The 144179-nt window shown below is 49.2% G+C and overlaps 1 protein-coding gene across 2 annotated transcripts; it reads right to left on the minus strand.

Moving 5' to 3' along the window:
- Nucleotides 1-10905: 10905 nt before the first annotated feature.
- LOC144766565 (uncharacterized) lies at nt 10906-112049 on the minus strand. 2 transcript variants are annotated; one of them, XM_078650367.1, is made up of 7 exons: nt 111933-112049; nt 60825-61376; nt 49744-49824; nt 37784-37948; nt 20615-20700; nt 12395-12436; nt 10906-11466 (listed from the first exon to the last, which is right to left on the minus strand). In XM_078650367.1, the coding sequence occupies exons 1-7, from the start codon at nt 112000-112002 to the stop codon at nt 11419-11421; spliced, it is 1044 nt and encodes a 347-aa protein (XP_078506493.1). In that variant the 5' UTR covers nt 112003-112049; the 3' UTR covers nt 10906-11418. The 2 variants fall into 2 exon arrangements, with proteins under 2 accessions (XP_078506493.1, XP_078506494.1); XM_078650368.1 differs by having other exon boundaries at nt 11289-11466; nt 37784-37945.
- Between the last annotated feature and the right edge of the window lie 32130 nt (nt 112050-144179).

Consider the following 144179-nt stretch of genomic DNA (forward strand, 5'->3'; position numbering starts at 1 on the left):
CGAAGAGCCAGGTCTTGAGTTGTTTCCTGAAGCTGAGGTGGTTCTGGTTCAGTCGTAGGTGGGTGGGGAGGGCTTTCCAGGTCTTTGCTGCTAAGTAGGAGAATGATCTTCCTCTGGTGGTGGCTCTGCGGATCCGAGGGATGATGGCGAGGGCGAGGTTGGTGGAGCGGAGCTGGAGGGTGGGGGTGTAGAACATGAGTCGGCTGTTGAGGTATTCCGGGCCTCTGTTGTGGAGTGCTTTGTGTGCGTGGGTAAGCATTCTAAAGGTGATCCTTTTGCTGACGGGGAGCAAGTGGAGATTTTTCAGGTGGGTTGAGATGTGGCTGTGGCGAGGAATGTTGAGGATGAGTCGTGCGGAGGCGTTTTGTATGCGCTGGAGACGGTTCTGGAGTTTGGTGGTAGTTCCAGCGTAGAGGGCGTTCCCGTAGTCCAGACGGCTGGTGACGAGGGCTTGTGTGACCGTTCTTCTGGTTTTGGTGGGGATGCAACGGAAGATCTTCCGGAGCATGCGCAGGGTGCAGAAGCATGAGGATGAGATGGCGTTGACTTGTTTGGTCATCGTGACCGAGGAGTCCAGGATGAAGCCCAGGTTGAGTGCGTGGTCCGTGGGTGTCGGTGCGGCGCCCAACGCAGGGGGCCACCAGGAGTTGTCCCATGCCGAGGGGTCTTGTCCGAGTTGAGTTTGAGGCGGCTGAGCTTCATCCAATCCGCTACCTCTTTCATTCCTTCCTGGAAGTTGGATTTGGCGGTGGCTGGGTCCTTGGTGAGGGAGAGTATCAGCTGGGTATCGTCGGCGTAGGAGATGATGTTGATGTAGTGCTTGCGTGCGATGGGGGCGAGGGGGCTCATGTAGATATTGAAGAGTGTTGGGCTGAGTGAGGATCCTTGGGGTACGCCACAGATGATTTTGGTCGCCGGGGAGCGGAAAGGGGGGAGTCGGACTCTCTGGGTTCTGCCAGTGAGAAATTAGTTGATCCATTCCAGGGCCTTCCCCTGGATTCCTGTGTTGTGGAGGGTGCGGTGGCATACGGTGTCAAAAGCTGCTGAGAGGTCTAGGAGGATGAGGGATGCTGTTTCTCCGTCGTCCATCATGGTTCTGATGTCGTCTGTGGCTGCGATGAGGGCGGTCTCGGTGCTGTGGTTTGCTCAAAATCCAGACTGGGAAGGGTCGAGCGAGTTGCTGTCTTCGAGGAACGCGGTCAGCTGTTTGTTGACGGTCTTCTCGATGACTTTAGCCGGGAAGGGGAGAAGAGATGGGCCGGAAGTTTTTGAGGTCTTCGGGGTCTGCGGAGGGTTTTTTCAAGAGGGCATTGATCTCTGCGTGCTTCCAGCTCTCCAGGAAGCGGGCTGACGTGAAGGAGCTGTTTATAACGTTCCGCAGGTGGGGTGCGATGATTGTGTCAGCCTTGTTGAAGATGTGGTGGGGGCACGGGTCGGAGGGGGAGCCGGAGTGAATGGTGTTCATGATGTGGATGGTGTCTTCACTGCTGATGGGGGTCCAGGCGTTGACGGTGTTGGTGGAGGTCGTAAGGCAGGTGTTCGGAGGTGGGGGTTGGGGTCCGAAGCTGTTGTGTATGTCCGCGATCTTGCGGTGAAAGAATGTGGCAAGGGAGTTGCAGAGGTCTTGCGAAGGGGTGATATCATTGTTGCTGGCGTTCGGGTTCGAGAACTCTTTGACGATGCTGAAGAGTTCTTTGCTATTGTGGGCATTGTTGTCTAGTCGTTCCTTGAGTGATGTCCTCTTGGTGTTCTGGATCTGCTGGTGGTATTCGCGGGTGGCGGATTTGAGGGCTGTCATGTTCACCGTTGTCTGTTCTTTGCGCAAGATCTTTTCGAGAGTTCGGCAGGCTTTCTTTGCGGTTTTGAGGCTGTCCATGAACCATGAGGGTTTTCTGGTGGTGGTCTTGCCGTGGGTGTTCTTGAGTGGGGCGAGGTCGTCGGCGCAGTTGGTGATCCAGTGTGCGAGGTTGAGTGCTGCGATGTCGGGAATGTTGGTGTCGGCAGGTGGGTTCTGGCTCAGTGAAGTGGTAAGCTGGTCCGTGGTGATTTTGCTCCAGCGTCTGCGGGGGATCCGATGCGTGTGGTGGTGAGCTGTGGTCCTCTTGAATGTGAAGTGGACGCAGCTGTGGTCGGTCCAGTGTAGTCCTGTGGCGTGGTTGAAGGTGATGTGGTCGCTGGCTGAGAAGATAGCGTCGAGGGTGTGGCCGGCGAGGTGAGTGGGGGCATCCACTAGTTGCTCGAGTCCGAAGCTGGCGAGGTTGTCGAGCAGTGTGGTGGTGGTGTTGTCGTTGTTGTTTTCTAGGTGAAAGTTCAGGTCTCCTAGGAGGATGTAGTCTGGTGGGGCTAGGGCGTGCGGGCTGATGAGGTCGGTGACTGCTTTGCTGAATTGTGCGTGTGGGCCCGGGGGTCTGTAGATGAGCGTTCCTTTGAGGGTGGTCTGGGGGTCGGTGTGGATCTGGAAGTGTAGGTGCTCGGCGGTGGGGATGGTGTCTTCGGAGTTGGTCGTGATGTTGATGGTGTTCCTGTAGATGGTGGCGATCCCTCCTCCTGCTTTGTGCTGCGGTCCCTCCGGGTGATTTTGTAGCCATCTGGGATGGCTATGGCGATGTCGGGGGCCGAGGAGGTGTTAATCCAGGTTTCCGTGAGGAAGGCGACGTTTGGTACTGTTGAGTCGAGGAAGTCTCAGAGGTTGATGGCGTGCTTGTGTATGGAGTGGGTGTTGAGGAGGATGCATTTGAGGTGCTTGTTGTTGCTAGGTTTGGCGAGCGTGGAGCGGTTTTGGAGGCAGGTGAATCTGCAGGCTTGGCAGATGAAGGGTCCGTGGGTGCGCTTGGGGGTGGCTTGATAGCAGGCGGGCGTTCGTCCGGTGTTGAGTGCGTTGAGGGTAGCGGGGTCGTATCTCAGTCAGTTGGTCTGGGTGCACCGAGGTCCAGCGGTTCTGGCGCTGGGCGCGGTCCAGGTGTAGACGGGCTTGCCTTTGGCGCGCAAACGGCGCGCCCGCTGCTCGTGACCGCTGCACATTCGTGTGGACTCCGCCATAAATGGCAGAGTGGGAGGGAGGAACATCTGGGAGGCGGGAGCGGGGCGGCGAATGGGAAGGGGAAGCGGGTACACAAAAGAAAAAGGGGCGGGCCGCAGGGGAGCAGCGCCGGGGAGCGTGGGAATACAGGCAGGAAAAAAGCAGAGGCGAGGGGGCAGAAACAGAGAAACAATCACAGTGCAATCACGAGCAGCAAGTCAAGATACAAAACAAAAGACAGTATACAATGCGCAAACCAGAATACTCAGCTGCAGGAGCAGCGGCGCACTCGTGGCAGCAGCGGGGGAGCCTGAGCACAAACAAGGGGAGCCGCGCAGTGCGTGGAGCGACCGGCCCTAAAGCAGGGTCAAGGGTCGAATTTTATACAACATCTAAACGTTATCCATCATTTAGCTGAGAAGAACTTAGAAAAGGCTAAGGAAGGTTTTAGGACACATGTGGACAGAAAAAGAAAAGAAGCCTTAGAGTTCAGGGTAAGAGATAGAGTTTAGTTATTCTCCTGTAATTTACCTTTAAAGGAAACAAAACATTTCAGCATTGATTGGTAGGCCCTTACCCAGTAGAGAAAATGATGGGCCCAGTAACTGTGCATTTGAAATTGCCTCCCAACTTTGGAATTCATCCAGTTTATTATGTTTCCCTTTTTAAATAATGTCCACCCAAAATCAGATTGACAAAACCATCAACCCCTCTATGTATTGGCGGTAATACTGAGTATGAAGTTGTAAGAATTTTCGACACTTAGAAAGTCAAAGGAGGAGTTTTTCAACCTGATGAATTGGAAGGGTTGTGGGCCAGAAGAAAGGTCCTGGGAACCTTCTGATAATGTTAATGCACCTGGAGTAAACATTTCTTTTCATCAGCTAGATCCATCAACACCGAGGCCGGTCGACCGGCAGTGGGAAAGCTGTACTGTCAGGAAAAAAGAGTTTGCATAACAGTCGTTCTCACTAAAAGAAGTATTTTGAGTCACCGTCTAAGTTACAAGTTAAGATTCGAATGTCCGGCTGCAAACCAATGGAAACATCTTCGGAGGAAAAGACTCCTGAAGACCTTCAAAGATGGTCCCTGAGGTCTATGTAGGGACCGCGAGCTTCAGGAGTAACGTCTCACGGTTCTTGAGCGGAATGTCTTGGATGTGCAGGCCTCCTCTGCTCACTTCAATTGACTGAGTTTCCTGAGTGAGCAGTGTCTCACGCTGTGCGGAATCTTCTCAGAATTCAAGAGGTTGTTCCTCATTTCTCCAGTACGTAGATCATCATTTAATGTTCCCTCCCCTTTTTTTCCTTGGTGTCTTGCTCAGAGTTCTTGTTTTCATTCATCCTCTGAGCGCAAGTGTGGAAGAAGCAGAGCTGGTGTTTGGCTTCATGATCCAGTCTCAGGGCTACCTTGTCTCACCCCCAGATGTGAGGTGAGCTCACTTCTCTTGAACTTTAGGCAAAGGTGACCCTCCTTGTGATGTCTCTAGGAGTAGCTTTTGGGACAATGTTGAAGGAACTATAACCATTGAACTTGTTAAGATTTTCTTTTTCAATTGGCAATTGACTACAACATTGAAGAGGGGATAATGGCTCCTAATTATAAAGCATGTGTTTTAATTGTGAAGTTTTTTCATTGAAACAGCATGTAATGAATGTATAGAGATTAGAATAAGTAATGATATATGTTAGGATTGTTTAAACCTAAAAAAGAATTTAAGCAAGTAACAGAGATAGACTGAAAATTGAAGAATACAATAGAGCCAAGATGAGCAAACGTTAAGTCAGATGAGAGAAGCCCGACTGAAGAACAAGATCAACTTCTTCTTGAGCCCCTCCCCCTTCGCTTCTCCCATGGAGGTTCTTGTTGATTGGTTCAGATTAGAAAAGCGGAGCGGTACCCGTGAGTAGGGGTGGCGCAAGGAGCTAGCCTCAATCTGCTCCTGGGAAAAGCATTGACACCTTCGACGGTCCTAAGCAGTGTATGGGGGTGCAAGGTATAGTTAGCTTGCGGAACCTTAACTGGCACATTTCATTGCTTTTTTGGGGTGTTATCATTTTAAGTTATGACTGAACACCTAACTATATAACGTCCCTTTAAACCTTTCATTTAAATACTTAATCATAATGCCCCTGTAGCCTTTGTCTTTGTCTTTTAGAGAGAATATCAGGGAATTTGTTAAACGTAAAGTGAGATATTATTAGCAAACCTGATTTAAAGTCACTTTAACCTCTAGCTTTTTCAGTGCATTTCTTGTTTTTTTGACATGTTAAGCTCTTTTTTTTATACATAACTGTGAAGAAATGAGGTGTATTATATGGTGTGGTTGAGCTACCTCAACATGTAATACATTTGACAACCCCTTTAGGATCTTCTGGTTTTGTGTGTGAAACCCTTTTTCAACCCTGTATAGACGTGGCTCTGAGCAGTGACGCTCACACAAAAGAACTGGTGTTAGGCATTTTCACAGCACTAAAACAATTGCAGAAGAAATACATGAGACACTCAAGAATTCTGACAGCAATTGATAAAAATAGATTGTATTTCTATATATTTTTAAATATCAGAAAACAAAGATCGACCAGAGTCATACAACAATTACAAAGTATAGTGAATATGCACGTTTTCACTTAACCACAAATAAGCACTGGCGAACTGAACAAATTCGGCACATAGAAAAGTTTACAAGCCAAATTTAGGTAATTATGAATGTGGTTACTTTTTATTACTTTAGGTGACCAACTCCAGCAGGGAACCAGTCAGGGGACCAGAAAGGTCTTCAGAAACGGGAAACAACCTTTACAACGCAGTCACTACACCGCAATACCTTTACAACACGGTAACTACAACAACCGCGTTGTTACAACGCAGTACCATTACAATGGAAGTCGTTACAACAACTTGCTCTATATGGCGCTCTAAACTAAGGAATAGTATAATTTACTATTCCAACACCTTCCCTACTGTTGCACACACTGGAGTTGGGATAGTAAATTATACTATTCCTAGGTCCAGCGCGCCATCTAGAGAAAGTCGTTGTAATGACTTGCGTTGTAAAGGTAATGCGTTGAAACAATGTGGTCATTGTAACAACCGTGTTGTAAAAGCACTCGATGTAATGACTCACGTTGTAGAGACATATTCCTCTGAAACAGTAACCTCAGAGTGAGATGCAGTCTACAGAGAGTTCCAGGCACTATTATCCTCTTGTTAAAGGGTTTCTATGGAAGTGGTCCTGATGCGAGGGATATAGGAAACTGAAGATGTTAAAGGATGCTGTGGATGTGCTGCGGTCCATGAGGGTCTCTGTGAGGCTTCTCCTTGGTCCACGAACTTGGTAAGACTGTCCTCTCCACAGGGGTAGACATCCCTCAAAGCCCTCTTGGTGCAGCAGAAGTCCTGTTGCCACTGAACTTCCAGTCACCCGGTATGAGGGTTACAGCAAGATCCATTTCTTAGTCACTTGCTGTAGGAAAGTGCCTCTTTTTTAAAGGTTAGCCCCCACTTCTTGCCTGATACCTGATGTAATTTAGAACTATAAGTGTGATAAGCTCCTGCTAATCAGGTTCGCAGTGCCCGATCGCTTTCCCCAAAACTGTGCCACGACTGGCACAACTTCAGATCCCCCTGGAAGTCCTTGGTAAACGGTACTGCTGGTCTCTGGGACACGGGTACTGAAGAGGGTTTATGGAGGCTGTAGCACTATTTGTGCCACCCTGGTCCCCCTCATCAAAGCTATGCTCTCTGCCACTGCTGGCTGCGTGTCTTGGTGCAGGAAAACCTAAGAGTCGACATGGCACACGCTCTGTGTGCCATGACACCCTTACTCTTCATAAGATATGGGAATCTGCAGACCTTTAGCCCTAAGGCAGGGCGCACTATATCCTATGTGAGGGCATATGAGCATGAGAAGATTTGCCTCTACAATGTCCACTCCATCCTGTGATGTTGTAAGTGAACAGGGCAGCCATAAAGAGTTCATGGGTTGGAAACTTGTCAACACGCATTTCCTACCTCCATGATGGCTTCACTGATTTTCAAGATTTTTGGAACCAAACATCTTCTCTTAATAAATCCTTGATGATGCCTTGATGATGGATTTATTAACAAAAGACCCTGCTAGAGGGTCCCCTGAAACCTACCAAACACTGGTGTGGTCCCTGTCTAGTTGTAGCCAGCCTGCCATCAACAGACGTGTTTCTGGACCCATGGGGTTGGAGCCAGAGCTCTCCGGATCCAGAGACAATGCCTGCTCTGGGCGGAGCTGGTCCACACCTTTTCCCTGCAGGATCTGCGTAGCAGAAGCAGGAAGCTTCAACGAGCGTGCCGCCTTGGAACCCAACCTGCTGCTGTTAGAAGCAGATGGCGACCACCTAAGTCCTGCTCCACCTCTGGCAGGAAGACTGGCCGGAAAATTAGGTAAAGTAGCAGGTGACTCTACCTACACCACCTCTAAGGTGGAGCAGGCGAGGTTGACCCCACTTTTCACTATCTGCCATCTTGAGGATGGGGATAGTAGACTTTTAGAAGTCAAGGTGTGCCCACCTCATGTGGGATGAGTGTGTAGGCACCCTACAGGTCAGGAGCCCATTGGCTACTGTCTGACCTTCCCTGTAGCACCCTGAATTTAGTATTTAGGGGGCCTCCCAAAAACCAGACTTCAGATTCGACCAACCTAAAAGAAGACGATGGAAGAATCCAGCACAATACCTGCCAACTGCAAACAGGACTCGACAACTGTGACTTGCTGTCCTTCTTGAAATCTGCAAGACCTCCAAGAATCTCTAGAGCCCTTGCAGCATTCACAAATTGCCAAGAACCCCCCCTTAGGCTAGAGGCTTTAGTTCTCGGCCTCTGTGGGTAAAGAAACTCATTTTGGTGAGGACCGGCATGGACAGTGTTGAAGCGACTCACCACCCATAGTGCTTACGTTATCTCAGAAGACTCCTCACAATCTGGACCAGAAACATGCATCCTCGGACTGGTTTCAGGGTATCACCCCTCATCAGCTAGGCTAGCTTGACTAGAGTGGCATGGTGAGCATGGGACCCACTTCTGGGCATACCAGTCCCACTCAGGGTGACAAATGCAAAAAAATCATTCCTCCTAGCCTGGCTGATTAGTGGTGATATCCCCAAACCGGCCCCAGGATGCTTGTGTCTGTTCCATGGAGGACCTGGCATAGCAGTTCGGGCTGGACTGTTCCCATGAGGCACAGGGTCAAGACTGATTTACATATAGCTGGGTCTAAAGTGGGGTGGCAACGTGAGCTAAAGAACAATGATTGATTTAACTCAGATCTGTGATTGGGGATAAATCTTTGATCTGTTCCGCATTCTGTTCATCGTATGTGTGTCTTTTACCATCTCTGTACTGGCTGCGATTCCTAATGGGTAGCAAATTGTGAGATACCCATTAATATTCCTGAGGTAGGTCCATTTGCGACCCACTCGGAATCACTAATGAAACTCACAAGAGGTTCACTCATTAGGAAATCGGTATTCCCAATGTTTGTACATTGTGCCCCAGGTGAGGTAAATCAATCTATGTATTACAATAACTATCTTTGCAAATTAAGATATTCGAAAGTAGCTGACATCAGAACCTGAGCGCAAAACACTGTTGTGGTTTCTCAAAACGATCAGGCCAGCGGACTTTGAAACGGTCTCGAAAGAATTGTTGAGATGAGTAACTCCGCAAAGGTAAACGGAATATCGGATTTAGATAGACTGATGAGTCCTGCATGCAATGAAAGAAACCCTGCACAGCCTGATGGAGGTGCAACACAACCCTGCTGTTTACTGTGCCATACCAGATCCTGTCCGTCTGTCTGGAAGTGTTCCGACGAACTATTCATGACAAAGTTTTCAAATGGGGCCTTTAATTACAACCACATTGCAGCAGTGGTCGGGGCAGGTAAGCACGGTGGGGTGGTGTGGCGGGCGCTGCGGGGGGGTCAGGGGATGTCAACTCACTGCCCCCACTCCACTCCACTGCACCTACTTGCACCGGCCGCGGCTGTCACATTGAGAGTACTCTCTGGGGCAGATGTACAAGCCCCTTGCGCCACTTTTGTTCACTTTTAACATGGGAAAAGTGACGCAGAAGTGGCACAAGGGGATTGCAAATCTGCCCCTATGTCATTTAAGAGAACCCGAACTTGTTAATAGTTGGTTCCTATACATGGTATATTCTAATCTAATATTTTAGGAGCACTGGAGTGCCACGTGACTGGGAGTTTTAATCCCTATGAGCCTAATGTCACCCCCTGTGTAAAGAGGCATCATATTCAATCAATCAATCAATCAATCAATCCATCAATCAATGGATCAGGATTTATAAAGCACAGCTAATCACCCAATAAGGTATCCAGGTGCTAGCAGGGCCCGGAGGCCTGGATTTGATCCATGTTAGATGCTCACAGTTGCTGTTTGTTCCTATGTGTGAGCCTGCTCGTCTGATGATGCCTGTGAAGGGAATGCGAGGATCACACAGTGCGCAGGGGGGTTATATCTTGCCACCAGCTCTCCGCTTCGAGCACCCCCTGTGCCCTCAAGAGGGTGACCAAGACACACTTCACGAGCACTCTGGAAGACAGACTATGGAGCCCAGCATGGACGTACCCCACACACCCCCTCTTACAAGCATCTACAGCGAGTTAGGTGAGGCAAATACAACCCATGAGAGGGGATCTGGTTACAAGCCAACTCGGATCATACGGTTTAAAAAACATACAAAACAGTCTCTGGAATGTGTGGAGAAAAGAGAACAGGAAACAAGAAAAGAAAAGAAACCATGAGGCTCAAGAACAACAGATTTACAACCCGGAGGCTCTGCTGTCGCAGGGACACAAGAAAGCAAACAACGTGTCGTCCAAACTTAGGGGCAGATTTACAATAATTGTTATTGTGCGCCACGGCTCTGCCACCATGGATGCGCTGTATTTAGAATGCTGCGCACCATGGGGCAAAAACGGCACAGATGCATGACGCATCTGTGCCGTAAATGCGGTGAATTACTGGAGTTGCATCGCAAGCGCGACGCAACTCCAGCAATGCTCTGGGGGGGGCCCTATCTTTACAATGCTGCGTCAATCCTTACGCCGGCTTCAAGCAGGCGCAGGGTTTTGACGCAGCTTGGGCCCAAAAGTGACTTAGTGAAATCTTGTAAATTTCACTCAGTCACTTTTGGAAGACGCTCCTGTCCCAGAATGCCCCCCCTGCGCTGGAACGCCTACTTCTGGCTCAGGGCTTTACAATGTGACGTGTCTCCCAGATGCGTCACATTGTAAATACCCAGCAGCATGGAGCATCTTTTGCGCCGCCACTGCGTCACAAAAGTGATGTAACGGCGGTGTAAAAGAGGCACAAGGGGCTTGTAAATCTGCCCCTTAGTCCTTGAAACAAACATGTCTTCTCACAACACATAAGGGGGAGAGAGAGAGAGAGAGAGAGAGAGAGGGAGGAGAAAGAGGGAGGAAGAGAAAGAAAGAGAGAGAGAGAGAAAGAGTGGGAGGAGAGAGAGAGTGTGTGTTTGTGTGCATGATTGTGTGGGTGTGTGCATGTTAGGTACTGTCACAGATCCCTGCATACCTTATTTTGTGTCTGTTGAGTGCATGTTACAAGTAAGTTATCTATCGTAGCCGTACTTGTAAAGCGCAGTCTTAGGGTCATTTGCACACCTCAGTAGAGCACAAGATGACTTTTGGTGGCAAGGAACAGACAAGCCTGGGGACCGCCATGTGAAAGACTGTGACACGTGTGTCCTGAATGGCAAAATGCAAACGGCGGTACCGTCATGTATGACCCAGCGGAAGTCTGCACATACCTCGGAGGAAGCTTTCATTGGACATTTCACATCCTTTGCTTTGATGGAGGGCACACCTGTTTTTCTGATATCTTAGATGGTTATTTATTGAAAAGGTTGCAGGTCAAAAGGTTCGAAAATGTGTGCACATGGACTGCTCTTAATTTCATACAAGAAGTGTTCATTCCGAGTATGTCAATGAGATCGTGCAAGCCATGGGACACAGCGTGTGTCAGCTAAGGCGACGAATGTCCTTGAGTTCATCCTTAAAGACTTCTCTGTACCATCCCAGAAGTAACAGGCTAGTTGAAAGAGTTAACTGAATGTTGAAAGATCAAATGCTTGGCCAATGGCATCGATTGGCGGTCTGTTATGAAGGACACGTGCGTGGTAGGAATCGCTCTCCCAGGTATTAAGACTGCGTCATCTTTCTCTCTTATGAGCCCATAGGACTATGAGAGCACACTAAAGGAATAATATGCCCTTTACACAACATAGCATTTGCTGATGCTGTAGTTGTAGCAGCCACTCTTGTTGATGATGTGCACTGGTCCTGCTTCCTCGGTGGCCAGCATCCCCTGGACAGTTTCCCCTCATACGTGCAGGTCATTGTAGACGTTTTCATCCATGTACTCCAACTCCTGGGAGGAAGAGAAGACACCTTTACTACACATCTGTCCACTGATATACCTTTACATCTGGTTGATAACATGTTGCATGCCATACATGTGCTGCTGGAGCTGATATCACATGTGCCTCATAACCAAGACATGTCTATAATGACATCATGTTACAGGGCAGCGGTCTCTGTGTGATCTCAGGCTCCATATGTGCCATGTGACTCTGATTCTTCCATTTCCCTCTTTTTCATTTCTGGACTCTGTTTCTGGCCCTTACCCCCTCTCTTCACTTGAATGGAGGGTCAGTGTATTGATAATCCCTTTTGTGAAATGCTTTTGTGTCTTACCTATGAGGCCCCCTATCCCTAGCGCTCCTACCCAGCCTTCTCAATGTACTCTTCCTATAGGTTCACCCTGCTGGGGTGTTGGTCATGTTTATGTTCCTACAGCCTTGTCTTCAAGAGTGTGCAGTTTACAGACAATGCAGATTCCACCATGAGCTTGGAATAAAACAGAATTTTCCCCTTTGGGGTTGTCACGTAGGGAATAGCACCTCAAGTTGGGAGTGAACCTCATTTACAGCTCGGGTCTCACGCTGGTCATGTGCTGTGCTCTGAGCCGCAGACTCACTCCTTTGTGGCCTCTTTGTGGTCCTTGCAGGGTTTGCACTTTATTAAGCATCTTGTAAAGTGCACTGCAACCCGCAAGGGCATCTTCTAGCGCTTGACACTGGGGCTTGCTATGGTGCGACCTTGACCTGGGATTACAGTTTAAAAACCCACGACGAGGGGTGGTAGGGTTGGAAGTCAGAAGGCTGCTTTGGGGGAAGCACCCATTGAAATCTCTGGGGCTGAGGTTAGGTCTCAACATGTGCCTACACCAAGTGATGTGGATTGGTGTCCTCTTCTTGAGAAGGTGTAAAAGAGATCTTTCTTATTGTCTCACTTACCGTGTACACGTGCTCCTCTTCTTGGGTCGGAGAGGCCTGGTCCTGTGAAGAAAGAAGAGTTGATACACCAGTCACTAAGCAAGTTAATGGTCCCCAAGAAAACAGAGCATTGTGTACCCAACCTCTAGCAAGCCACTGCAATCCTTCTTTTTCACATACGGTGAAGATTAGGGCAACACAATCATAGTAGGCAGGAACAGGTGAATACAGGTCCCTTATGATGGACACCAGCCAGATGATCATTCACTGAAGGAACAGCATGGTCATTTGGGAAGGCAGTATACAGGGGACCTGGGTCTTAAAAAGAAGGATCTCGATTATTAGGACTACGGAGTCGATCCACTGGTGTACATCTCAAGGACGGCTGGTGTGGCCAGTAGAGTATTCTTGCCTTGAATGAACATTGATCCCATACATGTTTGATGCACTCTCACAAGCATTGATTCAATACATGTTCGATGCACTCTCATCACCATGGATCCCTTACAGGTTTGATGCACTCTCATGACCATGGATCCCATACATGTTCGATGCACTCTCACAAGCACTGATCCCATACATGTTTGATGCACTCTCATGAGTATGGATCCCACACATGTTCGATGCACTCTCACAACCATGGATCCCATAGATGTTTGATGCACTCTCACAAGCATGGATCCCACACATGTTCGATGCACTCTCACAAGCAATGATCCCATACATATTCGATGCACTCTCACAAGCATTGATCCCATACATGTTCGATGCACTCTCACGACCATGGATCCCATAGATGTTCGATGCACTCTCACGACCATGGATCCCATACAGTTTTGATGCACTCTCACAAGCATGGATCCCATACAAGTTTGATGCACTCTCACAAGCATGGATCCCACACATGGTCGATGCACTCTCACAACCATGAATCCCATACATGTTCGATGCACTCCCAGGACCATAAATCATATTTGTATACAGCAAACTACTCACCCTTACGGGTCTCAAGAAGCTGGGGACCGTTGTGGAAATTAAGTGAGTTATTGTCCAGAGTCATATGGTGCTGAGCTGAGCTGCAGCCGGAGCCTGGGATCTAACCGTGAACCCTGTGCTCCGAAGTCGCTGTCCTGGCCACTGCACCACACCTCTCCCCTCCACACTCTCACGACCATGGATCCCATACAGTTTTGATGCACTCTCACAAGCATGGATCCCATACAAGTTTGATGCACTCTCACAAGCATGGATCCCACACATGTTCGATGCACTCTCATGAATCCCATACATGTTTGATGCACTCTCATGAGCATGGCTCACATACATGTTTGATGCGCTCTCACCAGCATGAATCCCATAGATGTTCGATGCACTCTCACCAGCATGAATCCCATAGATGTTCGATGCACTCTTACGAGCATGGATCCCATACATGTTTGATGCACTCTCACAAGCATGGATCCCATACATGTTGGATGCAATCTCCTGACCATGGATCCCATACAATTTTGATGCACTCTTACATGCATAGATCCCATACATGTTCGATGCACTCTCATGAGCATGGATCCCATAAATGTTTGATGCACTCTCACGAGCATGGATCCCATAAATGTTTGATGCACTCTCACAAGCATGGATTCCATACATGTTCAATGCACTCTCATGGGCATGGTTCCCACACATGTTCGATGCACTCTCATGAGCATGGATCCCACACATGTTCGATGTACTCTCATGAGCATGGATCCCACACATGTTCGATGCACTCTCACGAGCATGGATCCCACACATGTTTGATGCACTCTCATGAGCATGGATCCCACACATGTTTGATGCACTCTCATGAGCATGGATCCCACACATGTTCGATGCACTCTCATGAGCATCGATCCCACACATGTTCGATGCACTCTCATGAGCATGGATCCCACACATGTTCGATGCACTCTCATGAGCATGGATCTCACACATGTTCGATGCACTCTCACGAGCATGGATCCCACACATGTTTGATGCACTCTCATGAGCATGGATCCCACACATGTTTGATGCACTCTCATGAGCATGGATCCCACACATGTTCGATGCACTCTCATGAGCATGGATCCCATACATGTTTGGATCCCACACATGTTTGATGCACTCTCATGAGCATGGATCCCACACATGTTCGATGCACTCTCAGGAGCATGGATCCAACACATGTTCAATTCACTTTCACGAGCATGGATCCCACACATGTTTGATGTGCTCTCATACAGGAGAAGACTTGGAAGCATGTGCTGTCTGAGTAAACGTACTAAGATGCTGTGGTGAACTTCATGTGCGTGCGAAAGGTGAGGAGTTATGTAGTATTCCCACATCTAATACCTATATAATGTAAGGAACTATAAACCTAGTAAATAAAAATCAATGCAAAGAAAAAGCAGGACTTCCAAGCCTTCTCTTAAACCCTCTCTGTGGACAGATAGACAGATAAAAGCCAAATACGGAAGCTTGCAATGCCATTGAAAACATCTGGTGAGAGCCCAAACATCCTAGCTGTGCAAGGCGAGATGACAGGGGCCAGTATCCAGGGAAGGGAATGGTTTTCACAGCATTAAATGTAACATGATATGTAGACCTAGAAGCCAAACTCTGGCAATGTAGGGCACTTATAAATAAATATAAGTATTACTACTGTTAACACTAAACAGTCTTCAGTGACAGGGTCTGATGAAGGAAATACCACTAGAGGTGTCTCTTCTTGGAATACTACTGGAATTTATGCCCCTCCCTACTACTCTCACCTATGTATGTACACATGTGTGTGACACTGGTATAGTGTGAACATAGGGGCAGTGCTGCAGTTACCAATACTAACCAATAAATGTATAACATCCACTGGGTATAGATGTGATATGCAACGCATCACCCCACATAAAGAAGAAAACAGCAGATGCCACCTGCCATCCTCCACCACCGCCTTCTAACTCTCTCCTGTCCATCCCCAAATACAACCAAAAGATCCCAGGGGTTATTGCTCCTTCCTCCAGAGCTGCACCTCTAACCCTAAAGCACAAAGAGAAACACCAAGCGTTCCCTGGCAGTGTTTCCTATCTGGACCACTAACCCTCAAGCACAAACAGAAATATCACACATTTCCTAGCAGTGTTTCTCCTCCCCACCTTTACCCCTCAACCACAAACAGAAACAACAAGAATTTCCTGGCAGTGTTTCCCCTCCCGACCTCTAACCATCAAGCACAAAGAGAAACAACAAGTATTCCCTGGCAGTGTTTCTCCTCCCCACCTCTACCCCTCAACCACAAACAGAAACAACAAGAATTCCCTGGCAGTGTTTCCCCTCCCCACCTCTAACCACCAAGCACAAAGAGAAACAACACGTATTCCCTGGCAGTGTTTCTCCTCTCCACCTCTACCCCTCAACCACAAACAGAAACAACAAGAACTCCCTGGCAGTGTTTCTCCTCCCCACCTCTACCCCTCAACCACAAACAGAAACAACAAGAACTCCCTGGCAGTGTTTCCTCTCCCCACCTCTAACCATCAACCACAAACAGAAACAACAAGAACTCCCTCGCAGTGTTTCTCCTCCCCACCTTTAACCCTCAACCACAAACAGAAACAACAAGAATTTCCTGGCAGTGTTTCTTCGCTCCCACTTCTACCTCTCAAGCACAAACAGAAACACCAAGCATTTCCTGGCAGTGTTTCTCATCTCCACCTCTACCTCTCAAGCACAAAAAGAAACAACACGCATTCCCTGGCAGTGTTTCTCCTCCCCCACCTCTACCTCTCAACACAAACAGAAACACCAAGCATTCTCTGGCAGTGTTTCCCATCCCCACCTCTACCTCTCAAGCACAAACAGAAACACCAAGCATTCCCTGTCAGTGTTTCCCATCCCCACCTCTACCTCTCAATCACAAACACCAACAACAATAATTCCCTGGCAGTGTTGCCCCTCCCCACTTCTACTGTTCAAGCACAAACAGAAACAACAAGCATTCCCGGCAGTGTTTCTCCTTCCCCACCTCTACCTCTCAAGCACAAACAGACACAACAAGAATTCCCTGGAAGTGTTTCCCCTTCCCAACTCTATCACTCAAACACAAACACCAACAACAATAATTCCCTGGCAGTGTTTCCCCTCCCCACTTCTACTGCTCAAGCACAAACAGAAACAACAAGCATTCCCTGGCAGTGTTTCTTGTACCCACCTCCACCCCTCAAGCACAAAAAACACCAAGCATTTCCTGGTGGTGTTACTTGTCCCCGCCTCCACCCCTCAAGCACAAACAAACACCATGCCTTTCCTGGTGGTGTTTCTTGTCCCCGCCTCCACCCCTCAAGCACAAACAAACACCATGCCTTTCCTGGCGGTGTTTCTTGTCCCCACCTCCACCCCTCAAGCACACACAGAAACACCAAGAATTTCTTGGCAGCGTTTCTCATCACTACCCCTCAAGCCCAAAGAGAAACACCAAGCATTCCCGGCCAGTGTTTCTACACCCCAACTTTACCCCTCAAGCACAACAAGCATTCCCTGGCAGGGTTTTCCACAACCGGCTTGCTTCACCGTCTCTCAGAAACAAAAAGCTTGCAGGACTCTCCAGCCTCCTCCACTCAAACATGATCAAGTGTTATTACTCTATCCTCTTTCAGCTGCCACATGAGCCCTTCGCATCCACCACCCCAATCACAAAAAGTCCTGTCTGTTTCCATCGTTCCTCTGCCTACAAACCACATTATTAACATTGCTTTAAAGTCACACCTGGGCAGACCAGGGGGCATATTATCAAGGGGGTTTATCTCCGCTTTTTTGGCTTTAAAAGCCAAGAAAGCGGAGATAAAATTATCTCCCTATTACCTAGCTGTCGCTAACACCAGTTAGCAACAGCTAGTAGGAGATAACGACCATCTTGGGCCCCGCTTTGCATGTCAGTGATATTTATCACTAATGACATGCAAAGTGGGCGTGCCAAGATGTTAGCGACTGGAAACAGTCGCTAACATCGCTATCTCCTATTACCAACTTTTGGAGATATTTGCGCTAAGCGCGAATATCTCCAAAAGCTAACACCTGCCCCTGAGCAGTTCTTAGCCATGTTATCCAATGGGAGGTGGATAACACGGCTAAGAGCATTAGCTCGGTAATGCATGAATATCGCTGACTTTTCAGCGATATTCATGCATTGCGGGCGTTTTTTATCGCATTTGCGATAAACCTTGCTAATAGCAAGGTTTATCGGCGATAAAAATCGCCGATGTGCGGCGATAATTTTTGTCTCTAAACAAGTTAGAGACAAAAATTATCGCTAGTTGTTGGTAATATGCCCCCAGGTTCTTTGTGCACAGTAAAGGGACCTCTCATCAGCGTTCAACCAGATGCACTTATCTCCATAACATAGGATAGGAGGGCAATTTATAATATGATTAATATTCTATTTGGTTCACAATCCTGCTTATTGTTAGGATTTGTCTCATCTGCCTGAAAGATTGTGACATAATAGACATGGGCTCTTGGCTGTGAGCCCCGTCGCTTACCTTGGGCGGTTAAGGTTCTTGGCGGTGAGCTTTACTGCTAGCCTTGGGTGGGTAAGGCTCTTGGCTGTGAGCTTTGTCACTTACTTAGGGTGGGTAAGGCTCTTGGCTTAGTGTTTTGTCCCCTACTTTGGGTGGGTAAGGCTCTTGGCTGTGTGTGTTGTCCCCTACCTTGGGTGGGTAAGGCTTTTCGCTGTGTGTTTTGTCACTTACTGTGGGTGGGTAAGGCTCTTGGCTGTGAGCTTTGTCACTTACTTTGGGTCGGTACGGCTCTTGGCTGTGAGTTTTGTCACTTATGTTGGGTGGGTAAGGCTCTTGGCTGTGTGTTTTGTCACTTACTGTGGGTGGGTAAGGCTCTTGGCTGTGTGTTTTGTCGCTAACCTTGGGTGAGTAAGGCTCTTGGCTGTGTGTTTTGTCACTAACCTTGGGGTTGTAAGGCTCCTGGATGTGTGTTTTATCGCTAACCATGGGTTTTTAAGGTTCCTGACTGTGTGTTTTGTTGCTAAACTTTGGTGGGTAAGGCTCTTGGCAGTGTGTTTTGTCCCCTACTTTGGGTGGGTAAGGGTCTTGGCTGTGAGTGTTGTCACTTACTTTGGGTGGCTAAGGTTCTTGGCTGTGAGTTTTGTCACTTACTTTGGGTGGGTAAGTCTCTTGGCTGTGTGTTTTGTCCCCTACTTTGGGAGGGTAAGGCTCAAGGCTGTGTGTTGTCCCTTACTTTGGGTGGGTAAGGCTCTTGGCTGTGAGTTTTCTCATTTACTTTGGGTGGGTAATGCTCTTGGCTGTGAGTTTTGTCACTTACTTTGGGCGGGTAAGGCTTTTTGCTGTGTGTTTTGTCACTTACTGTGGGTGGGTAAGGCTCTTGGCTGTCTGTTTTGTCGCTAACCTTGAGTTTGTAAAGTTCCTGGCTATGAACATTGTCGCTTTCTTTAGGTGGGTAAGGCTCTTGGCTGAGGGTTTTGTCACTTACTTTGGGTGGGTAAGGCTCTTGGCTGTGGGTTTTGTCACTTACCTTGGGTGGGTAGGACTCTTGGCTGTGTGTTTTGTCGCTAACCTTGGGTTTCTAAGGTTCCTAGCTGTGTGTTTTGTATCTAACCTTGGGTTTGTAAGGTTCCTGGCTGTGTGTTTTGTAACTAACCTTGGGTGGGCAAGGCTCTTGGCTGTGTGTTTTGTCACTAACCTTGGGTTTGTAAGGTTCCTGGCTGTGTGTTTTGTAACTAACCTTGGGTGGGCAAGGCTCTTGGTTGTGTGTGTTGTTGCTAACCTTGGATTTGTAAGATTCCTGGCTGTGTGTTTTGTGGCTAACCGTGGGTGGGTAAGGTTCTTGGCTGTGTTTTTTGTCACTAACCTTGGGATTGTAAAGTTCCTGGCTGTGTGTTGTGTCGCTAACCATGGGTTTGTTAGGTACCTGGCTGTGTGTTTTGTTGCTAATCTTTGGTGGGTAAGGCTCTTGGCAGTGTGTTTTGTCCCCTACTTTGGGAGGGTAAGGCTCTTGGCTGTGTGTTTTGTCCTCTACTTTGGGTGGGCAAGGCTCTTGGCTGTGAGTGTTGTCACTTACTTTGGGTGGCTAAGGCTCTTGGCTCTGAGTTTTGTCACTTACTTTGGGTGGGTAAGGCTCTTGGCTGTGTGTTTTGTCCCCTAGTTTGGGAGGGTAAGGCTCAAGGCTGTGTGTTTTGTCCCTTACTTTGGTTCGGTACGGCTCTTGGCTGTGAGTTTTGTCATTTACTTTGGGTGGGTAAGGCTCTTGGCTGTGAGTTTTGTCACTTACTTTGGGTGGCTAAGGCTCTTGGCTCTGAGTTTTGTCACTTACTTTGGGCGGGTAAGGCTTTTCGCTGTGTGTTTTGTCACTTACTGTGGGTGGGTAAGGCTTTTGGCTGTCTGTTTTTTTTGTCGCTAACCTTAGGTTTGTAAAGTTCCTGGCTATGAACATTGTCGCTTTCTTTAGGTGGGTAAGGCTCTTGGCTGTTGGTTTTGTCACTTACTTTGGGTGGGTAAGGCTCTTGGCTGTGGGTTTTGTCACTTACGTTGGGTTTGTAAGGTTCCTGAATGTGTGTTTTGTATCTAACCTTGGGATTGTAAGGTTCCTGGCTGTGTGTTTTGTAACTAACCTTGGGTGGGCAAGGCTCTTGGCTGTGTGTGTTGTTGCTAACCTTGGATTTGTAAGATTCCTGGCTGTGTGATTTGTGGCTAACCTTGGGTGGGTAAGGCTCTTGGCTGTCTGTTTTGTCGCTAACCTTGGGTTTGTAAAGTTCCTGGCTATGAACATTGTCGCTTTCTTTAGGTGGGTAAGGCTCTTGGCTGTGAACTTTATCGCTGACCTTGGGTGGGTAAGGCTCTTGGCTGTGAGTTTTGTCACTTACTTTGGGTGGCTAAGGCTCTTGGCTGTGTGTTTTGTCGCTAACCTTGGGTTTGTAAGGTTCCTGGCTGTGTGTTTTGTCGCTAACCTTGGGTTTGTAAGGTTCCTGGCTGTGTGTTTTGTCACTTACTTTGGGTTGGTAGGGCTCTTGGCTGTGTGTTTTGTCGCTAACCTTGGGTTTGTAAGGTTCCTGGCTGTGTGTTTTGTCGCTAACCTTGGGTTTGTAAGGTTCCTGGCTGTGTGTTTTGTCTCTAACCTTGGGATCGTAATGTTACTGGCTGTGAACATTGTGCTTACCTTTGGTGGGAATGGCTCTTGGCCGTGAGCTTTGTCACTTACTTTGGGTGGGTAAGCTGGCATGCTCTCGTATTGACGTAGAGGGGCATGGATCTCGCTTGGATCGACGTACCCATCTGTACCAACACCTGGAAAATGAGAAGAGGAAGGGGGATTAAATAAACCCGACTAACAGCCCACACTGGAAGAGGTCAAGTTGTACACCCTGGCCCACTCTCTATTATTCCCAAGAAAGTAACCTTTTGAATTTAATTTAGTATTTGAGGAAGCCCTGGGTAGAATTTGGTAGAAGGAGGTTCTAGAGGTTGTCCAATCAATAGCAGTTTAGCCAAGGTGCCGACAGATCCAGGCAGAGGTGGGGACTAAGGCTGCCCACCCCTGTTTTACACCCCAAAATCAAGGTACATATGACTAAAAAAGGCGGAGGGTTTAGTTGGGAGTAAAGAATGCTTGGAAAGACCCCACTGTTCACGTACTGAGGCAGGAGCTCTAGGGTCATGATGCACGTGCTCTACTTCTGTTACTGCGAACTCTGCGCAATGTGTGTACAGTGATCTCGATGAGTGCTGCTCTGTACACAAGGGTGACTGGAGAACTCTGCATAATGCATGGCCCATAGTTCTTCTGCACAAATATAACCACAGAGTTCTGCTCAACTGGTCCCACCTCAGAGCTCTGCACAATGTGTGACCAAAGGTTACTGTGAATGCAGTGTTGTGCAGAAGTATGACTGTGAAACTCTGCATAACGCATCGCCGCAACGTTCTGCACAAGTATTACCACAGAGCTCAGCTGAACAGGTTTGACCTCAGAGCTCTGCACAGTGTGTGTCCAGAGATCTCGATGAGTGCTGCTCTGTACACAAGGGTGACTACAGAACTAAGCACAATACATGGCCCATAGTTCTTCTGCACAAATATAACCAAAGAAACATCTCTTAGGATTGCTTTTCCTTCCTGCACAACAACAATCCTTCATGCAATGGAGGGATCTTTGCTTCACGCTGGAAGGGTGCCTACATCGATGCTAGGCTTCTGAAACAGCGCAAGGGCATGCAGAAAGGTGTGGAAAAGTAAATTTTGCCATGTTCTGTGTCCCTACGTGTCATCCATCATATGTTATGTGTGCATGATTAAATATGCATATGTATTCCCCATGTCCGATTAATGACGCAATTACAGTTGTGTCCACTTCTAGTATGCCAGTTTCCAGTCCTCGTGAATACTACGAATATCAGGCCTATGTAAAGCTACGTTGCCACGTTTCTCAGTGTGCACGTTATTCCATTGTAAAGTCCCCGTTTCTAGGCCTCAAAAGGGCCTGGACACCAGATTCAGCTCCTGTCTCCTGAAGCCTCGCTGAGGAGCGATACAGCCCCCACCTGTATCCTCGACCCTTCACTTACTTCCTGCCTCGCAGTGCCCGGCCCAGCCTGGCTCAGTCTCTGAGTCTGCCAAAGAATATGTTATGATTCCAGTTATCAGTTCAGTCCTCCTTCTCTGCATTCCTAAGCTACTGAACTGCATCAATAGTTTCCGTCATTGTCTAGCCTTCACGTCTCCACGTTAGAGAAATACTGCATTTAATGGTCATTTAATATTCTTCATCACGCACTACATGTAGAATAATGCATGGTCCAGTCTCAGAATCACGTTAACTTTTCCCCTCCTAACTTCTAGTTTATATCAACATGTTCTCTAAACATCAGATACTAGATACTGTTTAGGTACATGTCGCCCTGACTCTCCAGACTTCAGTCTCTGCTCCTAGCACAGAGTTCATAGCCCCCAGCTTCTCCTAGTAACACGTCACTGCTAGTTTGCGCGCACCATCAGGTTAGAGGTCCCGGCTCCTTAGGTAGCCCCCTCCATGGTTTCCGCCCCATTCATGACATATCCTGTTACGTCTGCACCACATGTCTATGTATACGCCCCGTTACACCTACTTTCGCCCTTATCTTTCGCGACTGCTACGCGTCACACCTTCTGCTCCACCCACTGCTACGCCTACTGCAATGTAATGCTATGTGTTTGCGTTATGTATATATGCTCATGTATTGTTATTAAAAGTCAGCGCGCTCATCCCAGATTCAAGCCCCAGCAGCTGCTGGGCCCTGTCATCCTATTCCTATGCAGGTTGTCCTGTTCCTGTCCTTATGCTGTATTAAACCTGCAAAAACTCCTACTACCTCGAATCTTGACTCTTATTTATTGAGCTATCTGTTATGATATATGTCTAGTCAAAAAGAGAGGTATTATTTATTTATTTACCACATAATGGCGCCCGAACAGGGACTTGCCCTTTCCCCACGCGTCGGTGAAGCCACGCCGACCCCCTGACCCTCTGCAGTCGTGACGGAACTCTTCTGTGCACCGGCAGATATTTCTGCTTCAAGTATCCCTCAGGCCCACGGAGGAGACGGAGGAGGCGGTCCAGCATCCAAACGAGACGGTGGAGGAACGCGGCGAGTCCCGACCAGAGCCCAAGCCAAGAGTCCAAGGTCCGAGGTATCCGGAGGCCCACCCGTAACTGAAGTCCGAAGTTCGTCGTCCGTCGTCGTAGCAGTCCAGTCCAGTCCGAGGCTTCCGTTCTTGCTGCCCGGTGAGTACCATTACTGGGGTAGTATCTAGACAGGGTCAATCTAAATTGACTCTGGTCCGTGGGTTGGTGGTACACAGACTCACAAACGAAGTGTTCACCTAGGTGGATACGGGTCTTGATGCGTCCCTTTATGGGACCGGTATGTTCCGTACTGTTTCAGCAGTGCATCCAGTAACTCTAGTCTGTTCCGTTCTCGAGAAATTCTTGTGTTTCTGTTCTCGGTATTCCAGGTAATATTCTGTCCGAACTGTTATGTTATGATGTTGTTCAATGTATTTCCAATGTCGTGGTATGCCTGAATTGTTCTCCCAATTGTTATTGTTCCTCGTGTATTGTATTGTGTTCCGATTCAAGTTTACAATGTCTCTCTTTTCGAGATTACGTCAGCTAAGAACTAGAAAGGGTTTGTTAGAAGAAGCAGTTCCAGTTCCGCCTAGGGACAGTCCAGGTCATTTTATGTATCAGAAGCATGGCATAAACGCCATATTGTATCTAGATTTATGGGTAGAGTATACCAAACAGTTAGAAGAGAAGTATAGATGGCCCGTATCGGGTACATGGGATGCCGAGTGCATCATGCGAGTAGAAGAAGCATTATGGAAAAAGAAAGCCAGACAATCACAGAAAGATGCCATCGAGTTATGGCGCAAAGAAGCTCATAGAAGAACTGAAAAAGAAATCAGAAAGTCAGAATTAAGTAGAGAATCCTTAGAACAAGCACAAGAAAAAGAACTAATCGAGATAGGTGAACAAGTCAAAGCCGAACAGTCAGACAGACAGAGGCATGCCCTTATTAGGGGTATGTATCCTCTTCTTGCCGAGGGCTTGCCAAAAGCGACCCCAGAGGCATCCAGTAATTTCCCGCCACCATTAGTTCCGACCAAGCTACGTCACAAACAGACCGCAGCTGATATTTTCATTTCGTCCTATTTGGACGACACAGTCCCAGAATATGCAAATCCTGTTCGCGCTCCGCCAGTCCCTGTAAATCAGGCACTTCCCGCTCCTCCAGACACCGGAGTACCTGTTACGGTACCCCCGGTCCAGCCCGCCATACAAGTCCAGCCTACATTTCCATTTCCCACTCTGCCAGGGCGAAGAGCCTCAGTAGACGACTCCAGTTTAGGGGCCGCAGGAGGGGGTCCTCCTCAAACCCCGCCGCCACACAAGCGTTTAACGACAGCCGAATTACATGCACAAGCGTCACAGCGTACGCCTAGACATCAGACTGTAGCAGAAATAAGAAAATCCCTTGCCGAATGCGGCTATGATCCAGTCCCAGGCGAGGATAATATGGTTTTATATTCATTCCGCGTAAGAAAGGTGGCCGAGTATCTAGTCACCTTACCGAATATGAAAGAAGATCTAGACAGAATATATCGTTTCATCCGTACAGGGGATGATCCAGAAAGTATTAGCGAGGCCATGTCTCAAAGGAAAGCCGAGATCCAGCTCATGATATTAAAGTTTCTGATCAATTGTCTAATAAGAGAACAAGATTACCCGTCTAAAGATCAAGCCGAAATGAAAACCCTGACAAGGTGGAGTGATAATATAGCCGAGGGTAAGCACAAGACCGTCGGTGCTATGGAGAGTATGTACAAGAAAATCCGTAGAGAAATAATAAAGATACACGAACAACGTAAAGCAGCACAAGTAAGCGAGAAAGAAAGTAACTCTGATACTGAAGAGGTAGAGGACGAGAATCCCGCCAGAATAGCGTATGTAGGAAAATCTAGATTTCCAGATCGCCATTTACGCCTAGAACACAAGTCTATTTCTCATTCTCCAGCACCAGAACAAGGTTCTCTAGAACAAGTATTCCAAGCTACCGATCACATTCTGAAATCACGAATCGGTTACAGTGAGTTAAGTACCATGCATGAACAAGAACTAGCCCGATCAGCAGTCCGATGGATTACTGATTCTATCACTTTTCCAGACGAAATAGTGGCACAAATGTTTCTGAAAATGCCCCCAGCCGAACAACGACTGGTGGGTATGTATATGATCCAGCACCTCATTACTCTGTATGAGGGTCAGCACTCTGATCCAGGTCCGTTACACGATGTCCTGAACGAGTTACTCCAGTATAGATGGAAAGGTCTAGGTACCGATTTAATTAGTGTCATTCTAGAACAGCGTCACAAATATAGAACGTTTCTGAACCCACATTTTGTTCATGTCTCGCCCCCAGAAAGTAAACCATTTTACATGGAGAGACAGAATCCGTTACGAGAAGTCCACCCAGTTAAAGGAACGGGTGGCGAAATGCAGCGAGTGTTTGTTTACACCCCGATTACAAAGATGGAACTCCTCGAAATGAAGAAATTAATTCCCTGTCATGACAAAGATCCAGCAGGGTTCCATAGAGAATTAAAAGACATGCTCCGTATGGGAGAATACACTTACCCAGATATCATTAAAATGTTAAAGGTCCTGCTGCCCGCAGGGGTGTATGAAAAGCTCAAGGAAAAAGAATGGGAGGTGGGAGAGAAAAAGATCGATTGGGCAGTTCTAGAAGCTGAAGATAAGGCACGAGTACCAGGTACCGGTCTTGGAGATAAATGTAAAGAATTACCAGAATTATTAATACAAGTTTTACCCAGATTATTGACAACTAGAAAAGAAGACTGGGATGCAATCTCAGCCTGTAAACAGAAACAAGATGAGGATATTAGTGATTTTTATTCTAGATTTGAAAAATGTTTCAGCATCAACAGTGGCCTCAAGACAAGTAGTGAGTCATACCCTCACCTTTTTGTTACTAAATTAGTCGAGAATTCAAGCCCACAAATTAAAAATCGAGTTCTGAAAGTCGAAAGTACCTGGCAAGCTAATACCCCGTCCCAGATGTTGCAAATGCTTCAGTATCACCAGAATAGAATCAGAGAAGAGCAAGAACACGAGAGAAAACGTATGAAAGACACGAAAATGAAAGTACTAGTTGCACAATCTGTTCCTCAAGACAGTCAGAAGAGGGGTCCGAATCAAGCCAGTCATCCTGCAGCTCCCGTTAAAGGGAACTGCAATTATTGTAAACAGCCAGGTCATTTTATAAATGAGTGTGCAGTTCTGAAACACAACATAGCTACTGGTAAGACTAAAGAAAGACCACGTCCGCCTAGACAAGAACAAGTTTCACAGATTCCTCAGCCACAGAATGCACAACAGACAGTTCCAGCTCCGCAGCCTATCGCTGCAACACAGCACGTTACATCGCAGATGTACCAGTATGTACAGTCTGAGTATCCAGAGTACCAACAGTATTCATGAAACAGCCTAGAGAGGGAGGTAGGCTTGCCTCTCATCGAGATACCTGTAGATCAAGAAGGTCCCTATGTTCACAGTCAAGTATTAGGGAAAGACAGAAAGTTTTTGATCGATACAGGGGCAAGTAGGACCACAATTAGTCACGCCGAAGTTCCAGGGGCTCCGCTCTCAGGCTCAAGAAATGTTTCCCTTGGATTTTCAGGAAAGCCTATCGTAAATGAGATTTCAAAGCCAGTTACTCTAGAAGTAGGTCCATTGTCCCGCACTACTGATCTGTTACTTACTAAGTCATGTCCAGAAAACCTATTAGGCATTAAGACACTGAAAGAGTTAGGTGCAGTTATATGCTGTTCCCCAGAGGGAATACGATTGTTCCTACGTGACTTCAAGGGTCACTATGTATTACGAGATTTTGATTCAAGACTGTCTAATGTTCCGCAGCACTTATGGGCGCAAGGTCCAACTGATGTAGGTTACATGCAAATCACACCCTATCGTGTGACTCTCAAGCCAGGTATAGTGTTACCACGAATCAGACAGTACAGATTGCCACCAGAGGCTGTAGCAGCCTTATCCAAAATTATTGACGAGCTTATTGCTCAAGGAGTGGTTGTAGAAACTGACTCCAATGTATGTAATTCTCCGATCATTCCAGTCATGAAACGTACTGATCCAAATGCTCCCCCAGTATATCGATTAGTGATTGACCTACGAGAGCTTAATAAATGTATTATTCCTCAGTACCCAGTTGTCCCAGACATCTCTTCCCTATTGACAGCCATTGATTCCGAAGCCACGTTCTTCACTGTCATAGACCTCAAGAACGCATTTTTCAGTGTTCCTATTCATCCAGACAGCCAGTTCCTTTTCGGATTTTGTTTAAATGGAAGGAGCTATATGTTTACACGAGCTCCTCAAGGTTTCACAGAAAGTCCTAGTATTTACAGTCAAGCACTCAAGAGACAACTAGACAACATTCACATGCCAACTGACACTGCCCTGCTCCAGTATGTCGATGATCTACTGATCACAGCCCGTTCTGAACGTGCTTGCGAGCGAGCATCCCTTACAGTCTTGTATTTCCTAGCCGAGATGGGGCACAAGGTGTCCCCTTCTAAGCTTCAATTCTGTGTCCAGCAAGTGGTCTACTTAGGACACTTGCTGTCCAAGAGGGGTAGGCAGTTGACACCAGACCGTATCCAGCTGATAGCGAGTCTTCCTCAGCCCAAGACCCAGAAGGAGGTACGTGCTTTTATCGGCCTCACTTCTTACTGCAGACAATGGATTCCCCAGTATGCATTTCTAGCCAAACCACTGATACAGTTAACGACACAGGAGGCAGCCGCATCGACTGTTCTCCCTTGGACATCTGAACATACACTTAGTTTCAATGAGTTAAAGAAAGCTTTATGCCAAGCTCCAGTTCTAGCGACACCGAACTACAGTAAGCCTTTTACACTTTTTGTTACTGAACGCGAAGGTACAGCATTATCTGTTCTCACACAAGATCAAGCAGGACAATACAAGCCCTGTGCTTATTTTTCTAGCACGCTAGATCCAGTCGCCCAGGCTTTGCCTGCGTGCCTCAAGTCAGTTGCAGCCACAGCACTAGCTATCAGACAAAGTGATTCCATAGTTTTAGGACACTCTCTGACAGTACAAGTTCCACATTCTGTGGAAGTTCTTCTGAACCGAACACAAACTCAGCATTTGACCATTGCACGTATAACAGGTTATGAATTGACACTGTTCCAGCCTCACATAGAAATCAGACGCTGCAACATTTTAAATCCTGCTACACTGTTACCATCAGTTACTTCGAATCCTGACCCACATGACTGTGTGGAAGTAGTTAACATTACGACAAAGCCAAGACAAGATCTGACAGATACTCCGTTACCAGACCCCGACCTGACACTTTATGTGGATGGTTCATGCCTAAGAACTAGTACAGGAGAACTAGTCGCCGCGTATGCAGTGACTACTGACACTGAAGTTATTGAAACACACCGTATTGATACCCTGTCCGCTCAAGCAGCAGAGCTAGTTGCTCTGACACAAGCCTGTATACACGCCAAGAACTTGAAAGTTAATGTTTACACAGATTCACGCTACGCATTTGGAGTTGTACACGACTTCGGAGTGCTCTGGCAGGAGAGAGGTTTCCTGACTTCTCATGGAACCAAGATTCAGCATGGTCTCCTTATTCAAGCTCTGTTAGATGCCATACACTTACCGACATCTATCGCTATCATGAAATGCAAAGCACATACGAAAGTCACTGACATTATTTCCCAGGGTAACGATCTAGCAGATCACACCGCCAAGCTTACAGCACAGACTCCAGACATTCCAGTTAACATGACACATACTCCAGCTCCGACTACATGTATGACAGTTAAGGACCCTACACAAGATGTCATAGATATCCAGTTACATGCTACTCCCGATGAAATCAAGAAATGGTCCGAACAAGGAGGGGTCCAGACAGATCAAGGATGGTTAACGAAGGGTAGAGCCACATGGTTTCTCCCCGACTCTATGGTTCAAGTCATTATTAATACCGCACATAGTCCAGCACATTTAGGAGAAAAAGCTATGTTAGACAGTATCCAGAACATTTGGTTCAACAAGCATTTACGAGCTGCAGCTAAGCAGAAAGTCCGTACCTGTATGATATGTTGTCAGTTTAATCCAGGTAAAAGTGTCCCGGTGGAACAAGGTGGTTTCCAGCCCCCTGACCACCCTTTTGAAGTCCTCCAGATGGATTATATTCAGATGGAGCGATGTCGAGGTTTCAAGTATGTCCTTGTAGTTGTATGCGCTTTGTCCAGGTGGACAGAGGCATATCCAGTCCCAGATTACACAGCCGCGACCACTGCCAAGCAGTTGGTTCGTGAGTTCTTCCCCCGTTATGGACTCCCTAGAGTCGTATATTCTGATAACGGCCAGCCATTCTCATCTGAACTCATGAAGCATGTTTCCCTGTTATTAGGGTACCAGTGGAAGTTCCATTGTGTACGCCATCCTGAAGCAGCCGGTCTCGTAGAGAGACATAACCAGACCCTGAAAATCCGTATTGCAAAAGTGTGTAAAGAAAAAAGTGTGGACTGGCTAGTAGCTCTACCAGTCGCTTTATTTTATATGCGCATGGTCGCACATTCCAGATCAGGTCTGTCCCCGTATGAGGTCGTTTTCGGCCGCCCCCCAAACATGTGGGGTACTCCTAGACCCCGAAGTATTACCGATGTTTCAAGTAATATGCTGACAGATTACCTAGCTTCCTTGATGTCTGCCCTCAACTCATGTCGTTCACAGGTTGCTGCCGCATTTCCAGACAATACCGAGGTGGCACCGCACGAAATCGTTCCAGGATCCATGGTGATGGTCCGCAACTTTGACAGATCAAGTCCGCTGGAGCCTCGTTGGAAAGAGCCCCGACAGGTCCTCCTCACCACCCGTACAGCCGTGAAGTTGGAAGGACGCAAAGGCTGGGTGCACCTTTCTCATATTAAACTTTTTAATGGACTGAAACCCGTCTTAAAGAACATTTCCCAGGATTTGAAGGATTGCCAAGGCATTGTTCTCAAGGACTGTCCCGCAAAAGACATTGCTACAACCCCTCCCCTGTTAGAGAAAACTCCGCAACAGGAGTACAAGCTAAAACTTCGGTCTAGTAAAATAAGTCAGTCAGTTTGATTGTCTAAGTCCTCCCCTAGGTGAAACGGTTAGACTGTTTCTGACATGTATAAAATAGACCCCCATAGTGAGAGAGTTAGTCAAAACTCAATCCGATGTATCGTTTTTCTATGTTTCATATTGTTTTTCAGCCTTATGATTTCCTGCACCAGTTATGCATTTTACCTATGTTTCCCAGTTCTTCATGTAAATAAGTCTGCTAATGCTACAGTAGAGCACACGTTTAGTGATCTGCCTCCTCATGAACTCTCTTACCGCCTCGCCATGCGAAATAACTCATTTATCCGCATGTTACATTACTCACACCAGACCAGCAATGCCACTAATTGTTGGGTGTGTGGTCGACTCCCCCCTTTCCAGATACCGAAGGGAGTTCTGCCACTTTTTCCTTATCCATTTTCACATAATGGTTCGTGTGGAGCATGGTCCACGTTAACGTCATCCTCAACAGATATGTCTTTTCTTAACAGTACATGTTTTCCAGACAAGCAAGGTCTTCCCCACAGAACAGGGTTAGATCTAGAAAATGAAGTGTATAATTTAGGTAATTATTCTTCGAATTTCATGGTCTTGAATGTTCAGTCTGATACTACTCCAGACTTACCTGCTATTTCAGTACTACCAGTCAAAGGCGAATTATGTGTCCGAAATTATGGTTCTGTACATGTAGGACATAGTGAATGTACTACTATTGTCAAGTATAGTGACAGTGGGAAATCTATTTTCAAAGCTTCACGTCATTCTTATTTTATTTGTGGTCAAACTGCATATGTTCGTCTGCCCCTCGATTGGGAGGGAACCTGTTACATTGCCTTCCTACTGCCACCAGTTTTCCTAGCCCCACCTGATTATCATAGAAATACACATCTAGTACACATTAGACATAGAAGGGAGTCCCCAATTGTCGATTATACTGAAACTGCTCTAGAACAGTATACAGATTTCAACAGAGGTTTCTTTTTCTTTATAGGACCTATCCAGAATAGTAAACTAATCCGTAGGTTAACCAGAACCCTTGAAGCTGTAATAAATGAGACTGCCTCTGCTCTAGGTAACTTAACTGAAGAGCAATCTGCTATGAGATTTGTCGTTTTGCAAAATCGTCTCGTCCTTGACGTCATACTGGCCGATAGGGGCGGGGCTTGTAGAGTCATCGGATCTAGTTGCTGCATTTTCATTCCAAATAACGCGCCGTCTGTTTATTCAGCTATAACCAGACTCCATAAAATTGCCCATCTGATACACCAAGACCCAGGCACCTGGACATGGTCCGGTTGGTTCTGGAATATAATTTCCGCATGGGGATGGAAAATATTGTCCTTTCTAGGTATTGCAGTAGCGATCATATTCAGCTGCTGCCTCTGTATACAATGTGGCCCTGCGATTTGCGGCATTTATGCTACCTCTTGTATTCCTAGTCCCAAGCCCCGTTCTAAATCCCGTTCCAGGATAATTCGAGACGAGCAAATGATACTGTATGAAATGATAGATGGTATCATAAATATTGATGTTTCCAGATGGAAACGTAGTGACAAGGAGGGAATGTGGAAAAGTAAATTTTGCCATGTTCTGTGTCCCTACGTGTCATCCATCATATGTTATGTGTGCATGATTAAATATGCATATGTATTCCCCATGTCCGATTAATGACGCAATTACAGTTGTGTCCACTTCTAGTATGCCAGTTTCCAGTCCTCGTGAATACTACGAATATCAGGCCTATGTAAAGCTACGTTGCCACGTTTCTCAGTGTGCACGTTATTCCATTGTAAAGTCCCCGTTTCTAGGCCTCAAAAGGGCCTGGACACCAGATTCAGCTCCTGTCTCCTGAAGCCTCGCTGAGGAGCGATACAGCCCCCACCTGTATCCTCGACCCTTCACTTACTTCCTGCCTCGCAGTGCCCGGCCCAGCCTGGCTCAGTCTCTGAGTCTGCCAAAGAATATGTTATGATTCCAGTTATCAGTTCAGTCCTCCTTCTCTGCATTCCTAAGCTACTGAACTGCATCAATAGTTTCCGTCATTGTCTAGCCTTCACGTCTCCACGTTAGAGAAATACTGCATTTAATGGTCATTTAATATTCTTCATCACGCACTACATGTAGAATAATGCATGGTCCAGTCTCAGAATCACGTTAACTTTTCCCCTCCTAACTTCTAGTTTATATCAACATGTTCTCTAAACATCAGATACTAGATACTGTTTAGGTACATGTCGCCCTGACTCTCCAGACTTCAGTCTCTGCTCCTAGCACAGAGTTCATAGCCCCCAGCTTCTCCTAGTAACACGTCACTGCTAGTTTGCGCGCACCATCAGGTTAGAGGTCCCGGCTCCTTAGGTAGCCCCCTCCATGGTTTCCGCCCCATTCATGACATATCCTGTTACGTCTGCACCACATGTCTATGTATACGCCCCGTTACACCTACTTTCGCCCTTATCTTTCGCGACTGCTACGCGTCACACCTTCTGCTCCACCCACTGCTACGCCTACTGCAATGTAATGCTATGTGTTTGCGTTATGTATATATGCTCATGTATTGTTATTAAAAGTCAGCGCGCTCATCCCAGATCCAGCCCCAGCAGCTGCTGGGCCCTGTCATCCTATTCCTATGCAGGTTGTCCTGTTCCTGTCCTTATGCTGTATTAAACCTGCAAAAACTCCTACTACCTCGAATCTTGACTCTTATTTATTGAGCTATCTGTTATGATATATGTCTAGTCAAAAAGAGAGGTATTATTTATTTATTTACCACAAAGGACAGGAATGTACTGTAGTGCTCAAATATTGCGGCCCTTTCACCTTGGTGTAGCGGAGTGCAGCTAGCTGCATTCCTGCCCTTTCACCTCTGTGTGGGGGAGCACAGCTAGCTGCATTCCTGCCCTTTCACCTCTGTGTAGGGGATCGTAGCTAGGTGCATTCCTGCCCTTTCACATCGGTGTGGGGGAGCACAGCTATTTGCATTCTTGCCCTTTCACCTCGGTGTGGGTGAGTGCAGCTGTCTGCATTCCTGCCCTTTCACATCGGTGTGGGTGAGTTCAGCTAGCTGCATTGCTGCCCTTTCACCTCGGTGTGGGTGAGTGCAGCTATCTGCATTCTTGCCCTTTCATCTCGGTGTGGGTGAGTGCAGCTAGATGCATTCCTGCCCTTTCACCTCGGTGTGGATGAGTGCAGCTAGCTGCATTGCTGCCCTTTCACCTCGGTGTGGGGGAGCGCAGCTAGCTGCATTGCTGCCCTTTCACCTCGGTGTGGGGGAGCACAGCTAGCTGCATTCCTGCCCTTTCACCTCAGTGTACGGGAGCACAGCTAGCTGCATTCCTGCCCTTTCACCTCGGTGTGGGGGAGCACAGCTAGATGCATTCCTGCCCTTTTACCTCGGTGTGGGGGAGCACAGCTAGCTGCATTGCTGCCCTTTCACCTCGGTGTGGGGGAGCACAGCAAGCTGCATTCCTGCCCTTTCACCTCGGTGTGGGGGAGCGCAGCTAGCTTCATTGCTGCCCTTTCACCTCGGTGTGGGGGAGCACAGCTAGATGCATTCCTGCCCTTTCACCTCGGTGTGGGGGAGCACAGCTAGCTGCATTCCTGCCCTTTCACCTCAGTGTACGGGAGCACAGCTAGCTGCATTCCTGCCCTTTCACCTCGATGTGGGGGAGCACAGCTAGATGCATTCCTGCCCTTTCACCTCGGTGTGGGGGAGCACAGCTAGCTGCATTGCTGCCCTTTCACCTCGGTGTGGGGGAGCACAGCAAGCTGCATTCCTGCCCTTTCACCTCGGTGTGGGTGAGTGCAGCTAGCTGCATTGCTGCCCTTTCACCTTGGTGTGGGTGAGTGAGGCTAGCTGCATTGCTGCCCTTCCACCTTGGTGTAGGGGAGCCAAGCTAGGTACATTCCTGCCCTTCCACCTCAGTGTTAGGAAGCGCAGCTAGCTGCATTGCTGCCCTTTCACCTCGGTGTACGGGAGAACAGCTAGCTGCACTCCTGCCCTTTCACCTCGGTGTAGGGGAGCCAAGCTAGGTACATTCCTGCCCTTCCACCTCAGTGTTAGGAAGCACAGCTAGCTGCATTCCTGCTCTTTCACCTCGGTGTACGGGAGCCCAGCTAGCTGTATTCCTGCCCTTTCACCTTGGTTTGGGTGAGTGCAGCTAGCTGCATTGCTGCCCTTTCACCTTGGTGTGGGTGAGTGAGGCTAGCTGCATTGCTGCCCTTTCACCTCGGTGTAGGGGAGTGCAGCTAGCTGTATTCCTGCCCTTTCACCTCGGTGTGGGTGAGTGCAGCTAGCTGCATTGCTGCCATTTCACCTTGGTGTAGGGGAGCCAAGCTAGGTACATTCCTGCCCTTCCACCTCAGTGTTATGAAGCGCAGCTAGCTGCATTGCTGCCCTTTTACCTTGGTGTGAGTTAGCACAGCTAGCTGCATTGCTGCCCTTTCACCTCGGTGTACGGGAGAACAGTGAGCTGCATTCCTGCCCTTTCACCTCAGTGTAGAGTAGCACAGCTAGCTGCATTGCTGCCCTTTAACCTTGGCATGGGGAGCACAGCTAGCTACATTCCTGCCCTTTCACCTAGGTGTGGGGGAGCGCAGCTAGCTGCATTCCTGCCCTTTCACCTCGGTGGAGGGGAGCGCAGCTTGCTGCATTCCTGCCCTTTCACCTAGGTGTGGGGCAGCGCAGCTAGCTGCATTGCTGCCCTTTCACCTTGGTGTAGGGGAGCGCAGCTTGCTGCATTCCTGCCCTTTCACCTCGGTGTGGGGGAGCGCAGCTAGCTGCATTCCTGCCCTTTCACCTCGGTGTGGGGGAGCACAGCTAGCTGCATTCCTGCCCTTTCACCTCGGCGTGGGGGAGTGCATCTAGCTGCATTGCTGCCTTTCACCTCGGTGTAAAGGAGTGCAGTTAGCTGCATTGCTGCCCTTTCACCTTGGTGTGGGTGAGTGAGGCTAGCTACATTGCTACCCTTTCACCTTGGTGTGGGTGAGTGAGGCTAGCTGCATTCCTGCCCTTCCACCTCAGTGTTAGGAAGCGCACCTAGCTGCATTGCTGCACTTTCACCTCGGTGTACAGGAGAACAGCTAGCTGCATTGCTTCCCTTTCACCTCGGTGTATGGGAGAACAGCTAGCTGCATTGCTGCCCTTTCACCTCAGTGTACGGGAGAACAGCTAGTTGCATTGCTGCCCTTTCACCTTGGTGTAGGGGAGCACAGCTAGCTGCATTGCTGCCCTTTCACCGCAGTGTAGGGGAGAGCAGCTAGCTGCATTCCTGCCCTTTCACCTCGGTGTGGGGGAGCGCAGCTAGCTACATTCCTGCCCTTTCACCTCGGTGTGGGGGAGTGCAGCCAGCTGCATTTCTGCCCTTTCACCTCGGGGTGGGGGAGTGCAGCTAGCTGCATTGCTGCCCTTTCACCTCGGTGTAGAGGAGTGCAGTTAGCTGCATTGCTGCCCTTTCACCTTGGTGTAGGGGAGCCAAGCTAGGTACATTCCTGCCCTTCCACCTCAGTGTTAGGAAGCGCAGCGAGCTGCATTGCTGCCCTTTTACCTTGGTGTGAGGGAGCACAGCTAGCTGCATTGCTGCCCTTTCACCTCGGTGTACGGGAGAACAGCGAGCTGCATTGCTGCCCTTTCACCTCGGTGTACGGGAGCCCAGCTAGCTGCATTCCTGCCCTTTCACCTCACTGTAGAGTAGCACAGCTAGCTGCATTGCTGCCCTTTCACCTTGGTATGGGGAGCACATCTAGCTACATTCCTGCCCTTTCACCTAGGTGTGGGGGAGCGCAGCTAGCTGCATTCCTGCCCTTTCACCTCGGTGGAGGGGAGCGCAGCTTGCTGCATTCCTGCCCTTTCACCTAGGTGTGGGGCAGCGCAGCTAGCTGCATTGCTGCCCTTTCACCTTGGTGTAGGGGAGCGCAGCTTGCTGCATTCCTGCCCTTTCACCTCGGTGTGGGGGAGTGCAGCTAGCTGCATTCCTGCCCTTTCACCTCGGTGTGGGGGAGCACAGCTAGCTGCATTCCTGCCCTTTTACCTCGGCGTGGGGGAAAGCATCTAGCTGCATTGCTGCCTTTCACCTCGGTGTAAAGGAGTGCAGTTAGCTGCATTGCTGCCCTTTCACCTTGGTGTGGGTGAGTGAGGCTAGCTGCATTCCTGCCCTTCCACCTCAGTGTTAGGAAGCGCACCTAGCTGCATTGCTGCACTTTCACCTCGGTGTACGGGAGAACAGCTAGCTGCATTGCTTCCCTTTCACCTCGGTGTACGGGAGAACAGCTAGCTGCATTGCTGCCCTTTCACCTCAGTGTACGGGAGAACAGCTAGTTGCATTGCTGCCCTTTCGCCTTGGTGTACGGAAGCACAGCTAGCTGCATTGCTGCCCTTTTACCGCAGTGTAGGGGAGAGCAGCTAGCTGCATTCCTGCCCTTTCATCTCGGTGTGGGGGAGTGCAGCTAGCTGCATTTCTGCCTTTTCACCTCGGGGTGGGGGAGTGCAGCTAGCTGCATTGCTGCCCTTTCACCTCGGTGTAGAGGAGTGCAGTTAGCTGCATTGCTGCCCTTTCACCTTGGTGTGGGTGAGTGAGGCTAGCTGCATTGCTGCCCTTTCACCTCGGTGTAGGAGAGCCAAGCTAGGTACATTCCTGCCCATCCACCTCAGTGTTAGGAAGCGCAGCTAGCTGCATTGCTGCCCTTTCACCTCGGTGTACGGGAGAACAGCTAGCTGTATTCCTGCCCTTTCACCTCAGTGTACGGGAGCACAGCTAGCTGCATTGCTGCCCTTTCACCTTGGTGTAGAGGAGTGCAGTTAGCTGCATTGCTGCCCTTTCACCTTGGTGTAGGGGAGCCAAGCTAGGTACATTCCTGCCCTTCCACCTCAGTGTTAGGAAGCGCAGCTAGCTGCATTGCTGCCCTTTCACCTCGGTGTACGGGAGAACAGCTAGCTGTATTCCTGCCCTTTCACCTCGGTGTACGGGAGCACAGCTAGCTGCATTGCTGCCCTTTCACCTTGGTGTAGAGGAGTGCAGTTAGCTGCATTGCTGCCCTTTCACCTTGGTGTAGGGGAGCCAAGCTAGGTACATTCCTGCCCTTCCACCTCAGTGTACGGGAGCACAGCGAGCTGTATTCCTGCCCTTTCACCTCGGTGTACGGGAGCACAGCTAGCTGTATTGCTGCCCTGCCCCAAAATGACATAAATGAGGCCCAAAGTCTAGATATGAAATGCACCAAGCAGATTGCGGTGAGGCAAATGACAGGACATGACATTTGGAAGTAGTGAAAGCTTTCATTGAAGCTTGAAAACAAAACTGTAGTGAATAATACAAAATGTATTTTTTCGTGTCGTGTGCTGGCGTGGAACGGGCCTCATGCGGACTCACGTCGCACAACAACAATCGGGTTTGATGCTTCACAACTATGCTCATACAATTAAATTCCAGCAGGTCCATTCAGCCTTATATCATTATGAAGCTGATTAAAATTGTGCAATTAAGTTGTTTAACAATAAATAACTTCTAGCACTACCAAAATCTTTTTGTTCAATGTGCTTTACATACACATGTACATGACATTTTCTGAACCAGTTGGCTATGAGTACGCAGTTACTGTGCACACTAAGGGGATTCAAAAAAGCTATTATTTTTTAAATCAAGATAAACCTGTTTTCCTCACTTGGTCTGTGGTTGGGGAGTTTCAGATCCCTTCTTGGCGGTGGAAGAGGCTGGTTTCTGCGTCTCTTCAGCGACTTGCGACGTTTGTTGTAAAGGAGAATAACAGCCGTGGTTAGCAGCGCTGTTCCGATGACTGCTCCAACGACTGCTCCCGCAAGGACCCCTGCTGGTGAAAAGAGGGACCGCTCAGCTGCTAGTGAAGAAAAAGTGACAGGGGGCGCTGTCTGTAAGGAGTGTGCATGGCGAGCACAGTTCACAAACCGGCATCTGCGGGCTCACTTGGGAGCAGAGGACCTGATTAAAAATCGGCGGACAGGGTTACTTCTTCACAGTGGTGACGGATATCCCGTCCTCCAAAATATAAACCCCATTTAACTGCATCACGACAGTGACAGATCTATCCTAGGTGCAAATATATAAATCCCAGGATATCCTACAGGATTTATATTTCAGCGGACCGGATATCCGTCACCGTTGTCATGGAATAACCCATCCGCCGAGATCTGAATGAGACCCAGAGTTGCAAATGTCAATATTTTCAACAGGGCTCCTGGACGCAGGCTGTACTACTGAATATGGAGCAGATCATGGGAAGAATACCAAGCACAACATATACATTTATGTTCCTAATTCCATATCTATGCACCATGAAGCTATGTAGACTAGCACGATTCATACTTGAGGGGTGAGGTATACATTTTTTTACCTTTTGATTTTATGTCCTCGATATTAGGCATACCTCAATCTCTCAATTTAATATTTTAGGTGCACACAGAGAATTCATAATTATGACAACACACATGTGCAATGAAGAAAAAAAATCCTTTCATCCTATTATTCCGTGGGGGAAATAAATCCTCATGGACAAACCATTCGCCTGGTCCCCACAGATTATGAAGCATCTCCTTCCAAACATGGAGCTGAAAGAGAATTACTCCTGTTTAAAAGGGTGTACCTCAGGGTGGTAATGGCTCAGGAAGAACTTTGCCAAGACTCGTTAACTCTAGACTTTGTGGGTAAATTTGTGAACATTCCATGGCATCCCCATTTCTAGCCCCTGTGATTAAGCAGATATATTAATCAAACTATTCATTGCTCAACCAATTAATGAGTGGACGTTTATTTTTGGTGAATTCTTTGCACTCGTAGATCAACCCGTGTGTGTGTGTGTGTGAAGCTATAAACACAGAGGTAATGTTGCATATTGAACAAAGCAGCAGCACCATAAGTTACCAATAGAGGATGCAGAGACATGACACACAGAACAGTAGTAGTGGTTTGAAACAGCAGAGGGAGCACAAACACTACACAGACAACTGTAACACTGCGCAGAGCCAAGAACAAAACTCAGACAACTGTAACACTGCACAGAGGAGCAAGCACTACTCTCATAACACTGTGTAGAGCCAGCAGAGGGAGCACAAACACTACATTCAGAACTGTAACACTGCACAGAGCCAGCAGAGGGAGCATGGAGACTACATTCAGGACTGTAACACTGCAGAGAGCCAGCAGAGGGAGCACAAACACTGCAAACAGAACTGTAATACTGGAGAGAGCCAGCAGAGGGAGCACAACCACTGCAAACAGAACAGTAACACTGCAGAGAGCCAGCAGAGGGAGCAAGGACACTACATTCAGATGTTAAGACACAGAACGGTGTAGCTGGAATGACAGCGCCGCCAGGACCCTAACAAACTACAATCCCCAGAGCAAACACGCTGGGAACTAATTTACCCAGCATGCCGAGCGCGGCGCATGCGCACAGCACACGGGCGGAAGTGCCGGCATAAAATGGACTGCAGAAGCCGAGGCAGCCGTCGGATATTTCGAGTACACAGTAGGAATCTGTGCAACTTCCAAGGTGAGCCTTATTCCGGAGGAGCGTCTCTTTGCCGAGACTGCAGCGCATTTGACCTTGTCCCCGCTCAATGGTTTCGAGCAATTTCAGAACAGCGCGAAGCAGTGCCTCAGACGCCAGTCCCCGCTCGAGGGTTTTCAGCGCGAGGAGAAACGCAAAGCAGAGTCCCCGACCCCAGTCCCCGCTCGAGGGTTTCGAGCGCGAGGAGAAGCGCAAAGCAGAGTCCCCGACCCCAGTCCCCGCTCGAGGGTTTCGAGCACGAGGAGAAGCGCGAAGCAGCGCTTCAGACCCCAGTCCCCGCTCGAGGGTTTCGAGCGCGATGAAAAGCGCGAAGCAGCGCCTCTGTCCGCAGTCCCCGCTCGAGGGTATTCGAGCGCGAGGAAAAGCGCGATACAGCGCCTCAGACCCCAGTCCCCGTTCGAGGGTTTACATGAAGTTTGAACCAGTGCCCAAGGAGCACGCTGAGCTTCAGTCCCCGCTCGAGGGTTATCGAGCGCACTGAACCTGCGCATAAACAAACTAAGAAAGGGATTGGACCTTCCGTTTAAGTTTGTTTTCCAGTCACGCTCGAGGATTATCGAGCTGGCTAAGAACCTTGTTTTTCTATATATTACGCTGTTGCCCTCCGTTGGATGGTGTCGGGACCGACATCAATGCGGAGGACGATCTAACAAAGGAGTAGCGGACTCACCCCCTCTAACCGAACTCGAGTGGCATTGCCGGCCACTTCTTAGCACGGTGTCCTCTGTTGGGGAATGGCGGGACCGGCATTCGTGCAGAGGACGGTTGGACGGAGAGGAGTGTAGCCCACAGCATTTGTTGCTTGTTAGCGTATAGTGGAATCCACTTGTTTGATTAAAACAGGGTTTATCCCTAAAATAACAAGCATATTGGTGTCTGTACAGATCTTTAAGTTCAGAGAGTTCTACCTTTCTCAACCCCGGGGTACCAGGGGGTTACATAATATCCGACCTACGAACTTTAATCCATCTCCTGGTTGAGTAAGGAACATGGCCGCTATGGACGACGTATTGGCAGCCTTGCTTGACGTACTGACCGAACTAGCTGCGTCCCGTCAGGAAACTGCTGATTTGAAGGCTAGAATGGACCATTTGCAGAGGAATCCCTTCAATGCAGGGGCTCACAGCGCAGGCCAACAAGCTGCGGTAGTGGTGGAAATGCCGGTCACCATCCCGTTGGCCACACCAGAAAGATACAGCGGGGACCCGTCTACGGTTCAGGTGTTCATAACACAGGTGGCTCTTCATTTCTCTTGTAAACCTAAGTCCTTTCCGACAAATCAGGCGAGGGTGGCATTTATGATCTCGTATTTGGCTGGTAACGCTGCTCAATGGGCCGTGCCTTTGGTGAGCAGAGACGATCCCCTTCTGTACGATTGGGAAGCCTTTCAGGAAGAATTTGTCAAGGTGTTCGACAGGAGAGCAGATTCGTATACCGCAGACAGGGAACTACTACAGCTGAAACAGGGGTCCACGGGACTTGTACAGTATCTGAACGCGTTCAGGCGTCTTCTCGCCGAAACCAAATGGCCACCGGCCAAACAAACTGCGCTATTCCACCAGGGATTGAGCGAAGAGCTGAAGGACGTGATCGCGCAGATCGACCCGCAACCAGCGCATTGCGAAGACCTAATCAGCCTGGCACTGCGCCTAGAACATCGACTAAGCGAACGCCGTGGGGTTGGACCAAGGAAGGAGAAGCCCCCGTCCGCTTCGGGCCATCATGGGTCCAACGAACCGCTTCCGGCTCCTCGGAATGAACCCATGGATATAGGGGCTGTCAGGGCCAGTCTAACGGCGACGGAGAAAGAGTCCCGCAGGAAACAAGGCCTTTGTTTGTACTGCGGAAAGAAGGGGCCCTACGTCCGCGAGTGTCCGGCGAAACCAAAACCAGGCCGTTCCCGTCCCAGTCGACTGTCCACCGTGACAGTGGAAAAGGTGGCGGAAAACTAGCAGACTCCTGGAACAAAGAAGGGGATTCTTGGAGTCATGGATATATCCCTTCCATACAGTGGCACGACTTGACCAGTTCCCGTCATCTATTCATTCCGCTGAGTGTACGAGTGCAGGAGGAATGGGTCTCTGTCTCAGCAATGGTGGACTCTGGAGCCACGGGGTTGTTTATGGACGAGAAAGAAGCAGAACGTATCGGGGTCACGCTTCTACCCTGTTCGAGCCCAGAGGACGTTTATGCAGTGGATGGGCGCAGGTTGGTTTCGGGGCCCATCAGTCACCACACGGGGGATCTGGAGGTATGTTACGGACCACAACACCAGGAGGTCATGGACTTCAATTTCATCTGTGCCCCGCAGTATGGAGTCATCCTTGGGTTACCATGGCTGAAGAAACACAACCCTTCCATCGACTGGGAAACCCAGGACATACGGATGGACTCCCCTTACTGTTCACAGTTCTGCGGAGGGTCAACAGCGCACTCAGGAACGAAGAAGACACTGGGGTATGCGGTGGCCACGGCTGCCGAGAAAGAAGTGACACTCCCAAGAGCATATCAGGAATACCAGGACGTCTTTGATGATATGCAAGCGGAGACGCTTCCTCCACACAGGGTATATGACTGTCAGATCAATTTGATCCCTGGGGCCAGCATCCCTAGTGGGAGACTGTATGCGTTATCCGAGCCCGAGAACAACCACCTCCGTTCCTATTTGGACACAATGCTTAGGCTAGGGTTCATACGGCCATCAAGATCCCCGGCGGCCTCCCCTCTTTTTTTATCCCAAAAGCCAACGGAGAACTGCGCTCTTGCGTGGACTTTAGGGCATTGAACGCCATCACCGCCAAGAATAGATACCCCCTGCCGCTCATAAACGTACTCCTGGAACAAGTCAAGAACGCCAAGGTGTACACCAAGCTGGACTTGAAAGGGGAATACCACCTCGTCCGCATGCGTGGGGGTGACGAATGGAAGACAGCTTTCAGGACGAGATTCGGCCTCTTCGAATACAAAGTGATGCCCTTCGGGCTTTGTAATGCCCCTGCGGCGTTTCAGTTCTTCCTGAACGATGTGCTAAGAGACATATTGGACGTGTACGTCGTCGTCTATATAGACGACATACTAGTGTATTCCGATAACAACGAGGGCCATGTGAAGCACGTATCCTCGGTTCTACAGATACTACGGGAAAACTCCCTATACTGCAAGCTAAGCAAATGCGACTTCCACGTCACCTCAGTGGAGTTCTTGGGGGTGATGCTGAGTCCTAATGGCCAAACGCTGGCCGAAAGGAAAGTGAAGGCTGTGGTAGCCTGGCCGGCCCCTAAGTACGTTAAGGAAGTGCAGAGCTTTCTTGGCTTTGCCAACTTTTACCGGAGGTTCATCGAGGGGTTTTCTGGTATGGTGGCTCCCATCACCCATTTACTGAGGAAGTCGTCTACATTTTTGTGGGACTCAGAGGCACAGGGAGCCTTTGAGGCGTTGAAGAATACCTTCATCACTGCTCCTGTGCTGGCGCATCCCGACCCGGATCTACAGTACATCGTGGAAGCGGACGCCTCTGATCTGGCGGTAGGGGCCATCCTCTCACAAAGGAACAAGGGGACAGGAGTGCTACATCCGGTGGCTTTCATGTCCAGGAAGCTAAACGAGGCAGAGAGGAACTACCATGTAGCCGAGAAGGAGCTGTTGGCCATCAAGGACACCTTCACGGAATGGAGACACTTGCTGATGGGGGCCAGGCACCTGGTCACAGTGTTCACAGACCATAGGAATCTCCAATTCATGACAGCTGCCAGGCAACTGTCGCCGCGTCAGCTACGATGGATGCAGTTCTTCTCCGGTTTCCATTTCACCATCACGTACAGGCCAGGTACCAAGAATAAGAAAGCAGATGCTCTATCAAGACAGACCAGCAGTGCGGGGAGTCCGTCGCCGACCATCAGGTCCATCATCTCTCCGGGTGCCGTGGTAGGCGCGATACAGCCGGGGGCATTCCTCCGTGGAATCCAAAGAGGTGTCCGCACCTTCGAGTGGAGAACATGGCTTCGCCGACACGAAGAATGGAGGGTTGCGGACGGAATACCGGTGAAAGGCGGTTGCATTCTGGTTCCCACGGTTAAACTGAGGAAACAGGTGTTCGTGTGGTGTCACGAGTCACCTAGCGCAGGACACTTAGCGCTGGAGAAGACGGTGGACTATGTGTTGAGGCAATTCTGGTGGCCTTCAGTACGAGCTAATGTACGTGGATGGGTCACCACTTGCCCAGTGTGCGCTGCCATGAAATCAGATCATCAACGACCCCAGGGACTTCTACAACCACTAACAACCCCTGTACGACCATGGGAACGTATTTCATTGGACTTCATAGTAGGCATGCCGAAGGACCAGGGGTGTACCGCCATTCTCGTCATAGTGGATTACCTCACCAAGATGGGTCGGTTCATCGCCTGCAAAGGGGTACCAACGGCGGGTCAACTGGCTGTCACGCTCCTGAAATAGGTGGTGCGCGCCCATGGCCTACCCAGTGTGATCGTGTCGGACCGCGGATCGCAGTTCACGGCACGGTTCTGGAAATCTTGGTGTTCTGCTCTCCACGTGACTACGGCGTTATCCACCAGCTATCATCCCCAGACAGACGGCCAGACGGAACGTCTTAATCAAACACTGAAGCAGTATCTCCGCTGTTTTGTCGACCAGGGCAAGGAGGAGTGGGTGGATCAGCTGTGGCTTGCTGAAATCGCATACAATAATGCCACTCACAGCTCCACAAAGGTGTCGCCTTTTTACTGCAACTATGGTCACCATCCCAGGTTCCTGCCACTGGTTCATCCTGTGGCCAACTCTGGAGTGCCAGCAACCAACAGAAGGGTAGCTCACATCAAGAACACAATCTTAAGTACCAGACGATGTTTGGAGGAGGCCAAGGAGGCGTACAAGGCGAAGGCGGCCGGGTCCGCTTTACAGACCAGGGGATTACGTGTGGGTTTCCTCCAAGAACCTGAGATTTCGCAAGCACAGCGTGTTCCACCCTCGTTTCATCGGGCCTTACAGGATCAAGGCGTGCCTCAGCCCGGTGACTATGAAGTTGGAGCTACCGGCCAGCATGCGGATCCATCCGGTGTTTCACGTGTCACTGCTCAAACCGGCACGCTCGGCCAGAAGGTCTATCCCTTCTCCTGTATTGGTGGATGCCGACACAGAGTATGAGGTCGAAGGCATCAGGGATTCCAAATGGAGTAGGGGCAAGCTCTGGTATCTGGTAGCGTGGAAAGGTTATGGGCCGGAGGAACAATCGTGGGAGCCGGTGTCCGGGTTGTGCGCACCTCGATTGGTGTCCGCGTTTCACAGGAAACATCCGGACAAACTTGGCCCTGTTGAGGGGCCGTTGGTGGAAGGGGAATGTACTGTTAAGACACAGAACGGTGTAGCTGGAATGACAGCGCCGCCAGGACCCTAACAAACTACAATCCCCAGAGCAAACACGCTGGGAACTAATTTACCCAGCATGCCGAGCGCGGCGCATGCGCACAGCACACGGGCGGAAGTGCCGGCATAAAATGGACTGCAGAAGCCGAGGCAGCCGTTGGATATTTCGAGTACACAGTAGGAATCTGTGCAACTTCCAAGGTGAGCCTTATTCCGGAGGAGTGTCTCTTTGCCGAGACTGCAGCGCATTTGACCTTGTCCCCGCTCAATGGTTTCGAGCAATTTCAGAACAGCGCGAAGCAGTGCCTCAGACGCCAGTCCCCGCTCGAGGGTTTCGAGCGCGAGGAGAAGCGCAAAGCAGAGTCCCCGACCCCAGTCCCCGCTCGAGGGTTTCGAGCGCGAGGAGAAGCGCAAAGCAGAGTCCCCGACCCCAGTCCCCGCTCGAGGGTTTCGAGCGTGAGGAGAAGCGCGAAGCACCGCTTCAGACCCCAGTCCCCGCTCGAGGGTTTCGAGCGCGATGAAAAGCGCGAAGCAGCGCCTCTCACCGCAGTCCCCGCTCGAGGGTATTCGAGCGCGAGGAAAAGCGCGATACAGTGCCTCAGACCCCAGTCCCCGCTCGAGGGTTTACACAAAGTTTGAACCAGTGCCCAAGGAGCACGCTGAGCTTCAGTCACCGCTCGAGGGTTATCGAGCGCACTGAACCTGCGCATAAACAAACTAAGAAAGGGATTGGACCTTCCGTTTATGTTTGTTTTCTGGTCACACTCGTGGATTATCGAGCTGGCTAAGAACCTTGTTTTTCTATATATTACGCTGTTGCCCTCCGTTGGATGGTGTCGGGACCGACATCAATGCGGAGGACGATCTAACAAAGGAGTAGCGGACTCACCCCCTCTAACCGAACTGGAGTGGCATTGCCGGCCACTTCTTAGCACGGTGTCCTCTGTTGGGGAATGCCGGGACCGGCATTCGTGCAGAGGACGGTTGGACGGAGAGGAGTGTAGCCCACAGCATTTGTTGCTTGTTAGCGTATAGTGGAATCCACTTGTTTGATTAAAACAGGGTTTATCCCTAAAATAACAAGCATATTGGTGTCTGCACAGATCTTTAAGTTCAGAGAGTTCTACCTTTCTCAACCCCGGGGTACCAGGGGGTTACATAAGAACTGTAACACTGCAGCGAGCCAGCAGAGGGAGCAAGGACACTAAACTCAGAACTATAACACTGTGCAGAGCCAGCAGAGGGAACACAAACACTACTGCGCAGGGCCAGCAGAGGGAGCACAAACACTACTGCGCAAAGCCAGTAGAGGGAGCACAAACATTTCATTCAGAACTGTAACACTGCACAGAGCCAGCAGAGGGAGCACGATCACTACATTCAGAACTGTAAAACTGCAGAGAGCCAGCAGAGGGAGCAAAGACCCTAAACTCAGAACTATAACACTACGCAGAGCGAGCAGAGGGAGCACAAACACTACTGCGCAGAGCCAGCAGAGGGAGCACTAAAACTACATTCAGAACTGTAACACTGCGCAGAGCCAGCAGAGGGAGCACAAACACTACGTTCAGAACTGTAACACTGCGCAGAGCCAGCAGATGGAGCACGAACACTACACTCAGAACTCAAACACTGCGCAGAGCCAAGAACAAAACTCAGACAACAGTAACACTGCACTGAGCCAGCAGATGGAGCATGGAAACTACAGTCAGAACTATAACACTGCACAGAGCCTGCAGAAGGATCACAAACATGACTAGGAGAACTATAACACTGCAGAGAGCGCCCAGAGGGAGGAGCATGGACACTAAGCACAGAACTGAAACACTGCACAGACAACTGTAACACTGCACAGAGCAGCAAGCACTACTTTCAGAACTCTAACATTGTGCAGAGCCAGCAGAGGGAGCACGAACGCTGCAAACAGAAATGTAACACTGCACAGAGCCAGCAGAGGGAGTATGAACACGACACAGACAACTGTAACACTGTGCAGAGCCAGCAGAGGGAGCACGAACATTACATTCAGAACTGTAACACTGCACAGAGGCAGCAGAGGAAGCACATAAACTCCATTCAGAACTGTAACACTGCACAGAGCCAGCAGAGGGAGCACGAACACTACATTCAGAACTGTAACACTGCGCAGAGCCAGCAGAGGGAGCACGGACACTACAATCAGGACTGTAACACTGCAGAGAGCCAGCAGAGGGCGCAAAAACACTGCAAACAGAACAGTAACACTGCAGAGAGCCAGCAGAGGGAGCAAGGACACTAAACTCAGAACTATAACACTGTGCAGAGCCAGCAGAGGGAACACAAATACTACTGTGCAGAGCCAGCAGAGGGAGCAAGAACATTACATTCAGAACTGTAACACTGCACAGATCCAGCAGAGGGAGCACAAACACTACATTCAGAACTGTAACACTGCAGAGAGCCAGCAGAGGGAGCACAAACACTACTGCGCAGAGCCAGCAGAGGGAGCACAAAAACTACATTCAGAACTGTAACACTGCGCAGAGCCAGCAGAGGGAGCACGAACACTACATTCAGAACTGTAACACTGCGCAGAGCCAGCAGAGGGAGCACGAACACTACATTCTGAACGGTAACACTGCACAGAACCAGCAGATGGAGCATGAACACTACACTCAGAACTCAAACACTGCACAGAGCCAAGAACAAAACTCAGACAACAGTAACACTGCACTGAGCCAGCAGATGGAGCACACACACTACACTGAGAACTATAACACTGCACAGAGCCCACAAAGGGAGCATGGACACTACAGTCAGAACTGTAACACTGCACTGAGCCAGCAGATGGAGCATGGAAACTACAGTCAGAACTATAACACTGCACAGAGCCAGCAGAAGGATCATAAACACGACTAGGAGAACTATAACACTGCAGAGAGCGCCCAGAGGGAGCATGGACACTAAACACAGAACTGAAACACTGCACAGACAACTGTAACACTGCACAGAGCAGCAAGCACTACTTTCAGAACTCTAACATTGTGCAGAGCCAGCAGAGGGAGCACGAACGCTGCAAACAGAAATGTAACACTGCACAGAGCCAGCAGAGGGAGTTTGAACACGACACAGACAACTGTAACACTGTGCAGAGCCAGCAGAGGGAGCACGGACATTACATTCAGAACTGTAACACTGCACAGAGGCAGCAGAGGAAGCACATAAACTCCATTCAGAACTGTAACACTGCACAGAGCCAGCAGAAGGATCATAAACACGACTAGGAGAACTATAACACTGCAGAGAGCGCCCAGAGGGAGCATGGACACTAAACACAGAACTGAAACACTGCACAGACAACTGTAACACTGCACAGAGCAGCAAGCACTACTTTCAGAACTCTAACATTGTGCAGAGCCAGCAGAGGGAGCACGAACGCTGCAAACAGAACTGTAACACTGCACAGAGCCAGCAGAGGGAGTATGAACATGACACAGACAACTGTAACACTGTGCAGAGCCAGCAGAGGGAGCACAAACACTACATTCAGAACTGTAACACTGTGCAGAGCCAGCAGAGGGAGCACGGACACTACACTCAGGACTGGAAAACTGCAGAGAGCCAGCAGAGGGAGCAAAAACACTGCAAACAGAACAGTAACCCTGCAGAGAGACAGCAGAGGGAGCAAGGACACTAAACTCAGAACTATAACACTGTGCAGAGCCAGCAGAGGGAACACAAACACTACTGTGCAGAGCCAGCAGAGGGAGCACGAACACTACTGCGCAGAGCCAGTAGAGGGAGCACGAACATTACATTCAGAACTGCAACACTGCACAGAGCCAGCAGAGGGAGCACTAACACTACATTCAGAACTGTAACACTGCTCAGAGCCAGCAGAGGGAGCACAAACACTGCAAACAGAACTGTAACACTGCAGAGAGCCAGCAGAGAGAGCACAAACACTGTAAACAGAACAATAACACTGCAGAGAGCCAGTAGAGGGAGCAAGGACACTAAACTCAGAACTATAACACTGCGCAGAACCAGCAGAGGGAACACAAACACTGCAAACAGAACTGTAACACTGCAGAGAGCCAGCAGAGGGAGCAAGGACACTAAACTCAGAACTATAACACTGCGCAGAACCAGCAGAGGGAACACAAACACTGCAAACAGAACTGTAACACTGCAGAGAGCCAGCAGAGGGAGCAAGGACACTAAACTCAGAACTATAACTCTGCACAGAGCCAGCAGAGGAAACACAAACACTACTGCGCAGAGCCAGCAGAGGGAGCAAGAACATTACATTCAGAACTGTAACACTGCAGAGAGCCAGCAGAGGGAGCAAGGACACTACATTCAGAACTATAACACTGCACAGAGCCATGAACAAAACTCAGACAACTGTAACACTGCAGAGAGCCAGCAGAGAGAGCACAAACACTGCATTCAATCAGGCCCTAAGTGTGTGGCACAGGTAAGAGGAGTGGGCAGTGTCAGCTGAGGTAGTGGGCATTCCACTAGGAAGGTGGGTATTTCAGGAGGAAAGTGAGCTGCAGACTGCTGAAAAATCTTTTGGGCAGCTGCACTTATTTTAAACAAATTTAAGGACTGATTATACTGGTATGTCAAGTTATTTGAAAAGATCTCTGCTGGCCATGTGGTCCATTCATGCTCTAAAATTACCAAAAGTAAAAATAAATCATTAAAAATACCTTTCTCCCTGGTGTGCAGAGCACTCGGTGATATTGTCCTGTCAAGTCTTGGTCGACTCGTGGATTTTGAAGGGCGCTTGTCTGTTAAAAAGGAACCAAACGTTAATGGAGAATAGATTCAGGATCAAGAGAGGACAAGGAGCAGGTGTGTATATATACAAGGGATTATCGCCACCTGAACAACACCTATTTTGATGTTTTGGTGGCAATAACCCCATTGCCTTATTTACAAGGCGGCGTTAAGCTACTTAAAATGGCTTAACACACCTTGTAAATAATGCCCCTATTCACGCAGCATTTAGTGTGAAAGGGGTAGGCAATTGGTGTTGCAGTGGGCGTTCCACCACAACATCCATTGATTTTCTACGTTGCCCCCTATTTACAAGGCTGGCATAAATATGGGCCAGCGCAAAAAATAAGACCAGGAAAAACCTGGTCTTAAACTGTTGCAACAAGCAGAAATTATTAATTTCTCCTTGTTTTTGCTGTTTGTATGAGTGCTGCAGAATGCAGCACACATAGAAAGGGCAAATTGCCATTAGTGATTGTTCATGTGCAGGAAGGTGCCTCTTTCTGCACATAAACAATCATTAAATTATGATGAGTTACAACTTCTATATGTGCCGCATTCTGCAGCACACATACAAGTTACAAATGACACTTTCCTGCACATGAACAATCATTCCCTGCAACGCAGGCACCCTTGCACTCTGGTGCAAGGGTGCCTGCGTTGGCGCTAGGCAGCTAAATTTAGCACCCGCGCGGGGGAAACACAGGGCTATGCCGTATTATTGTGAATGTGGCACATCCTTGCGTTTTTAGAACGTCGGCGCACGGCATTATCAATTGTCGCATAACACCGCACTCCACCATTCTGTTGAAAATATGCCCCTTAGTGTAGGTAGGAAAGTGTAAGAGGAGCAGAGGTGTGTCAAGGCGCATCACAGAGGAGCAGGTGTGTAGATTTTTGAGTGTGGGAGAGGGAGAGGTGAATCATTGTCCATCTCAGATAAGCAGTTGTGCAGACTTGTGAGAGTTAGAGAGCAGTAGTGTGCCAATGTCTATTACAGAGAATCAGGTGTGTACTTTTATGAGTGTGAGTGGACTAAAGATGTGTCAAGGTGCATCAAAGAGGAGCAGGTGTGTAGATGTGTGAGAGGAACAAAAGTGTGTCAAGGTGCATCACAGAGAATCAGGTGTGTAGACTTGTGAAAGGACCAGAGATGTGTCAAGGCACATCACAGAGACACAGGTGTGTAGACTTGTGAGTGTGAGAGAATGAGAGGTGTGTCACGGTACACCACAGAGCAACAAATGTGTAGATTTGTGAGTGTGAGAGGAGCAGAGGTGTGTCAATGTACCTCACAGAGGTGCAGGTGTGTAGACTTGTGAGAGGATCAGAGGTGTGTCAATGTACATCACAGGGGAGCAGGTGTGTAGACTTATGAGTGTGAGAGGAGCAGAGGTGTGTCAATATCCATCACAGAGGAGCAGGTGTGTAGACGTACAAGAGGAGCAGAGGTGTGTCAATATCCATCACAGAGGAGCAGGTGTGTAGACTTGAGTGTGAGAGGAGCAGAGGTGTGTCAATGTCCATCACAGAGGAGCAGGTGTGTAGACGTACAAGAGGAGCAGAGGTGTGTCAATATCCATCACAGAGGAGCAGGTGTGTAGACGTACAAGAGGAGCAGAGGTGTGTCAATGCCCATCACAGAGGAGCAGGTGTGTAGACTTGTGAGTGGAGCAGAGGTGTTTCAATGCCCATCACAGAAGAGCAGGTGTGTAGACTTATGAGTGTGAGAGGAGCAGAGGTGTGTCAATATCCATCACAGAGGAGCAGGTGTGTAGACGTACAAGAGGAGCAGAGGTGTGTCAATATCCATCACAGAGGAGCAGGTGTGTAGACTTGAGTGTGAGAGGAGCAGAGGTGTGTCAATGTCCATCACAGAGGAGCAGGTGTTTAGACGTGAGTGTGAAAGGAGCAGAGGCGTGTCAATGTCCATCACAGAGGAGCAGGTGTGTAGACTTGTGAGAGGAGCAGAGGTGTGTCAATATCCATCACAGAGGAGCAGGTGTGTAGACGTACAAGAGGAGCAGAGGTGTGTCAATGTCCATCACAGAGGAGCAGGTGTGTAGACATGAGTGTGAGAGGAGCAGAGGTGTTTCAATGTCCATCACAGAGGAGCAGGTGTGTAGACTTGAGTGTGAGGGAGCAGAGGTGTGTCAATGTCCGTCAAAGAGGTGCAGTTGTGTAGACTTGTGAGAGGAGCAGAGGTGAGTCAATGTCTGTCACAGAGGAGCAGGTGTGTAGACTTGAGTGTGAGAGGAGCAGAGGTGCGTCAATGTCCATCACAGAGGAGCAGGTGTGTAGACTTGAGAGTGAGAGGAGCAGAGGTGTGTCAATGTCCGTCACAGAGAAGCAGGTGTGTAGACTTGAGTGTGAGAGGAGCAGAGGTGTGTCAATGTCCATCACAGAGGAGCAGGTGTGTAGACTTGAGTGTGCGAGGAGCAGAGGTGTGTCAATGTCCATCACAGAGGAGCAGGTGTGTAGACTTGAGTGTGAGAGGAGCAGAGGTGTGTCAATATCCATCACAGAGGAGCAAGTGTGTAGACTTGAGTGTGAGAGGAGCAGAGGTGTGTCAATGTCCATCACAGGGGAGCAGGTGTGTAGACTTGTGAGAGGAGCAGAGGTGTGTCAATGTCCGTCAAAGAGGTGCAGTTGTGTAGACTTGTGAGAGGAGCAGAGGTGTATCAATGTCGGTCACAGAGAAGCAGGTGTGTAGACTTGTGAGAGGAGGAGAGGTGAGTCAATGTCCATCACAAAGGAGCAGGTGTGTAGACTTGTGAGAGGAGCAGAGGTGTGTCAATGTCCATCACAGGGGAGCAGGTGTGTAGACATGAGTGTGAGAGGAGCAGAGGTGTGTCAATGTCCATCACAGAGGAGCAGGTGTGTAGACTTGAGTGTGAGAGGAGCAGAGGTGTGTCAATGTCCATCACAGAGGAGCAGGTGTGTAGACTTGAGTGTGAGAGGAGCAGAGGTGTGTCAATGTCCATCACAGAGGAGCAGGTGTGTAGACTTGAGTGTGAGAGGAGTAGAGGTGTGACCATGTCCGTCACAGAGGAGCAGGTGTGTAGACTTGTGAGAGGAGGAGAGGTGAGTCAATGTCCATCACAGAGGAGCAGGTGTGTCGACTTGTGAGAGGAGCAGAGGTGTGTCAATGTCCATCACAGGGGAGCAGGTGTGTAGACATGAGTGTGAGAGGAGCAGAGGTGTGTCAATGTCCATCACAGGGGAGCAGGTGTGTAGACATGAGTGTGAGAGGAGCAGAGGTGTGTCAATGTCCATCACAGAGGAGCAGGTGTGTAGACTTGAGTGTGAGGGAGCAGAGGTGTGTCAATGTCTGTCAAAGAGGTGCAGTTGTGTAGACTTGTGAGAGGAGCAGAGGTGTGTCAATGTCCGTCACAGAGGAGCAGGTGTGTAGACTTGAGTGTGAGAGGAGCAGAGGTGAGTCAATGTCCGTCACAGAGGAGCAGGTGTGTAGACTTATGAGTGTGAGGGAGCAGAGGTGTGTCAATGTCCGTCACAGAGGAGCAGGTGTGTAGACTTGTGAGAGGAGCAGAGGTGTGTCAATGTCTATCACGGAGGAGCAGGTGTGTAGACTTGAGAGAGGAGTAGAGGTGAGTCAATGTCCGTCACAGAGGAGCAGGTGTGTAGACTTGAGAGAGGAGCAGAGGTGAGTCAATGTCCGTCACAGAGGAGCAGGTGTGTAGACTTGTGAGAGGAGCAGAGGTGTGTCAATGTCCATCACTGAGGAGTAGGTGTGTAGACTTGTGAGAGGAGCAGAGGTGTGTCAATGTCCGTCAAAGAGGTGCAGTTGTGTAGACTTGTGAGAGGAGCAGAGGTGTATCAATGTCGGTCACAGAGAAGCAGGTGTGTAGACTTGTGAGAGGAGGAGAGGTGAGTCAATGTCCATTACAAAGGAGCAGGTGTGTAGACTTGTGAGAGGAGCAGAGGTGTGTCAATGTCCATCACAGGGGAGCAGGTGTGTAGACATGAGTGTGAGAGGAGCAGAGGTGTGTCAATGTCCATCACAGAGGAGCAGGTGTGTAGACTTGAGTGTGAGAGGAGCAGAGGTGTGTCAATGTCCATCACAGAGGAGCAGGTGTGTAGACTTGAGTGTGAGAGGAGCAGAGGTGTGTCAATGTCCATCACAGAGGAGCAGGTGTGTAGACTTGAGTGTGAGAGGAGTAGAGGTGTGTCAATGTCCGTCACTGAGGAGCAGGTGTGTAGACTTGTGAGAGGAGGAGAGGTGAGTCAATGTCCATCACAGAGGAGCAGGTGTGTCGACTTGTGAGAGGAGCAGAGGTGTGTCAATGTCCATCACAGGGGAGCAGGTGTGTAGACATGAGTGTGAGAGGAGCAGAGGTGTGTCAATGTCCATCACAGGGGAGCAGGTGTGTAGACATGAGTGTGAGAGGAGCAGAGGTGTGTCAATGTCCATCACAGAGGAGCAGGTGTGTAGACTTGAGTGTGAGGGAGCAGAGGTGTGTCAATGTCTGTCAAAGAGGTGCAGTTGTGTAGACTTGTGAGAGGAGCAGAGGTGTGTCAATGTCCGTCACAGAGGAGCAGGTGTGTAGACTTGAGTGTGAGAGGAGCAGAGGTGCGTCAATGTCCATCACAGAGGAGCAGGTGTGTAGACTTGAGAGTGAGAGGAGCAGAGGTGTGTCAATGTCCGTCACAGAGAAGCAGGTGTGTAGACTTGAGTGTGAGAGGAGCAGAGGTGTGTCAATGTCCATCACAGAGGAGCAGGTGTGTAGACTTGAGTGTGCGAGGAGCAGAGGTGTGTCAATGTCCATCACAGAGGAGCAGGTGTGTAGACTTGAGTGTGAGAGGAGCAGAGGTGTGTCAATATCCATCACAGAGGAGCAAGTGTGTAGACTTGAGTGTGAGAGGAGCAGAGGTGTGTCAATGTCCATCACAGGGGAGCAGGTGTGTAGACTTGTGAGAGGAGCAGAGGTGTGTCAATGTCCGTCAAAGAGGTGCAGTTGTGTAGACTTGTGAGAGGAGCAGAGGTGTATCAATGTCGGTCACAGAGAAGCAGGTGTGTAGACTTGTGAGAGGAGGAGAGGTGAGTCAATGTCCATCACAAAGGAGCAGGTGTGTAGACTTGTGAGAGGAGCAGAGGTGTGTCAATGTCCATCACAGGGGAGCAGGTGTGTAGACATGAGTGTGAGAGGAGCAGAGGTGTGTCAATGTCCATCACAGAGGAGCAGGTGTGTAGACTTGAGTGTGAGAGGAGCAGAGGTGTGTCAATGTCCATCACAGAGGAGCAGGTGTGTAGACTTGAGTGTGAGAGGAGCAGAGGTGTGTCAATGTCCATCACAGAGGAGCAGGTGTGTAGACTTGAGTGTGAGTGGAGTAGAGGTGTGACAATGTCCGTCACAGAGGAGCAGGTGTGTAGACTTGTGAGAGGAGGAGAGGTGAGTCAATGTCCATCACAGAGGAGCAGGTGTGTCGACTTGTGAGAGGAGCAGAGGTGTGTCAATGTCCATCACAGGGGAGCAGGTGTGTAGACATGAGTGTGAGAGGAGCAGAGGTGTGTCAATGTCCATCACAGGGGAGCAGGTGTGTAGACATGAGTGTGAGAGGAGCAGAGGTGTGTCAATGTCCATCACAGAGGAGCAGGTGTGTAGACTTGAGTGTGAGGGAGCAGAGGTGTGTCAATGTCTGTCAAAGAGGTGCAGTTGTGTAGACTTGTGAGAGGAGCAGAGGTGTGTCAATGTCCGTCACAGAGGAGCAGGTGTGTAGACTTGAGTGTGAGAGGAGCAGAGGTGAGTCAATGTCCGTCACAGAGGAGCAGGTGTGTAGACTTATGAGTGTGAGGGAGCAGAGGTGTGTCAATGTCCGTCACAGAGGAGCAGGTGTGTAGACTTGTGAGAGGAGCAGAGGTGTGTCAATGTCTATCACGGAGGAGCAGGTGTGTAGACTTGAGAGAGGAGTAGAGGTGAGTCAATGTCCGTCACAGAGGAGCAGGTGTGTAGACTTGAGAGAGGAGCAGAGGTGAGTCAATGTCCGTCACAGAGGAGCAGGTGTGTAGACTTGTGAGAGGAGCAGAGGTGTGTCAATGTCCATCACTGAGGAGTAGGTGTGTAGACTTGTGAGAGGAGCAGAGGTGTGTCAATGTCCGTCAAAGAGGTGCAGTTGTGTAGACTTGTGAGAGGAGCAGAGGTGTATCAATGTCGGTCACAGAGAAGCAGGTGTGTAGACTTGTGAGAGGAGGAGAGGTGAGTCAATGTCCATTACAAAGGAGCAGGTGTGTAGACTTGTGAGAGGAGCAGAGGTGTGTCAATGTCCATCACAGGGGAGCAGGTGTGTAGACATGAGTGTGAGAGGAGCAGAGGTGTGTCAATGTCCATCACAGAGGAGCAGGTGTGTAGACTTGAGTGTGAGAGGAGCAGAGGTGTGTCAATGTCCATCACAGAGGAGCAGGTGTGTAGACTTGAGTGTGAGAGGAGCAGAGGTGTGTCAATGTCCATCACAGAGGAGCAGGTGTGTAGACTTGAGTGTGAGAGGAGTAGAGGTGTGTCAATGTCCGTCACTGAGGAGCAGGTGTGTAGACTTGTGAGAGGAGGAGAGGTGAGTCAATGTCCATCACAGAGGAGCAGGTGTGTCGACTTGTGAGAGGAGCAGAGGTGTGTCAATGTCCATCACAGGGGAGCAGGTGTGTAGACATGAGTGTGAGAGGAGCAGAGGTGTGTCAATGTCCATCACAGGGGAGCAGGTGTGTAGACATGAGTGTGAGAGGAGCAGAGGTGTGTCAATGTCCATCACAGAGGAGCAGGTGTGTAGACTTGAGTGTGAGGGAGCAGAGGTGTGTCAATGTCTGTCAAAGAGGTGCAGTTGTGTAGACTTGTGAGAGGAGCAGAGGTGTGTCAATGTCCGTCACAGAGGAGCAGGTGTGTAGACTTGAGTGTGAGAGGAGCAGAGGTGCGTCAATGTCCATCACAGAGGAGCAGGTGTGTAGACTTGAGAGTGAGAGGAGCAGAGGTGTGTCAATGTCCGTCACAGAGAAGCAGGTGTGTAGACTTGAGTGTGAGAGGAGCAGAGGTGTGTCAATGTCCATCACAGAGGAGCAGGTGTGTAGACTTGAGTGTGCGAGGAGCAGAGGTGTGTCAATGTCCATCACAGAGGAGCAGGTGTGTAGACTTGAGTGTGAGAGGAGCAGAGGTGTGTCAATATCCATCACAGAGGAGCAAGTGTGTAGACTTGAGTGTGAGAGGAGCAGAGGTGTGTCAATGTCCATCACAGGGGAGCAGGTGTGTAGACTTGTGAGAGGAGCAGAGGTGTGTCAATGTCCGTCAAAGAGGTGCAGTTGTGTAGACTTGTGAGAGGAGCAGAGGTGTATCAATGTCGGTCACAGAGAAGCAGGTGTGTAGACTTGTGAGAGGAGGAGAGGTGAGTCAATGTCCATCACAAAGGAGCAGGTGTGTAGACTTGTGAGAGGAGCAGAGGTGTGTCAATGTCCATCACAGGGGAGCAGGTGTGTAGACATGAGTGTGAGAGGAGCAGAGGTGTGTCAATGTCCATCACAGAGGAGCAGGTGTGTAGACTTGAGTGTGAGAGGAGCAGAGGTGTGTCAATGTCCATCACAGAGGAGCAGGTGTGTAGACTTGAGTGTGAGAGGAGCAGAGGTGTGTCAATGTCCATCACAGAGGAGCAGGTGTGTAGACTTGAGTGTGAGAGGAGTAGAGGTGTGACAATGTCCGTCACAGAGGAGCAGGTGTGTAGACTTGTGAGAGGAGGAGAGGTGAGTCAATGTCCATCACAGAGGAGCAGGTGTGTCGACTTGTGAGAGGAGCAGAGGTGTGTCAATGTCCATCACAGGGGAGCAGGTGTGTAGACATGAGTGTGAGAGGAGCAGAGGTGTGTCAATGTCCATCACAGAGGAGCAGGTGTGTAGACTTGAGTGTGAGAGGAGTAGAGGTGTGACAATGTCCGTCACAGAGGAGCAGGTGTGTAGACTTGTGAGAGGAGCAGAGGTGTGTCAATGTCCATCACAGGGGAGCAGGTGTGTAGACATGAGTGTGAGAGGAGCAGAGGTGTGTCAATGTCCATCACAGGGGAGCAGGTGTGTAGACATGAGTGTGAGAGGAGCAGAGGTGTGTCAATGTCCATCACAGAGGAGCAGGTGTGTAGACTTGAGTGTGAGGGAGCAGAGGTGTGTCAATGTCTGTCAAAGAGGTGCAGTTGTGTAGACTTGTGAGAGGAGCAGAGGTGTGTCAATGTCCGTCACAGAGGAGCAGGTGTGTAGACTTGAGTGTGAGAGGAGCAGAGGTGAGTCAATGTCCGTCACAGAGGAGCAGGTGTGTAGACTTATGAGTGTGAGGGAGCAGAGGTGTGTCAATGTCCGTCACAGAGGAGCAGGTGTGTAGACTTGTGAGAGGAGCAGAGGTGTGTCAATGTCTATCACGGAGGAGCAGGTGTGTAGACTTGAGAGAGGAGTAGAGGTGAGTCAATGTCCGTCACAGAGGAGCAGGTGTGTAGACTTGAGAGAGGAGCAGAGGTGAGTCAATGTCCGTCACAGAGGAGCAGGTGTGTAGACTTGTGAGAGGAGCAGAGGTGTGTCAATGTCCATCACTGAGGAGTAGGTGTGTAGACTTGTGAGAGGAGCAGAGGTGTGTCAATGTCCGTCAAAGAGGTGCAGTTGTGTAGACTTGTGAGAGGAGCAGAGGTGTATCAATGTCGGTCACAGAGAAGCAGGTGTGTAGACTTGTGAGAGGAGGAGAGGTGAGTCAATGTCCATTACAAAGGAGCAGGTGTGTAGACTTGTGAGAGGAGCAGAGGTGTGTCAATGTCCATCACAGGGGAGCAGGTGTGTAGACATGAGTGTGAGAGGAGCAGAGGTGTGTCAATGTCCATCACAGAGGAGCAGGTGTGTAGACTTGAGTGTGAGAGGAGCAGAGGTGTGTCAATGTCCATCACAGAGGAGCAGGTGTGTAGACTTGAGTGTGAGAGGAGCAGAGGTGTGTCAATGTCCATCACAGAGGAGCAGGTGTGTAGACTTGAGTGTGAGAGGAGTAGAGGTGTGTCAATGTCCGTCACAGAGGAGCAGGTGTGTAGACTTGTGAGAGGAGGAGAGGTGAGTCAATGTCCATCACAGAGGAGCAGGTGTGTCGACTTGTGAGAGGAGCAGAGGTGTGTCAATGTCCATCACAGGGGAGCAGGTGTGTAGACATGAGTGTGAGAGGAGCAGAGGTGTGTCAATGTCCATCACAGGGGAGCAGGTGTGTAGACATGAGTGTGAGAGGAGCAGAGGTGTGTCAATGTCCATCACAGAGGAGCAGGTGTGTAGACTTGTGAGAGGAGCAGAGGTGTGTCAATGTCCATCACTGAGGAGTAGGTGTGTAGACTTGTGAGAGGAGCAGAGGTGTGTCAATGTCCGTCAAAGAGGTGCAGTTGTGTAGACTTGTGAGAGGAGCAGAGGTGTATCAATGTCGGTCACAGAGAAGCAGGTGTGTAGACTTGTGAGAGGAGGAGAGGTGAGTCAATGTCCATTACAAAGGAGCAGGTGTGTAGACTTGTGAGAGGAGCAGAGGTGTGTCAATGTCCATCACAGGGGAGCAGGTGTGTAGACATGAGTGTGAGAGGAGCAGAGGTGTGTCAATGTCCATCACAGAGGAGCAGGTGTGTAGACTTGAGTGTGAGAGGAGCAGAGGTGTGTCAATGTCCGTCAAAGAGGTGCAGTTGTGTAGACTTGTGAGAGGAGCAGAGGTGTATCAATGTCGGTCACAGAGAAGCAGGTGTGTAGACTTGTGAGAGGAGGAGAGGTGAGTCAATGTCCATTACAAAGGAGCAGGTGTGTAGACTTGTGAGAGGAGCAGAGGTGTGTCAATGTCCATCACAGGGGAGCAGGTGTGTAGACATGAGTGTGAGAGGAGCAGAGGTGTGTCAATGTCCATCACAGAGGAGCAGGTGTGTAGACTTGAGTGTGAGAGGAGCAGAGGTGTGTCAATGTCCATCACAGAGGAGCAGGTGTGTAGACTTGAGTGTGAGAGGAGCAGAGGTGTGTCAATGTCCATCACAGAGGAGCAGGTGTGTAGACTTGAGTGTGAGAGGAGTAGAGGTGTGTCAATGTCCGTCACAGAGGAGCAGGTGTGTAGACTTGTGAGAGGAGGAGAGGTGAGTCAATGTCCATCACAGAGGAGCAGGTGTGTCGACTTGTGAGAGGAGCAGAGGTGTGTCAATGTCCATCACAGGGGAGCAGGTGTGTAGACATGAGTGTGAGAGGAGCAGAGGTGTGTCAATGTCCATCACAGGGGAGCAGGTGTGTAGACATGAGTGTGAGAGGAGCAGAGGTGTGTCAATGTCCATCACAGAGGAGCAGGTGTGTAGACTTGAGTGTGAGGGAGCAGAGGTGTGTCAATGTCTGTCAAAGAGGTGCAGTTGTGTAGACTTGTGAGAGGAGCAGAGGTGTGTCAATGTCCGTCACATAGGAGCAGGTGTGTAGACTTGAGAGAGGAGCAGAGGTGAGTCAATGTCCGTCACAGAGGAGCAGGTGTGTAGACTTATGAGTGTGAGGGAGCAGAGGTGTGTCAATGTCCGTCACAGAGGAGCAGGTGTGTAGACTTGTGAGAGGAGCAGAGGTGTGTCAATGTCTATCACGGAGGAGCAGGTGTGTAGACTTGAGAGAGGAGTAGAGGTGAGTCAATGTCCGTCACAGAGGAGCAGGTGTGTAGACTTGAGAGAGGAGCAGAGGTGAGTCAATGTCCGTCACAGAGGAGCAGGTGTGTAGACTTGAGTGTGAGAGGAGCAGAGGTGTGTCAATGTCCGTCACAGAGGAGCAGGTGTGTAGACTTGAGTGTGAGAGGAGCAGAGGTGTGTCAATGTCCATCACAGGGGAGCAGGTGTGTGGACTTGAGTGTGAGAGGAGCAGAGGTGTGACAATGTGTATCAAAGAGTGTTTGTCAATGTGTATCAAAGAGTGTGAGAAGGTGAGGATGTGAGTATAATATAGTACAGTGTTCAGGTAGAAACAGCTCAGAGCAGGAGCCCGGTTGGTAAAGCTTCCATAAACACTGACCAAAGAGCATCAGGCGCATGCTGCTCTGCACTGGACCTGCCGGTGTCATCATCTTGACCGTGTAATCTCCTACGTCACTTGGTCTGAGGTTGGTAATCCGCAGGGATCCATTCTGCAGCATCAATTCTCTGCCAGTGTGCTTTGGTCCTGGGGATGCATTTTTTATAGGTCCATGGTTTGGCTTCTGTATAGTTACTTTGTCTGGCTTATATATAGGTCCATAGTTTGGCTTATGTATAGTTCCTTGGTCTGGCTCATATATAGGTCCATAGTTTGGCTTATCTATAGGTCTAATATTAGTCTTATTTAAAGGTCCAAAGGACGAAGTATTCGTTGGTCCAATGGTTGGCTTTTTTAAAGTTTCTAGTTTGTATATCAGGATCACGTTGACGGGAAATGTGGCATGTCCTGGCGCTCTGTACCAGGTCAAACTCTGAAAAGGCCCATGCAAGGAAACAGACAAGAGAACATCTCCTCCCGCAACGGGTGCCTGCGGGACCAGGGTGATGTGCACATGAGCTGCAGATTCTCGAATCCCAAAACTCAGTAGAGCTAGAAAGAGGAAAGAAAAGTTAGCAAATCTAAGAGAACTGTGTGAGTTCAAAGGTGAGCAAAACATCTATGACCTACGTGCAGATGCTGTTTCTCATGAGGCCAAGGTTATTCGAAGAGCATTGCATAGGCTAACATTGCATAGGTAGGAATAGGTGGCATAGAGGCATGTGAGGTGGTGTGCATGTTTTGGGGTCCACCTGTATCTATAGCATGCTCTGTAGGGTTAGCAGCAGCCAGAGCTTTCTCTCTCCACTTCTACTTGTGTCCCCCATTAACTGATCCTTGCAGTGAAGAAAAACTGTCCACCCCTTCCCACGTGCAGTGCTTGTCCTGTGGCTTGGACCCTCAGAACTGACATACAGAAACCAAGATTAGATTTCCCTTGTAACCAGCTGCTATGTAGCATCTTGAAAAGAAAAACACTTTGGGGCAGATTTACGACTTCTGGCGTATCTCTGCTAATGAGCATCTGCCCACCTGTGCGCCACCACTGATGCGCCGCACTTACAATGCGGCGCACCGTGGTGCTCGGATGGGCAGATGCGTGATGCATCTCCGGCGGAAATGCGGTGCATTGCAGCAGTTGCGTGGCAAGCGCGATGCAGCTCCAGCAATGCTGGGGGGTGCCGTTGTCTCTAACATGGTGTGTCAATCCTTACGCCTGCTCCAAGCAGCCGCAGGGTTTTGACGCACTATGGCCCTAAAAGTGACTGCAAAGGGGCAGATTTACAAGCCCCTTGCGCCTCTTTTACACCGCCGTTGTGTCACTTTGGTGACGCAGCATGGCCCTAAAAGTAGTTTAGATATTATGAGTGACGCAACATGCCCGTAATAGTTAATCTTGTAGATTTCACTCAGCCACTTTAAGGAGGCGTTCATGCGCCGGAACGCCCCCCCCCTCTTCACCAGAACGCCTACATGTGGTGCAGGGCTTTACAACTTGGCGCATCTCCCAGATGCGTCATGTTGTAAATACCCGCAGCATGGTGCTGGCTTTGCGCCACCGCTGCGTCACAAAAGTGACACAACGGAGGTGTAAAAGAGGCGCAAGGGGCTTGTAAATCTGCCCCTTTGAATTCATTCACACCCACCCAAAAGGTATTAGGTATCTTTGAATTTGCGGGATCAGATGAAGATCATTTACTCCAACTTGGATGCACGCTGCCATTGCAGCTTCACCAGACTTCACCTTTTCATGTCTGGAACTCCGCCCACCTTTGTCAAGACTGGCGAGGACCAGAGGCAGCAGACTTGGCTGACTCTCTTCTAAGACGATGGTCCATACACGCTGTTGGAGAACTGATAACACCCAAGAGCACCAGACCTGTTTCTTCAAACAACAGAGGGACCCCCATGGCCTGATTGGCTGCACCGAGCCTCTTCCTTGTGAGTGGCTGCACGACCCCCATTCCACACACTGTCATTGGTTGCTTCAGTCTATTGATCCCACTTCACCTGGAGAAGACATCTGTGATAAAGTTCTGGAACAACACTAGCAAATGGATAAACTATAGCTTATTGAGGTTTAGAAGCAGAACCACCAGCATGAGCACAGACAGGAAGTCAGATAATCATTTGTCAGCCTCTACAGTGAAACATTTGAAGCTTCACATTCTTTAAAATACCAGGGGGCATATTATCAAGGACCGGTGTTAAAATTATCAACGTTTTATCAGCCGGAAACTGTCGATAAAAAGGCGATAATGGGCTTGATAATATGCCCTTGTTAATTCCCATGGAAGCCCATGGAAGCCCATGTTCTGATGGTCCTGATGTGTGTGGACTGAAGAGCTGGTGGGCGAGGATTTGGAACAACAAAACTTAAAGAAATCAAAATTCACCCCATATTATGAAGTCTACTTGTATGGGTGTTATCAACTCACCGACATTCTGGGCATGAGCACTCTTGACATTTTGGTTAGATCATCTTGGGCACAGACAGTGACAGCACTTGGGAGGGATCACTCCAATCACTGAACACCCCTCTCATCCTTGTCCTGTATTCTATTTGAGGTCCACAAAACACCTACAGCCTGATTCATCAAAGACCCGTTTTGCGAGTCTTTAATAGAGATTCATAAGGAATCGCTATTAAGGACTTGCAAAATGGGATTCATGTAGGAATTGCAAAAAATATTGCGATTCCTACATGTTCCTTATTTGCGATTAGAAAATTGCTAATCGCAAATAAGGAATAGCTCCCCATGCATTCCTATGGGCCTACAGGCCCATAGGAATGAATGGGGAGTTATTCCTTATTTGCAATAATAATTTGCTAATCGCAAATAAGGATGCGATTTCAAGGGTGCAGGGGTGTCCAAAGGACACCCTGGAGCACCCCTGAAATGTAATCTACATTGGTGTTACGCACACACATGTCCAAAGGACATGTGTGTGTGTAACATGCAACTTAGAAAAATGCATTTAAATGCATTTTTCTAAGTTTTTGCTATTTACCGAGAGGTCTGACCTCTCGGTAAATAGCGGCCCAAAATTGCAATTTCGCAATTTTAAACTGATTCATGAATTGCATTTAAGGAATCTCAAATTGAGATTCCTTAAATGCAATTCTTCGCAAAAGTGCGAATTCTTTAATAGCGAATTTTGCATTTGGGATGACGAATCCCAAATGCAAAAATTGCACTCACAAAAGGCAAGATTCTGAGAATCCGGCCCTTTGCGAGTGCAATTTAGCTTGATGAATCAGGCTGCTACTCCCCAGAGTAGACGAGAGGAAGACCAGGGAGGAGGCAAAGAATGCAGAACCCAGTGGAGGCCTGGAAGAATGGACACAATTCAGGATGCCTTGAGAGGATAGGGAAGAGGGAACCAGCAAAGACCTGTGCGCTACTACAAATAAAAGAAAAAATAATAAACTTTTATTGGCTGTTGTGTCCCCACTGTGGTGGGGTCCAGAGACTAAACCCACCAACACGCCAATAGTTATCCTGGGTAGTGAACTTCTGTACTTCTGAGAACTCTAGACGCAAAACCCACTGTGAATTCTTCATCCCTGTTTTTCTGATAAACCATGGCATCTAAACCATAACCCCTAGCATCAACAATCAAACAAGTTGTAAGAAGATCAAATGATTTCAAAGCTTTAACACTCACAACTTCTAGTTTGATCTACTTGAAAAGCATGTTGTTACTCCTCATCCCAAGTAAAGGTCACATTTTTCTTCAAGACATTTACTGATTGGCCTGGTTCTGGATGCAGAATCGGGGATATAATAACATTCACTCAAACCTAAGAAAGACTTAACGCCAGTCTTTTCTGTAGTTGGTGACACTTCGAGGACAGCGTTGATTTACCAAGGTATTGGTTGAGTACCTTCATTTGTGATGAGGTTGATTAAGTATTGAAACCTGTTTTTCACAAAGTCATATATTTCTTCTGTCAGAACCACACCATGCCACCTGAAGACGGTAAGTGCTCTTCCCAAAATAACTCATGAACCTTTAGGGCTGCCACGGACTCAGTCCACGACATTGCTCCCTTGATGTGCTGCAGTCGAGAGCTGAGGAAATGATTTTTCCAAGATCGGTAAACACAACTTACCGTGTCTTCGCGATCTGGGAGCTGCGCCAGCAACTTAGGGCCAGATGTGGGTAACTTCCATTTACTGAGTCCTTAATAACGATTATTACCGAATCGCTATTAAGGACTCGCCAAATGGAATGTAGGTAGAACCGCTAAAATATTAGCGATTCCTTAACATTCCTTAATAACAAATCAGTAATTCCGATTTGTTATTAAGGAATACCTAGCCATTCATTCCTATGGGCTAGGTGGCCCATAGGAATGAATGGGAAGAGATTCACTATTAGCGATTCGGTATTACCGAATCGTTAATAGCTGGAGGTATTTCGAGGGTTGCACCCCTGAAATGTGCATGTGTGCACATGTGGCGCACATACTAAGGGCATGGATTGTGCCACATGGCACATAAAAAAAAGCAAAAAAAGTGCTTTTTTAAAGGAAATTGCTGCTTACCACCAAGTTGGTGGTAAATAGCAATTCCTTAAGGCTGAGCTGCACTGTTTTTAGTGCTACCTACATTGCATTTAAGGAATCGGTATTTCCGATTCCTTAAATGCAAGAGCAAAATAAGGAATCGCTATTTAGCAATTCCTTATTTTGCATGTAGGTTTAAAGTCACCTACATCGCAGAAATTTAACGAATTTCGGCGTTACCGACCAGTATTTAGCCACCTATATCTGGTCCTCAGAGACATCCATCAGGGCTGTTCAGAAGAGGACCTGTTCTGCCGGTTGTTGAAGCGCGGGGTGCGGTAAGCCCAACTTTTCCAAGCAGAGCTGGGCTGGCAGGTGCTCATGCAGAGGGTGCCCGCTGCACTGCTGAAAGTGCCTGTGCCGTGAGAGCAGGTGAGACGTAAACTAGACCCCTTGGACCCCAGGGAACTCGCTGCTTATGATGTTGAAGCACCATAGACGCGCTTGAATAAATCCTGAAGAGTCAAAGGGGTTCTGTTTACTATGGCTTAATAGTGTGCGTACCCTGGATGCACTACTGAATGGTAAATATCTCTGAGCCTAATTGTAAGAATCAATGCAGGAACTTGTAGAAAAGGATGATTTATTAACAGCACAGCATCAGCTACAGGCACATCAATGTTTAAGCAGCAACTGACACCATATAGTAGAATGCATCATTAGCAAAACTCTGTCAGGAACACAGAATGCTAGAAAGGATCTATGCAGCACATGCAGTTAAAGAAACAGTACAGATTGTAACACATCCCCCCTCTTAACAACAAAACAATGAGAGAAATGCATTACACAAAATCCTGGAAAGAATTTGGTCTCTTTCTGATACGCGAATTATCTTTGACCCTGGACGCCACAGATTGAGGAACAGAAGGAAAACAGGAATCGACATTGGAATCATCAACTTGATCATTTTGTAAAGGACATTTAGCAACCTTCCTAATATTCCAAACGTTACCATCTTGGGTGATGACTGAGTTACTAAAAACTCTTTTAACTTGAATAGGTCTGCCAAACTTACTCAAACCTTTGCTGACAAAGAAAGGTTTCTGAACTCTGACCCAATCACCCACACATATATCATGCTCTTTGGTTCTCCATTTACGGTTGTACCACACAGCAGATTTAGCTTGCTTGTCAACTACTTTATTAGCAACCTCCTGAATATCAACTACATCCTCACACACGCTTTTGCACTTCTCCTTAAGCCACCAAGGACATACGGATGACGCAGGATCTCTGCCTTTGAGCAACCTAAAAGGACTTACTTCTGTGGTGGTATGAGGGGTGATGCGATACATCCACAACTTTTCTCTTAACGCATTCAGCCAATTACCTTTTTCCTTAACAGCATCAACCACAAAACCTTTTAAAACTCTATTAAAACGCTCAACCTGTCCATTCTCATGTGGCTCGTACAAGGAAGTGCGAATATGTTTGATATTGCAAGAACGAAAGAAAGACTGCATCTCAGAAGAAACTAGCTGTACCCCATTATCTGACACTAAAACAGCAGGAGTACCCTCCCTTGCAAAAATCTCTTGGAAGAATGAAATAACAACCTCAGACGTCATCTTGGCAACAAATCTCACTTCTGGCCATTTAGAATGATAATCTATCATTACTAATGCAAAATGTGAGGTCTCTGGAAGAATGTGGAAAGGACCCGAGATATCAAAAGCTAATTTGCTCCATGGCATCACAGGCCATTCAACAGATTTAAGGGGGGGAATATGCAACTTTAACATTTTGTCTTTGGCACAACAATCAGGACAGTCCCTAACAGTTCGGTCAATGAAACGGTCCATCCCTGGCCACCAAAAATTTAGCCTAATCAAACGCTTCATGCTAGAAATACCAGGATGCGCTTTGTGTGCCAAATTTAAAATAAGTTCTTGAAAACCAGCAGGTGGAATACATTTATCAGATTTAAACACAAACTTCCCTTGAAAATGCAACTCATCAGCAACATTGAAAAATGGGAGTAAATCATCCCTGATCTTAGTTTTGTTTGGCCAACCCTCCATCATAAATTTACTGAGTAAAACAAACTTCTCATCCTTATCTTGACATTCCAACCAAAACTGTTCAGAAATATCCCTATATTGAGAAGACACAACATCAGATAAACTTAGTACAAAATCTAAGTCCTTCAAAACATTGACCTTGTCCTCTTTATTGTCAACCGGAAGACGTGACAAAAAGTCAGCCGTATAATTTAATTTGAGCCACTCTGCCTCTGAAGGATAACTGAACATTAAAGAACCCTTCTATATCAATCATGTATCCACTAAAACCTTCTGCTAAAATGTCTGATTGTTGCAAATTAATTAAATCACAAACATTGCTTAACTTCTCATTGAAGTAGTCTTTAGTGATGATGGTCCAGGGAGAACCAGAATCCACCATAAGCTCAATGGCAATTGAGAAAACATGAAAAATACACTTAGGTGATTTTCTTTTTGTTATTAGAGTACAACCACTTTGAATAATAGACACAACATAACCCCTCTCAGGAACTTGTTTTTCCTCCTCCACCTCCTTTAGAGAGGAAATTTTAGAAGGTGTCGTGCTGCTGGAGGGCGGACGTGATGATGGATTACCACGCCATTGTGTGTTGTAACGTCTTTCTCTACAGACACTACCATAATGTCCTACTCTACCGCAGATATTACAAGTTTTGTTTATGGCCGGGCAACCTTGAAATGATGCAATATGAGACCTGCTACCACATCTAAAACATGACCACGTATTATTTAACTCTTGTCTCCTATTGCCAGTGTTTATGGAATTTTTACTTTTTGGTTGATTGGATATAGTATTTCTCTCATTCCATTTAGCTCTAACAGCACATACTTCCTCTTCAGAAATGGTTTTACTAGGATTGGAACTTTGTTTATCCACAATGCCCATCCACTTTTCAGACAATTCAGTTGACTTAGCAATGGCAATAGTTTCCTCTAAATTGGGATCACCAATACACCACAATTTATCTTGAATCTTTTTGTTCCTAACATGCACAATAATCTGATCGCGGATCATTTCCTCGGCCATTGCACCGAAATTACAATGCAATGTTAGAGATCTTAAAGCTGTGAGAAAGTCATCAAAAGATTCTTCTTGTTTTTGTGCCCTGGTATAGAACTTAAAACGATTTAATGCTATATTGGCTGTAGGTTTAAATCTTTTTTCCAACCTACTGAGAGCCTCTGTATATACATTTAAGGAATCACCACTCCCTGAAGCAACTGTAATTTGTGGTAAAGTCCTAATAACTTCTTGGCCTTCTGAGCCAATACAATGTAACAGAATACTTTTTTTCCTTTCGGAACCCATACGTTCCCCATCAATAGCTCTCATGTAATTAAAGAATTCCTCCTTCCATCTAGACCAAGGCATGGGAGGGTCACCTTTTACTTGTAAAAACTTAGCTGGAGGATCGAACTGCATAATGCACTGGTTATTGTATGATCTTAATATATAATAAATGAGATATAAATATCACTCCTTTGTACCAGTGGCCAGTGAATAAATTGAATTGAACTGAAACTGAAAATATTTCTAAACTCCAAAGTATTATGTATGTATACAGTTATAACTGTGAACAACTAAAACATATTTATATAAAAGAAAACAAATTAAGAACATTAAGTATAATATAACCGTAATGGCTTAATAATACTCTCAAAACGATATTGATTCCATACAGAATGTAAAATAAGGACATAAATTTAGTCTTTGACCACGTCGTGAAACTGAACTTGTTCAAAATATCCAAACGCTGAAATGTAATTAATAAATAAATTACGTTGCGCCTTGAAAACGTAGATAAAACAGAATTTAAACGTACACTGCGCCTTCCAAATTAAGGAAACTCCTTCCCTTGCAGCTGCCGGTGAAAACTTCTCCGTTTATTGGTTGCTTGGAGACACCTGTAAACAAAATGGTGGCACGCAACGTAGATCACGTCAAAACAATGACGGAGATGCGTTAACACGTGATGACGCTCACGTAAGGTCCAGGCAGAGAGACGCGTGAAATGGAATCAGGCTTCCAGCTGATGCGGAGCACTTCAAGCAGCGTTCGGAAGAGAAGGTAAGAGACCGATGGATTCCTTGTCACTAAGAACTGCTGAGGCAACAGGGCGCTGTGACGTATTTCAAAGTAAGCAGATGCGCGTTGTGAAATATCTTGAAACGACGTATTCCAAAGCAGCCAGATGCGCGTTGTGACGTATCTCCAAGTAAGCAGATGCTCGAGCTGCTTGAACCGCCACAGCCACCGACAATTGAAAGATGCAAATGTCCAAAAGTGTTCAAAATACCCAAAAGTTGCCTCGACAAACTCCAGATTTCAGGCGCTATTAAAGAAATGATCTCAATTTAAGCTGGAGGGAATCCAGGTTTGAAGAAAGTAATCCAACACGTAGAAATATAATGAGAAATCCAAAATTTCCATAAAATAATCCAGAAACTCCGCTCCTGTGCTGTAGATGGCTGGAGTGGCTTTATCCTTGTCGCCAAATTTGTAAGAATCAATGCAGGAACTTGTAGAAAAGGATGATTTATTAACAGCACAGCATCAGCTACAGGCACATCAAAGTACAAGCAGCAACTGACACCATATAGTAGAATGCATCATTAGCAAAACTCTGTCAGGAACACAGAATGCTAGAAAGGATCTATGCAGCACATGCAGTTAAAGAAACAGTACAGATTGTAACACTAATATATAAAGGACGGTGGAACAGGGATTCGCCTGACAACTATGCGAGCCCGACGTCAAGGAGATTGTGGTTTTGCATTTGAATGCCGTATTCCTTTGCACGTGTAGAATTTAAAATAAATACTTATTTTTGTTTCAAAAGCAAGTATTTGGCTGGACATTGATTACTGTTTGTACTGTTTGCACAAAGAGTTATGAGTCATGTACACTGACCTGTATTTAAACTTCCCCCCTAGGGGCCTTGACTGCTCGACCGCAGCTACCGCTGGGCGTCAGGCCCAGTTGCCCCTCGGGTGCATGCTCTCCCTGCGCGAAGCTCCATAGCTCAGGCAGAACTCTGCTCGTGCTTCTGTCTGCCTCAGACCGCGGTTCTCACCCCAGCCTTCGCCCGCTGCTGCCTTAATTTCTTCACATTTTCCTTTCACTTTTTCTTTCAAATCCTGATGTGCTTTTCTCCCTCCTTCGCTTTCCTTTATTTTTAACCCTGTTCTATTCTGTGCACTACCAGCCGCAGCTGCCCCCGCTACCCCTCCGATTCCTGCGTCTTAGCGGTTCCCGCCTCCCAGCTGTCCCACCCTCCCTGACCTCTGCTTAATGGACACCGCTGCGCACTGAGTCAGGCTAAGCCCCTCGGGTGCCTGCTCTACCAGCGCCCAGCTCCATAGCTCAGGCAGTGCTCTGCCTGTGCTTCTGTCTGCCTCACACCTCGATTCTTGCCCCAGCCCTCGCCTGCTGCTGCCAAGATTTCTTAATTTCCTTCATTTTTTTATTTCTCTTTTTCTTTCAATTCCTGCTGTACTTTTCTCCCTCCTTCGCATTCCTTTATTTTCACCCCTGTTCCATTCTGTGCACTTTCCTACGCTGCTGCCCCGGCGGCCTCTCATGCGTCTTCCACTGGTTCCACCTCCCAGATGTCCCAACCGCGACCAGCACCAGGAGCCCTGGTCCTTCGACCTTCCCACGCTACAGCTCAGTCCATCTCCATGCACTCAAGGGTAGCAAGAAGAACAACAACTGCAAGCTCTCCACTCCCCTTGACACGCACAGCCCCTTCACCTGCCTAAACTGCCATCACTACTTCAACACTGCCATAGCCCAGGACCCTCCTCCACCGACCAGCAACATATACACCACAGACCATACCCTGCAATGCATCCTTCTCAATGTATGATCCATCCAAAGAGATGCCACAGAAATCTGGAGCCTCCTCGACAGAGGCTCTCCCGACGTTGCCTTTCTCACTGAAGCATGGACAAGCGCCACCTCGGGCCTAGACATCGCAATTGCCATCCCCGAAGGATGCTAAATCACTTGGAATGACAGTACTAACCGCCCCAAGGGTGGCATCACCCACAAGAACTACCTCCACCTGCACGCTCACTGAAGGGTCCACGGACCTGATGGAACACCTCCACCTACAGGTCAACCCAATTCAGGTCAACCCAACCACCACCCTACGAGGCACCCTCATCTACTGACCTCCCGGACCCTGCGCATCCTTCTCCGACTCCATCACCGACCTAATCACACCACATGCCATCACCTCCACACACTTCATACTGGTGGGAGACCTCAACTTCCACCTCGACAACCGCCAAGACCCTAATTCCATATCCCTCTTGGACAACCTTCACGTCATCAGACTCAACCAGATCGTACGAGAACCCTCGCACTCACCAGGACACACACTCAACCCTATCTTCTCAGCAATACACTCCATCTCCTTCAGCCACACCATTGAACTCCTGTGGACGGACCACCGCTGCATCCTCTTCACCTGCAAAGAAAAGATACCCTACAGATGCCCACCCCAGCTCAAATGCAGAAACTAGAGCAAAATATCCAACGAGCAAATGACCACCACCCTCAGTGACTCCGCGCACACCGCACCACAATGACCCCACTACCGCCGCCTGCACCCTACACAAATAGATCACTGACTGCGCAAACACCATCGCCCCCCTCAAGAAATCCTCCAATCCTCAAGACAAGAGGGCCAGCTGGTTCTCCACAGAACTGCGGGAATCCAGATGAACTTGCAGACATCTCTTAAAAAATAGAGGAACTCCAAAACCCGGCGGACTTCGACAACTATAAAACCGCCACCACTGCCCACAACAAACTCATCAGACCTTCATGGAAGAAGGCACTCCAGGACAGAATCCCCGCACATGCACATAAGCACACAACAGCAAGGAACTATTCGGCATCATCAAAGAGTTTCCCCAACCCAACAGCGAATCCACCGATATCCCACCCTCCCAGGACCTCTGCGACAAACTCAGCGCCTTCTTCCATCACAAAACCAAGACCATTTACGACAACTTTGACAAAAACAACCTCCACGAGGAACCCACACCCACCGCCTTCAGCACCGCTCAGCCCACACTGGACAGCTGGACCGCACTCAGCATCGAAGACACCCTAAAGATCATCAGGACCACCCACTCAGGGGCCCCCACAGACCCCTGCCCCCACCACATCTACCACATCATCTCCGCAATCTACAAAGAATCATCAATCGATCCTTCGAGACTGTTAGGAACTGGGGTTAGTCCTATGTCAGTGTCCATGGACCATCGTCACATGGTGTGAATTGCACGAATAAAATGTTGGTCCTACCTTACTTTCATTGCTTGATATTGCCTTTGTTTGGACCTCGGTATCTTGCTCCCTTGCTGCTGAGCTGTTGCATTGGATTCCTGTTCCCTGTGCGTTATTTTTGTGCTTATTACGCCCCTTTTTTGTCTCTCACGGGATCGTGGGAGATTCTGTGTTCGTGCCTTCCCTGATTTCCCTCGTAGGTAGATAGTTAGCCTTTTTGTTTTTATCCCTGGCTTTTTTCCTCCCTTTTTCTATTTCCTTCCCCGTTTTAGAATTCCAGCATGTGTTCTTTTTTTTTGTGTAACGTGAGCGGGGGCCCCCGCTCACGATTTAGGGCCTTTTTCCAACTCGTGCCCGTTTGTTATATACGGGAAAACGCTTTGCGTTTCCGTGTTCTTTTCTCGGGGCAGGGTGCTCGGTGCAGGGTGTTTTGCACGGGCGCCTTTCTGCCTCGTTTTGTGCGGAAGTGACGTTTTGGGTCACTCCGCTACTGGCTAGATTCACGAACACCGCTGAAGACACACGGAGAAATCGAGTGCCTCCTTCCAGTTACTGCCAGCCCAGTTTTTGGCATCATTGAAGGGTTTTTTTTACGTTTTGGCTGAGTGTTTGTTAAACTGAGCCCTAGGTTTTTTTCCCTTCATTTTGTGCTTCGTTTATTTGGCATTATAATAACAACTAAGGACACTGTGTATAAGTGTATAAGTGCCCCTGACTGGATATAATTTTATCTGAAGTTTCCAGTCCTTTCACGAAGCCAAGCCTGCACTTACAATTGGTAAGGAGAGGGTGCATGTTGGGGTGGGACATGGTCACCGACATTGAGACGTTATAGAGTCTGTGCAAACGGAGGTGTTGCTTTTTTCCTTGTTGTCCCTAGGTGCAGAAGCGTGAAGGAGGGAGCCGTGTCCTGTAGTTCTACAGGGTGGGAGACTTGGTGTCTCGTCATTATACCACCCTCTTTTCGGGTTCACTGGAGTGCTCACAGTGTGTTAATCCTGTGGGTCTCGGGTGGACAAGGGAAGGGGATTGGTGCATGCTACGCTCCTGCAGTGCTTGGGCTGAGCGGGGTCTAACAGAATATCAAGCCCACGTTTTTAGCACTGCCTGAGCAAGCATGGACGAGGACGGGAATGCATTAGGGGATGGTACAGGTCCTTCTATGCAGGACATTATGGGGGCAGTACAGACGTTACAGTCCCAGGTTCAGGAGTTACAGCAGGAGAATGCTGGGTTGAAACAGGAATTGGTGGCTGTTAGGGCCCGAGAACAGTTACAACACAGAGGAACCACTCCCGTTATTCACCCTGCAACCTTCCAGTATAGTGGGGGTACGGGACAAAGCGTGGTGAGTGGTAGCAACCCCATTAATGTGACAGTGTCATCTCCAGTTGCAGTTCCCTTAGCCCCCCCTGAGAGATTCACCGGAGATAGCAAGAAGTTTGGGATGTTTATGACCCAGTGTCAGCTACATTTTATGTGTAGACCGAGTGCCTTTCCTGACGACTCCGCCAAAGTTGCCTTTACGATCTCTTATCTGGCTGGTAACGCGGCTCAGTGGGCTATACCGTTGGTGGACAGCGACGATCGTGTGTTATATAACTACAACGCATTTAAAGAACTGATGCGGGGATTGTTTGCTAAGCATGCGTTTATGCAGGCTAGCGATGCAGAATTAATGAAGCTTCGGCAGGGCAGACAGGATTTGTTGTCATACATCGCCTCCTTCAACAGATTGATCTCTGAGACCCATTGGCCCACTGAAAAGAGGACATCAATATTCTATCAGGGTCTTTGTGAAGAGCTAAAGGATATTGTATCACAGGTGGTGGATCCGCCCGAAGATTGTGCGGCATTCATAGACCTTGTAGTGAAATTGAACCACAGGGTGTCTGAAAGGCGAGGTGAACGTAGTCGGTTTCAGGCATCTAGAGGTAGCTTTGTGAAAGCCGAAATAAAGGCCGTGGGGGAGAACAAGGCGATGCCTGAACCCATGGAACTAGGTGGAGTGAGGGGGCCTTTGGCTCCAGAGGAGAAAAAGAGAAGGAGAGAGAACAATCTGTGTCTGTATTGTGGTCAAGGAGGGCATTTCGCTCGGGAATGTCCTGTGAAGCCTTCTGGTGCGGGATTTAGCAAAAAGGTAGCATGTGTGCAGGTAGACCACAGGGTAGGTGGAGGACAGAGTAATCAGTATGAGGTTGTTGGATCCGTAGACCAAGCACCAAAACATTTCGTTATCAATGCCCAGTTATTACTTTCTATACAGGATCGTGTTTCCGTTTCAGTGTTGTTAGATTCTGGCGCTACCGGAAATTTCATGGACATCACTTTGGCAGGGAAGCTGGGAGTTCCGTGTCAGCTGAAAGACCAACCTGAGCCAGTAAGGGCGATTGATGGGACTGAGTTGACGTCGGGGTGTATCACCCGCCAGACTACTCCTCTGTGTCTCTTATGTGAGAACGGGCATTCTGAAAAGGTGGTATTTGATTTAATTGATGCCCCTTCCTTTGGATTGGTGTTGGGGGTACCATGGCTGCAGAAGCATAATCCCAGGATCGACTGGGTACAGAGACTGGTGACGTTGGATTCAGCACATTGTTTGAGACATTGTTATGCCATCGCAGGTGTACAGAACGATCCTTTGGTTTGCGCAGTGACAGATGGGGGTTCTGTCCCCCCTCAGTATATGGCATTTAAGGATGTTTTTGATAAGATACACGCCCAGGAACTACCCCCCAACAGGGCTTATGATTGTAAGATCGACCTGGTACCTGGGGTCTCCCTGCCTTGCAGCCGGGTGTATGCGTTGTCAGAGCCCGAAGAGGAGCATTTGAAAGAATACATCGATGAGATGTTACGGTTGGGGTTCATTCGTCCCTCTTCCTCTCCTGTATCATCTGCTATATTTTTCATTCCCAAGAAGGAGGGGACTTTGAGGGCATGTGTGGATTACAGGATTTTGAATGCGGCCACAGTGAAGAATAGGTACCCTCTCCCACTCATCTCCGTGTTGTTAGACCAGCTTCGCAAGGCTACCGTATTCACGAAATTGGATTTACGGGGAGCCTACCACCTGATAAGAGTGAGACCCGGAGATGAGTGGAAGACGGCTTTTAAGACCAAGTACGGTCTATTTGAATATACCGTAATGCCGTTTGGCTTATGTAATGCGCCGGCGGCATTTCAATTCTTCATTAATGAGGTTCTTGGTAAATATCTGGATCGCACAGTTATCGTCTATTTAGACGATATTCTTGTGTTTTCAGAAGTAAGGGCAGAACATACAGACCATGTACTCCAGGTGTTACAGACGCTCCAGGAACATCGTTTATATGCTAAACTAGAGAAATGTCAGTTTGACACCCAGGAGGTAGAGTTCCTTGGATTTATTATATCAGCGGAGGGGATCCGAATGGACCCGAAGAAGATACAGGCCATTGTGACCTGGCCCGTGCCTACATCAGTGAAACAGATCCAGGTACTCCTGGGTTTCGCCAATTTTTATCGGCGATTTATTTTGCATTTTTCAGATGTGGTATCACCGATGACTCGCCTGTTGAGGAAGGGGGTCCCCTTTGAGTGGACCAGTGAGACTCAGAGGTCTTTTCGGTCTTTGTTGGAGCATTTCACTTCGGCGCCTGTATTGGTGCATCCTGATCCTGCCCTGCCGTTCTTCGTAGAGACCGATGCTTCGATGTGTGCTGTGGGTGGGGTGTTATCCCAGCGTGATGAAACTACTGGTCATATGCATCCCATCGCATTTTTCTCAAAGACTTTGTTGCCCGCCGAACAGAACTATACGGTGGCTGAACGGGAATTGTTAGCTGTAAAACTGGCATTCGAGGAGTGGCGACACTATTTGTGGGGTGCCAGGCATGTTATCACCATTTACACTAACCATAAAAATCTTGAATATTTCCGTTCCGCTAGGGCATTAACACCTCGTCAGATGCGGTGGGTGTTATTCTTTAATGAATACGACTTTATCATCACCTACAGGCCGGCGGCCCAGCAGGTTAAATCGGATGCTCTTTCTCGGATTCATGGTGATCCTAAAAGTGATGGTCTTGTGAAGGAGGATAGGGCCATGATTGAGAGCGAACGGATTGTGGGGGTTACGGGTATGGATAATTTTCCCGTGCTGGTGAAAGAGCGATTGAAGCAGTTGGATTTGACTCCTTGGTTATCTGTGCCCCAGGTTACTATGAAAGAAGGGTTGTTGTATCATGGTGATAGGATGGTAATTCCTCCTTCTTTGCGGAATGAGGTCCTGGAATGGTGCCATTCATCTACATTGGTGGCACACCCAGGCATAAGGAAGACGAGAGACATGTGTATGCGGTGGTTTTGGTGGGACTCCATGATAAGTGATATTCAGGGATACGTGAGGGCTTGCCCTGTGTGTGCCATCAACAAGCCCTTGCATAGCAAACCTTCAGGGCTTTTGTGTCCTTTGGAGGTACCTCCTTCTCCATGGCATACTATAAGCATGGATTTTGTGACCGACTTACCGTTAGCCTCTGGTTATACCACCATAATGGTGGTGGTGGATCTATTCACCAAAATGGCCCATTTTATTCCGCTTTGTAAAATCCCTACGGCAAAGGAGATGGCTGTGGTCTTCCTGTCCTCGGTGGTACGTTTACATGGGCTGCCTGAGGTTATTATCTCTGATCGGGGAGCGCAGTTTGTGTCCCATTTTTGGACCGAGCTGTGTCTGGTACTGAAGACGGAGATACGTTTGTCCTCGGCATACCATCCTCAGTCTGATGGTCAGACTGAGCGTACTAATCAGACGATGGAACAATATCTGAGATGCCTGATTTCGTCTTTGTCGTGTGCATGGGTAGTAGCCCTACCCATTGCGGAGTTTGCCTATAACAACAGCCTACACTCCGCTTTGGGCATGACTCCATTCTATTGTTCGCTTGGATACCACCCTAGGGCGGTAGCTATTCAGCCCACGGGACGCGTGCCAGCCATTGACGATGTTTGTAGGCGACTGAGCGACATTTGGGGCTTGGCCCGGGAGAGCATGGTTGAAGCTAAAGCCGCTATGAAGGTACAGGCGGATAAACATCGGGCCCCAGCTCCTTCTTATAAGGCGGGCGATTTAGTGTGGTTGGCATCCCGTAATCTGAGGTTACAGGGGTCACGTAAACTGCAGCCCCGGTACGTGGGTCCCTTTCCAATAGTCCAGGTTATTAATACGGTTGCAATGAAGCTTGAGTTGCCACAGGACTATGGGGTGCACCCTGTGTTCCACACCTCATTGTTGAAACCCTATGTGCCCTCAGAACAAGTGTTGCCCCCGCCACCTCCCCTGACGATTAATGGACAGGAGGAATTCGAGGTGCATGCTATCCTCGATTCCAAACGGATCAGGGGCCGTCTTTTCTATCTGGTGGACTGGAAGGGGTATACACAGGAGGATCGGACTTGGGAGCCGGCTGGTGGGGTTCATGCCCCGCGGCTGGTTCGATTGTTTCATAGGCAGCATCCATTGAAACCCCGTCCTGTGGGGAGGGTCATAGGGGGGGGGTACTGTTAGGAACTGGGGTTAGTCCTATGTCAGTGTCCATGGACCATCGTCACATGGTGTGAATTGCACGAATAAAATGTTGGTCCTACCTTACTTTCATTGCTTGATATTGCCTTTGTTTGGACCTCGGTATCTTGCTCCCTTGCTGCTGAGCTGTTGCATTGGATTCCTGTTCCCTGTGCGTTATTTTTGTGCTCATTACGCCCCTTTTTTGTCTCTCACGGGATCGTGGGAGATTCTGTGTTCGTGCCTTCCCTGATTTCCCTCGTAGGTAGATAGTTAGCCTTTTTGTTTTTATCCCTGGCTTTTTTCCTCCCTTTTTCTATTTCCTTCCCCGTTTTAGAATTCCAGCGTGTGTTCTTTTGTTTTGTGTAACGTGAGCGGGGGCCCCCCGCTTTGCGTTTCCATGTTCTTTTCTCGGGGCAGGGTGCTCGGTGCAGGGTGTTTTGCACGGGCTCCTTTCTGCCTCGTTTTGTGCGGAAGTGACGTTTTGGGTCACTCCGCTACTGGCTAGATTCACGAACACCGCTGAAGACACACGGAGAAATCGAGTGCCTCCTTCCAGTTACTGCCAGCCCAGTTTTTGGCATCATTGAAGGGTTTTTTTTACGTTTTGGCTGAGTGTTTGTTAAACTGAGCCCTAGGTTTTTTTCCCTTCATTTTGTGCTTCGTTTATTTGGCATTATAATAACAACTAAGGACACTGTGTATAAGTGTATAAGTGCCCCTGACTGGATATAATTTTATCTGAAGTTTCCAGTCCTTTCACGAAGCCAAGCCTGCACTTACAATTGGTAAGGAGAGGGTGCATGTTGGGGTGGGACATGGTCACTGACATTGAGACGTTATAGAGTCTGTGCAAACGGAGGTGTTGCTTTTTTCCTTGTTGTCCCTAGGTGCAGAAGCGTGAAGGAGGGAGCCGTGTCCTGTAGTTCTACAGGGTGGGAGACTTGGTGTCTCGTCATTATACCACCCTCTTTTCGGGTTCACTGGAGTGCTCACAGTGTGTTAATCCTGTGGGTCTCGGGTGGACAAGGGAAGGGGATTGGTGCATGCTACGCTCCTGCAGTGCTTGGGCTGAGCGGGGTCTAACAGAGACCGCCTCCTTCCCTGACACCAGGAAACACGCCAAGGTCAACCATCGGTGGACCCCACCAACCTCAAGAACTACAGACCGATCTCCCTACTTCCATATCTGGCGAAAGTCCTTGAAAAAGAGGTCAACAGCCAACTTGCCTCCTTCATCGACGAAAACAACATCCTCGACTCTTCCCGATCAGCATCAGAAAAGAAACACAGCACAGAGACCACCTTCATCGCTGATGACATCTGCTCCCTCCTCGACAAAGGTGAGACTGTGACCCTCATCCGCCTGGACCTCTATGCGGCCTTCGACAAAGTCTCGTGCCGTACCCAAGCCTGCAGACTCCACAATGCAGGAATCCGAAACAAAGCCCTCAATTGGATCTGCTATTCCTCTCCGACAGAATACAGGGGGCAGACTTCCTCCTTTCATCTCAGAGCCCACGCTAACCACCTGCGGAGTCCCCCAAGGATCATCCATCAGCCCTACACTGTTCAATGTTTACATGGCCTCTCTTGCTCCCATCATCAGATCACATGGACTCAACATCGTATTGTACGCAGACGACATGCAACTAATCCTCTCACTGTCCAACAAACCCAACATCTCGCAACACAACTTTCGAGAAGGAATGGAAGCAGTCACCAGATGGATGAAGAATAGCTGCCTACAACTGAACACAGACAAAACCAAAGTCCTTATCATAGGCCCAAATCCTAATGCCTGGAGTGACACCTGGTGGCCCCCTGCCTGCGGGAAACCACCCCCACCTAAAGACCTCGCAAGCGATCTCGGAATCATCCTGAACTCCAAACTCAAAATGCACCGCCAGATCAACGCCGTCACCTCTTCCTGGGATCAACAATAATCTCACCCCGAACTCCAGATGATCCAGAACTGCCAGACTAGTCCTAAACCTACCGTGCCACTGCCACATCACCCAACATCTCTGGGCACTCCACTGGCTTCCCATTGAAAAGAGAATCACCTTCAAGCTTCTCACCCACACCCACAAAGCCCTCCATAACACCAGCCCGCCTACATTAACCATCACCTCTTGTTCCACGCACCCCCAAAGATCCCTCCGCTCAGCCCAGCTCTCCCTCGCAACAGTACCATGCATTAAGAAGACCAGAACAGGCGGACGCTCCTTTTCCTACCTTGAGGCTAAGGCATGGTACTCTCTCCGTCTCCACCTCCGCCAATACATCATATCTGTCCAAGTTCCTGAAGAAAATCAATATCTGGCTTTTCGATGAATCACCATGAGCGCCCAGCCTGCACGTACCCGATAGGACAGGGAACCCCTCTGCCCCCCTCCGACACCACCCCTGAGTACTGAGGAGCAGTGGGCACCCCCTATCAGCGCCTTGAGACCCATTCGGGTGAGTAGCTGCGCTTTACCAACCCTGATTGATTGATTGATTGAGTAGGGGCACTTGGCCCAGTTGACTAACCAGGATCTTTAGTAATCCGGGCCTCGGGACATCAGGAGTAAAAGGTCTCAACCACAACAGTTGCACCCTGTAGCTCCGTTGTGCTCCTCTGAAAAGGGATTTTACAATTGGTGGCAAGTGGTTGGGTGCCTAGCGTCTATGAGCCACGATACAGAGGTGGCGTTGTCCATTTCCAAACTGCATCAGTGCTGCAATAAGTCCAGTGTTCTGCTCCTGCGTCCCTAGATCACATGAAGAGTTTATGTAGGAACAGACAATGGAGGATTCCCAGGAGTAGGGACAGAAAGGTCCTTACTGATTTCATTAGGACCAGTTTAAGATACTGGGTGAAATAGAGGAGGCTGTAGCTGACTCTGGGGAGGGAATTATGAAAGGAACCCAGGAAGAGCGCGCCGTTGATCCACAGGCTCTAGGATCCCCTCATCCCAGATCTATCCCAGACACATGCAGGGTGTGTCCCCTAATGCATTGTACAGAGTTTCACCAAGACACTTGTCGCCTTTAGTTTCTGGAATATCTCAGGTGTCTATAACCCCTCAATATGTTAGGGTGCCACTATCCCCAATTGTAGGAGTAAACCTCTTGGGAGGCTTGAGTCTAGCAGTGACGCTGGGCTTGCAGTTGGCACTTACGAAAGCTAAGGCCAAGGAAGATAAGCCAGAGAGTTTGAGGGGGAGAAGCTAAGACTAGCTCACCCGGAGGGAGAGACAGGAGGAATGGGAATTGGAAGATAAATTCTGAGAGAGAGTGAGGAGAAATAGAGAGAAAGGGAGGAAAAACAGAGAGAGTGGGAAGAGAATCCGAGACAAAATGAAAGAGCGCCTAAACCAGAAAGACTAGCCTTTGAGAGAGAGTGAAACTTAGGATGGCAGCAATGACAGCTTCATCTACGATAAGTGACTCCACTAGTTTACATCCAGTTCAGGCCGGATTGTGGCCAACGTTCCAAAAGATCTTTGCATTGTATGTGTGGAAGGTCAGGATATTTTGGAATGGTTTGTGCACCAAAGAAGGCTCCTCTTTCTTGGGTTCTCAACCCCAAACATAACTCATGATGATTTTAGACCTTAATCCTCCAGACCAGGTGTTGGGCCATATGTATGTGTGTTGATATAAGGTTTTCAATAGTGACAACCTAGCCAAAAGGAAGCAGGTTACCGTAGAGGGTCAAAAACAAGCATAATGGCAATGAACAATAGGAGAGGTATCCGGGTGGTGGATGGTTAATGCAGTGTTAGGGCGTGTTCGCGACATAAGTGTGTGTCTTCAACTCTTTCCCAAATTGGAGAAGCGTTGGGGCAGCCCTTATGGATTTGGGGATGTTTTGTTTTTACTGAAGAGTTTCACCCCACTCGCCAGCTCCGCTCCACCGACCGCGCCCTCGTCAACGTCCCCCGCATCCGAAGAGTGACCGCCGGCGGCAGATCATTCTCCCACCTCACCGCCAAGACATGGAACACCCTCCCCATCCACCTGCGGCAGACCGAAGACCTCCTAACCTTCAGGAGACTCCTCAAGACCAGACTCTTCGAGCAGTAGCAGCGCCCCCCCCCACACCTAGCGCCTTGAGACCCTCATGGGTATGTAGTGCGCTCTATAAATACCATGATTGATATAGCCCTGGGAAGATCCGACGATGATGATGAAAACAGATTTAGAAACCACACAGATGCTCCTAGGGGTGTTCCGGTGATAACCCAACTGCCAAGTTACAAAGTGAATAGCCAGGTTTTTAACCCCTTCCTGAAAGCAGGTTCTGCAGTTTCCTGCCTCTGGTGCACTGGAAGAGAGTTCCATACAAACGGATTAAAAAAGGAAAAGGACCCTCCGCCAATCCTTGACAATCTCACTCTCCGCACTGTAGCCAAAGCAAAATGTGAGGACCGAAGGCTCCTCGCAGCATTGTAAAAAAAAATACGAGAAGCCAGATAGCATGGACCAATGTTGTGGGGAGCACGAAAAATCAGTACCAAGGTTTTGAACAAGATTATCTTCCTTCCTGGAGGCCAGTGCAGGGGGAAGAGGTGACTCGAGATCCCTGCTGTCTTTGGCAAATTCAATAAAAGTCCCACTCAGCATTTTGCATGACTTGAAGTCTATGGATGCCATATTCCGGAAGGCCAAGATACAAGGCATTGGCATAATCCAGGCGAGAGGTTATCAAGGCCTGGGAAACTGTTTTCCTGGCCGAGAAGGACAGAAAAAACTGAAACTTTTTCAGAGCCCGTAAGGTACCAAAGGACAAGCCAGTCACAGCACTAATCTGGGGTTGGAAGGACAGGCAGTCAAACTTAACTCCCAGGGTCCTGGCTGTGTCTGTGCAAGATACATTTGGAACAGAACCATCTGGCCAGCATGCCAACGAGCCAGTGGGCGCCACAGTCCTCAAAAAGAGAATTTTGGTTTTGTCTGTATTTAACATCAATTGTTTATGATGTAACCAGGAAAACACAGGTATCAGAGCGAATTGCATCGATACATGTTCACACCAAAATAACAAATTCCTATCAAATCAAGTCAGTGGTTGATTTTGAGGAAGGAAAAATAACAAGCAAGACGTATAGGGAGAGCGGGGGCAGAGAACCTGTCAAGTTAAGATTCCAGTTAAGGAGGAGATCCTTTAGCTGTTTCTTAAAACTCAAGAAGAAGAGGTTTGTCCTGATATGTCCTGGGATGGAGTTTCAGATTTTAGGGGCATTGCTTGAGAAAGAGGATGCCAGAGTTTTTTGTATGTGGGCTCTGGGCGGAATGGGGGGTGGGGTGCTTCTTAGGTTTCTCGTCTGACCTGCCTTTTGAGTTTTGAGACGAGGTAAGCAGGTTTTCCAGTGTGAAGGGCTTTATGAGTAAGACAAGCATTTCTGAAGCTGCAGCGAGCTTCAATCGGGAGCCAATTCAGTTCTTTCAGGTCAGGGATGATGTGGTCTACATTTTTTATTCCTGTGGCCATTCTCGATGCTGCATTGAGAGTGGTTTCATGGGGTGCACAGTGGGATTTAGAGCGTGCCGTGAGGGTTGTGTTCCCGTAGTCCAATCTAGAGAACATCAACGCTTGCGTGGCAGATAAGAAATCATTCAACAGTAGGTAGGGTTCGATTTTGTACAGAAGTTTCAGGTTGCAGAAGGCATTCTTTGCTTTATTCTTTATATGATCTTTCATGATCAGTTTCGAGTCCAGTGTGATTCCGAGAGATTTGATGGAATCAGCTAATTGCAGTCGAGAGTGTCAATGGAGTTTATCCACTCTTGCATCTGGGGGGACCGCTATGTCTTTGATACGAAGAAAACTTCTGTCTTATCTTTCTTGAATTTTAGGTGGTTGTAAGATAGCCGGTGTTGGACTTCTTTGAGGGTGGCATTTAATCAATGTATGTTGTCTAGCAGGGAGGTTTCCATGTAGAGCTGGGTGTCACCTGCCTATAGATGGAAGGGAATGTTTGCTTTGTTGAGGATAACGGTGAGGAGTTCCATGTAGATATTGAACAGTGCATTTCAGATAGTTTTGCAAATTTCTGCAAGTTACGAAGACTGGAGATCAATTTAGCAAAAACAAAATATATGGTCTTCAACCCTCTTCACACGACCCGTCCGAACCCTTCTCTGCAAGGCACCCCCTTGGAAAGAGTCAAGCTATTTCATTATTTGGAAGTTACCTTGTCAGAGAACTTTGAATGGTGTCCACAGTTGGATGAAGCAAGGCTCAGGTTAACGCAGGCAGTGGGCGACATAATGAAATTGTACAGAACCTCAGTTTTTAAGCCAGCCGCCCCTGTGGTGGAAATGTATAAAGCCCAAGAGAGGGGTGCCACGCTGTGCAGGGTGGAAATGTGGGTGCACTGCCCCACCGCTAATCTGATAAAGGTGGAGAATAACTCCATGCGGCTGCTCTTAGGCCTACCCTGTAGCACCTCCCTTACAACCCTTCGCGTGGAAATGGGAATGAGGCCCCTAGATGAAGAAATTGCCCTGAGACTTTTAACTTTCTGGTGGAGGATGTGGGTGACTCCAGAGCTAGCTGTTTACACGGCCGAACTAACCGAGCTCTTATCTATTTGTACCAGAAAAAAAATCTCTTGGCTGTGTCATATAAGGGATCTTGCCTTTGAGTTGGGCAAGTCGGACCTCTGGAGAACACCCGAGATAGCATGTGCCAAGATCTCCAGGTTGGACCTAATCAATTTGTATAGAACAGCTAAGTTAACGGCCATCCGAGAAATTGCCTCATCGGGTCGACTAACAGCAGAATTTTTATTAGTAAAAAATGTATACAGCAAGGAAACTTTTTTAGACATTGGCTAGGAAATTGTATGTGCAACTGAGATTGGGGACCCTTCCACTAGCAGCCCATACGAGCAAATGGGTGAGAAATTAAAAGGGTGAATGTCCTGCATGTAAACATAAGGAGGAGTCTGAATTACATGTCCTGCTCCTCTATCCTGCCTATCGGCTGCCGCGAAAGCGTTGGTTAATACAACTATGTAAGAATCTAGGCTTTGTGTGCTGCATAGAGGCCTACAGGGTTTTAAAGTATGACACTCACCCACCAATTGTCTTTGCTGTATCACGTTTTCTAAATAGTATGTGGCACATGCGCCGGGCTCACCTAAAGGAGATCGTATGGGGATGATCGAAGGTATGAACTCCCGTAGGATGAGCACATTTTTATCCATGCCCTTGGCTTTGCATCGTCGTCCCGCAACTTGACTCTTGTATAACTTTTAGAGTTTTTATCTGAGGATGGTTGTTTTTACTTGTTTTTTAACCAACATATGTTAGTAGTATGCATTTCTTTACATTTCTGCTGTACCCATGCACTGTGCACTTTGTTGCCTGTACTCGTGAGATGATTATTGTATATGAAGATGTCTGGCAGTTTCTACCGTTTTTAATTCATCTGTATATCAACTGTTTTATTTTTTGCACTTTTATGTCCCTAGAGGCCGAAATAAAGTATATATGGATGGATACTGAACAGCGCTGGGAGAGGACAGAGCCCGGGCTATTATTGTTATATCAGAAGTCTGGTTGCTTATTTTTATTAGTGGGGAGTGGTTTTGTAGGAAGGATGTGAACTAGGGGAGAGGATTTAGCCTAACGACTAGGGCGGTTTACCTCAAATCTGGGGAACTGGGATCGAGTCTCGGCAACTACATTCAACATCCTGTGATTCTGGGCATATTACTTGATCTCCCCTTGCCTACCAACACTGAATGTGTCCTTATGTAACGCAACTGGTGCTCATGTAAAGGTCCCGATACCTTTGGGTCAAATTTGCACTATATAAAACTTTGAAAAAAATCTAGCGTCTGACCACCCTATCCATAAAGATCCTTTTTTGGAGGGAATCCAGGAGGAGCTTGTGGCCAACTGTGCAGAACGCTGCCGATAGGTTTAGAAGCATGGGCAGGCATCATCGATCTGAGTCCAGGGGGTTGTGTAGGTCATCTACTATGTTTAAAGTAGCTGTTTCAAGGCTGCATCCTTTTCTGAAGCCCAATTGGTGACGGTCCACGTGGTTGTTACTTTCAATGCATTTGTTAATTGTGAGAGAACACATTTCTCTAGAGTTTTGGCTAAGAAGGGCAGATTGGAAACTGTTTTTTTGATCATGGTGTGACTCAACTGAGTCTGAGACAGTTTGGCATCACTCCAGTATCAGGCTCCTGTTTATAATCTTAGCCCGTAGGGGGATTGGTGCATGATTGGGTATTTTTGCCACGGAAGCTGGGAAGGGGTCTGCTCAACATCGTTGAGTTGTAGTGGGTTGTAAGTTTGGTTACTGAGAAGTTCTTTGATGAGGGGGTAGTAGGGATGCCATTGTTTCTTCAAGGTCCAGTACAGGAACTTGCCTTACCTGTCTCAACATTGGAGGGTTTTTCGAATACAAGTTAGTTGGGGAAGCGCTTTGTTGATGCAAAACAAAATGAAATAGTGGTCTGACCAGTCAACGGGGAGGAAGTTGTCAATAGTTAGTGTTTCTTCTTGAGCTCTGATAGCGTCTAGGTTTGAGCCTTTGTTGGGGGTTTGACATTTGCAATGCTGGCAGAGGTTCTTACTAAGTAAGAAGTCATTTAAGAATGGGATTAGAGTATTCCTTTCATCCTCCAGTGAAGTTTGAAGTTACCTATGATTATGTTATTGGCGTGTGAGAGTGAACAGTGTTATCAGCTCTGCTAGGTGTTCACAGAAGAAAAATGTGTTGGCTGGTGGGTGGTAGAGTAGTGTTGTCTACTCTACCACCCATTTTATGGTGGTGCTGAGATGTTCAAATGGTTGTAGGTGAAGGTGTCTGCTTCCACCGCGGTGATATTATTCTTGTAGATAATGGTGCGGCTTGCTTCCAGTACAGCAGTTCTTCCGTTCTCTCTTGATGACTGAAAACCCCGGAATGACTTGTGTGTCCATGATTGGACATGAGGATTCCTTTAGCCATGTTTCCGTGATGAATGCAGTGTCAATGTTGTGGTACAGGAGGGATTCTGCTAATTCTGTTGCACGTTTGGTTGCAGATCTGCAGTTTATGAGTACGCATTTCTTCTCTCTGTCTTTCTAAAGATCTTGAGGGGAGGAAGTCAAGGGTATATTGATGCCTGCTGGTGGTCTGCTGGGTCTTGTTGCTGGGGGATTTCTTCTTAGTCCTGTGATAGCCTGGATCTTAGAGGAGGGGTTGGTTCTATCAGGTGCCAGGTTGAAAGATCTGGCAAGCTCTGCCGCTCGCTCAGACACATCCTGGTGCTTGTTCTATTTGGTCTCTGAGCTTTGTTGTTGAGAGGCAGCCGTGTCGCTGTGCCTTGGTTCATCTCAGAAGTTGTCTGCCGCTGCATGTAGGGGGTGTGGGAGTGTTAGGCAGGATTGAGACATATGTTTAGGTACCTTGTGATATTGTTGAAACCCTGTAATACCTTCTCTAGTTGGTTTTCCATGCCTGTTAGTCGCTCCTTTAGCTTGGACATGTGCATTTGATTTAATGAGGCTGTATTGCGGGTGTGCGCTTCATATTGCTTCAGATCCGGATTGCATAGATGGAAAAAGCCTGCTGCTTTGTTTTTTTTTCTTTTTTCACACTTTCTTATCTGCAGTCTGATGGTGTTGAGGCTGAAGGGTGTGCTGAACACCTCCAGGGAAGGCGAGGGAACCTGCTTTTAAATCCTAAAATATTGTCAAATCCTTTGCAGCTCAAAAAACTTTAGATTTTACTTGCTTTTATCAAACCTAGCAATACGATAGAGTTTTACTCAAAGAACTCCAGAACAGAGATAGATAAAAACTCACTACACGCTTCTGAACACAAGAACTCTTACCAAAAACGCCCTGGCTTTCCATGACTTCATGGTTGTGCATCAAATGGATTTGGCCTTTGTTACAGGAACCTGAGCCGATGTCTCCTCCGAACCCGATCTCCTAGGGGCTTTCCCGGAGGGTTTTACAATCCTCAGCAAAGACAGAGGAGGGAAAAGAGGAGGAGGCATAGCGCTAATAACCATTCAAAACATGGTTTAAACCAATCTCAGGTAACACAGAGAGTGAAGCAGCAATTTTTTAAATTGGGTTTGATAGTCAGAACACTTTTAGTGGCACATTACCTTATCGCCCATCTAAAACTAAAAGTAGCTTTCTAAATTCAATAGGTCAACTTCTGGAGTACAAAGAAGGCCAGTCAAATTTCTCTATTTTGGGTGACTTTAATTTCCACCTGGAAAATAGTGCAGATATGGATACTGAAGAATAAGTTGACGCGTTACGCACTTTAGAGTCTGAGTGTTATTTTGAAGATTTTACATCTCAGCTTATTCATAATAAAATTGGCATGCGTTGTTTGAACAAAAAGGTGCAAGAAAAGCAATTAACACTTAAGAATCCCACACTCACAGAAAATATTGACATTCTCATAAGTAGTGAGATGCAAGGAGCTGACACGTAAGGAGCTGAGTGGGGTGTCTGTGGTTCAAGAAGGTGATCATTTTTCTCACAAGGGTCAAAGTAAAATGGTTAATGGGTACAGGGATGTAAAAGAAGGATTTTATACCCATATAAATGTGTTTCAGATGTGGGTATCCCAGGCATGCGGGCAATGGTCAGACTTGTCTGGTGAAGAATGTGAAATGCAGAATCTGTGGTAAGATGGTGCATTTTGCAAAGGTATGCCAACCTGTGAAAGACAAAGACAAGGTGAATTTGGTGCCCGACAGAGAGGTCAGAGGATGAGTGTAATGAAGAGAGGGATTTGGTACTGGTAGAACAAGTTGGTGAAACAGAGTGCGTTGATCCTTATGAAGATATAGTGCTGGATGGGATAGTCCTCAATCTGTTGATAGACTCAGGGGCGAGAATGACCATGGTCACCGACGAATTGTTTAAAAAAAAAACATGGGGAGAAAGAAGCTTACTGCCTCCTGATAGCAACCCAGTCACATATGAAGGGAATAAAATCAAACTCATGGCATATTTTGAATACCATATGAAATTTAAGGGCAAAGTCCTTTTTGGGAAAGTGTACATCGCAAGGAATGGATCGGATATACCTGGGTGGTACCGCCAGGGATGGTTTGGGGTGACTCCTAGGCCGGGGATGAAAATACAAGACTTGTTGGTAACAGATGACACTATGAATGAGCAAGAGGTTGGGGCGGAGGCCAGCAGTGTTTGGAGCAGTGCATTTAGAGAAATATTTTGTGACAAGCTTGGGAAGATTTTCGGTGTCAGGCACAGAATCAAAGTCTAAGCTGTGCCCACTGCAGTCAAGCACAACTCAAGGAATGTTCCTTCAGTATACGGGAAGAGTTCATGGAAATTCTCAAAAAGATGCAAGAAGATGGGGTTCATTGAACCCACTGATTCTTCATTTTGGTTATCTCCCTTGGTGATAGCAAGGAAGAACAAGCATTTGCAAAGCAACAGGACTCGCATTACTGAAAGTTTGAGCTATTGGTAAAACAACTCTCACTGCTGGAAGACAAGGCTCTATTCTCAGCCAGATCCCACACCTGGATGACCCTGAACTTTACAAAACATCTGCACCCCAAAAATACTTTAATCGGGGTTACCCTAAAACTCTCAAAATAAAGTTCTTAAAACACCACCTGGGCATTCTACCGTGCACCGAACATTGTCCACCATGGCAGAGGGCATGCTCACCAGGCATCTGCAGTCTGAGAAACACAAGCCCAGGAGACATTTTGCTCTTCATCAGCACATGCTCGGCGTTGGCGTAAGAGAGGACACAGCTACTAAAGATGCCGCTGAAGCAGTCAGGGATCCGCACCAGGCGACAAGCGGTGTTGGCATGTTTTGACTCGGGGGACACACAACTGAACTGCAGAGTGGACAAATTCCTCGAACTGGTGGAATTGAAAAATTGGACTCAACATAACAGGAGCGTAGAAGCCACTCCAGCATTAGGCGGACATTGAGGAACCCGACGTATCAATCGGAAGCGGCTTTCTAAAACTCAATTCTAACAACTCAACAAGAAAAAAAAGCCTACCAATGATGGGAAACTCGTCCTGCCCCTAGTCGTCAGGAACTATCTCCTGATCAGTACGCACTTTAGGCACTCCGCCATGTGGCTGTCTGGCACTATTGTTTCATACGATAGATGCACATCGCAGGTCACACTAACCATTATCATCACAGCTAAGCAGTACTGCAGGGCATACTTTTTGCGGCTCATCTTTTACTGTCACATTTTAATGGCACTCATCAATTGGTTTTGTCAGCCTTTTTGTATATTTGTAAGTAAGCACTGCACAGCACTTTTATCATGTGTATCAAGGTTTTTACCGACAGCACAAAACTGCACAATGGTTTTTATTAACTATGCATAATAAAAAGTAAACTTGGCACTTGAGGTATTGATGTCGCTGATAATAATGCAACAGCAGTAGCTTGAACTTTCAGTAATGTGAGACCTATTGCACATCAAACATCTTAGGGAAAGGCGCTGGCGCCACGATTGTTTCAAAAGTAAACAAATAGACATACAATTTTTTTTCTATTTCTTTACTTTGAGAATGAATGAATAACCCTGGGTGCCAGGACCAACCACAAGTGTTCCTGTGTGTCACGGTGAGTTGCAGGCTGGTTGGTAATTGGCACGGCTGGTATTGTAGTAGTAAGATACAGGGCAGGCACGGTGGGGACACGGATGGCACACCGCAGATCCATCCTCTCTGCCACCACCAACCTCCTGCCTCAGAGCCCTTACATGCCTTGGTTACCAGATTACTTCCTTTCAGATCTTGCCTCACCTCTTACAACGAATATGCCTCTTTAGGTCGCATCCCATTATCACGCGTGCTGTCACAACGCAGTCGTAACAACGACCTCGTTGTGACAACGCATATCATTACTCCACAAGTCGTTACAACGACTTGCGGAGGGGGGGGGCTCTGGATGTTGGAATAGTAAAATTTACTATTCCAACTCCAGTCTGTGCGGACTTTAGGGAAGGTGTTCGATTTTAAATCCAACACCTGCTCTCCCCCTCCGCAAGTCGGTGTAACGAGTTGTGGAGTAATGTATGCGTTGTCGCAACGCGGTCGTTATAACGACCGCGTTGTGACAGCATGCGGGGTCACGGATGCAGGGTGAAGGTGCTTTACCCTTACAACATGTTACACAGTTTGCACACTAGACAGCATGTTGGTCCATGCGGCTTTGAGGTGCCGGGTGCCTCATGCTGGTGTCAGCTGGGGGAGTTGCAGTGTTGGTGAAAAATGCAAAGTTCTGATTTAGTGTACCGAGCTTTGAACTAGTGGAACTAGAAAAGATTAAAAAATATCCCGGTGCAGGCGATGTTTACATGGCTGGTGCAGAACCAGCCGAAGCTGGAACATGTATGGCTACCATGACATGATTTAGGATGGAGCGAGTAGAGTCTGCCCCGAAGTAACCATGTATACTAGTAAACTCACTAGCTTTTCAGAGCATATGAGTGAATAAGACATGTTCATTTCTGTTGGCAAAAATGACTGAACATGTGCATTTGTATTTTCCTCATTAAATTACTCATATTTCCCTAAAGCGCTATAAAGCATAAAGTCTACACACTTCTTCGGTGTCCTTCGGTTTGTAGGAGGGCAGGCGTTTGTATCTATAGCTTTTTAATCTGGAGGAGTAATGGAGCAACTTGGTGAATTGGGGGTTCAAAGATGGTGGGGCACTCTCAAGAGAGGTAAGGGAAAACAGTCCTCGGAGCAGTTAAAACTAGGTTACTGCCCAATCATGACTGACAATTGCTGAAAAGAGCAGCCAACTATCTGTGATTCAAGGCAAGAGAGATCAGTTGATTTGTTTAAGCCATTTTCTCCCTGTTCTGTATTTATAAAGAGATAAGATTACCATTTAAGCAAAGATGATGCTTGTTCACTTCCACATCAGGGAAATATTTGCTGACACTAGGACTGAGTGTACAAAGCATCTAGTACCTGCTGAGGATACGTCCACTGAAGCAAGAGCCAGATGTGCACGCTGTCCAACTCTAACCGACATTAAGAGTCATCTGAAAATCAGATTGTGAGAAGTTGGCCTGGCATATGCTGTCCACTATTCTAGTGGGCACCTTGCACCAGTCCAAACGACCCTTATTGATGGTAGGGTAAAGACAACCTTAATAGAAAGCTATCCTAGTGGTAGCTGTGGAGAGCAGCCTTCAGACTAAGACTTGAAGGGGGTATATGGTCAAAATATCGAGTCCAAAATATCGAGTAACACAAATATCGACTCCAAAATATAGAATGGACAAAATATCGAATGGACAGAATATAGACATCAAAAATATTGTTTTTAAGGTAAGTAATGTAATATCGATTTTAAAAATATAGAAAGTCAAAATATCGAAGTACATAATATAGGTTATTAAAAATATCGAATTTTTAATAATTTCGAATTTTTTAAAGTGCTTTGTATGTTAGTATATGTGTGAAAAGTGTATATTTTTTGGTAATTTATTTTAAGTAATTCATTTTATGTTATTTAATTTTTGCGTAATTTAATTCTGTAGCGGGTTGTGGGTTTATAGGGGAATAGGGTGGGAAGTAATGTAATTATAATTAATTAAATATGTTAATTAATGTATTGGTATTTATTTTGAATAAATTGTTAAATAATTTTTAATTGGTAATTAATCTATTCTTTATTGATAATTAATTGTTATTAATTAATAATTATGTGAATAATATAAATTTATTTTCTGTAGAGGGTTGTGGGTTTATAGGGGAATAGGGTGGGTAGTAATTTAATTATAATTAATTAAATATGTAAATTTATTTATTGGTATTTACTTTGAATACATTGTTAATTAATTTTTAATTGGTAATTAATTAATTCTTAATTATTACTTAATTTTAATTAATTGATTAATTGATAATTATGTGAATAATATTAATGTATTTTCTGTAGCGGGTTGTGGGTTTATAGGGGAATAGGGTGGGAAGTAATTTAATTATAGTTAATTAAATATGTTAATTTATTTATTGTTATTTATTATGAATAAATTGTTAATTAATTTTTAATTGGTAATTTATTAATTCTGAATTGGTAATTAATTAATTCTTAATTGGTAATTCATTTTTATTAATTGATTAATTGATAATTGTGTGAATTATATTAATTTATTTTCAGTAGAGTGGGAATAGTAAAATTTACCTCTATGCTATCCAACGCTTTCCCTACTGTTGCACTCACTGGAGTGGGAATAGTAATTTTTACCCCTACGCTATCCAACGCCTTCCCTACTGTTGCACTCTCTGGAGTGGGAATAGTAATTTTTACCCCTACGCTATCCAACGTTTTCCCTACTGTTACACTCTTATCTTATCTTATCTTATCTTAGGGGAGACTTGTATAGCGCACTGACACCGAAAGGTTTCCTGGCGCTGGCTGAGTGCCGGTGAGATGGAGAGACGAAGGTCTAGCCAGTCTGTGTGAAGAGGTGAGTTTTCAAAAGTTTTCTAAAGGCCAGCAGGGAATTGGCAGATTTAAGAGGGAGAGGTAACTGGTTCCAGAGGACGGGGGCTAGGTAGGCAAATCTCTGACCGCCGTTTTTCTTTAAATTTGGTAGCAGGGACAGCTAGCAGGAGGCGATGGGAGGAACGAAGATTACGTGCCGGACGGTAGGGGATGACCAGTGATTTGAGAAAGGCAGGGGAGGTCCCGAACACAGCTTTGAAGGTCAAGCAGCCGATCTTGAATGCAGTCCTCTGCTCCACCGGCAGCCAGTGGAGTCTGTGAAGTAGAGGTCTCGCAGATTGCCACTTCGGGGTTTTATAGGCCAGCCTTGCCGCTTGGTTCAGTACAATCTGGAGCCTACTAAGGAGGAATTTAGGTAGGCCGTAGTACAGGGAGTTTGAAAAATCCAAGCGGGAGAGCACCAGGGCAATCAGGACTTGTATCAGGGCCTCTGGTGTCAAGAGATGGGAAACTTTCCTGATCTTTCTGAGCTGGAACATGCATGAAGACACGACCGCACCAATCTGAGGCTTAAGAGAAAGGTCAGAGTCAATTATAACCCCAAGGCTCTTTGCTGACTTAGCCGGGGCGGGCGGGGAGCCGAGCTCAGCTGGCCAGAACTGTGGGCCCCAGTGAGTGAGACTGTTTCCTGGAAGGAATAACTCGGTCTTCCCCGGGTTCAATTTAAACTGGTGGGAGTTCATCCAATGTTGGATGTGTAGCATCACTGCTTGACAATCGAGGGCTGTATTGGGGGTGTTCAGCGGAAAGATGATTTGCAGATCGTCTGCATAGTTAAAGACGGTGATATTCCACCTCTTCAAGGAAAAGATAAGCGGCTGAAGATAGAGATTAAACAGCAGAGGGGACTCTGTTGCACTCTCTGGAGTGGGAATAGTAATTTTTACCCCTAGTAATTTTTACCCCTACGCTATCCAACGCTTTCCCTACTGTTGCACTCTCTGGAGTGGGAATAGTAATTTTTACACTCCCGCTATCCTACGGTAATAATATTGTGCATTTATTATTAATATTATGTTAATATATATATATATATATGTTTTAACATATATGATTTTATGTTTTTTTAATAAGTTAAATTAATTATTTAATAAATTTTAAGGTAATTTAATTATTTGTAAGTATATTTTAGCTATTTATTTTTAATATTTTTTTAATTTTACATTATTTTTAAGAAATTCGATAGGAATTCAATATTTTGTCTGTCGATATTTTGGCATCGATATTTTGGGTAGTCTATATTTTGTCCCTCGATATTTAGTCAGTGATCCCTTGAAGGAATGTAAAGCAGCTTGTTTTACCAGCCTATAATCTCGTGAATGACCAAATGAAAGGAGACCCACACCAGGTATATATATAAAATATATGTATTTATTCTAAACACATCCCTATAGTCTCTTTATGAGGCTAGAGGCAAAAGTACATTCAGTAAACTTAATTAGCACACAGTAAATTAGCACAATATACGTTGAGCCCTAAGGGCGTACCAAACCATATATTAAGAAAGTGGTATAAGAACCACAACTTGCATAGACACAAAGCCTAGAGCCTGTAGAACCGCTGGGGCCACCAGGAACCACCCAAGGTAGTGACACAGAGGACCCACGGAGGACGAGCGCAGTGTGTGAACACAGCCACGAATCACCATTAACTTCTATTGGGAAAGTCATGGTTGGAATTTTAAAGGTAAAGGGCACTTAGAGGAGGACTTTGAGCAAACCCCTTTAGACTTAAGGGGTTCTAGGGCCAACATAAACAGGAGCACTGGAGTACCCGAGTTACCTCACCCAATGAAGCCGGGTGCATAGGTGTCTTTTGGTGTCGGGTTTTGTGGTCGTTTTCAATGGTGATCTGCTGCAAAGTGCTGCTGCTGAAGAAGTGGATGGTGCCGGTGTGATCCAAGCCTGGATCGAAGATGAGAAGAACCTGAAAGCAGAGGGGACAGAGTCTGGGTCACTTGCCAGTGACCAGGCCCACGATATTCGAATGCCCACCGATGTTGGGTGATTTCAGGTGAAGAAGGTGAAGCTTGACTCTTCCGCCACGAGGACCAGGAGGTGTTGATGACAACCAGGAGCTGGATTCTAGCTGTACCACAAAGGATGTCGAGTGCTGGGGTGTTGGTTTCCGGATTGGACCCAACAAGCTTTGGCAACAGCAACCCATCAAGAATCAAAGAAATGCTTTGGTGTGGACCAGCAAGGTCCAAGGGACTCACTACTTGGTAGGGAGTCAGAGCACGTCTTGAGCAACCAGAGAAGCCCAAGTAAGATCAGAATGGCCTCTGTGGGGTCCACCAGTTGACAGACTATGGATCGCAAAGGAGCCTTGAGCGGAAAAGCAAGAAGCAGACTCACGGAACACTCATGGAGTGTAGGCCCACAATCTTCAATGCAAATTGTGCTTGTGGCTTGGGCTACAAATAACCCAAAGCACAACTTCAGGAAAGCTCGGGAAGTTAATGCACTAGGAAATGTGCAAGGTGTCCAGGGGTTCCGGTTCCACATCACTCGTGAGAGCTGCGGGTCTCAGCTTTGCTGGGGAATCGGGTCGGCCTTAGAGAAGTCTGGAAATCCTCTTCCTGAGCTGCAATTACTTCAGAGTGTGTCGGGAGCTTTGGAGATGCAGACCGGCAAATGCTTCGTTGGTGCCTGCTTGAGCAGGGGAGTCACTCCTTGACCCCAAGGGAGATTATTCCATTCTCTAGTCTTAAATAGAGCGTTGAAGATCCAGGATTCAGTTTCAGAGTTTCGTCCAGGTGTAACCTAGAGTCCTGTTGCCAGGGGACCCTTACTTATACTAAGAAAAGGGGTTGGACATACTCTGTGGACCCACCTATGGGAGGGTCTGGAACCCATTTCCTTTGTCCAGTTTTGCACCAGAGCAGGGGCTGGTAGCCCCTGCAACCGGTTTGAACTGGGCTATGCACAGGGACACCAAATGTGCCCCCAGTGCTGTCTGAAAAGCACTCTCAGCGTGCCCCCACCCAGCCCCAATACACAAAAGCCTGTCTGGGAGGTGGTTACACCTCCCTGTGATGGGAAACCTATTGTCCAGGCCTCCCCTTCCGGAGTTTCATCCAGCAGCTGGAGGACAGACCCATGTCTGTGGCTGCAGCATCCATTTTGTGATGCCAGGGCTCCTTTAAACTATTATCGGTTAGACCAGTTTGTACATGTCTCTCCCTCTAGAAGGGTGGAATTCTATCCCCGCCACCAGGACTGGTGGGGGCGGGGGGTAGGATTCCAAGGTGTTTGACACCAAACACGACATGTTTCCATGCAGCCATTCCAAAGTTAGCATTTACCGCGAGGATATAATGCACTTAAGAGTATATGGTCTGGATGCATCACAGAACAGCCTAGAGGAATAGGCTCTGAAAGCTTCAGAGGGGCCCAGCTCATGCATGGACACCCACCCACACAAAACCAAGCACTCTGCCTTCAGGATTGATAAGGCCTGCCATAGGAGTGACTGATAGGCTCATCTGTGTCAGTTATTAAAGGTAGATATAGGTAACCTATATCTTAGAAAGGGGTGCAAGCACCACCTTACCCAGGCTGCAGTAGCAGTCCTGTGGTGTCATTTTGGAAGGCTTCCCAGGGGTGGCATTATACATGCTTCAGCCCCTTTTAGGCCTCTGGGGTACCTATACCCTTAGTACCTAAGGTACCGTATACTAGGGACTCACAAGAGTAGCCCAGTAGCCAAACTGGAGTGTACCTAAAGCACATGCAATCATTTTAGAGAGGAAGCAGCTAGGCTGGGGTCCTGGATAGCAGGGCCCCAGCCGGACTAAAGTCGAAACACAGTGAAACACCAGCAAAAAGTGGGGGTGACCATAGTAAGCAGATCCTGCTCTCCTACACAGATGTTTGACATATTTGCAGTTAGGGATGTCCGAACCCTTTAAGAGAACTGTAGATGCAGTTGTGTGCTGCATAACTCTAGAATACATCAATATATTTTAATTCCTTTATCTGTGAAACAGCGGATGATACATGTTGACAGATTTTCCCAGTCTGTTCACATTAGCCACACATGCCTGCATGCTCTAGATAAATCAGTTGCTGCTCTGCCCACTAGTGTATAGTTACATTTCCATAACATCCTGAGCTAATTAAAACAGCATGGGACTGAGAATAACCGAATCAAATTCGTCCGAAGCTATGCCATTTTCCAGAAACCCATCCATTCAACATAGCAGAAAGTGCAAACAAGAATGAACAGAATCCGGAGTTTGAGAGAGAGCAGGGACAGTTATCAGACGGCCACCTAAAGTAAACTATGAGCGTGGCGTCAGTGAAGAAAGACTCTGCACACAGCAAATGAAGCAGAGCAAAGAAAACACACACGCTTCTCACTAAAATGCAGGCCAACAGAAAAAAAGCTGTGTGAGCAAGGCAACCTTACAAAGCATCAAAGACCCCTGCAGCTGGGAACAGCGACTTGGGAGGGACCATCATCGCTGTAGAGTGTGATGGCCAAACAGAATGTTCTCTGAGTGGAATTGCCGGAAAGAGAGCTAAACACACAAAGGAGGGACATTTAAAGAAATACATTAACAAGCCAGCATTCTGAATGCCACAGATAACAACCAATGGCAATCAGTGGGTGTGCCAGAGCCCATAGAAGAGGATACAACAGGTCTTCCAGACAGCCCAAGCGCTGTGGAGGCCCGATCTAAAAATGCTCAATTGAAGGTTTGTTATGTTATGTTAAACTAGCTTATATAGTGCATGGCTACCCCAGCAACAGGGCGTCCCAGCGCTCGCAGACAGAACCAGTGGGAAAAGACACAGCAGGAAGGGCAGAGATGTATAGTCACTTTCAAGACTAGGCGTGTGCGACAGCCTCACTAAATGGAGGCGAAGAGCCAGGTTTTGATCTGTTTTCGAAAGTACCAATGATCTTGTGTGCTGCGCACCTCAAGTGGGATAGAATTCCATAGGGCAGGGGCCAGAGACCTGAAGGAGCGGCCTCCCGCTTCGCTCTTGCCCACCCTGGTCTGCCAACGCCCTCCACTCAACCGGCACAGACAGTGGTGAATGACTGTATTATTGGGGACCTAAATGGGACACCTTCATTCACCATCATTCACTCATCAATCCTCTAGAAGAAATGCAGTTTTGGATTTCCCTTTCGTGCGCTGCTCTTTCTTTCAGGGTTAATCAGACTTTGAGGTTTCATCAACTGTAGAAAGTCACCCTTGCCCTGGACCCCAAAGGATAGATACTTTTTAGAGACTCCCTGAGCTCAGTGGTTTTCTGTCAATCAATCGGGGAATTGTAAGTGCACTACTCACCCGTGAGGGTCTCAAGGTACTGACAGGGGGGGGGGGGGTCTGCAGATCTGTTTAGCCTAAGAGCCAGGTCTTGAGGTTTTCCTGAAGGTGTGCAGGGAGGGGTCGCGTCTGACGTCTGACGGTAGCTCGTTCCAGGTCTCGGCTGCGAAGTGAGAGAAGGATCTTCCGCCTGCTCTGGCTCTGTGGATGCGCGGGGTTTCGGCCAGTGCGAGGTTGGAGGATCGGAGGTTTCTTTTGGGTACGTGGAAGTTGATTCTGTTGTTGAGGTATTTGGATCCGTTGTTGTGAAGACATTTGTAGGCGTGAGTGAGGGTTTTGAAAGTGACTCTCTTCTCCACGAGGAGCCAGTGGAGTCTCTGCAGGTGTTGGCTGATGTATTCGAGTCGGGGGATGCCGAGGACGAGTCTGGCGGCGCTGTTCGGTATTGTCTGGAGTTTGCGGAGTAGGGACTTGTTGATGCCGGCTTAGAATGCGTTTCCATAGTCCAGTCTGCTGGTGATGAGTGCGTGGGTGGACGAGCCACAGGTGGTCTTAGTTCTCAGGTGACCTTCTCCTGCCGTATTTGATGACCTGGAAGGTCGGATACATTAAGTTGTGAGGACATCCTTTCGACCACCTACAAAGCCTCGAAGAGAAGAGTCCTCTTGGGTTTGTAACTGGGGCACCCGTGTTGAGGCCCCAACAATGGACCTGCCGCGACGGGGGAGCCAATGAACTCGGAGGCAAAAGGAGAAATTTAAGGTGGATACTCTGAGACACTTAGTAAAATTGGTAAAAACTTCAGAAACAATGCCAGCAGTGAGGCAACTATTAAAAGATTTACGATGAGATCGTCTGCAACACGAAAATAAATGTTGACAATAATTATTGGATCGATGTGTAGATGATTGCATCAATTTATGACTATTCAGGCTTTTTCCTATGAAATGTCCGTTCTTTTAACAAAGACGCGATGGCTCTTGCGGTGCAGATCTCCCAGGCGAGACAGAAGGTCTAAAGGTGATGGTGCGGATTCTCCGTGACTGACCCTCTGGCCTCAGTCACTCCATCCATGGACGAGCTCCTCCCATGGCCCGATGGGGTGGAGGCTTCAGAGTTAGGACTTCACTCCATTCGCCCTGTTTAGGGTCGATAGTCTGAATGGTTTTTTTTCCCTGAACGAAACAGAGACGAAAAAAACAAAATTACCCCAAACTCTCGGAGAAAATGCAACGGGTGTGTTTATCATTAGTGGTTTTATTTTACAAAAATAAATTCCCACTTTGGGACTTAGTTTTCGAAAAACAAAACACTTTTGAATAGTTTGATGTCCAGCTGACAGCTGCCACGCACCGTCCGTCAGACCTCCCATACATCGCCAGGGTTGGCGGCCCCTGTCTGGACAGGGTCCGGCTCGACTCGCAGTGTCTGGGTGGGAGGTTGCTCGTGATGGTGGAGGCGATGCGGTGAGGTGTGAGGGGGGCTCGGGCACCTGCTGCTGCTGCTGTTTGCAACCATCCATCCTGATACTTTCATGAATGTATAGAAGTGTTGTCAGGGTTGGATGTTGAGTCTGTGGTGCAGTTGGTTCAATATTTCCTTTAAATCTGGGGTTTAACCATCACTCTGTGATGGGATTGTACAGAACAGCTATTTCATGATGTGCGGATTCCAGTTTTTTATCAATTAAAGATCAGAGGGCGCCTGATCTCAGCCTGCACCCCCTCCAAAGGCACAACCTGCGAACTGTGGAGGAGGCATAGAGGCAAGACGAGCTGTCACTCAAGACTCCCTTCTGATCGATAGTAACTGCTCAGAGCCCTGGGAGGGCGTTAGAGTTCACAGCATGACCCTCTGCACAGGATCACACGTGGGCTCAGACTCCGGACGCCGAGCACCGCCTCGGTTTCCTCTGAAACACCAGCTGCTTCCTGCGATGGAAAGAAGGGTCAGACGCCTGGCGGAGTGGCTGAGGCGCAGGGGGCACTCGGTGCCTGCAGCACAGGGCAGGAGCTCTGGAGGGGGCTGCACTGGACGGGAGAGCAAGGGTGGCATGGGGCACTCGGTGCCTGCAGCAGAGGGTCAGGGAGGGGCTGCGCTGGATCTGGCTGCCACGTACATTGCTGCCCTGATGCCAGCTGGAAGAGGTCTCACTGCAGCCAGTGTTTCTCTGAGGTAACTGGGTGGGTTCTGCCATGCACCACGGGTGTGCCAGGGAGCAAGACTGATGCCCTCCAGACATGAGAGCAAAGCTGCTCTTCCAGACCCCGGATCTCAGGGGTGCGAGAATGAGCAGTTAAGGCTCACTCCAAGAGGGTCGGGACCTCAGAGCCAGGATGAAACACTAAATAACCAGGCAGTAGCGTGCAGTGGTGCAGCCGGTGCAGTCGCACCGGGGCCCAGAGGTGTGAAGGGCCCACTGAACCATGATTGTTGCTGGATTCCACATTTCAAACAGCATCATGGAGACCCCTTTCCTTCCTTGGACAAGAACCTGTGGCACCCTGGCCGTGCCCCTGTAAATACCCCCCAAAGACAGTGATGTCCAGTCTGTGCCTGTCTTTAACAGAAAAGGACCTTATTAACAGGTAAGAAAAATTCAACTGTTAATACAGTAAAATATACAAATAACACAATGTGCTGCCGGTTTAGGGGGCTCCCACACACCCCAAACAGGGCCTAGATAAAACCCCAAAGAGGGTCTGGTTACAACGCCAAACAGGTTAAACCCCAAAGAGGACCTAGATACAACGCCACACAGGGGCTCAATACAATCCCAAACAGGGCCTGGATACAACCCCACACAGGGCCTGGATACAACCCCACACAGGGCCTAGATACAACCCCACACAGGGCCTAGATACAACCCCACACAGGGCCTGGATACAACCCAACACAGGGCCTCCATACAATCCCAAACAGGGCCTGGATACAAACACACACAGGGCCTGGATACAACCCCACACAGGGCCTGGATACAACGCCACACAGGGGCTCAATACAACCCCACACAGGGCCTGGATACAACCCAACACAGGGCCTCCATACAATCCCAAACAGGGCCTGGATACAACCCCACACAGGGCCTGGATACAATCCCAAACAGGGCATGCATACAACCCCAGAAAGGGCCTGCATACAACCCCAAACAGGGCCTGGATACAACCCAACACAGGGCCTAGATACAACCCCAAACAGGGCCTGCATACAATCCCAAACAGGGCCTGGATACAACCCCACACAGGGCCTGGATACAACCCCACACAGGGGCTGAATACAACCCCAAACAGAGCCTGGATACAACCCCAAACAGGGCCTAGATACAACCCCACACAGGGCCTGGATACAACCACAAACAGGGCCTGGATACAACCCCACACAGGGCCTAGATACAACCCCACACAGGGCCTGGATACAACCACAAACAGGGCCTGGATACAACCACAAACAGGGCCTGTATACAACCCCACACAGGGCCTGGATACGACCCCACACAGGGTCTGGATACAACCCCACACAGAAGAAACCACCGCAATGGAGCGCACACCGCTATCCCCTCCTCCGGATCGCCCCTCGGGACTCTGGTACTTGTAGTTCAATAGTGGATCACCCAGGTGGGTGCAAGTCGAAGTTATCCCGAAACCCGAGCCATGTCTCGGGCGATACCCAAAAACCCGGGACATGTATCGGGTCTAGAGATTCATCAGTCCAACAAGTACCGACTTGCACCCACCTGGGTGATCCACTATTGAACTACAAGTACCAGAGTCCCGAGGGGCGATCCGGAGGAGGGGCTAGCGGTGTGCGCTCCATTGCGGTGGTTTCTACTAATTGGCTCCCTTGAGCTTTGAGCCGACGGGCTCCTGGATGCTGCCCTGCGTGCCGGTTCGGGCAACGAGGCCATTGACGGTTGTTTGGCGGCCTTCTCCTCCACCCCTAACCATTTCTCTACTGATGAGGGAAGTTATCCCGAAACCCGAGCCATGTCTCGGGCGATACCCAAAAACCCGGGACATGTATCGGGTCTAGAGATTCATCAGTCCAACAAGTACCGACTTGCACCCACCTGGGTGATCCACTATTGAACTACAAGTACCAGAGTCCCGAGGGGCGATCCGGAGGAGGGGCTAGCGGTGTGCGCTCCATTGCGGTGGTTTCTACAACCCCACACAGGGCCTGGATACAACCACAAACAGGGCCTGGATACAACCCCACACAGGGCCTGGATACAACCCCACACAGGGCCTGGATACAGCCCCGAACAGGGCCTGGATACAACCCCACATAGGGCCTGGATACAACCCCACACAGGGCCTGGATACAACCCCAAACAGGGCCTGGATAAAACCCCAAACATGGCCTGCATACAATCCCAAACAGGGCCTTGATACAACCCCAAACAAGGCCTGCGTACAATCCCAAACACGGCCTGGGTACAACCCCACACAGGGCCTGGATACAACCCCACACAGGCCTGGATACAACCCCACACAGCGCCTGGATACAACCACAAACAGGGCCTGGATACAACCACAAACAGGGCCTGGATACAACCCCACACAGGGCCTGGATACAACCCCACACAGGGCCTGGATACAACCCCACACAGGGCCTGGATACAACCCCACACAGGGCCTGGATACAACGCCACACAGGGGCTCAATAAAACCCCAAACAGGGCCTGGATACAACCCCACACAGGGCCTAGATACAATCCCAAACAGGGCCTGTATACAACCCCAAAAAGGGCCTGCATACAATCCCAAACAGGGCCTGGATACAACCCAACACAGGGCCTAGATACAACCCCAAACATGGCCTGGATACAATCCCAAACAGGGCCTGTATACAACCCCAAGCAAGGCCTGCGTACAATCCAAAACAGGGCCTGGGTACAACCCCACACATGGCCTGGATACAACCCCACACAGGCCCGGAAACAACCCCACACAGCGCCTGGATACAACCACAAACAGGGCCTGGATACAACCACAAACAGGGCCTGGATACAACCCCACACAGGGCCTGGATACAACCCCACACAGGGCCTGGATACAACCCCACACAGGGCCTGGATACAACCCCACACAGGGCCTGGATACAACGCCACACAGGGGCTCAATAAAACCCCAAACAGGGCCTGGATACAACCCCACACAGGGCCTAGATACAATCCCAAACAGGGCCTGTATACAACCCCAAAAAGGGCCTGCATACAATCCCAAACAGGGCCTGGATACAACCCAACACAGGGCCTAGATACAACCCCAAACATGGCCTGGATACAATCCCAAACAGGGCCTGTATACAACCCCAAGCAAGGCCTGCGTACAATCCAAAACAGGGCCTGGGTACAACCCCACACAGGGCCTGGATACAACCCCACACAGGCCTGGAAACAACCCCACACAGCGCCTGGATACAACCACAAACAGGGCCTGGATACAACCACAAACAGGGCCTGGATACAACCCCACACAGGGCCTGGATACAACCCCACACAGGGCCTGGATACAACCCCACACAGGGCCTGGATACAACCCCACACAGGGCCTGGATACAACCCCACACAGGGCCTGGATACAACCACACACAGGGCCTGGATACAACCCCACACAGGGCCTGGATACAACCCCACACAGGGCCTGGGTACAGCCCCACACAGGGCCTGGATACAACCCCACATAGGGCCTGGATACAACCACAAACAGGGCCTGGATACAACCCCACACAGGGCCTGGATACAACCCCACACAGGGCCTGGATACAACCCCACACAGGGCCTGGATACAACCCCAAACAGGGCCTGGATACAACCCCAAACAGGGCCTGCATACAACCCCACACAGGGCCTGGATACAACCCCAAACATCTACAGAGCTCCCTAGTGCTGGACACAAAGTTTCTGGTATCAGTTCCCACATAGCGACTGTTCTCCGATGAGCCTTTATTTGATCTGAGTGTGGAATCTGCAGATGATGGGATTCTGAATCAAAGGTACAGAGGAGGTCAAATGAGTGGTGCCTTCTTTTTTAAAAAGCCTTTGGGCTGAAGCCCATTATTCAAGGAACCAGGATGTTGACACTGGTGTTCGCTTGGGGACCATGTCCAGTCGAATGACATCCAGGATCTACTTACGGCTCCACTGGGCAAACTATGACATTTAATGTCACAGTTGAAAATAGTAGGCCTTCACCCTCCAGAGGCTTAAAGGTATCTTTAACTTTAGGGGCTTATATCTCAGGAAGGCAAGCTCTAAATCTAGGGCCCGATGTAGAGTTTGACTGACAGCGAACTCTATCACAACGGCGACTGAGTAGCCTGTGAGCCAAACTCTCTGTCCACCTGCCCAACTTTGAGTCGAACGGAGCACTGCGTTTGCCTCAATGGAGTAAAGTGTACTACCTCAGCATCACTCTTGCTCCGAAGGCCTAAGGGAGTGTGGGTCATTAAAGACAAGCCACCCAACCATCTGCCCCATTTAGTGTGGGTAGTAGGATGGTTTCTTTTTCTATGATTCCTTCACGAATATCCTGTCAGTGTGGCACAGCAAAGGTTTTTTTTTTTAAATAACCCCAACACCATGGGAGATAACCCCAATGGTGTTGCCGGCATTAGAGTTTACTTCTCCAACAAGTAATCCCTGCTTTGGTGTAAAATCTTTTAACCCCTTCCACGCGGCGCTCATGACGAGCCCTGCTCATCATGCGGCACGGTGGAGCTGTGCTCATGACGAACTGAGCTCATCACAACTCCGCCCACTCCCATGGAACGCCCGCACAGGAGGGGAATTAGCCCTTCGTGGGCGTTCCGCGGCGGTTATGACGAGCTCAGCCCGTCAAGAGCACAGCTCCACTGTGCCTCACGACGAGCTGAGCTCATCATAAGCATTGAAGGGGTTAAATGTTTGTGGGAAGTGTCCATCATTGGTGGCACACACACACCAAACTTCCATGTGGCTTTCTTTGAACCACCTTAATGGCAGTTTAAACAAGCCCGTAGCATTCAAGGCATGGTCAGCAGTGAACATTAAATTTGGTGGGCAGAGTAAAGACCTGTTTACTCCGTCCATGAACTCGACTCCTCAATCGGGCACTATTCCTTAATATCCTCCTGTCATCTGTATCAGTGTCCAGCTTCCTACTTCCTACTCCTTGTGTCCTACTCTGCTCCCTACCTCCTGCTCCTTGTCTCTTAATCCGCTCTTGGACACCGGCTCACTGTCTCCTACTCTCTACCTCCTGCTCCTTGTCCTCTATTCTGCTCTTGGCCACCTGCTCCCTATCACCTGCTCCTTGTCTCTTAACCTCTACCGCGCTAGCGGGTTTTCCCGCTGTGCGCTGAAATTTCGAAAATCGCGCGTTACGTGACAAAGCCAGCTCGTCATGCGCGTAGCGCAGGTAACGCCCATGACGAGCTGGCTTTGTCATCAGCGCTGAAGGGGTTAATACGCTCTTGGACACCTGCTCACTACCTCCTACTCTCTACCTCCTGCTGCTTGTCCTCTACTCCGCTGTCGGCCACCTGCTTCCTATCTCCTGCTCTCTACATCCTGTTTTGCCTTAAGGTGTCTGTTGTTGTTTCTAATGTGTCTTGACATTCATTTGTGTTGTATCTTGAAGCTTTTATTGAAGTGTCTGAAGTGTACTGAAGTTTCTGTTGAAGCATCTGAAATCTTGAAGTTTCTGTTGAAGTTTATGATGTGGATTGAACCCTAGGTTGAGGTTTCTAATGTCTTAACATTTCTGATAAGTTTTGAAGTTTCTGATGTATCTTGAAACTTTTGTTGAAGTTTCTGTTGTGATTTGAAGGTTCTGCCGAAGTTTCTGAAGTGTACTGAAATTTCTGTTGATGTTTCTTATCTTGCTCAGGAACTAGTGTTATCTGGAGGAAGCAGAAACTCCCGTTCTACCAGTGACCTCTAGCTCCAACCTGCCCATTTTTTAAAGAAAAAAACCTACAATCGGGCTTTCTCTGGGGCCGCACTAAGAATGTGGAACTCTCTCCCACCCGCCATCGGAAAAATGCCTTCTCTGGCACATTTCAAAATGGAGGCCAAAACTTACCTCATGAGAAAATTCCTCTCCTAGGGCCTCATTTATGAGGCCTTGCGTCAGTTTTGCGCTTCCGATGCGTCACTTTTTGTGACGCATCGGCGGCGTAAAACATGCCTCCTGATGCGCACTATTTACAAAGTGACGCATCTAAGCAGATGCGTCACTTTGTAAACCCCTGCGCTACATTATACCTGCGTCAGGTATAATGTATGCAGAGGGGGCGTTCACCCGCAAAAAGCCTCGTAATAGTGACGCAGTGAAATCTATGAGATTGCACTGCGTCAATTTTAGGACGCTGTTGCGGCAAAATCTTGCGGCTGCCTCACAGCAGGCGTAAGACTGACGCAAGCCCTTTCACATGGGGCTTTCCCCATGTGAAAGGAAGCATTGCTGGAGTTGCGTCACTTTTGTGACGCACTCCAGCAATGCGTCACTTTTGCGCCTACAGATACGTCAGAAATACTGACGTATCTGTAACTCCTTGCGACATGATGCGTCATATTATAAATATGACGCATCAATCATGTCTCAGGGAGAGCGCAGTGAAAAGTGACACATCGCTGTTTTCACGCAGCGATGCGTCACTTTTCATAAATGAGGCCCCTAATCTCTGCCTTCAACCACCACAGAGAGCCTGACTAAGCTAAGACCATCGCCTGGTCCTCAGATCACCTACTCACCCCACCAAGAAGCTGAGGGGTTTTGTACTGTTTAACCGCATCTGTAGCCACACACACATGTCCAGGCCCGGACTGGCCATAGCGGACACCGGGCAATCCCCCGGTGCCCTGCACGGGTGGGGGCCGGATTTGGGGCACTGGGGGCCGTTTTTGATACAGGGCCGTTGAAACAGCCCTGTAACAAAATCGGCCGAAAACCGGACCCGGCAAAGAGCTCGGCGGCACCTCCAACCCCCCCCGAGTGGGGAGGGGGGGCCGACCGAACACTTTGCCATGGCCGGTTGTGGTTCCCAGTCCGTCCCTGCACGTGCCCCTCTTTCCCCTATGTGCCCAGCACCCCTGCCCCTTCCAATCGTTCCGTATACTTCTGTATGTCTATGCCTTTTTGTTCACTTCTGTAAATTTTATTTTTGTAAACCTTGTAAAGCGCTCTGATACCCTCACGTGTCAAGTTTGCACTCTATAAAACACAAAAAAAAAAAAATTTAAAAATAAAATTCTGAAGTGTGCTGAATTTTCTGTTAAAGTTTCGGATGTCTTGAATTTTCTGATGAGCCTTGAAGCTTTTTTTGTTGAGATTTATGATGTGTGTTGTACATTCTGTTCATGTTTCTGAAGTGTGCTGAAGTTTCTATTAAAATTCTGAATTTTGTTTATCTTTCTGTTGAAGTTTAGGAAGTGTGCTGAAGTTTCTGTTGAAGTTTCTGATGTCTTGAATTCTGATGTATATTGCAGCTTCTGTTGACGTTTCTGATGCTTGTTGTACTTTTGGGTAAAATTTCTAAAGTTTTCTGAAATTTCTGTTGAAGTTTCTGAACTGTGCTGAATGTTCTGTTGAAGTTTGTAAAGTATGTTGAACTTTCTGTTGAAATTCCTGAAGTGTGTTGTGAATGTTTTGTTGAAGTATCCCTCCACAACACCGGACCCCAATACCTCAACGAAAGGGTCTCCTTCAACACACCAAAGAGAAGCCTCCGCTCCGCCAACCAACGAACATCTCCACACACCTGCACGGAGGGGGTCTGTGGCCCTCTCAGAGACATACAACTAGGAGGAAGGGTAAGGGGGTGAGAAGCTATTGTTGGAGAAATGCACTGGAGACAGTGGGGCATATTATCAAGGGGGTTTATCTCCGCTTTTTTGGCTTTAAAAGCCAGGAAAGCGGAGATAAAATTATCTCCCTATTACCTAGCTGTCGCTAACACCAGTTAGCGACAGCTAGTAGGAGATAGCGACCATCTTGGGCCCCGCTTTGCATGTCAGTGATATTTATCACTAATGACATGCAAAGTGGGCGTGCCAAGATGTTAGCGACTGGAAACAGTCGCTAATGTCGCTATCTCCTATTACCAACTTTTGGAGATATTCGCGCTAAGCGCAAATATCTCCAAAAACTAACACCTGCCCTGAGCAGTTCTTAGCCATGTTATCCAATGGGAGGTGGATAACATGGCTAAGAGCATTAGCTCGGTAATGCATGAATATCGCGGACTTTTCAGCGATATTCATGCATTGCGGCCGTTTTTTATCGCATTTGAGATAAACCTTGGTAATACCAAGGTTTATCTGCGATATAAATCGCCGCAGCTTAGCGGTAAAATTTTGTCTCTAACCAAGCAATAGCGATAATTATCGCTATTGCTTGGTAATATGCCCCAGTGACCCTTAGCAACTCAAGTTTATTGGGGTGCAGTAATCACACATGGTCATGTGGCCATAGATACGCACTGGGCCCCTCAGAGAACAGCCCCTCCCCGAGAACGAACTGGTTAAGATGGTATATTACATGGGCGGTGGGCGTCATCTGATTAAATGTCTGTACATAGGTATTAGTGCACACACGAGGGTCTCCCTACAAACACTGAAGACCCTGTGGGAACTGGATATGGGTAAAGACATGTCAGAGAAGGAATGGTCGATAGTGTTGGAACACCCCAGAAAGATCCCCCGCAATGCCAAATTCAAATTCATTCAAACAATGGTGCTGCACCGTGCATACTTAACCCCGAACAGACTGGACACGATGTTTCCCCAGACGCAGCACTCGGATGTATGACGTTACAACGCATACTTTTACAACGCCTACCTTTACATCGCAAGTTTTACAACGCATACCATTACAACGCATAATGCTTTTGGGCGCTGGATAGTGAATAGTTTAATTTACTATTCCAACTCCAGTCCCCGTGGATAGTAGGGAAGGTGTTGGATAGTACATTAAACCTATTCCCTATCCTAGAGCGCCCCCAGCGCTATGCGTTGTAATGGTTTGCTTTTGTAAAATTTGCGTTGTAATGGTAGTTCGTTGTAAAAGTTTTGTTGTAAAGGCTGTATACCGCAGCACTCACGCCCGAGGTGTCTCCTAGAAGGGGCGGGCTTTATACACATGATATGGGACTGCCCGAAAATACGGGGTTACTGGGATACAGTACGACACGTGACAGAATCGGTTACACAGCTTGCCATTACTGATACGCTAAGGGAGTGCATTTTGGGGCTCCATACTCATACCACCACATATAAAGTGCAACACCGGTTTGTAAACCTTGCATGTATTCTGGCTATTAGAACTATAACCATGTGGTGGAAATCCCGTAAACCCCCGGAAGTGCGCGCTTGGCACACAGAATTGTTACGCTGGGGCGGCGCGGCACTGCGCAGAGAAGAAGTCAGAGGCCTGCGTAAAAAAACCCGATCTCCCTTGAATGGGCAGTTATGTCGGAGGGAATGCAATCCCATGATTTGGAGTCTGTGACCTAGGTAGTGGTTGTCTGGTGCGGAAGTGACCCGTGTACTACGTGTGCCGAAGAGCAGAGTTGTGTCGTGGTGCAATGTTGTGTATGTGGAGCAGACACTCTTCCTGATGACAATTTTCGGGAAACATCCTTTACAACGCAAGTTTTACCACGCAGTGCCTTTACGACGCAACTTTTACAACGCAAACCATTACAACGCATTGCGCTGGGGGGGGCGCTCTAGGATAGGGAATAGGTTTCATTTACTGTCCAACACCTTCCCTAGCGTCCACGGGGACTGGAGTTGGAATAGTAAATTAAACTATTCACTATCCAGCGCCCAAAAGCACTATGCGTTGTAAAGGCATGCGTTGTAAAAACAGCGTTGTAAAGGCATACGTGGTAAAATCATGCGTTGTAATGGTATGCGTTGTAAAAACCGCGTTGTAAAAGCATGCGATGTAAAAGTATGCGTTGTAAAAACCGCGTTGTAAAAGCATGCGATGTAAAAGTATGCGTTGTAATGTCATACATCCACAATTTTCACTATGTTGTAGATGCAGCGGGTAAAGGATGCAGAGAGCGGGAACTTGTGGGAGGGGGCAGTTGGGGTGTTACTCTGGGTTGTATTGGAAGTATTGCTTTACACTAGAACGTCGATGATATACAACATGTCTGAATGTACAATAAGTAATGTAAAGCTGGAAACTCATGTACATACTTATGCAAATTGTGGATTCTGTGCTGGAACGCCTTGTAACAAAGACATTGGAACAATTGTACGGTTCACTACTAAAAAAACTCTATAAAATATGTTTAAGAAAAAAATATGGCCAAAGATGCTCATGCAGCAATCTCCCCACCCTATCTGTGTTACAATGAGCTGTATATATGGAACAAAACATAGAACTTACACAATGCAAGGCACATTACATTCCACATAAGGCCTCCTGGCATGGGCTAACAAGATCCTGGAATGTGAAGAAGGGAGCAGAGGCAAGAGGTGCAGATGGAGGGGCGTGAGGACACGTTTAGCCTCTGCTTGGTCGGTGCAACAGTAAAGATTAGCGCTAAGAGGCAGAGCCAGGCTCTAGAAGGGGAGGGGGGGAGTGCCTACACCCTCAAACAAGAGCATGAGAATGCATGTGTATGGTACATTATGAAGAAAGCAGAGTTAGCTCAGTGGGTAAAGGAGCTTGCAGCTGAGAATGTCATTTCTCCCACAGCCTTGACAGAATGACAGGCACTAATCCCCGCTGCCAGCCCATGGGTGGAGTGTAGTGACGCGCTGTGTGATCTCCTGGGGCGCTCCAGGGCTCATCTATTGTGCGGTTTGTGCAATCCATCAGCTGTGCTGACCTCTGACCCTTATCACCCCTCTCCGCACCTGGTCCTCAGCTCTCTTACCTGTGAGGAGGAGGGCCCAGATCCTGAGACCCCTCGCAGGGGGCACCGGGCTTCGGAAGACCCTCTGCATCTCGGATGTGATTGGTCAGGAATGGGACCAACTTCAGGAGCCAAACATCTCTGTAAATCAAAGGACAGGGGTGAGTCCGGCTCAAAGTTCTAAAGTAATTCCAGAATATCAAGCAGCTAACATACGCTGTCAGGCAGAGCTTCGTTCACGCAGTTACTTACAGCACTTACTCTTGGGCTGTGGACTTATGTTTCATGATCAGAATGTATCCCAAAACAAGTAAGAAGGTAGAACAAGGAGCAAAAAGCAGTAATCGAAATATAGGCAACAGCGAGAAAGGGAAAAGCTAGGGATGAAAAGGGATTGGCAAGAGTGAGAGAGAGAAATGACTGGCACTGTGGTGGAAGAAAGAAGCATGAGGTGGAATCGACAGCAGGCAGCTCTGGTCGAGCTCCTAAAGCACAGGTTGTGCCACTGCACTTATTTTGTAACAAATCATAGACTGCTGATCAGGGAAAAGAAAAGGATCTTCTAACTTTTAAACAAAATATGTCAGTTTCATGTGTGGAGGCCAGGCTTTTAAATACCCATTTCAAGTCGTAGGGCCTGATTTTGATGTCGGTCAGACCACCACCAACAGGTCATCAGTCGCAGTGCAACCGACTGACAGCCCATCGGTAAGACCGCTGCACTCGGCGGTCAGAGGTAAAGACCACCACCTCAGACAGGATCATCTGATCCCAACGGGGACCCGGTCGGAATAAGATCTCGAACAGAGGCGGCGCTGAAGCAGGCCCCGCCTTCGGGGTTACGATTCTCATTTCTGAAAGACTTTTCATGTTGAAAAGACGGACATGGAAAGACTGTCGGAAACTGACTTTGAGGGGCTCAAACCGGGCTCCCGTCCATCGTGGGTCACCTCAAAGTGGTCTTCTGAGAGCATCAAGGGGCGCTCGGATGGAGGCTGTGTGAATTCTCAATTGTTGGGGTAGGATTCATGGCCACCCACCTAACTTGGGGGCATATTACCAACAACTACCGATATTTATCGCTAAATGGGCTAAGCAAGGTTTTTTTTTATCGCCAAGCATCGCCGGATATTATTGCAGAGATTACGTGCTATTAGCAACGTTTATCTCGAAAGCGATAAAATATCCGGCGATAACAGCAAAATGCGTGAATATCGCTGAGAATACAGCGATATTCACGCATTAAAACCAATAGGGTCTTAGCCATAATATCCACCTCCCATTGGAAATAATGGCTAAAAACTGGTCTGAGCAGGCATTAGCTTTTGGAGATATTCGCGCTTAGTGCGAATATTTCCATCGCTACGCCTGCCTTGCTAATAGGCGATAGATATGTTAGCGACTGTTTTTAGTCGCTAACAGGTTGGGTACGCCCACTTTGCATGTCATTAGCGATACATATATCGCTGACATGCTAAGCGGGCCCCAAACCGCTCGCTATCGCCTACAAGCTGTCGTTAACTGCTGTTAGTGACAGCTTGGTAATAGGGCGATAAAATTATCGCCACTTAGCGGCCGAAAACAGCCGCTAAAGCGGCGATAATCTCTTCTCGCCCTCCTTGATAATAGGTTCTTCCTCAACATTTGCAACACACTCACTAAATATTCCGCATTTTCAATTGCGCAGGCTGTCCTTGTGTCATTCGCCCTAAGGAAGACCTGATGTGACCACCTTCAACGTACGCACTCTTCTGGGTCGAAACGTCACCGTGCTTGTCTAAATCCAAACCCTACTCTCTCCACTCCATGCGAAAGGTAAACTAAGTCCAAGTCCGATTGGAGATTCATGTACTTAGGGATGGATTACTTGTGAATAACCATTTTAAATTAGTTCAGCAGCGCTGTATATATTGTACTCACATTCAGCACTTTTTTGCACTTTTGTCACTCATTCACCATTTTCAAAATACATTTCTTTATTGCCTGTGCCAGCCATACTGTGTCATTTCTATGCCAAAAAAAGTAAACAAGCTTAAAAAGTGATCCATTGTTTAATACAGTCTTATGATTTATTCATGATTGGTGTGTGTTCCATGCTTTTTACTGTTCTTTTCTCTTTTTTCCCATTGATTGAGTGTAGGATCAATGGCTTTTCCCTGCACGTTCTATTATTTAATAAGTGTTAAAGCAATTGTGTACCCGACAGAACCACAAAGGTAGGCAGACATATGGTTAAACAACGCCACTAGTGCACGTGCAGGTAGGCAGGACTGCAGTGGCAGACCTGCCCCAGCACCATCCGTGTTGCCCGTTTGCGGTCCGGCGTGCAAGAGCAGGTCGAACCCCGGCACGCCCCTCTTTGGAGCCAGCAAGCACACCGGTCGGCAGTACCAGGCCGTTGACCCAAGTCTCAAGATCACTATTTCAGCCACACCAGGGTCCTCAGCCACCCTGGAAGGTGTCCCACTGGAGGGAGCAGAAATCCGAGGTAGGGAGAACCCACATGGGGATTCTTCCCTACGTGACAGGGGACTTGATGGTGACCCTACCTGGCCACTCACCTACCTTGAGCTCTCTCCTCAGAGCATATTCTGGAAAAGCTCTGGCAGTAGGGTAGGCCCCACCTTGATGTTAGCTCACTAGTATGGGATGCCAGCCTGAGCAGGTTACATGATTGGCAGGCGAGTCCAGTGGGGAGACAGACTATGCTGTGTCCCAAGGTGTGGCGCCGCGTCTAGGGCGACTGACTCCGGAATCTGGGGATCACGGTTCGATCACTGGCACCGGCGGCAGGTTAGCCCAGCACCATGTGACTCTGGGCAATAGCTCGCTTAATCTTCCCCACGGCCCCCAGCGCCTAGAGACCCTTACGGGTGATTGTACGCTTTAAAATAAAAAATAAACTACTAGCCAGTGCAGAACCCATCCAGGGTATGTAATGTACTTTTTTACAGGGCGCTCACAGCGACGACACCTAACCCAAATCACATAGACACCCCCTCTTAACCTGTACAGAAGGGGTCTTGTACTTTCCCACTGCAGTATGGTGAAAACTGGCCCAAAGTCCCAGGGTCAGGAACAATGAGCTGGCAAAGACTAGGAGGGCAAAAAGCGAAATATTTTGGGAAACTCTCCCGAAGAAGGCCCTGTCCAACAGTCAGTTACAAGGACTGAATCTTCGCAGAGCTGTACAGACCGTCAGTCACAGTGACAGCATGTTTACAGACCTGCCAGTTTATGTGAACTATCACTCAAAAGATTGCCACTCACTCAGACTGAATTTGTCTGGAGCCGTATAGACTGTCAGTCACTAAGGGGCAGATTTATGATAACTGGCGCATCCCCAGGGATGCGCCAGTTATTTTGCGCCACTGCTCTGCCACCCATGGTGCGCCGCATTTATGATGCGGCGCACCATGGGGCAAAAACGGCACAGATGCGTGACGCATCTGTGCCGTAAAGGTGGCGCATTGCTGGAGTTGCGTCGCAAGCGCGACGCAGCTCCAGCAAGGCTCGGTGGTGCCCATCTTAACAATGCTGCGTCAAGACCTACGCCTGCTTCAAGCAGGCGCAGGCTTTTGACGCAGCATTGGCCTGAAAGTGACTGAGTGAAATCTCATAGATTTCACTCAGCCACTTTTCCGAGGCGCACCTGCCCCGGAACGCCCCCCTGCGCCGGAACGCCCACAAGCGGCGCAGGGCTTTACAACGTGACGCATCTGCCTAGATGCGTCACGTTGTAAATCGTTCGTAGGGATGCGCCACGTTTACGCCGCCTTGCGTGACGCAACAGCGGCGTAAACGTGGCGCAAGGGCCTCATAAATCTGCCCCTAAGACTCTATCTCTATGGAGCTGTAGGGACTGTCAAACAGGGAGACCCCACTTCTTGCATTTGTGTGGATCTGTATGGAGCTCCAGTCACTGGGACATGGGGGCATATTACCAAGCAATAGCGATAATTATCGCTATTGCTTGGTTAGAGAGAAAATGTTACCGCTGAGCTGCGGCGATTTTAATCGCAGATAAACCTTGGTATTACCAAGGTTTATCGCAAATGCGATAAAAAACGGCCGCAATGCATGAATATCGCTGAAAAGTCAGCGATATTCATGCATTACCGAGCTAATGCTCTTAGCCATGTTATCCACCTCCCATTGGATAACATGGCTAAGAACTGCTCAGGGCAGGTGTTAGCTTCTGGAGATATTCGCGCTTAGCGCGAATATCTCCAAAAGTTGGTAATAGGAGATAGTTGGTAATAGGAGATAGCGATGTTAGCGACTGTTTCCAGTCTCTAACATCTTGGCACGCCCACTTTGCATGTCATTAGTGATAAATATCACTGACATGCAAAGCGGGGCCCAAGATGGTCGCTATCTCCTACTAGCTGTCGCTAACTGGTGTTAGCGACAGCTAGGTAATAGGGAGATAATTTTATCTCCGCTTTCTTGGCTTTCTTGGAGATAAACCCCCTTGATAATATGCCCCTATGTCTTTACATGCTTGTACGGGCTGTCGCTCACAAGGACTGTCTCTTAATGGAGCTGTATGGACTGCCAATAACAGGGACTTGTCTTTTATCGAGCTGTACAGACAGACACACACAGGGAATGTATCTTTACGGGCCACTATGGATCATCAATCACGAGAACTACATTTTCAGACTGTCGGTCACCATTATCACAGCTTTATAGCCCTGTGTGGGCTGTTAGTCACGGGAACTCAATTTTCATTGAGCTGTGCGGACTGTCAGTCTTCTGAGTCTGCATCTTTACAGACCTGTATGGACTGTTGCGAGTATTGGAAAAGTCGAAGTCAAAGTATACAAATATACATGTATGTATAAGACCAAGGTTGCATCATAAATATCAAATGTGCCCTTCATGAACTCTCCACCAATCCCGATTCAGAAATACGTGGACAAGCGGCTCTGAGTCCTAGGCCTGAGGTCACTGATTGACGGGTCACAGGTGTGGTGAAGCAGGCTCTGAGACCGAGGCCTGAGGTCACTGATTGACGGGTCACAGGTGTGGTGAAGCAGGCTCTGAGACCGAGGCCTGAGGTCACTGATTGACGGGTCACAGGTGTGGTGAAGCAGGCTCTGAGACCGAGGCCTGAGGTCACTGATTGACGGGTCACAGGTGTGGTGAAGCAGGCTCTGAGACCGAGGCCTGAGGTCACTGATTGACGGGTCACTGGTGGGGTGAAGCAGGCTCTGAGACCGAGGCCTGAGGTTACTGATTGACGGGTCACAGGTGTGGTGAAGCAGGCTCTGAGACCGAGGCCTGAGGTTACTGATTGACGGGTCACAGGTGGGGTGAAGCAGGCTCTGAGACCGAGGCCTGAGGTTACTGATTGAAGGGTCACAGGTGGGGTGAAGCAGGCTCTGAGTCCGAGGCATGAGGTCACTGATTGAAGGGTCACAGGTGGGGTGAAGCAGGCTCTGAGACCGAGGCCTGAGGTCACTGATTGACGGGTCACAGGTGTGGTGAAGCAGGCTCTGAGACCGAGGCCTGAGGTCACTGATTGACGGGTCACAGGTGGGGTGAAGCAGGCTCTGAGACCGAGGCCTGAGGTTACTGATTGAAGGGTCACAGGTGGGGTGAAGCAGGCTCTGAGACCGAGGCCTGAGGTCACTGATTGACGGGTCACAGGTGTGGTGAAGCAGGCTCTGAGACCTAGGCCTGAGGTCACTGATTGAAGGGTCACAGGTGGGGTGAAGCAGGCTCTGAGACCGAGGCCTGAGGTCACTGATTGACGGGTCACAGGTGGGGTGAAGCAGGCTCTGAGACCGAGGCCTGAGGTTACTGATTGAAGGGTCACAGGTGTGGTGAAGCAGGCTCTGAGACCGAGGCCTGAGGTTACTGATTGACGGGTCACCGGTGGGGTGAAGCAGGCTCTGAGACCGAGGCCTGAGGTCACTGATTGACGGGTCACAGGTGGGGTGAAGCAGGCTCTGAGACCGAGGCCTGAGGTTACTGATTGATGGGTCACAGGTGGGGTGAAGCAGGCTCTGAGACCGAGGCCTGAGGTCACTGATTGACGGGTCACAGGTGGGGTGAAGCAGGCTCTGAGACCGAGGCCTGAGGTCACTGATTGACGGGTCACAGGTGTGGTGAAGCAGGCTCTGAGACCTAGACCTGAGGTTACTGATTGAAGGGTCACAGGTGTGGTGAAGCAGGCTCTGAGACCGAGGCCTGAGGTTACTGATTGACGGGTCACAGGTGTGGTGAAGCAGGCTCTGAGACCTAGACCTGAGGTTACTGATTGAAGGGTCACAGGTGGGGTGAAGCAGGCTCTGAGACCGAGGCCTGAGGTCACTGATTGACGGGTCACTGGTGGGGTGAAGCAGGCTCTGAGACCTAGGCCTGAGGTTACTGATTGAAGGGTCACAGGTGGGGTGAAGCAGGCTCTGAGACCGAGGCCTGAGGTTACTGATTGACGGGTCACAGGTGGGGTGAAGCAGGCTCTGAGACCGAGGCATGAGGTCACTGATTGACGGGTCACTGGTGGGGTGAAGCAGGCTCTGAGACCGAGGCCTGAGGTCACTGATTGACAGGTCACAGGTGGGGTGAAGCAGGCTCTGAGACCGAGGCCTGAGGTTACTGATTGACGGGTCACTGGTGGGGTGAAGCAGGCTCTGAGACCGAGGCCTGAGGTCACTGATTGACAGGTCACAGGTGGGGTGAAGCAGGCTCTGAGACCGAGGCCTGAGGTTACTGATTGACGGGTCACAGGTGGGGTGAAGCAGGCTCTGAGACCGAGGCCTGAGGTCACTGATTGACGGGTCACTGGTGGGGTGAAGCAGGCTCTGAGTCCTAGGCCTGAGGTTACTGATTGACGGGTCACTGGTGGGGTGAAGCAGGCTCTGAGACCTAGGCCTGAGGTTACTGATTGAAGGGTCACAGGTGGGGTGAAGCAGGCTCTGAGACCGAGGCCTGAGGTCACTGATTGACGGGTCACTGGTGGGGTGAAGCAGGCTCTGAGACCGAGGCCTGAGGTCACTGATTGACGGGTCACTGGTGGGGTGAAGCAGGCTCTGAGACCGAGGCCTGAGGTTACTGATTGAAGGGTCACAGGTGGGGTGAAGCAGGCTCTGAGACCGAGGCCTGAGGTCACTGATTGACGGGTCACTGGTGGGGTGAAGCAGGCTCTGAGACCGAGGCCTGAGGTCACTGATTGAAGGGTCACAGGTGGGGTGAAGCAGGCTCTGAGACCGAGGCCTGAGGTCACTGATTGACGGGTCACAGGTGGGGTGAAGCAGGCTCTGAGACCGAGGCCTGAGGTCACTGATTGAAGGGTCACAGGTGGGGTGAAGCAGGCTCTGAGACCGAGGCCTGAGGTCACTGATTGACGGGTCACAGGTGTGGTGAAGCAGGCTCTGAGACCGAGGCCTGAGGTTACTGATTGACGGGTCACAGGTGGGGTGAAGCAGGCTCTGAGACCGAGGCCTGAGGTTACTGATTGAAGGGTCACAGGTGGGGTGAAGCAGGCTCTGAGACCGAGGCCTGAGGTCACTGATTGACGGGTCACTGGTGGGGTGAAGCAGGCTCTGAGACCGAGGCCTGAGGTTACTGATTGAAGGGTCACAGGTGGGGTGAAGCAGGCTCTGAGTCCTAGGCCTGAGGTTACTGATTGACAGGTCACAGGTGGGGTGAAGCAGGCTCTGAGACCGAGGCCTGAGGTCACTGATTGACGGGTCACAGGTGGGGTGAAGCAGGCTCTGAGACCGAGGCCTGAGGTCACTGATTGACAGGTCACAGGTGGGGTGAAGCAGGCTCTGAGACCGAGGCCTGAGGTTACTGATTGACAGGTCACAGGTGGGGTGAAGCAGGCTCTGAGACCGAGGCCTGAGGTCACTGATTGACGGGTCACTGGTGGGGTGAAGCAGGCTCTGAGACCGAGGCCTGAGGTCACTGATTGAAGGGTCACAGGTGTGGTGAAGCAGGCTCTGAGACCGAGGCCTGAGGTCACTGATTGACGGGTCACAGGTGTGGTGAAGCAGGCTCTGAGACCGAGGCCTGAGGTTACTGATTGACGGGTCACAGGTGTGGTGAAGCAGGCTCTGAGACCGAGGCCTGAGGTCACTGATTGACGGGTCACTGGTGGGGTGAAGCAGGCTCTGAGACCGAGGCCTGAGGTTACTGATTGAAGGGTCACAGGTGGGGTGAAGCAGGCTCTGAGACCGAGGCCTGAGGTCACTGATTGACGGGTCACAGGTGTGGTGAAGCAGGCTCTGAGACCGAGGCCTGAGGTTACTGATTGACGGGTCACAGGTGTGGTGAAGCAGGCTCTGAGACCGAGGCCTGAGGTTACTGATTGACGGGTCACAGGTGGGGTGAAGCAGGCTCTGAGACCGAGGCCTGAGGTTACTGATTGACGGGTCACAGGTGGGGTGAAGCAGGCTCTGAGACCGAGGCCTGAGGTCACTGATTGACGGGTCACTGGTGGGGTGAAGCAGGCTCTGAGACCGAGGCCTGAGGTCACTGATTGACGGGTCACAGGTGTGGTGAAGCAGGCTCTGAGACCGAGGCCTGAGGTTACTGATTGACGGGTCACAGGTGGGGTGAAGCAGGCTCTGAGACCGAGGCCTGAGGTTACTGATTGACGGGTCACAGGTGGGGTGAAGCAGGCTCTGAGACCGAGGCCTGAGGTCACTGATTGAAGGGTCACAGGTGGGGTGAAGCAGGCTCTGAGACCGAGGCATGAGGTCACTGATTGAAGGGTCACAGGTGTGGTGAAGCAGGCTCTGAGACCGAGGCCTGAGGTCACTGATTGACGGGTCACTGGTGGGGTGAAGCAGGCTCTGAGACCGAGGCCTGAGGTCACTGATTGAAGGGTCACAGGTGTGGTGAAGCAGGCTCTGAGACCGAGGCCTGAGGTCACTGATTGACGGGTCACAGGTGGGGTGAAGCAGGCTCTGAGACCGAGGCCTGAGGTTACTGATTGAAGGGTCACAGGTGGGGTGAAGCAGGCTCTGAGACCGAGGCCTGAGGTCACTGATTGAGGGGTCACAGGTGGGGTGAAGCAGGCTGTGAGACCGAGGCCTGAGGTTACTGATTGAAGGGTCACAGGTGGGGTGAAGCAGGCTCTGAGACCGAGGCCTGAGGTCACTGATTGAGGGGTCACAGGTGGGGTGAAGCAGGCTGTGAGACCTAGGCCTGAGGTTACTGATTGACGGGTCACTGGTGGGGTGAAGCAGGCTCTGAGACCGAGGCCTGAGGTCACTGATTGACGGGTCACAGGTGGGGTGAAGCAGGCTCTGAGACCGAGGCCTGAGGTTACTGATTGAAGGGTCACAGGTGGGGTGAAGCAGGCTCTGAGACCGAGGCCTGAGGTCACTGATTGACGGGTCACTGGTGGGGTGAAGCAGGCTCTGAGACCGAGGCCTGAGGTCACTGATTGACGGGTCACAGGTGGGGTGACATGTAATTGGCAGACAAACACGCAAACAGGAAACTCAAATCAATCCCACAGATAGGCGCAGCGACACCACAATGGTCCAGAGAGATTGGCCCCAATGAAGCACACATGGCCAGAGGGGTGCACGCAATCCCAAAAACATCATACATTCAGATGCCACACAGCGTTAGGAACACACAGCCAATCAGAACACAACACCTGCAGTATATGCAGCGACCATGCAGCCCGCATGCCGGGCTTCTGGACACGTTACTCACTGGCCCTCATTGTGTCCGTGCAAGGTCGAGACCCACCTGCATTTCTTATCAAGGGCCTTATTTATTACTCCAAAGACAAAACCTGCATTCAAATACCAAACAAGCGTTTTCAATGCAATAGGTCTCACAATTGCAAGACTTTAATCTATTGACATTGTAAACGATGATGCCTTTTATTTATGTGTTTTTCAAAGCAACACATACATAAAAGCCTCTGTCATTTCTAATGCTAGTAGCTCAAACTCTTACAAATGCGAGACCACTTTAATGGTGGTCGCGCCCCTTTCTTTAGACGCTGCTCGCCATATTCAGGTTACAGTGAGCCGCGTCTAAAGAAAGGGAGCCGCCAACATTAAAGTGAAACCACTTATGAGAGTGTAAGAAAAAAAAGCTTTTGTAGCACAGCCGCTAAAGTGAAAGTGGTCATGCTATAAATTAAATAAATACGCTCGGCTGCAAAAGTAAAACTAAATAATTAAATAAGAGCAGCCGCTATAGTTAGCGGATCGCACTGGGAATCAAAAAATACACGACTAATAACAATAGAAACGGTGGCGGCGTGCAGCGAGGTCATGGATGGAGTAGGAAAGATCATTAAAGTAAATTGCGCTCACCGACTAGATAATGAGTGTTAGACGGACCGGGAGGGTCGGCCGAGGATAAGGGGAGAGGTCTCCGGGGAGAGCCGTCTCCAGTGAATCGTACAGACAAGTAACTCCCCCCCCACAGACGGACACCACACAATGATAAAGTTCAACGATACTTTATAGGCAATTCTTCAAGTACGGTAGAATGGTACAAGGAGGTCTGGACTCAGGGGTCCCCTCTATTCTGGTCTCTGTTTGGGAAAAGGGTAGCGGGACAGTCTTGTTACCAAAGAGATGGAAATAGCTCTCAATCCTCGAGCTCGGTGGTGTAGATGAACGGGCCGCGGCGGAGCCAGCAGGTCCCGTGATGGATGAAGGAAGACGACGGTCCGCGGCAGAGCCAGCAGGTCCCGATGAAGGTGGTGGTTACAAACGGTCCGCGGCCACGCCAGCAGGTCCCGACGACGATGAAGGATAGGGTGGTTCCCAAAGCCGCGGCAGCGCCAGCAGGCAAGACGAGGGTGCACAAGACAGAGCTACGGCAGCGCCAGTAGTCCGTCAAGGATGAGTTCTTCTTTGCGTCTCTCGACTCCAAGATACAACTGTCGTCCGGCTCTGGAGCTGCCCCAGTTATAGGGCTGGTGTGCTTTGATGTCCGGACCCTCGCACTTGGAGGTCGGGAGGTCCGGGATGAGGGGGTTCAGACACCCAGCAGGGGGGTGGAGCCAGCGCCCGGGGAGGCGATGGGCGAGCGGTACTTGGCGGGGGAGAGCCATCGACACCTCTTGCTCCCATTGACTGACCAAGTAGCCCGCTCACCTCCTGGGTGGATGTTGGTGCCGGAATGTCTGAGGCCTGGCCAGGCCCAGGGTTGAGGTCGATCGGGGGCCAGGCGGCCTCGTGGTGGAGTGTCCAAGATGGCGCCCAGGATGGGCGCGCAGGCCGGTAGTGGGTCGGCCTACGCGGTCAACAGGTTCGAGTGTAGGGGTCCCTGCGGGGACGGTGGACGTGTAATGGTGGTGTGTGGTACTTGCGTGGCTGGTTCGGGCCTGGTTGGGCCGGGGGAGAGCGGCCCTTCATGTGGCCTGTCCAACATGCGTCCCCCCCAGCTGAAGGCGGGGAGAGTTACCCATTCTCTTGGGGACTCTTCTCGTCGAGGCGGAAGAACCGGGACAGGCCATCTGCGTTGGCGTGATCTGGCCCAGGCCGATGTTCAACTGTGAAGTCCATCCCTTGTAGGGAGATGGACCAGCGTAGTAACTTCGGGTTTTCCCCCCGCATCTGCATCAGCCACTGCAGGGGTCGGTGGTCGGTCTGTACCCGAAAGGGTGTGCCAAAAAGGTAGGGCCGGAGCTTCTTGAGGGCCCATACCACCGCAAAGGCCTCCCTCTCTATGGTGCTCCAGCGTTGTTCCCGGGGTAGGAGTCGCCGGCTGATGAAGGCCACCGGCTGATCACGGCCTTCGGTGTTCACTTGAGACAGGACTGCCCCAATGCCATGGTCGGAGGCATCCGTCTGGACGATGAACTCCCGGCTGTAGTCGGGGGCCTGGAGCACAGGGGCGGAGCACATGGCGGCTTTCAATTGTTCAAATGCAGCTTGACACTCTGGGGTCCAGTTGACTTTCTGGGGCTGATTTTTTGACGTGAGCTCTGTGAGGGGCCTCACGATAGTACCATAGTCTTTCACGAACCTTCGGTAATAGCCCGTGAGGCCCAGGAAGGCCCGTACCTCGGTCTGGGAATTGGGGGGCTGCCAGGACTGGATGGCGGCAATTTTTAGCTGCAGAGGGGCCACCAGGCCGCTTCCCACCTGGTGCCCGAGGTAGGTTACAGACCCTTGCCCAATTTGACATTTGCTGGCCTTGATCGTGAGGCCAGCTTGCTGAAGGGCGTGCAGCACTGCTCGGAGGTGGCGGAGGTGCTCGGACCACTGGTTGCTGTATACAGCGATGTCGTCTAGGTAGGCGGCGCTGAATCCTTCGAGCCCCGCCAGGACCTGATTGACGAGTCGTTGGAATGTTGCTGGGGCATTCTTCATGCCGAAGGGCATGACTGTGAAATGGTAATGGCCATCGGGAGTGGAGAAGGCAGAACGTTCTTGTGCCCGGGGTGTGAGGCCGATTTGCCAGTAGCCCGCCGTCAGGTCGAAGATACTGAGGTAGCGGGCAGCTCCCATGCGGTCGATTAGTTCATCTGCCCGGGGGATGGGATGTGCGTCTGTCCTGGTGACCGCATTCAAGCCCCGGTAGTCGACGCAGAACCGGAGTTCTGGTGTGGTGCCGGGGGCAGCTGCTTTGGGGACCAGTACTACAGGGCTGGCCCAGGGGCTGTCTGAGGGCTCGATGACCCCGAGCGTGAGCATTTTGGCTTCTTCCTCCTGGATGCAGGCCCGTACCCGATCTGGCACGCGGTAGGCCCGGTGGCGGATAGGGGGGCTGTCCCCCGTGTCCACATCGTGCGTACACCAGGAAGTGACACCTGGGGTGAGGGAGAACAGGCTGGCGACTTGTGACAGGAGAACTTGGCACTCCTGGCGTTGCTCTCGGGTGAGGGCCTCTGAGAGTCGGACCCCCTCTACGGAACCATCTTTCTCCCGCGTTCGTAGGAGGTCCGGGAGGGGCTCGGAGTCCTCTTCAGCCCCATTGTCTGTGGCCATCAGGAGGCTGAGTTCTGTCCGTACAAAGTGCGGTTTCAGTCTGTTAGCGTGGAGGACCCGGAGGGGGTTCCGGGAAGATTCCAAGTTGATGAGATAGGTAGCCGGACCCTTGCGCTCGACCACTTTGAAGGGCCCTGTCCACTTGTCTTGTAGGGCGCAGGGTTCGGTGGGGGACATCACCCATACCTGTTGCCCAGGTTCAAATTCGATGGAGGAGGCATTCCGGTCATACCACCTTTTCATGTCCTCTTGACTGGCCTCTAGGTTGGCTTTTGCTAGTCCTCGGAATCGCCGGGTCTGGTTGCGGAGTGTTAGGAGGTAGCGGAAAACATCTGGTGGGTTCTTTAGAGGGGGCATCTCCCAGCCTTCCTTAACTAGGCTGAGGGGCCCGCGCACGGGGTGTCCATATAGCAGTTCAAATGGGCTGAAGCCCAGGGACTTCTGGGGAACCTCTCGATATGCGAAGAGGAGGCACGGCAGCAGCACATCCCACTGGCGACGGAGGGGCTCTTCCAACCCCCCGATCATCCCTTTGAGCGTGCGGTTGAACCGCTCAACGAGGCCGTTTCCTTGAGGGTGATAGGGGGTCGTGAACCGGTAGGTAACCCCGCACTGTTGCCAGAGAGATTTCATATATTTCGAAATAAAGTTCGTGCCTCTGTCACTGACGACCTCCCGGGGGAAGCCCACCCGGGAGAAGATCCCCATCAGAGCCCGGCCGACTACCGGGGCTGTCACAGTCCGCAGGGGAACAGCCTCCGGGTAGCGGGTGGCGTGGTCCACTAGCACCAGGATGAATCGATGGCCTTGTTTTGTGCGCGGGTCCAGGGGCCCTACGATATCGATTCCGACCCTCTCGAACGGGGTGGTGACCACGGGAAAAGGTTGCAGGGGGGCTTTCAGTTTGCGGCCGCTCTTCCCACTGGCTTGGCACGTGGGGCAAGATCGGCAATGCTGGTGTACATTGTCCCTCATTTTGGGCCAGAAGAAGTGGGTCACCAGGCGGCTATAGGTTTTGTCTTGACCCAAGTGTCCTGCCAGGGGGACATCGTGGGCCAGGTTTAGCAGAAAGTCTCTAAAACGGAGGGGTACCACTAGGACTCGGCTGGCCCCCAGCTCCGCGATTCTTTGCTCACTGTACAGCAGATCATTGTCCCAGTAGACCCAGTGAGTTCCGGAGGTATCCCCTGCGCTTTGGGCTAGCGCTTGCTGGCGGAGTCCCTCGAGGGAGGGACAGGTCTTTTGTTCTTGGCGAAATTGTTCTTGCGTGGGCCCCCCCTCTTGAGGCCACTGGTCGAGGTTAGCGAGGTCTGGAGGTTGAGCTGGTTCGGGGGGGACGTCACGGTCGGTGGTTTCGGCGGGGGCGACCGGAGGCGGTGGCGCCGGCCATTCGAGTTCCTCTGGGCGGGTGTTGGCACGGGCGGTCATGGACCGGGTGGTGACGCACGCCCAGTCCGGGACGCCCAGCATCCCCAGGTGCTCTTTTCGTTCGACTGCTGCCCATGGAGAGCTTTCCAGGTCATTACCCAGGAGGCAGTCTACGGGGGCATCATCTCGGACCGTCACCTTCAACATGCCGGAGACCCCTCCCCATTCGAAGGGGACGCAGGCCATCCGACACAGACTTTCTGAGTTATCGGCTGAACGTACAGGGCAGAGAATGTTTGGTAAGTATTGTTCGGGGGTCACCAGGTGACAGCGGACGGCTGTTACACTGGCCCCAGTGTCACGAAGGGCTTCAGCCCGGCGTCCATTGATGCCCACCCATTGGCTGTACTTCTGGGTATTAGCGGGTAGGGGGACCCGCGGGACCATGTCTCTCCCCCCTAGGCAGGCGAGAGCCATGGCGGCTGGCTCCCATTCTTGGTGTTCCTGTTCATATTCTTCTTGTTCCTCTGAGATCTGTTCCTCCCCCAGAGCAGCAGCGGCTACTTGGCGGGGTCTTGGGCTCTGGTACTGGGGGCAGTTTGGGTCGTTTGCATAGTGTCCGACTCGTTGGCATCGATGGCAGGTAACATTGGCTCGATGTCCCGGTCGCGCTGGGGTGCTGCCCCGGTTGGCCGGGGGGGTGGGGCTGGTAGTGAGGGTGACCGGAGCGTTGCTTCTTCCGCGTCCTTGGCCTCCACCTCCTCGGGGACGGTGCTGACCATTGTTGTTCCGGTTCTGTTCGGAGGACCCATTTCGACTCACTCTGGTGATCTCCCACCGGTCTGCTTCGGCTGCGAGCTGCCGGGGATCCGTTAACTTGCTGTCGAGGAGGTGCTGACGAAGTTCAATGAAGCAATTGTTCGACAGATGCTCCCATACCATAAGATTGAACAGTTGTTCGTAGGTTGTGACCCTGCTTCCTTTGATCCAGCCCTCGAAGGCTCGGCTGAAGTAATTGACATAGTCCACCCAAGTTGTACCTGGGATGCGGGTGCAGTCTCGGAACCTCTGACGGTACATCTCGGGTGTGAGGCCATAGCGGGTGAGGAGTGCAGCTTTCATATGGTCATAGGAGGTCATCTGGTGGTCCGGGAGTTGCAGCAGGGCGTCGCGGCCCTCATTGAGGAATCTCCCCCACAGACCGGCCCCCCAATCGCTTCTATCGATCCGGTGTGCAGTCATAGCGATTTCGTAGGCCTTAAACCATTGCTGGATGTCGTCCTCTCGGAAGTATTCTCGAACGACATCCTTGGGGATGTGTACCTTCTTCTCTGTTGCCCCTGGAGTGTGGGGTTGCTCGGGCACCCCTGCTTCTTTATTCTGTTTGCGTAGGTCGATTTCAGCTAATTTCCGCTCATGTTCATATGCCAGTTTCTTTTCCTCGAGCTCCCTTTGTCTCTGTTTCTCCTCTCTTTCTTCTCGGAGACGCAGGTGCTCTAAGTTGATTTTCTGTTCGGCCAACTTTAGTTCAACGTCCATTTTGAGCCGGGCCATTTCCAGCTCGTGTAGTCGGGTTCTTTCTCGTTCCTGGATCTCGTCTGGCGAGAGACCCGTTCTTCGTTCTTCAGGGGCCATGGGGGTTTGTGCTGCGATGTCTTGATCGGGGGTTCCGGCAGCCCCGGTTTCTGCCCAAGATTCCAGGGCCTGCTTAAAGTCATCTTTGGTATTTAGTCCGGTGGTAGCGATACCTAATTCGATACAGAACTGTTTAAGTTCACGATGGCTGTACTCGTCCAATTTCTCCATCTGGAATTTCTCCGTTGATCCGCTGTCTTTAGTTGACATCGTGATTCGCCGTGGGGTGAGCTACTCTCTGTACGGTTTATGCGGTGATTCGTATCCCGTCGCTGGCCACCAATGTTAGACGGACCGGGAGGGTCGGCCGAGGATAAGGGGAGAGGTCTCCGGGGAGAGCCGTCTCCAGTGAATCGTACAGACAAGTAACTCCCCCCCCACAGACGGACACCACACAATGATAAAGTTCAACGATACTTTATAGGCAATTCTTCAAGTACGGTAGAATGGTACAAGGAGGTCTGGACTCAGGGGTCCCCTCTATTCTGGTCTCTGTTTGGGAAAAGGGTAGCGGGACAGTCTTGTTACCAAAGAGATGGAAATAGCTCTCAATCCTCGAGCTCGGTGGTGTAGATGAACGGGCCGCGGCGGAGCCAGCAGGTCCCGTGATGGATGAAGGAAGACGACGGTCCGCGGCAGAGCCAGCAGGTCCCGATGAAGGTGGTGGTTACAAACGGTCCGCGGCCACGCCAGCAGGTCCCGACGACGATGAAGGATAGGGTGGTTCCCAAAGCCGCGGCAGCGCCAGCAGGCAAGACGAGGGTGCACAAGACAGAGCTACGGCAGCGCCAGTAGTCCGTCAAGGATGAGTTCTTCTTTGCGTCTCTCGACTCCAAGATACAACTGTCGTCCGGCTCTGGAGCTGCCCCAGTTATAGGGCTGGTGTGCTTTGATGTCCGGACCCTCGCACTTGGAGGTCGGGAGGTCCGGGATGAGGGGGTTCAGACACCCAGCAGGGGGGTGGAGCCAGCGCCCGGGGAGGCGATGGGCGAGCGGTACTTGGCGGGGGAGAGCCATCGACACCTCTTGCTCCCATTGACTGACCAAGTAGCCCGCTCACCTCCTGGGTGGATGTTGGTGCCGGAATGTCTGAGGCCTGGCCAGGCCCAGGGTTGAGGTCGATCGGGGGCCAGGCGGCCTCGTGGTGGAGTGTCCAAGATGGCGCCCAGGATGGGCGCGCAGGCCGGTAGTGGGTCGGCCTACGCGGTCAACAGGTTCGAGTGTAGGGGTCCCTGCGGGGACGGTGGACGTGTAATGGTGGTGTGTGGTACTTGCGTGGCTGGTTCGGGCCTGGTTGGGCCGGGGGAGAGCGGCCCTTCATGTGGCCTGTCCAACAATGAGCAAAGATTTTCCTTTTTCTTTTTAGGAACACAATATTATTTAATCACAGAGTGCTCAAAAACATCGTAATGTACATTGCATGTATATATTACTTCACAAAAGGTTGTGGTGCCCAATGGTAGGGAAAGGGGAAGGGGAAGTGAAGTGAATGGAAGTGGTGAAAAATAAGGAACGGGACACAGGTCAAGCATACTTAATCACATGCAAACATATCTTTCAGCTGGCTTCCCAGGGGAGCCAGGCGTCGGTACATCAAATGTTACAATCATTTACATAGCCAGACTTCTGTAGACAGCAGTGTAAATCACAATCAGTCTTGACCACGTGCCCAGATGGGAACAGTCCAGCCTGAACTGCCAGGCCAGGATGCTTGTTTCCAGGTCAGGGAGGACCTGGCCTGGCAGTTCGGGCTGGTCTGTTCCCATTGGGTGCAGGGTCAGGAACGATTTGCGTATGTCTGGGTCCCAACTGGAATGGCATGGTGAGCAAAAAACTATGGATTTAGGCCCAGATCTCTGTACTGGGGTGAATGTAGGACATTGTTCTGCATCCTGTCAATCAATTGTTCGTTTTGCATTTAACACCAATACAGCATCTCTGCACTGGAGATTTTGCATATTGATGTCCTGTCACACTCCTGCTGACTTTGCACCAAGGTTGCTTTGCACACAAGTGTGCTTGTGTAACTAAGTGTGAGTTTGCTCCTAAATGTTTCTTTGCACCTCAGTGTGTCTCCTCACTTCTGCTGATGTTGCAACAGGGGTATTACTACACATAAGTTTGATTTTGCACCTAAAACTGATTTTGCATCTAAATGTGTTTTGTATCAAAATATTTTGTCTGTGCTCCTAACATTGTTTTTACACTCCTACTAATGTTAAGCCAAAGGTGATTTTGCACCCAAGGGTGCATTTGCACACTGGTATATGTGCTCCTAAAAGATTTCAGCACACAGCAACATAATAGACACATGTTACAGAAAGGGGCTTTGGGTGGGCTCCCTTCAGCCATTGGCTTGTAGGGGATCAGTCCCCTTAATTCACTGGCTTTCACAGTTGTCCATAGCAACACAAAAAGATGATGGATGGAATGCTGAACATTGTCAAACATTCACCCCTAGTCACAGATCTCAGTTAAATCTATTGTTCTTTAGCTCACTCCACCACCCCAGTTTAGACCCAGCTATATGCAAATCATTCTTGAGCCTGCGCCCAATGGAACAATCCAGCCCGAACTGCCAAGCCAGGTCCTCCCTGGACTGGAAACCAGGATCCAGGGACCGGTTTCGGGGTAACACCCTTCTTCAGCCAGAATAGCTTGACTCCAGTGGCGCAGTGAGCAAGGGACCCACATCTGGGCACACCTGGCTCTCTTAGGACGGCTATTGCAAAAACAACAAGGTGATGGATGAATGCTTGGAATAATCTCTGCCACTGGCAATCGCTCGGGCCGCATCCCAACCCATTGTTTTTTTGTCACACGTTTGTATCAGCCAACGCATTCTGCTGACATTACAACTGGAACCATTAGAGCCCTTTCTGTGCCTCTGTGGCCTTTGTTCCTTCCAGGGTCAAGACCCCGGTCATTCTCCTTTACAAGTGCTCCACTGGGCATGTAGGCCTAGATGTAGTTTTTTTTTATTTTACCACTTCTTAAATACCGAATTTTACCGATTCGGTATTTAAGAAGTGGTAAAATAGAGGGGGGGTGTAGGTATTACAGATTCGGTAAATACCGAATCGTTAAGATTCGGTGTTTACCAATTCTGTAAATACCGATTCGGTAATGCCCATTGATTCCTATGGGCCCTGAAGCCCATAGGAATCAATGGGCATTACCGAATCGGTATTTACTGAATCGGTAAATACCGATTCCAGCAAGGGTGCAGGGGGTGTCACTTTGACACCGACTAGCACCCCAAATACAGGCATGTTTGCCATGTGGCACACAGACATGCCCATGTCTGTCTGTCACATGGCATAGGTGTGCATGCACACATGTGCAAGCACACCTGGATTCGGTATTTTACCACCCAATTGGATTGGGTGGTAAAATACCGAATCTGAAAGGCCTTTGGGACTCAGAAGAGTCCCACCTACATCTAGAAGTTACCAAATCGGTAAAAATACCAAATCGGTAAAATTGGCCCCCTACATCCCAAAACCCCATTTACCGGTCGGTAACGGCCGAAATCGGCCGAAATCGGCCGTTACCGGCCGGTAAATGGCCACCTACATGTGGCCCGTAGTGCTTGGACCCACTGCTGTCCAGAGCACCCAGGGGCTCTTCCACTCGGCTGGGCTGGGCAGGTACCCTCCTGCCTGAATATGCAGCTCACGCAGTCCTTGGGGCGAGGACTAGCCCTGGGCATGGTCCATGGTGCACCGACCGTGCCCTGCAGCTCCTCTCACCGCTCTCAGTCCTGGTGAATCACATCCCAGTGAAGGGCTCTCTCCAGGGGCCCTGCACAGACACAGACTAGGCCTCAGCAGTGTTCTGCATGTCTCATGGTGAATAAAGACCCCTGAGGTGAACTGACTGACATAGTAGGATGACGCGGTAGGTGCTGATGCACCACTTACCGTTCAGAGTACCGTCAGGGGTAGTAAGCGCTATATAAATGCAATTACAATTACACTTCTATGTTCACCAAAACAACACATCTGGGAAGACACTTGTGTACATCTAGGGTTACCACCTTTCCAAGAGAAAAATACTGGCCTGTTGTAGTTGTTTTAAGAGTCTTCAAAGGCCTGAACACGATAATAATTTGGGCTTTAAACAAAATCGTATGCATTCATTTGTAACATGACTTCTCTGCCTTTGTCTACTTTATCAGTCAGGGATCGTTAACGCAGCTCTACAATACACTTACACGTGCTTTCTGTTTATATTTGCGGTTTGAACTATGTACAGATGTGGGTAAACAACTCCAGCTTCAGGAGATTCTGCTCATTTTTGTACCGCTGGGACAGGTCGGAAACCGGTCTGGTGGCAAATGTCTGCACACAAGCCGACAAACTCATCTGTGGAGTGCCTCAAGGCTCATCGCTCAGCCCCACCATCTTCAACACACACATGATCCCGCTTGGAAATTGGGTGATTGGCTGAGGGTGGGTGAAACCCTACTCAATCAGCAGCCACAGTTTCTGTCAGGGTGAAGTAACAAGCAAACACAAATGAACCCACGCTTAACCCTCCGGAAGCTTGGCACAAAGCAGTCCGGGTTACCTTAGAGGCAGTGAGTAAAGTATTTATGCAGAGCTTAAAACAGTAATAAAGTGATATCACAACACAAAAGAAACCCACACCAAATTATAAGATAACCCACCATATTGATTAAACCAAGTCAACTGATCGGGGTTTAATCCATCACCGTTCTTTAGCCCAATCAACCACCCCAGTTCAGACATGGCCGTATGCAAATCAGTCTGACCCTGTGCCTCATGGGAACAGTCCAGCCCGAAAGGCCAAGCCATGCCTTCCCTGGACCAGAAACAAGCTTCCGAGGACCGGTTTCTGGCATTCCAGCTGTCTTCAGCCCGGCTTGCTTGAATCCAGTGGCAAAGTGAGCAAGGGACTCACGTCTGAGCATACCCTGCCACACTTATGGCGACAAAGCGGTTCAAAAGGGGGTGGTGATGGACGGAGCATCTGAACCAATCAAACACTCACACCCAGTCAAAAGATCTGGGTTTGATCCATCACTATTCTTTAGCCCACTCTGCCACCCCAGTTCAGAGATGGCCATATGCAAATCAGTCTGACCCTGTGCCTCATGGGAACAGTCCAGCGTGAACTGCCAAGCCATGCCTTCCCTGGACCGGAAACAAGCTTCCGAGGACCGGTTTCTGGCATTTCAGCCGTCTTCAGCAAGGATAGCTTGAATCCAATGGCAAAGTGAGCAAGGGACTCACGTCTGAGCATGCCCTGCCACACTTATGGCGGCCAAAGCGGTACAAAAGGGGGTGGTGATGGACGGAGAATCTGAACCAATCAAACACTCACACCCAGTCAAAAGATCTGGGTTTAATCCATCACTATTCTTTAGCCCACTCTGCCACCCCAGTTCAGACATGGCTATATGCAAATCAGTCTGACCCTGTGCCTCATGGGAACAGTCCAGCCCGAACTGCCAAGCCATGTCTTCCCTGGACCGGAATCAAGCATCCTAGGACCGGTTTCCGGCATTTCAGCCGTCTTCAGCAAGGATAGCTTGAATCCAATGGCAAAGTGAGCAAGGGACTCACGTCTGAGCATACCCTGCCACACTTATGGCGACAAAGCGGTTCAAAAGGGGGTGGTGATGGACGGAGCATCTGAACCAATCAAACACTCACACCCAGTCAAAAGATCTGGGTTTGATCCATCATCGTTCTTTAGCCCACTCTGCCACCCCAGTTCAGAGATGGCCATATGCAAATCAGTCTGACCCTGTGCCTCATGGGAACAGTCCAGCCCGAACTGCCAAGCCATGCCTTCCCTGGACCGGAAACAAGCTTCCGAGGACCGGTTTCTGGCATTTCAGCCGTCTTCAGCAAGGATAGCTTGAATCCAATGGCAAAGTGAGCAAGGGACTCACGTCTGAGCATGCCCTGCCACACTTATGGCGGCCAAAGCGGTACAAAAGGGGGTGGTGATGGACGGAGAATCTGAACCAATCAAACACTCACACCCAGTCAAAAGATCTGGGTTTAATCCATCACTATTCTTTAGCCCACTCTGCCACCCCAGTTCAGACATGGCTATATGCAAATCAGTCTGACCCTGTGCCTCATGGGAACAGTCCAGCCTGAACTGCCAAGCCTGGTCTTCCCTGGACCGGAATCAAGCATCCTAGGACCAGTTTCTGGCATTACAGCCGTCTTCAGCCCGGCTTGCTTGAATCCAGTGGTAAAGTGAGCAAGGGACTCACGTCTGAGCATACCCTGCCACACGTATGGCGACAAAGCGGTTCAAAAGGGGGTGGTGATGGACGGAGCATCTGAACCAATCAAACACTCACACCCAGTCAAAAGATCTGGGTTTGATCCATCATCGTTCTTTAGCCTACTCTGCCACCCCAGTTCAGAGATGGCCATATGCAAATCAGTCTGACCCTGTGCCTCATGGGAACAGTCCAGCCCGAACTGCCAAGCCATGCCTTCCCTGGACCGGAAACAAGCTTCCGAGGACCGGTTTCTGGCATTCCAGTTGTCTTCAGCCCGGCTTGCTTGAATCCAGTGGCAAAGTGAGCAAGGGACTCACGTCTGAGCATACCCTGCCACACTTATGGCGGCCAAAGCGGTACAAAAGGGGGTGGTGATGGACAGAGTATCTGAACCAATCAAACACTCACACCCAGTCAAAAGATCTGGGTTTGATCCATCACCGTTCTTTAGCCCACTCTGCTACCCCAGTTCAGACATGGCTATATGCAAATCAGTCTGACCCTGTCTGACCCTGTGCCTCATGGGAACAGTCCAGCCCGTACTGCCAAGCCATGCCTTCCCTGGACCGGAAACAAGCTTCTGAGGACCGGTTTCTGGCATTACAGCCGTCTTCAGCCCGACTTGCTTGAATCCAATGGCAAGGTGAGCAAGGGACTCACGTCTGAGCATACCCTGCCACACTTATGGCGGCCAAAGCGGTACAAAAGGGGGTGGTGATGGACGGAGCATCTGAACCAATCAAACACTCACACCCAGTCAAAAGATCTGGGTTTAATCCATCACCGTTCTTTAGCCCACTCTGCCACCCTAGTTCAGACATGGCTATATGCAAATCAGTCTGACCCTGTGCCTCATGGGAACAGTCCAGCCCGAACTGCCAAGCCATGCCTTCCCTGGACCGGAAACAAGCTTCCGAGGACCGGTTTCTGCCATTACAGCCGTCTTCAGCCCAGCTTGCTTGAATCCAATGGCAAAGTGAACAAGGGACTCACGTCTGAGCATACCCTGCCACACTTAGGGGGAACAGAGCAATAGCAAAGGGGATGATGGACGCTGGCTGACAGCAGGAGAGTAGAGGCCTGGGAGGCAATCACTCTGCCTAGTGTAGCGCTCCCTGCCAAGGAGTGCTGGTTGTAGGTGCTGGGCCAGGAGAGGGCGTCGGCTGCCTCCCTCTGCCACCGTCAACCGATTGCTAAATGTGTTTATTTCCACGCTTGCAAGTGAAATTCAACTGAACCACCAATGCTGCTGCAGCGTGGGCGCGGGTCTGCATCGTCCCGCCCTGTCACACCTCACACTTGGACAAAGTTCAGGCTATATAAAAGTGAAAAAAAAGCAACAGCATGTCCCATCCCTCCTCACGCGAATATCAAAGTGATGACGTCACCAATGTAATGTCCGTAATGAAAGGAGTTTGCACTCCTCACTGTAAGGCCTATTTACAACCATCTTGCGTGGGTTTGTATCACAAAAGTGACACAAAACAAGAAAAAATATTTATTTTGAATTTACTTTCCAACCCAAAACTTGTTTTTCAATGGAAAATTGCCAGTTGGTAATGGAAAGCAAGGCTTAGCGCTGCTTCGCGTTACACTGTGTCCTTTCATTGGGGCGGTCCCATGCACCACGCATGGATTGGGGAGGGTTTTGCACCGAAAAATAACATCTCTTGAGGTGGGCATAACAATTAGAAATGCTTTTATTTTGTCTAACACTTCCCACTTTGCATGTGTGCCGCACTGTACATCACACCCCCAAATTGGGAGAACGTCTAACACTGCTCTAAGTATGGTATTTCCTACTAGACGGGGAACCTCCATGTACTAAACCTGTGCTAGATATGAAGCAGACACCCTTGCACTATGGTACAAACGATGGCGCTGACACCCTTGTACTATGGTACAAAAGTGTGCGTGGCGCTCGGCAGTCTGATTATGCGCTGCGAGAGAGCAGGAAACTGCCAAATCCTAGTAGATTCAACGCTTTCCTGCTCTCCATCTCTCAAGCAAGGCTGCTGCGCGGCACTGAGTGACACCTTTGTACATCTGGATCCAAGGAGAATGAGACACTCCACCCTGTAGCCAACATTCAGACACTGCAGGACTCATCTTCAGTCTGACAATTTGAGCTCTCCACCACTTGTCAATACTCTGACATAGCATGACTCTGCACCAATCCTCTTTACTATAGGAAACAGGACTCTCCGCCCTTCAGCCTCACCCTCAGAAACAGGACTCCCCACCACTCTTCAACACCCTGACATAGCATGATCATCCACCCCTATCTTTACCCTCAGAAACAGGACTCCCCACCACTCTTCAACACCCTGACATAGCATGATCATCCACCCCTATCTTTACCCTCAGAAACAGGACTCTCCACCACTCTTCAACACCCTGACATAGCAGGATCATCCACCCTTATCTTTACCCTCAGAAACAGGACTTTCCACCGCTCTTCAACACCCTGACATAGCAGGATCATCCACCCTTATCTTTACCCTCAGAATCAGGTCTCTCGGCACCCGTCTGTACCCTGACATAGCAGGATCATCCACCCCTATCTTTACCCTCAGAATCAGGTCTCTCGGCACCCGTCTGTACCCTGACATATCAGGATCCTCGACCCCTCATCTTCGCACTTAGAAACAGTACTCTCCACCTTCTCTTCAACACTCTGACATAGGAGGACTCTCCACATCTCATCTTCAACCTAGGAAACAGGACTCTCCACCCCTCGTCAGCAACCAGACATAGGTGGACTCTCCACCCCAAACGTAACCCTCAGAAATAGGTCTATCGGCTTCTCATTTGCACCCTGACATAATAGAACTCTTGACCCTCATCTTCACCCTAGGAAATAGGACGCTCCACCCCATCTTCATCATCAGAAGCTGGTCTCTAGGCCACTCTTCAGCACCTTGGAATAGGAGAACTCTCCAACCCGCATCTTCAGCCTGAGAAATCAAACTCTCCACCTCTCATCAACACCCTGACACAGCAGGATCTTCCACCCCTCATCTTCAATCTCTGAAACAGGACTCTCCACCTTCTCTTTAGCACTCTGACATTGGAGGAGCAGCCATCCGTCACCTTCATCCCTGGAAACAGGACTCTCCACTAGGCCTGGTCGGTGAACTCCGCTCTGTTCGCGGAGTTTGCAGTGTTTTCTGCACTACGTGCTCCGCTGAGCTTGCGGAGTGCTGGAAACTCTGCTTTTAGTAGTATAGTGGGGTTGTTCCCCTCTGTTGCTCGTGAATGGTAGGATTGCGAGTGCGAGCTGCCACTCGGCTAGAATTTCTACCCGAGCAGCAGGAACACCAGCAAAAACGGCAGTTCCCACTGCACTCCACCACTTGCGGAACTCTGCGGATGTTGTTTGTCACTTCGTGGAGTTCTGCGTCGCAAAACTCTGTGATCACCGCCCATGCCTGCTCTCCACCCCTCAGCGTCACCCTTCAAAATAGGTCCCCGGACCCTAGACTGCACCCTGACATTGGAAAACTCTCCAAACCACACATTCAGCCTGAGAAGCGGGACTCTCCACCCTCTCTTCAGCACTCTGAAATAGGAGGACTCTCCAACCCTCATCTTCACCCTGACAACAGGACTCTGCACCCCTCTTCGACACCCTGACATTGGAAGACCCTCAATCCTTCATCTTCACCCTGACAAGACTCTTAGCTCTTCGTCAACACCTCGGCATATGAGGACCCTCAATCTGTCACTCTTAACCCTCATCTTCACCCTCAGAAAGAGGACTCTCCACCCCTTTCATCAACACTCAGACATAAGAAGACTCTCCACCCTTCAATGTCACCCTCAGAAAGAGGTCTCTCGGCCCCTTGTCTGAACCCTGACATGATAGAATTCTCCAAGTCTCATCTTCACCCTAGGAAATAGGACTCTGCACCTCTCATCTTCACTCTCACAAATAGGTCATCATGAGAAAGAGGACTTTCCACCTGTCGTCAACACTCAGACATAGGCAGACTCTCCAACCCTCATTGTCACCTTGACAAACAGGACTCTCCATCACTTGTCAACACCGATAGATAGTAGGACCCTTCGCCTGTCATTGTCACCATGAGAAACAGGACTCTCCACCCCTCATCAACACTCAGACATAGATGGATCCTTCACCTGTCATTGTCACTATGAGAAACAGGACTCTCCAGCCCTCATCAACACTCTGCCATAGGATGACTAATCAATCCTCATCTTAACCCTCAGGAAAAAGGACTCTCGGCCCAGCGTCAACAACCTGACATAGGAGGATTCTTCACCCTGAGAAACATGAGTCTCCACCCCTTGTCAACACTCAGACAATATGAAGACTCTCCGCCACTCAACGTCACTCTCAGAAACAAGTCTCTCCACCCCTCATCAACACTCTGACATAGGATGACCCTCCACACCTCAGATATAGCAGGACTCTCCACCCTACATCTTCACCCTGAGAAACAGGACTCTTTGCCCCTTGTCAGCACTCAGACATAGCAGGACCCGCTCCCTCATTTTCACCCTGGAAAACAGGAATCTTCACCCCTAGTCAACACCCTGACACAGGAGAACTCTCCACCCCTCATCTTCATCCTGTAAAACACATGTCTCTGCCCCCTCGTCAGCACTATGACATAGGGGACTCTCCACTCCTCATCTTCACCCTCAGAAACAGGACTCTCTGCCCTTCATCAACAACCTGCCATAGGAGGACTCCCCACCCATCATCAACCTCCTGACATAGGAGGACTCCCCACCCATCGTCAACCTCCTGACATAGGAGGACTCCCCACCTCACATCTTTAACCTGAGAAACAGGACTCTCCACCTGTTGTCAGCACTCAGATAAAGCAGGACTCTCCACCCCTCATCAACATGCTGACATAGGAGGACTCTCCACCCCTCATCTTCACCCTGAGAAACAGAACTCTTTGCCCCTTGTCAGCACTCAGACATAAGAAGACTCTCAACCACTCAACGTCACTCTCAGAAACAAGGCTCTCCACCCCTCATCAACACTCTGACATAGGAGGACTCTCCACCCTTCATCTTCATCCTGTGAAACACGTGTCTCTGCCCCCTCGTCAGCACTATGACATAGGGGACTCTCCACTCCTCATCTTCACCCAGAGAAACAGGACTCTCCGCCCCTTGTCAACATCCTGACATAGGAGGACTTTCACTCATCATCTTCACCCTCAGAAACAGGACTCCCCACTCCTCATCTGCACTCAGATATAGCAGGACCCTCCACCTCACATCTGCACACTGAGAAACAGGACTCTCCGCTCATTGTCAGCACTCAGATAAAGCAGGACTCTCCACCCCTCTTCTACATGCTAACATAGGAGGACTCTCCACCCTTCATCTTCACACTAAGAAACATGAGTCTCCACCCCTTGTCAGCACTCAGACATAAAAAACTCTCCACCACTCAACGTCACTCTCAGAAACAAGTCTGTCCACCCCTCATCAACACTCAGACATAGGATGACCCTCCACACCTCAGATATAGCAGGACTCTCCACCCTACATCTTCACCCTGAGAAACAGGACTCTTTGCCCCTTGTCAGCACTCAGACAGAGCAGGACCCGCTCCCTCATTTTCACCCTGGAAAACAGGAATCTTCACCCCTAGTCAACACCCTGACACAGGAGAACTCTCCACCCCTCATCTTCACCCTCAGAAACAGGACTCTCCGCCCTTCATCAACAACCTGCCATAGGAGGACTCCCCACCTCACATCTTTAACCTGAGAAACAGGACTCTCCGCTCATTGTCAGCACTCAGATAAAGCAGGACTCTCCACCCCTCATCAACATGCTGACATAGGAGGACTCTCCACCCCTCATCTTCACCCTGAGAAACAGAACTCTTTGCCCCTTGTCAGCACTCAGACATAAGAAGACTCTCAACCACTCAACGTCACTCTCAGAAACAAGGCTCTCCACCCCTCATCAACACTCTGACATAGGAGGACTCTCCACCCTTCATCTTCATCCTGTGAAACACGTGTCTCTGCCCCCTCGTCAGCACTCTGACATAGGGGACTCTCCACTCCTCATCTTCACCCTCAGAAGCAGGACTCTCGGCCCTTCATCAACAACCTGACATAGGAGGACTCCCCACCCATCATCAACCTCCTGACATAGGAGGACCCTCAATCCTTCATCTTCACCCTGGCAAACAAGACTGTCCCCCTTCATCAACAACCTGACATAGGAAGGCCCCAGCTCCCTCATCTTCACCCTGAAAAAGGGAACTCTTGGCCACTCATCAACACCCTGACTTAGGAAAACTCTCCAAGCCTCATCTTCACCCTCAGAAACAGAAGCGTCTTGATCTTGTCAGCACCCTGACATAGGAGGATCCTCCACGCCTCATCTCCAACCTGAGAAACAGGACTTTCCACCCTCTCTTTACATCTCAAACATAGGAGGACTCTCCACCCTCATCTTCACACTGAGAAACAGGAATCTCCACCCCTCGTCAGCAACCTGACATAGGAGGACCATTCACTCCTCATTGTCACCCTTGGAAACAGAACTCACTGCCCCTCATTAACACTCTAACATAGGAGGACTCCCCAATCCTCAGCTTTCCCCTTTGTAAAAAGGACTATCATCTCCTCATCAACACTCTGACATAGGAGGATTCTCTACCCCTCAAAATCACCCTGAGAAACAGGAGTCTCCACCCCTCGTCAGCACTCAGATATACAAATACTCTCCACCCCTCAAGGTCAACCTCAGAAACAGGTCACATAATAAAACTACCACACAGCACTACAGATCACAACCCTGGAACTACACATCAGATCACAACCCTGAAGCCACACAGCAGATCACAACCCTGGAACCACACAGCACCACACATCACAACCCTGGAACCACACAACACTTCACAACCCTGAAAACACACAGCACTGTAGATCACAACCCTGGAACCACACAGCACAACATATCGCAACACTGGAAACACACAGCACTACAAACCACAACCCAGGAACCACACATCAGATCACAACCCTGGAACCACACAACACTTCACAACCCTGGAACAACACAGCAGATCACAACCCTGGATACGCACAGCAGATCACAACCGGGAGCGACACAGCACATCACAACCCTGGAAACACACAGCACTTCAGATCACAACCCAGGAACCACACAGCAGATCACAACCCTGGAACCACACAACACTTCACAACCCTGGAACAACACAGCAGATCACAACCCTGGAAACGCACAGCAGATCACAACCCGGGAGCCACACAGCAGATCACAACACTGGAACCACACAGCAGATCACAACCCTGGAAACACAAAGCACTACAGATCACAACCCTGGAACCACAAAGCACTACAGATCACAACCCTGGAACCACACAGCACCACACATCACAACCCTGGAACCACACAACACTTTACAACCCTGAAAACACACAGCACTGTAGATCACAACTCTGGAACCACACAGCACAACAGATCGCAACACTGAAACACACAGCACTACAAATCACAGCCCTGGAACCACACAGCAGACCACCGCCCTGGATCCACACAGCATTACAGATCACAACCCTAGAACCACACAGCACCACAGATCACAACCCTGGAACCACACAGCACTACAGATCACAACCCTGGAGCGACACAGCAGTTCACAACCCTGGAACCACACAGCACTACAGATCACAACCCTGGAGCGACACAGCAGATCACAACCCTGAAGCCACTCAGCAGATCACAACCCTGGAAACACACAGCACTTCAGATCACAACCCAGGAACCACACAGCAGATCACAACCCTGGAACCACATAACACTTCACAACCCTGGAACAACACAGCAGATCACAACCTTGGAAACGCACAGCACATCACAACCCGGGAGCCACACAGCAGATCACAACACTGGAATCACACAGCAGATCACAACCCTGGAAACACAAAGCACTACAGATCACAACCCTGGAACCACAAAGCACTACAGATCACAACCCTGGAACCACACAGCACCACACATCACAACCCTGGAACCACACAACACTTCACAACCCTGAAAACAGAGAGCACTGTAGATCACAACTCTGGAACCACACAGCACAACAGATCGCAACACTGGAAACACACAGCACTACAAATCACAACCATGGAACCACACAGCAGACCACAGCCCTGGAACCACAAAACATTACAGATCACAACCCTAGAACCACAGAGCAGATCACAACCCTGGAACCACACCCCACTTCACAACCCTGGAACAACACAGCAGATCACAACCCTGGAACCACACAGCACTACAGATCACAACCCTGGAACCACAAAGCACTACAGATCACAACCCTGGAGCCACACGACGGATCACAACCCTGGAACCACTCAGCACCACACATCACAACCCTGGAACCACACAACACTTCACAACCCTGAAAACAGACAGCACTATAGATCATAACTCTGGAACCACACATCACAACAGATCGCAACACTGGAAAGACACAGCACTACAAATCACAACCATGGAACCACACAGCAGACCACTGCCCTGGAACCACACAGCACCACAGATCACAACCCTGGAGCGACACAGCAGATCACAACCCTGGAACCACACAGCACTACAGATCCTAACCCTGGAGCGACACAGCAGATCAGAACCCTGGAACCACACAGCACTTCAGATCACAACCCTGGAGTGACACAGCAGATCACAGCCCTGAAGCCACACAGCAGATCACAACCCTGGAAACACACAGCACTTCAGATCACAACCCAGGAACCACACAGCAGATCACAACCCTGGAACCACACAACACTTCACAACCCTCGAACAACACAGCAGATCACAACCCTGGAAACGCACAGAAGATCACAACCCGGGAGCCACACAGCAGATCACAACACTGGAACCACACAGCAAATCACAAACCTGGAAACACAAAGCACTACAGATCACAACCCTGGAACCACAAAGCACTACAGATCACAACCCTGGAACTACACAGCACCACACATCACAACCCTGGAGCCACACAAAAACTTCACAACCCTGAAACTACACAGCACTGTAGATCACAACTCTGGAACCACACAGCACAACATATCACAACACTGGAAACACACAGCACTACAAATCACAACCCAGTAACCACACAGCAGATCACAACCCTAGAAACACACAGCACTTCAGATCACAACCCAGGAACCACACAGCAGATCACAACCCTGGAACCACACAACACTTCACAACCCTGGAACCACACAGCAGATCACAACAGTGGATCCTCACAGTACTACAGATCACAACCCTGGAAACACAAAGCACTACAGATCACAACCCTGGAGCCACACAGCGGATCACAACCCTGGAACCACACAGCACTACATGTCAACACCCCGGAACCACACAACACTTCACAACCCTGAAAACACACAGCAGATCACAATCCTGGATCCACACAGCACTATAGATCAGAACCCTGGAACCCCACAGCACTGCAGATCACAGCCCTGGAACCACACAACACTTCACAACCCTGAAAACACACAGCAGATCACAACCCTGGATCCACACAGCACTATAGATCAGAACCCTGGAACCCCACAGCGCTACAGATCACAACCCTTGAGCCACACAGCAGACACAGTGATCCACGAAATATTAGCCGTTAGACTTGCAAAGTTGGGGATCCGAGAGTCTGCCCTCTCACTGGGCCCGATTCACAGAACTAACTTAAGACAAAATCCTAAACTTACTACTTTTGGTATTCACAGAAGTTAGGATTTTGTCTTAAGTTTGTCTTAAGACAGACTTAATACAGACTTAAGACAAAATTCTAACTTAAGTCTATCTTAAGTCTGTCTTAAGTCTGTCTTAAGTCTGTCTTAAGACAAACTTAGGACAAAATCCTAACTTCTGTGAATACCAAAAGTAGTAACTTTAGGATTTTGTCTTAAGTTAGTTCCGTTGAATTGGGAGCCTTTGCATCCAAACCCCTCAAACTGCCTTGTAGGGTTCCTCAGGGCTCGTCTCTGAGCCCTACGCTATTTAATG

The sequence above is a fragment of the Lissotriton helveticus genome, chromosome 7, assembly GCF_964261635.1.
Source record: "Lissotriton helveticus chromosome 7, aLisHel1.1, whole genome shotgun sequence".
NCBI lineage: Eukaryota > Metazoa > Chordata > Amphibia > Caudata > Salamandridae > Lissotriton > Lissotriton helveticus.

Bases quoted from the DNA above. Each gene is read 5' to 3' on its own strand.
- LOC144766565 (XM_078650367.1), bottom strand. From the start codon at position 112,002: ATGCAGAGGGTCTTCCGAAGCCCGGTGCCCCCTGCGAGGGGTCTCAGG. The intron at 49,825-60,824 runs GTCAGTGTTTAT...CCTTTTTAACAG, and splicing joins CATGCGCCTGATGCTCTTTG to ACAAGCGCCCTTCAAAATCC. The intron at 20,701-37,783 runs GTGAGGAAAACA...CTCATTTTCCAG, and splicing joins ACTCCCCAACCACAGACCAA to GTGTTGGTACAGATGGGTAC.